Source organism: Lytechinus pictus, unplaced genomic scaffold (genome assembly GCF_037042905.1).
Source record: "Lytechinus pictus isolate F3 Inbred unplaced genomic scaffold, Lp3.0 scaffold_27, whole genome shotgun sequence".
Lineage (NCBI taxonomy): Eukaryota > Metazoa > Echinodermata > Echinoidea > Temnopleuroida > Toxopneustidae > Lytechinus > Lytechinus pictus.
In genome coordinates this window covers 1,137,689-1,281,867 of record NW_026974147.1, presented here as the reverse complement: position 1 = coordinate 1,281,867, position 144,179 = coordinate 1,137,689, and the positions used below count along the sequence as shown (strand labels likewise).

The window sequence follows — 144,179 nt, the reverse complement described above, 5'->3', positions numbered from 1 at the left end:
GCGAAAAGAATGATAGCAAAATAATAGTTTTGGTGCCCTTTTAAATATTCTATTTAAAATTTCGCACTTTTTGCGACATTATGAATTTTCATACAATGTTTGGAAAAAGTTGTCAATATGTTTTTTAACAATTATTTAACCGTATTTATTGCTTAGTGTTGATGCACATTGATACAAGGATTTACCAAAAACAATTTAATCATTGACCTTATCACGTTTATGAAGGGTCAATTCCTTTTGTTTTCTTCTTCTGTCTCACAAGTTTGTGAAATTTGAAAATAACTGAATTTTTAGGCATAAACAAAATTACTGCTCTAAATTCATTGATTTGGGTAAAATTAAACATTTTAGATGCAAAGTATTTTCCGATTTTTTTTCATGAGATGTCCGGTTTATTTCATAGACTGTTCGATACTCATCTCCTTTCTATGTTTTGCTTTTCTTTGTCTTATTAACAATTTGGATTACTTGGCAAAGAAAATCATGGATTATGGGCCAACCCTACATATATATATATATCAGTCCTCTGTGGCGCAGTTCCTGCCTTTTTTGTAAATTTAGTTGTTGTTGCAGGGGCGGATCCAGCCTCCGCCAATAGGGGGGCCCGACATTTTTTTAACCCACATTTTCCCCGATCGGCCGCTCAAAGATGATTTTTGTTTGTTTCTTTGAAGGGGTTGTCCCAGTGGCGTAATGAGCAAAAACATTTGAGGGGGCTCGATATTGCGTATCGCATAAAAAATAATACGATGAATTTTTTTGACGTTCCGGCCTAAAAAAATAACGTTCTATGCACTTTTGTAATTATGAACGGTACAAGTATGTAACCAAACAATTGATGCGAGCGGACAAAATTGAGATTTCAAACCTAAAAACGGGACACTCTCTTCATAATTTGTAAATATGATGAAAAAAAAATGGGTATAATTTGGTATCTTCCTATATTAATAATGCAAGCGCAAAGCGTGAGCAGAAATTTTTGATATTCTGATCTGACCCTGTTTATATAGGCTCATAATGATTTAAATAGAGAACAAGCTGCGTATCTGAATAAACATGCGTGCGCTTGTTTCAGATTCCGACCTAGAATCTGGGCATTCTAAACACCTTTTTCATCATGAAAATCAATAAAGCGAGCGCGAAGCGCGAGCTTAAAATATTTGATATTCCGATCTGAAAAAATTGTCCATTTAAGCTCTGTATTTCCTTCTTAGTAACAAAATTGTGAGGTGGATATGAATCACAGTTAAAAAAAAAGATCTGATATGATTCATTATAATTACTTTGAGTTTTGACGTAGGACAGGGACATTCTAAGAACATTATGTCATCATATGCAAATGATGACTATCTTCCTATTTCTCTTCCTGAGCGGGAGATGAAACTTGTCGATATTCCATTCTGAAAAAAAGGGACAATTTGATTATTGAATTAATATCTTATTTATTAATCTAATAAGCCCAATAAGAGCGCGAAATCTGTTAATTTATTATTTATTTATTTATTTATTCAAATATATTTATTCAGGATGACAAGATCAGTTAAAAAACTGTTTTACATCATGGTCCTGACATTAAAAACATAAATACATGTAAATCAATAATATATTTAAGATGAGATAAAAATCAAAGTAATATTTAAAAAATTGTGCTTAAAGTGATACAATGCAATACAAGAAAATTTACAATATGTTATACAAAGATATAAAGTAAATGTAATTAACTATAGTATTTAACAACGAATTAAAGTACACAATTCAGAGACAAAGTGTATGAATTAATGGTTACAGAACTATATAAAAATCGATAAAAATCAGGATAATAAAAAATATTCAGAAGTTGAACCCTGATAAGAGATAGAAATTAAAAAAGTGGTACAATTTACATAAAAGTATGAGAATACATAAAAAATTGTGTTTCATGTATTTATGAAGCAAACTGAATTATAAAAAAAAAATGATACATAATAAATTGTAACGAATTACGACAAAGATATAGGTACTATAAAAAAAAAAACAATGTTTGGATCGAAGTGTATTTGAACAAAATGGTATATGTAAAATGAACATGAGACTGCATATATATCGGGGTTTGGGTTACAATTTCTTTCATTAAACAATTCAAACTATCAGGTAATGTACATAGTACATATGAATGCACATTATGGTTTTAGAATTAATTTCTTGTATTTAAATTTAAAATTATCGAGTGATGTTGCATTTTGGAGACTGGGTGGAAGCTCGTTCCATATTTTAGCACCAGCATATTTAAATGACTGTTTGAATAATTCTAACTTAGGTTTAGATATTATTACATTTAAAGAATCAGCGTTTCTGGTGTTAAATCCATGGCGGTCACAATACGTCTCAATTTCATTACATTAATCGTCCAGGAGCAGTGCCATTAATGCATTTGTACAAAAGTGTTGCAAGAAAGTAGTTGCATCTTTGTTCAATGTTTGGCCACGACAAGTCCGTCATTAGTTTAGTTCCATTGTATTTCTCATAATCAAAGTTTTTCGTGACTATTTGTGCTGCTCTTTTCTGTGTTCTCAATAATTTATTTTTGTAAACTTCTGGGCAATTACCCCATACATAACATGCATAATCATAGCATGGTTGAATTGTGGATTTATACAATATGTTCATTAAGTTAGAGTTAACAAATTTACTAAGTTTGGCAAGAATATGGACTTTGTATGCGACATATTTACATAGAATATTAGTGTGAGCATTCCATTTCAACTTATCATCAATCATGAGACCAAGATATTTCATGTTATTGACTTGCTCAATCTTGTGCCCTTCAATATAAATGTTAAGTTCATTTAAGGATTTTGATTTTAATAGCATCACCTTAGTTTTATCTTTATTAATTCGAAGTCTGTTATTAACATACCATTTATTGATTTCAACCATGTTTGCCTGTAATTTTGTATTTGCATCGGTATTATCTTTTCCACTAACATAAACAACCACATCATCAGCGAATATATTGCATGAACCATTTGTAACATATTCCGAAATATCATTAATAAAGATAAGGAAAAGGGTGGGGCCAAGGGCACTACCCTGAGGAATACCTACTGTGAGGTTCCTCATCTGTGATCGTTTACATTGAATGTTGTACAGTTTGCTTTCTATTAGCAATATAACTCTGAAACAATTTAAGCTGATTCCTACGTATTCCATACTTCTCTAATTTATAAATCAGTAAATCATAATCGATGCAATCAAAGCATTTGGAAATATCTAAGAAGCAAGCAGCTACTTTTTCACTCTCATTTATGGCTTCATAGAAATCATCAAGTATGCGATGTAGACTAGTTGAGGTAGAGTGATTAGGTAAAAAGGCTGATTGGTCGACATTGATCATGTCATTTTCATTTAAGTATTTCAATAGTTGGGATTGAACCTCTTTTTCGATAATCTTAGCAACATGGCTAACAACAGAAATAGGCCTATAATTATTTTTATCTTTCTTTGAACACTTGCCTTTATAAACCGGGGTTGTTCGTGCTATTTTCCAGTCGTCGGGTATTTCGCCAGAAGATAAACTTCTATTGTAGATTAGGGTTAGAGAATCACATATGTATGGTGCTGCGATATTTAATAATTTTGTATCTAGGCCTAGAATATCCATCTTACTGCTTTTGTCAAGGTGAGTAAGATGTTTTAAAATTCTGTTTGTCTCAACATTTCTAAATTCAAAAGAATAAACACATTCAGGATGTTTCCATTCAAATTTTTTATAGGAAAAGTATTTGCTATCATTTTACCAATATTTGCACAGTCAACATCACATGTGTTATTCTCATATTTATTGTTGCCTGTGAAAACTGGACATTTAAAGCACTTTTGTAATTATGAATAAGATGCATGAGTTAATATAATTATTTTCAACAATCAATGCGAGCGCAAATCGCGAGCCGAAATTTTTGATAAACTCTCATGAAATGGGGATAGAATGAATTTTGAGATATATATACATATCAAATCACCAATCAAAATCGCAGCGCTAGCTGTTATGTTTTGACAATTTGACCTGAATAGGGATATTTGAGAACTTTATGGAATACAGGAAAATAATAGGTACCTGACAAATCAAAAAGTTTGCGAGCGCGAAGCGCGAGCAGAAAAAGTTAATATTCAGAAGATAAAACATAAATTTTTACAGAGCACTTTTTTAAAATCAATTTGTAAATCAAACAAAATAATAAAAGTTCGATTTCCGAGCTGAAATATGTTATGTATATTGATTTCAAAATTTGATATTTAAGCTCGATATTGAGAAACATATATAAATCACCCCAAAGGCAATGCGAGCGCGAAGCGCGAGCAAAAAATGTATACTTTATAGTGACATGAAAGATTTTTAAATTATTCTCCAAGTCTTCCCCTCATCTTATCCACTCGTCTTCCTCCTCTTATGTTTCCCCTTTATTTTTCTCCTCTCCTTTTCCCTTCTTGTCAGATCTGACATCTTACCTTGATGTTGATTGGCTAAGAAGCACTGTTACTTTGGCAACAAAGTGTCGGATAAAATGGGACTTGTCGGATAAAACGTCTGACAAGTCCTTTCATGAAATGCTCCCCTGGATCCGCCTATGTTGTTGCGGCATTCTTTCATGTTTTCCCTCCATGTAAATCACTGAACTCTTCAGGGTATAGTAGTTAGTGATGTAAATCAGTAAATAAATGATTAGCGCCACCTCCTGTTTAAAAACACGAAATGAACCTTATTCGTTTTAAATTTCATTCTCAGCTTTATAATTCAAGCCGACTGATTTGTAGAAATGACCAACTTTTGTCCTAGTTTTGTTGATATGATTATATCGACCGAACCTTGTGGTGAATATTGACTATTGTAATGATTTCAGATGGTTTCTATCCATATGGTCTACAAGCCGTTGGTCTAATCTACATGGTTAAAGTGGGCTATTATTGTTAGTCCAATCGTCACATGGTCAAGTCTAATGCCATGCAGGTACTTGTCACGTCACCTGTTTATCATCTCGTTCTTTGAAAATTTGGTTCATAAACTGGTCATCTAAGACAAAATAGCCTAATTGTTAATATGAAAAGAGACAAAGTGGCAAATGGAACATCAACGTTAGAAGGTTAGTAGACGAACTATAAGATTATGAGACCAAATGAAATGTAGACAAAGTGGGTGCAGTATAAGTGAATCATGCATGCCTTCAGAAAACATGGCATGCAATAGGCCATTCTCTCATGTCCCTATGTTCTAAGCATAAAATTCCTGTCCTGTATTTTGAATAAAAGTGAAATATTATGTGTTTTCTCCCGGGTTTTCTCAAATAATTTCCAACTGCCTTTCGATTTCTTGTAGAATAATAGGAATTGGATATTTCGATATGCTAAACTGATCTGCAAAAGACTGATCTTTTCAGAGATGAAATAGAAATAGACCTACTTTCATGATTGTCTACTGTCTATACAATAAATGAATTAAGAATTTTGCTCATGATTATATAGCCCATCATTATGCGACGATCAGATAGGCCTATATCTGAAACCCCCATTGAAACCGTGCATGAAGTGAAATTGAAAAGGAACTAATTAGGCATTGATTCCCTGGTTTGTTTCGTTGAATAAGATTTAAATGATACAGACTTGGCTTTAATACTAGGCAAATTATCTTTTTCTGACCACGTCGTTAAAATGTGTCAGCAACGCAAGTGTCTTTGTGGACCCCGCCCCCACCTCTCCCCTCGATCCACCTCCCCCACACGTACACCCATATCCCCAACTTATTCAAAAACAATGCAACGCTGGCAAAGCAAGTTGACCCACTTCCGTGTGGACTTCATTCATCGTTTTCTGTGCCTCGGCGCGCCATAAAGTGTTGTTTTCATAATCTAATTTGAGCTCGCGATACCTCTACTACAAGGTATGCGAAGCACAGAATGCCAGTTAGAGGGCACATAGATTTGAATAGCATACGGGATTTACAGTCGAACCTGACGGAAGGTATGTGTCACAAGTTTACACTTTTGTTTGCATTTATGTTTGTTTAAGAGTATAGGTTGGTTTATTACAACCAAAGTGCAGATACGGATGATTTCCTTTGTGCATCCACAGTAGTTTGAATGACGTGTGGGTTGTTTTAAAGCATTAAGTGGAAGTCTTTTGTTGTGTTTGAGTGCACCGCTTTTCACGTCCAAAGCACCCGCTCGTGAACGGGCAGTTGAGTCTGGTACACCGCCGAAGCTTCCCCGCTGATTCGAGTTAACATTGGTATGTGGGGGCTAAGCGTGAGCTGAGTTCAAATACTTTGTGCACGAATTTGATATTGATTGTGAATGATGGTGAATGATGAAGAAGAAGATAGTGATGAGTTAGGTTGTCTTTATGATTGCAACCAATTGTGATTCATGAATATGTTTCCTTATTTTCAAATCTTCTAACAATTGAATATTTTTATTTGATATTAAATTAAAAGTGAATGAGTGTGACTGACGCTGACACAGTGACACTGTGTCTGTGACAAACATGACTTTTTTGTTATTTTTTTGTGTTACACCCTACATTTAGATCTATTTATTAGTACTGGTAACATAAACTTTTGAATGAATGTCTTGAATTTCCTATGAATTATGGTCAGTTCCCCCATGTCTGCGCGGTCTCCCAAGTCTGCGCACCCGCGTATCTGCGCGATTCTAGTAAAAGAAGATACGCAACGAGCACGAACTTTACACATGCAATACATAGACAGGTATTCGTAAAAAAATCTGACTCAAAATGGCGGAAAAATAATGAATTCAGGGCATTTCATGTGACGGCCTCAAAATGCAGCCTTTGTCATCAAAATCCCCGAATCGTGCGCAAAGTGAATGAGTGCGCAGACATGGGGTACCATTTTTTTTTTCAATCTGAAAATGACTGCCTGAGGTTTTTTCAAGAAAATCTTATATTTTTATTTTTTAATGAGAAATTTGGTACACTTACTCTTAATAATATAAGGAACACTATTAACCAAAAGATTTTGTGAAATAAGAAGAAATTTATGTTAAATCTTAACTCAAATTGTTAGGTGCGCAGACTTGGGGCCCACCATCATACTTTTAAATCTCAGGGCTGCAGAGGGCACTTCCATTGACAAGTTGATATCATTCGTGTCTAAAAAAATTCATGTAGACTCTAGTATATCTAGATTACATATAGATTTCTAAATAGGGTAGGCCTAACTTAGACCAATCTATTTCAAGATTTGACTGTATGATGTACTGTTGATATAATTGAGTCAAAACACCAAGTACTGAAAAAGGGTAAACTTTTTGACTTTGTACCAACTCTTAAATGTTTATTTTCTAAGATAAATACCAGTATACCATTAACTTAAGGTACTCATTGTAGCATAGATTTGGATTCAAATCAAATACAAATTTAAAGGACAAGTCAACCCCAACAAAAAGTTGATTTCAGTAAAAAGAGAAAAATCCAACGATCATAACGCTGAAAGTTTCATCAAAATCGGATGTAAAATAAGAAAGTTATGACATTTCATAGTTTTGCTTAATTTCACAAAACAGTTATGCACGTCCTGGTCAGAATGCAAATGGAGAGACTGATGACGTCATCCATTCTGAATACTTCTTTTGTATTTTATTACGGTATATAAAATATGAAATTATTCTCATTGTCAAGTGAAACAACAATTAATTCCTCCCTGAACATGAGCATTGTTTAATACTATATGGTTCAGTCAAGTTGGTCCTTATTGTCAAACTGTAAAAAAATAAAATATTGTAGGCCTATAATTCAAACAATAAAAAAACAAAAGAAATAGTGAGTGAAGGACATCATCGACTGTCTCATTTGCGTGTTACTGAAATGTGCTTATCACTGTTTTGTGAAAAATAAGCAAAATTTTAAAATGTCATAAATTTCTTATTTTACATCCGATTTTGATGAAATTTTAAGCATTCTGCTAGTTTGAATTTTCTCTATTCAAATCAGCATTTTTCTGGGGTGGACTTGACCTTCAATTGCAAACAACATGTACACATGGTCTACTCATCATTTTTTTTTTGTATATTTTTTTCTATAAATGTTCCTCTTAGTATTGGGGAAAAAAATTGTCATTTCACCCTGCATGTTTCTCTTTCTGGAATATTTTGGATTTAAGAATGTTCCTATTTCTGAAAATTTCTTACTAATTCCTTTTTCTTCGCTCCCAAGGTAGGCATTAGGCAGGTGCAGGTACATGTATGTTGTTGCCTGAGGGATCACATATTTTTGCCTGGTTTCCCTTTTTTCATATTTTGAATTGTAGAATGAGTTACTTCGTTCAGAGGTAGAATAATGAATTTCTATGTCTGTTGCAGGACTGCTAGCTAGCAGATATGAAGTTTGAAATCATATTGATTTTTCATTACATTTTGGGTCATATCTTTTTCCAGCTCTCAATAATAATAATAAGTCTAGGCTGTAGAATGATCTGAAACCGTCCCACCAAGTGTGTTCCACTTACTGTCAACATCACTGCAGGAGGTATATTTCACTGAAGAGCTGAAATCAATTTTTGAAAGCTTACCGGTAATCACCAATCATACATGTATGTCCGAAAATCAATTAGAGTACATTCTGCAGGCCTATATCTGTATTTAATTTAAAATTAATCCATAAAACTGACAGTGTCCATTGGACCCAGTCTTGAAAAAAAGATTCAAGTGCTTTCAGATACAGGCAAATGGTGAAACCTACATGTACTTCAGGCATGTCCTATAATGATTACTAGTGTGGATTCCCTCAAATAATTGTCTCTGTTGAAACATGTATAGGAACCTGCCCATGAAGATTGTCTATAAACTGCCATTCTTCATGTCTTATTTTGACGGTCTTTATGTAGGATACTACATTGTAAACTTGATATAAATTAGTGGAGATGGTCGTTTTTATTTCCTGGTTTTGTTTTAAAAAAATGAATGCTTGGAAGTACATTGTAAGCAGTAATCCTGGGACTGACAGCTTAACGTCCTTATGGAGGAACCTGCTAAGTATACCTTTCCAAAGGGCACTAGTGCTCTATTCCTGATCCCTCTGCTATTTGGAGATTCCTAGTGCTCTAACTGGTTATTGCACCCAGGTCATAGTATTGCGAGACCAATGCTCTACCACCTTTACTATCGTACCTCAATGAGTCTCTACTTTCAGAGGTGACAAAAACGTTTCCTTCCAGTGCTGTCAGGAGTTTGACCTAATCAATAGATAGAGCCTGTCATTAGATTCATGCTATCATCAACTTACTGTTTACTGTTTCCCTTGAAAAAGTTCATTTGGAAAGGAGAGAAAACAATTACCCAAGATACCTGGTTTTTGTTTCAGTTTGTTTTGCTCTCTTAATGCGGAAATAGCCATGTCCTATTGAACCTTGTACATGTATAAGATACAGTGTATTGATTTCCTGTATTAGATTAAAAATTGTACTTGACAAGTATAGCCTATAGTCAAACTATTTTCTTGAGAAATTAATTAATGAAAGGTCGAAGATTAGGAAAGTCCAAACTATTATTGTGCGGTTCCAGTCCACACCTCATCTCATCTTGGTATTACTAAACAGAATCCTCATACATGTAGTGCTAGAAACTGATCCACAATGTGCTGCACTCAACCCAGGTGAGGTAAATGGGTACCGGTAGGAAGTAATTCCTTAAAAAGCTGTGTGCGCTATGAACGCCTAGCTTAGCCGGGTAATATAGGAGCGCCTTGAGCACCTAACAAGGTAGCCTCTTGTCGAGGCCCTGTCGGCTGCTTTCCGAGCGAACATGGCAAAGCAAGGGAGAGAGCGAAGCAGAGCGCCGCGAGACAGGGCCTCTTGACATCTGACCCGAATTTCACTGACTCTCTTTTGTTTTTTATTGTTTTTACCAATTCACCGACCAAAAACTGGTCGGTGAAAATCATCCATTGAGAGCGCGAGCTGCTATGACGTCATATTAAATATTCATGAGCTCATCTTGAATGGCGACCCTTGGATTCTTGACGAAGAGTGACGACGAAATATCAAAGAGCGCTGAATATGACTCTAAAATGCTGAATATTGACCGATTTAAGGATTTGCAAGTCGATGAAATTAACTCTGCACTGAAAGGACGAGATGTCTTTGTAAATCTACCCACAGGATATGGAAAAAATGTAATATTTCATGCGATTCCACCGGTCGAACCGGGGCGTCGATTATCGATCTCCGCTGTGCAGTGCAGTGAGGGAAGCTGGGGTGGAGTTGCTGGGAGTTGACTCGAGTCTGACCAGCGGCTGAGCAGTATCTCCCGGGAAGTTTCGGGGCGGTGATGGGTCTGTTACGGCCAGTAGTAGTAGTAGTAGGAGTTATATCCCCTTTAGTGTCCCGCAATTAAATGAATCCCCTGCAGAATAATGGACTACTATACTATATAGTATTCCGAACCCAAAACGAAACAGCTCTGACATTTCATTGGTTTACTCGGTGACCGGTAATATCATGACTCATGTATATTCATTAGGAAGACGTTCCTCATGAATATATAATTCAGTTCAGATGTCAAGAGGCCCTGGCTCGCGCCAGGCCTAATTCGCTTCGCGAATTAGGGAATCACTCGCTTCGCTCGGGAAGCAGCCGCCAGGGCCTCGACAAGAGGCTACTAACAAGGTGGATATGTGCGCAATATAAATACCCTATACTATTATTATTATTATTATAAATGTGACTGACTGATTGACTTGTAACATTTTTTCTTTATTTTGATTTTAAGAGTACATTGTGAACAGCTCTCCACAAACAATGTGTCCATTAATGGATCCAATTGAACATCCAATTTTGTATGCGTTTGCTAACTAGTGTGTTCCATGATGATAATACAATAATCCAGGCTTGCTGCACTATATGTAGTGAAAAATAGTGCAGACTATAAAACACATTTCCTTTATATTGCCATGCAAACACTATTCTGATCAGGACAATCCTACATGTACATGTAGGAGAGAAAATTAATGTTTCTTTTCTTGCTTTCATCAAAAACTTGGTACATGAAGTTCAGACAGGAGGGGGAGGGCTGTCAAAAATTCATTCACTTTAATAAAGTAAAATCACATACAACTTAAACTTGTTTTATTACTTTTTCTTCTGATTTTAATAGCAATGTGAACTGCTCTCCAAATTCAGTGTATGAATCCATTGATATGATCTGTAGAGTGTGAACATACATGTACATGTATCTACAATGTATGTATACTTGTAGGAAATGATATGAATGATTATGATAGTGTTATCATCCTGTTGATATATAAAGGAAGTAAACACAGACAAGATATGATGATGACCCATTGCTCTAGTGTATGAACAATGAACATAGTCATGCGTATTGACATTTGATCTTGAAATTAAAGGGTTAAGTCACATTATATCATTCTGGTTTTTATGTAGGATATTGATTTTCAAAAAATACTCTTGAATGTCATTTTTGGTGGATCTAGGGCAACTCATAAAATAATGGTTGCCCCAAAACATTCAAGTTTATAGGGAAATCTACATGTAGGCAGTTTGAACTGATGAGGGCTCAACTACCTATTGCTCTCATGTAGGGGAACTCCGGAAGGCGGGGTAAGTTGTGACACTTTTTGCATTTTGCATGTTAGAATTGATATGACCAATAATATTGTAGAAATAAGTACCTTGCCTTTAAATTTGATTGTTGGGAAATATTTTTCACCTTTGGCTTTATATAACTTTCTACCCCCACACTGAAAGTCATCGTGACCTTTGAAAAAAACAATGTAAAATGGCTCAACTTGCCCCATATATGGGGTAAGTTGAGCCCCCTTCTGGGGTAAGTTGAGCCACAAAAACTATGTACAAAATCTATGCGGGAAGAACCAGCATGTCATTTTTTTATTTAAAGTCTTTTCACTTGCTAATTCGCTGTAAATACTAACATCCTCTAAAAGTAAAAGAACTGTCATGTGAATTTGCTCCTTTCTGCCTGCATATCAATGGCTTTTTAAGGTTTGTTTTTCTTATTATACATTACCATAAGAATTACCATGGCTCAACTTGCCCCATGTTGGCTGGCTCAAATTGCCCCATTCCAAGCTTCATGCGATATTTTCACATCCACACATTTTTTTATGCATCCATCATGTAAAAGACCATGACAAGAATGAGAATCTATTCCTGGACTAACAATGTTGTTCTTATTTCTTGTGGGGGTAAAAAGCAATGATCTATTTCACACCCTTTTTTACCTTTTTGGCTGAAATTTGTATTTTTCCCTCTAAAAAAGTACTTTTTGTTTCAAAGTTGAAAACAATGTGGCGGGGTTAAGGGTTATGTAATGGGTCATCAATACATGGCACCACCATAATGTCCGACTCATTCATTATTGGCCTGGGGGTGGTGGCTCAACTTGCCCCTATGCTCAACTTACCCCGCCTTCCCCTACCTATGCCGAGGCCTATGTACATGTACTGTATGTCCAGTGCAAATAAATGCATTGGAAATTGATCCTGCATACAGTATGAGGACAGAGGTCTAGTTATTATTTTTCCAGTTTTGATTTTTTAGCCCAAGGCTATCATCTATTTATTGTGGTAAGAATTGTTTTGACTTCATATCATCTGCAATTATTCTTTGTTGACGCTGACGAACCTTTCTCTGTTATTATAAGCTATTCATCAGTGTAGGGTGTCGGTGCACAGAAAACAATAGATTATCATGGACAGCCTGAAATACTTTTCTAATGTGAACTGAAGTACATGTAGGACTGTATGGTGAAGTGGGACATGGTGGTCCGATGGCACTAACTCTTGCCTTTGAATCAGAAGGTCATTAGTTCAAATCATAGCCATGGCATGATTCCTTTGAGCAAGAAATTGATAGACAATGTGCTGCACTCAACCCAGGTGAGATGAATTAGCTATTAGTATTGAAGCATGAATTCCTTGAAAGCACTATATTAAAAGGCATCTACTGACAGCAGCTTGGGCTAAAGGTAATGCAGTATATCACACCATTTAATGAGTAGGTAATTAGATAATGCGCTTAAGATTCTAAATTCCACTTTGCACGCCTTTTGATCTTAAAGGTGGATGGTGAATTTATTTTTTTTGGTCATGAATTTCAGCAGCAGATACGTTTATAAAGTGCAAGTTCATCAGAATCAGACTAATGAAATTGAATATCTGTTCATTTATAAAGATTTTAGTTCATTACTTTGATATTAAAAGACTGAATTTTTATTACCATCAAAAATGTTTTTTTTTTTATTGATCATATTCAAATGTTCATGGATTATTTGAATATGATGCACCACAGGAAAAACACAGCCATGTTTTTTTACCATAATTTTTTTTAAAATTGTTATTGGAAAGTGTGCTTGTTTTTAGCTGTATGTAATGCGTCATCATTGTATATTTATGGATCATGATGGATGTGAAGGCCTTCGGTTGTAGTCATAATGAACTGCTCTCCAAATATGATTGTTCATCTCCATTGCTAATAAATTGGATCAATGTCTTATTATTGACAGCCCCCCCCCCCCTCTCTCTGTCTCTCTCTCCCTCTCTTTAGGTAAAAGATGGTAGTCGCAGCAAACAATCATTTCACGAGAAAGTCTTTTTAAATCAAGTTTAGTTGTCAAAATAATATCATACATCTAGATCTGGTACATTAATGTAAGCTTATCTTTGTAAAATCATGGAATCTTAGCTCAAAATCGATTTTCTTATGATCACTAATACAGAAAAGCATATGTGGGACAGTTTATTAATATTGCTTCGAAAAAATACCCAACATGTGATGGAATTCCGTGCTTGTATTGCTCACTTCTCAGCAATTACCCATTTTTCTTCCAGAGCACATATTTTTTTTATTTTTACGTACAAACATTTTGGTGGTAATTTCATTGGATTCTTTTTGGATTCATTTTGAGATTGTTACAACAACTGGTATTTTTCTTTAATAGTCACATTTTCTCTCAAGGAAGCATCCAGTGGTGCGATGTTCAGATATTATCACAAATTGTCACATCAAGCCATGTTTCAAAATTATGAGTGTTTCTTTTAACATGTTGTTTATGATTTTCACTGACTAATGTGTTCTGAGCCAATCAGATGCAAGGATTTCAGTAGCTTATAACATTTATTATTGAACATCACTGACTAGATGTTTCATGAAACACTCCCCTGTTCAATCATCACAAAGTTGAACTTGATTGATGTTAATTGAACCAATACAAGCTGCTGGTTATTTCAAGCATTTGGAAATGATTGAGGTAAAGTGAAGGTTGAGAGCAATATTGTAGTCAAAATATTGCCATTAACAGTTCACCAATCAGAAAAAACAAAACCACCGGTTCAGTTTCTAAAAAGTGGGAAGAATGTACACATTTTTTTCATGTACATTTACATTCAGTTGTCATTTTCTTCATTCTTATTGAATATATTTGAATACTGATGTAGGATCATGATATAAAATCAAGAACTAGAAAAGGGAGGATTATGAGATGGATGAAAGGGCAAAGGAGTGTTGCCCATGGTTTTCATGTCCATGTCAGGCCTACATGTAGTTTTTTTAAGTATCTGCTTTGGTTTTATTGTGTACATTAGGTTTTACATGTAGGTCTTCATGTACTGTTTAGGCGGTTTCAAACCGCCTCGATCACAAGAATCCCCGTTAAATTACGAGAACATTTTTAGGCTAAAAAATACCCATTAATTATTCCTGCATTCACACCGCCCCGAAACATACCCTTCGGGATAAATTCCTGAAGTTAGGAACATGCGCAGTATGGTCTAATAAGCAGGCAAGGCGCGAGATTCAAAACCACTAGCCCAGCAGCCACCCACGGCGCCCGCGCCCAACAACATGCTGGGCTAAAAGTTCCCGTAAATTGCTTTCACATTGCCAAAATACCTGCGACCTTGGAAAAATCCCCGCGAAAGTTCTTGTAATTTCGCCAAGTACCTACTATTTAGCGGGTATTTTCTTTCGGGGAAATTACGCGTAGTTTGCTTTCACATTACCATAATACCTGGTATTTTCTGATCGGGGTAAATTTCCCGATCAGAGAATACCTGGAACTGACGAACTTCGAGGTGGTCTGAAACCACCTTATGAGTAGTTCTTGGTTCTACTACTAGTTCTAAATCTTTATGATGACGTTATATCTCAATCATTCATAACACATATCAAATGCCTCACTTCCCCTATAACCAGATTAGTCTCTTTCTATTCCTGATCAGTCATTTTTGTGACAGTCTTCTGAATAGTCGTAAAAAAGGTGATTTTCCACAGGATTGTAAAAAAAATATCTGCTAGTTAGTAGCAAAATAGCCTCCATTAAAAGTTTTTCATACATGTAAATGTCGCACCGAATCAACAGAAGAAAATTAGTTCCGTGGAGAAAATCTGAATGTTATTTTTGATATGTGTTTATCAACATGTAGGCTGTGAATGCACACATAAATATCCCTGCCTGTCAAGCCTCAATTGAGGCTTTTGAATGATGGTCATTATTAACATCCCACCCCAGTTCTATAAAGGTCACTTATTAATATTTGATGAAATCCTTTAAATGTATAATGTGATTTACTGCATCTAAAAGGTACACATTAAGATTCCATCTCATAAATCATACTCATCCATGATCATACTTTTATATGAATGTGTATGCCCTTTAAAGGACAAGTCCACCCCAACCATTAGTTGATTTGAATAAAAAGAGAAAAATCCAACAAGCATAACACTGAAAATTTCATCAAAATCGGATGTAAAATAAGAAAGTTATGGCATTTTAAAGTTTTGCTTAATTTCACAAAACAGTTATATGCACATCCTGGTCGGTATGCAAATGAGAAGACTGATGATGTCATCCACTATTTCTTTCGTATTTCATTATATGAAATATGAAATATTCTAATTTTCGCCTCATTGTCAAGTGAAAAAAAGATTGATTCCTGCCTAAACACTAAAACACATGGCATTAGCATTGTTTAATACTATATGGTTCAGTCAAGTTGGTCCTTATTGTCAAATCTGTAAAAAATTAAACATTGTATAATTCAAACAATAAAAAACAAAAGAAATAGTGAGTGATTTGCATGTCACTGAGATGTGCATATAACTGTTTTGTAAAAATAAGCGAAACTTTAAAATGTCATAACTTTCTTATTTTACATCCGATTTTGATGAATTTTTTAGCGTTTTGCTAGTTTGATTTTTCTCTGGTCATTCAAATCATCAGTTTTCTGGGGTGGACTTGACCTTTAATAGATCTACATGTGGATGATATGAAATGAAAATATGTTTTGGGATGGATTGAATGCCAGTTCAAAATGAAATATCAGCAAACTTGTACATGTATGTATCTTTACCACTTATAAAGCTTGGAGTAGGTTGGAAATGTCAGGGATATCTTGTAGCTTTTAGATATCCAAGATTTTATGAAATTACATTATCTTGTATTAAAATTGATTTTCGCTCAAATTCAATATACATGAACCTGTACAAGATGTCATCACCCCACCTTTTTTAAAGTGGAACTGAGATTCCATTTTATCACAATCTACCAGCAAAATCTTATTAAAAGCTATATATTCGTGAGGCTATGTACATGTAAAAGTGATTTTTTTTAAATCTACCCCTCAATGCAATCTGTCCATGCCAGTCACGCTGCTATCAACGCACTTCCCATTATTTCTCATTACATCCTGGCTCTAGCATCGGCTTAAATCTATCTATTTTAATTTGATTTGATATACTGGGCATGAGGTGCCATGATTGAATTCACCACACAATTGGTTTATATTGGATTCACTCCCAACACTATGATCATTGCTAAACTACATATTTCAGTACATTTTTCAAGCCATGCCTTTGCTTTTTTCCAATTTCACAAACATATGTACATGTGTGATACGATTGAAAACATTGAAACACATTTAACTTTGTTGAGTTTGTTACGTTTATTCTCCTTTGAAATTATGCAGCTAGCAGCTGATTAAAAGTCTACTTTGCATATTGGTATTCTTCTATGCAATTATATCAATAATTTCTGTTTATTTATTCTTTATACCATTGATATTGTGTGGGACCAATAGAAATCTTACATTAATTTCTCTACATGTATGTCAACAAGTCTGACTGTTAATGTTGCTGGCACACGGGTACTTAATACCCACTTTAATAATTGTTAGACTTGACAGGTTTTTAATGCAATGATTGTCTGTCTGTCTAATGTGTTTTGGCTATTGATTTATCACATGTTATAAGTGTGTAATTGTCCGCCTAATTTACTGTGCATTGTCCTTTTAAAACTAAACAGCTTTGAGCTCACTCCATTTTACACATGCTTGTACTGGATATGTAAAAATAGTACAGTAAGGATAACAAGCTTTATTTGACTCAAAGGTGAATTTTGTGAACTGAAAATTAAAAAAAGAGGTTTAGACCCTACATGCGTACATGATGAAGTCCTTTAAACGATATATTTGTAAAAAACTTGAAAACTTGTCTTTTAATTTTTTTTCTGTAATATCCACAGGCCTACACGTAAAGCACTTGGAGAGAAGAATTTGTATACATGTACATGTATGTCCAAAGTATTTATGTGGGCCTTCATACATGTAGTTAATTTTTATGATACTGTACAATGTATGAGTTACATGCAAAATGATTTTTTTTTGTCCACAAAGGCAAAAAAAAGGTAGCAGACTGTGATCAGCTGTGTATTATGCATGCATGCATGAATACATATTTATATTGTATTTTATGTATTGAAAGCCTTCTCCTCCTTTATGATCAAGTCTTGTGTGTTTTGTTGTCAAATATTGATAGTGAGTGCCTTTAGTTTGAGTCATGAATGTGTACACACTCATTGCAAACAAACATAACCTCCTTGTACTTGTTTACATGACTACTTGTGCAAGTGTTGTGTACCCTATAGCTATTAAATATTAGCTTTCGTTTGTATACATTCATGCTTGACTTCATTTTAATATTCTAATTTGCCTTTGTGTGAACCCTTCAAATATTGTTATTGTAGTAATGCTGAAAATTTTTGTCTGCAGCATACAGTGCAATTATTTCATAGAAGAAATTGGCATATATGCATGCTGAATTCTGGGGATTGTAATGACACTTCAATTGTATTGTTATTAATCTTTGATACATTGTATATGAACATGTATTTTGATATGTTTTTCCATGGATCCTACTAGAACTAGTAGAATCTATGGTTTTATTCTGAATCTAAATTTCTGTATTACTGCTTTGATAACTCTAAATTGTACTATTACATGTAGCTAGATCTTACATACTTGTACATGTACCTATAAGAACTATAGCCATCTACAAACATACTTATTGGGTCTCGACTCTTGAGCGTTGTAGTAATTTTGCTGTCCAATGATAAATACCATGGGAACAGTACTCGACAGCCAATCAAATTTAAGGAATTAATATAACTTTCAGAAATTGAAAACTATTGCAGAACTAGTATTAAACTATCAATAGAAGGTATAAACTTCAGTGCAACTTGTTTTTAGCGCCTCTAAATATCCATCATTATTATTATTATTAACGTGGCCTACATCTCTCTTCATTATAGGCTACTTTCACTTCATCCCATGACAGGCAAAAAAAAAAATTTCTGGGAGTACTTTTCAAAATCTAAGTACTGCCTATAAAATCTGAATGGGGATTTCCAGGGCTCCCTTTTATGTTCCTGGGGCTGAAAGAGTCTTTGTAAGAACCATCTTTCGTGTCACCCATTTTTTATGATGCGCCATGTGAAACGCATTTTCAATAAATAATCTGCAAACATATTTTATTTTTCTGCACTTAAAGTCAACAAAATCTTTGTTTATACAGTATCATGAAATTGTATAAAAATTGATTTAAAAGCTAGCTAATGAATTTTATTTGTTAAATCATAAATTTAAGAAATATCCCGCATATATAGTGCATCATAAAAGATTGGCGACACGAAAGACGGTCATTGGAAAGACCCTTTCGTGCAATCGGCCCCAGTGCTCTTATGAGCATTTGTTGAAAGTTGCCCTGAGCCAACATGTAATTTTTGCCATTTCAAAAGAATTGACTCTGAAAATGATCATAAGATTAAGAGTCACAACTTCAGAGGACCTTGTCGTCAGACTAAATGTACCTTTGGACAGGCTACCTTCAGAGTGGACAGTCACCCTTTGGCTAGCTGCCTAGCTGGTGTCCCTGGCTTTCGGTAAGGCATGACTGACTGACTGCATGACTGGGTGGATGCCCAATATCTCAATAACTCAACCATGGTAAAATCGTTTTCCATCACTTGTGATGAGGTTCATTCACACTAGAGGAAAAAAGGATTAAAACAAATTTAGCGATGAAAACAAAATTGTTGATGAGTAGACCTACCTGTAGTTTAATTGATTTATAGACCCCTAGATCAGATTTGGAATGTACATTGATTATGCATTAATGATAGAAACAATCCAATCTATAGGAATTAAATATTAGAAGCATTAATATATTCAATGTGGTTTCCTATCTATGAAGCAGAACCAATGATAATATCAAAAAGAGCTCAGTATCTTGTAGAATTTAGGAATTTATCACTGAACATGTCCATCTATTTGTAGTCTGACTAATTGTGTTTTACATTTATGACAGATTACATGTACTCAATAATTCTATTAAGATTATATTTATAAATTTGTCATGAATATTCTTTCAGAAAATACCTAACGAGGAGTTAAGAAATAATATTGATAAATATTACAATTTAGATTTAGCACAACCATTATAGAAGCAAAGTTTTATGCATACATGTAAAAATTTGTGGCAAATAGTAGAATTAGTTATTTTATTACAGTGGTGAACGTTCAAACCAGATAAATTTTGAGATATAGAAGACAAATCAGAGATTACATGTAGTTTAATACTGGGTGTGCACTTTAATGTGAGGTCATTTAGGTTCATTGGACTGGCTAGAACCCAATTAAAATAGCAGACACTGAAAGTGAGACTGAACAAAAGGAAAGGGATAAACATCAACAAATCTCACCTTACAAATGTGTATCCCCCCCCCCCCTCATCTACAGATAAGAGTATGCTGGCCAAGCGTTTTTATACAAGCTGGTCTGAGCTTTTATTGTACATGTATGTACTCTCCATGCGGCTGAGGGAGGCCTTAGCCATATCGTCAGTGATTTTTCTAACTGGCCAAAACCTAATTTTTGGTCAAATATTTCAAAAATTTTCACATATTCTGAAATACCTTCATTACCCATTGTCTATTGACTTACCAAATTTCAGATCAAAATTCTTAATATATTTATAAAGATAAGATTAAAATTTCTCATGAACTGGCATATCACTGTCCTTTGATTGTACAAAGCATCCTAAACCATTGTATCTATATTGTGGCAGTCTGTGTGGCGTGTGCAGAGACTGTAAAAAAACCCTACCTAGATTCTGCTTGTAATGATTTCATGATTTTTTTTTTAAATAAGTAGTTCCTGAAATGCCTACCTGGGATTCATTTTAAGTATTGAAAAATTAGATTTGAATTGTGAACAAAATTTTGCAAATTATTAAAGGATAGGGAATTTATTCATTAAAGTGGTGTAAATACCTGCTCTGGTAATACTTTAAAAGCAAAAAATTATGACCGTCAGAAAAATGTCAAAACTTTGAACATGATTAAAAATTGTGTTTTAGAGACCAGCCAAGGCTTGAATTCACTGATGGTATGGCCTGGGTGCTGAACTTTACATATTTTTGTGATCATTCTGTCTTTCACATAACCTGTGCAGGCAATTTTTTTCACATGAATGCCCTGGGCCCTTTGTTACATGAAAGTATCAAAATAGAGGATTCCATTGAAGTTTACCGGTACTTTTAGGAGTTCAATGTTACCAAATGTACCTTACATAAAATTTATGTCTGAGAAAGAGTTTACTACTCTATTTCACCTCTTTATTATTATTTTCTTTATAGCAGCATCTACAATAAATTGTTTTGGCTTTGTCAAGCCCAACGAACGTAGAGGGCAGCAACACATGGCAGTGTTGCTATTAGGAAGGTCCACTCGATACGCGCAGACAATTGAAGTGCGCGCACAACAATTTGGTAGTCATGCCAACGAAACCATGAACCGATACAATACACTCATGGAGTGACAGCAAAATAGAGGTAAACTAATAGATTATGGCAATAGTACATGTAGATTCAAATAATAAAAACAAAAAATATATAAAAAATAAATGATAATGTACCCCATTTTATAGATAATATATCACTAAATTATTGTCATAATTTTGTGTACCTGTACATCTTCAGTAAAACAGGATTAAATTCTGCCACAAATAAACCAGTCTGCTTATTTCACCCTGATTTAGCCAAGCTCATTTTGTGACCACTGAAATCCTCTCAGAGCACTTTTTTAGTATTGTAGAGTTGATTTATTTTCATTTCCTCTTTATCATTATTTTTGCTTGAAAAGTTTTTACATCAAATATCATGCTTAAAAATATGAAATACGTGTCCCTGTATTTTTCCTAAAATATTACATGGTGGTGACAACAGTTTTATGACTTTGCATATCAATATGATAACAAGTATACGTGAGGTTGATAGGTCTTCATCTGAATTTCGCTGCACCATAATGCGCCTACACAATCCAGCACCGCCTCTTGAGTACACAAGCGCCATGGCTGGCATACCGCGCCGGCGCCCTGGGCCGGTCGGTGCTGAGGTAGGGTATGGTTGGCTGCATGCATACATGTATGCTAACACAAATATTTGTAAAATTATAGAATGAAAATAGTAGATGTGACATAGACCCTCGCCCCTTGATAGTTCTCAAGTCAAGACCCGTCGGGATATACATAGCTCGAAACTGAACCAGATAATTTCTGTCTAATATTTTAGGTCTAACCTACGTAAGACTAGGATTTGGCTTTGCTATTTTAGTGGCCGTATTCAATCCTGCCTGATGGATTGCAAAATGTCGGTCTAGCTAAGACAAGTCGCGTCAAGATTATCCTGCCAGTGCAGTGCGAATGCGGCCAGCATATAATTCGCGCAGTGCAGTATGCGCACCGAGGTGACCGGGGAAGTTTCGGCGCAGCCAGACCAGAACATCACGGTCTTGGCTCTGGCGTTAGCTTGTGTAGATTTGGTAGGGGCAGCAAAATTAAGCAGAAGAACGGTAACAGAAATGTCATCAGTCTATGTATTTTATTTTTATTGATATGTAAACTACAAGAATCATGATAATCTTTTGTCTTACATTTGTTTTTAAATACACATATACTAAAATAATATTATTCAACATATTTTCTTGGAGGTTTCATTATCCATAAAAAATAGTGAAATTGAACCAAAAAAAACAAAAAAACTCTACAATCTTCCAAAAAAGTGCTCTGGGAGAAAATGGTCACAAAATCTGAGCGAAGTGGACCTTCCTAAAAGCAACGCTGCCGTGTGTTGCTGCCCTCTACGTTCGTTGGTCAAGCCATTGACATCTGTATACAAGCAAGAGTTATTTTTCCGGTCGAACAACCAACTATGGCTTTGTAAATAATACTTTATAATTAATCATTTTTTAAGGTCATACCAAAATTAGGATAGAGCTATAGCCATTGTGAGTGCACTTCATCTGATTGCAAAGAACCAAAGTGAAAGTCCGAACTACATGTAGATAAAAGATGAATGAATAAAGAGCGGATGTGAGTATCGGAGGTTTGCCCAACCCAATTGTTTCCTGAAGGTTTCATGATAGGAAAGTTCTCGGATCTTTGCCTCACTGACTGACAGAAACAATATTTCCTGCACACAACAATCAGATCATGCCATTACTCCCATCAGACTAGAACACATTCGTGTTGGAATTTATGTAAAGGTATTGATCAGCATTTGTTCTTAAAATTGGCAACATCACTTTATTTCAGAAGTTCTCAGATCTTTGCCTCACTGACTGACAGAAACGATGTTTCCTACATAAAACAAGCAGGGTCCTATAAAATATAGCTAGCATACATTGATTATGGAAATGAAATAAGATTGATCATACAATAATCAATTATCTTAGAAATCACTCCCACAATCAATCGCTAAGCTTTATGTAACTTGTACAGCAATATGTATCAGGTTTCCATGTCATTTGCTCTGATGGAAAATCTACAAGCGAAACATAAAACCTAACCTCCAAAACTAAATAAACCCTAATCGTAATCATGACAATATTTAGGGACAGTGATTTTCCGTTTCAAAAAATTGCCTTTTCCGTTTCAGAAAATCTCAAATTCCGTTTCAGCGTGTCAGAAAACGGAAATTCCGTTTCCCCCATAGACTTTGTACACACGGAAAAGTGACAATTCCGTTTACACATTGAATAGCAAAATCACAACACGTACCGTACACTCGCACTGGTCAAAATTTGTATCTGCTACTGTACCAACAACACAATAGAATCCATTCTAATCGGATCTATGCGGGTGCAAAAAATATTTTTCCAACCCCATTTAGCATGCATACATCCTCACCTTTCACATTATTAGCATTATTTCACGGTGAAATGATATTTCGTCGATAATTTTGGGGTTTTTTGGACATCGTTATCATCAGTCAACGGCTTTTGCCAATCCGCCATCTTGGATTTTAAGACCACGATATCGTGCTGTTACATCTTCAAACGTAGAGGGCAGCAACACACGACCGTGCAGTGAACGATATGTGTGTGCATGTGAAGCCCAACCCGGCGCCGGCAGGGTACGGGTGCGGGGTACAATCAAGTGTGCTGATGTCGAGTGCAGTCACGATGTGTGAATTGTCATGAAAGTAGCGAAGTGAGATCGTGTTTTCTGGGGTTTTGTGGCCATTTAATATTCTCATTTTTTTGTGATTTTGGAATAATTTCTGTTGCTATTCTGTTTACTTTGAGGGAAAATACGTTTTCCGTGATTTTCCGTTTCAAAATGCCCTTTCCGTGAATTCCGTCCGTTTTCCGCGATCGCGGAAAATCACTGTCCCTAAATATTCTGAACCTAAAACTCTATTACAATCCTAACTCTAATCCTATGCCTTCTGAGATATTAAGACCGGACCAAATGTCCTAGGAGGAGATGTCGTGTCACCACATATCACATTAATACCCCTTTCATATTGCGCCTTTCCCCGGCGAAATTCGCCAGCGAAGGAGAAAGTGTCCAGTATAAAAGGTACACCGGAGAACTTCACCGGCGAACTTCTCCACCTCTAGAGGTGGAGAACTTCGCCGGTGAACTGTTTCCCCGGCGAAGTTCGCCGGTGAAACAGCCAGTATGAAAGCAAACCGGAGAACTTCTCCTCCTTAATGACGTCAGATGTCATTTTTTTACTCCCCGAAATCCCCTGAACTGAGATTCCGCGCGCTAGCTATAGCTATTATTTCCGCGCGCTAGCTATAGCTATTATTTCCGCGGCTAAATGTAGAAGGCCACGCTTTATGAGCTGTTCGATCATTCCATAGTTAAATACCCTCGAACATACAGTTTGGTTTTTCCACTAGAGATATTTATTTTAAAAGTGTTAGTTTACATGCTAAAAATGCGCTTAAAATATCAAAATACTTTTATTCTTCTTTTGTTTTACTTCTAATATTTCTAGAAAATATTTTCATTTTTTAAAAAACCTTTTTGTAATCGGTAAGAAGCAATGTTTACAATTTTCTTTTCTTTTCGTTCGTTTTTCGTCCGATTAAGCTGATCAGCAGCTGCTGCTCAGAAGTGTTTATCAGCCGTCATCTCCAAAACTTCAGTGATAAAATTAATTAGGTATCTGCAATTAATAAGGAAAGAGTACGATTAAAATTAGAATTTAAAAAAACACGCGCTTTCATTGACACCAGGTTTGCACTTACTTCCGCCTCCGAGCAATCACCAGTTGACTTTCGCCGGGGAAGAGATGTCAGTGCGAAAAGGTACTTTTTTTTTCGCCGTGGAAGTGAGGAATGCGTGCCGGAGAAGTTCGCCGGGGAAAAATGAAGAGGCCAGTCTGAAAGGGGTATATGACTACAATGTCTCTATGCGCTTCCAAAGGACTAAGATATTATTATCCTGGCTTTAGCTGATGGCCAAAATTATTGACAGTGCACAGTATTTCAAGGAATTAATTCCTACCAGGTACCCATTTACCTCACCTGGGTCAAGTGAAGCATAACATTTTTTACTGAAGGAAATGACTCCATGGCTGGGATTTTGAACCCACAACCGTCTGTTTCAAAGTCCAGAAACTTATCCAATGGGACACATATCAAATTGCTTGTGACAGGCTTCATGCACAACCTTTTTATCATCTTATGTCAGAATTGTATCAGTCCTTGTTCTTCAAATCAGCAACATCAGTTTTTTTTCTTTTCTTGATGCCTTTTTTTTAAGATTAAAATTCTTAAATGAATCGACAGATTAGTGTGTTTTGAACGCGGAAATTTGCCAAGTTAAATTTAATTTGGGTTTGTATGAAGAGCAATCTTTCATCAACAGAAAGATTTTGATGAAACAACACTTAAAAATTGAATTTAAAGTTTTATTGTTATGACAGTGCTTGTTTTTTTTAGATGACAGTGCTTGCTTTTTGAGACAAAATTTATTTGATCAGCTGATGATAGCAAGGAAGAAAGTAAGCAGTGAGTAAGCGGGGGGGGGGGGGGCAAATTGAGAAGAGAGGAAAGAGGTAGTGGGTAATGAAAGGGAGAAAGAGAAGAGGAAAAGAAAAGTGAGGAAAGAGAGGGAAAAAGACGAGAGGAGGGGGGGGGGGTTTGAGAGGAGAGAGATGAAAGAAAAAAGAAAGGGGGAACGTGAGCAAGAGGGAGGGAGAATGAAAGGAAGGGAGAAACAAAAAAGATTTTAAAGGGGGAAGGTGGAGTGTGGGGGCAACCGTAGACTATAACTACTCTACAGTCTACACCAGAAACATTATTGGTAATTGTTTCATTGACATTTCACTACTTGGTTTGGTTAATTAGATTGGGCTTTGACAACAAACAGTGATAATTAACAATGCATGCTGGTGTACCTGCTGGGCATGGCTTCATATAGGATCGTTATGAGCTACTAAATGCTTTCATAACAAGAAAAATTGCATTAGTAACAGGTTACCATTTTAATTACTTATGAATTTACACAGCATATAGGTAATTTATCAGGGGGGTGTTTCACAAAGATTTAAGTATGACTTAAGTCGCACTTAAATGCCGACGTGGACATGATATGCAACGCGCGAACTTATTAATAGATACGCATTAGTGCGCGTCCTCATGACACGATCTGACCAATGGGGTCAAGCCTTTCATACCGTATGCAACTCGGTATTTAAGTGCGACTCTAAGTCATACTTAAATCTTTGTGAAGCACCCCCCAGGTCTCATTAATTAATTAATTCAGAATATGTCGCTCTTTTTTGTGCATGTTCTTTTTTTAAACTATGAAAACAAATATAAATATTATTGATTGTTGCCAATTTCTGGAGGAAAAGTAAATAAATCTTGATGTAAATGTGTATAGTGTACATGTATCTGCATGGTTTAAAATTGTTAGTTTTGCGACAGCACAGTGTTATAAAGGTACAATTATTTGCCTTGTGTTTTATCATTAATGATCATTCTTTTCCGCTCTCTCTCCTGCTACAGGAATGAAAAGGTGAGACGGTCTCACTGTGTCATATGACCCTAATCTATTTTCTGCTGTCCGTCTCAAGAGATCAAAGACATTCCATGCCCAGCACCTGACTGGCAGTGTTATCATGACATCATCCTGACTTCCCTATCAGCCAGCATCAGTTTCTTGGGCTGTGACTTGGATTCAAACTTCCAGGACGTGGAGTGGCCAGGGGTGGGAGAGCCACTCATCATTGAGACCATCCCATTATTGATATCCCCTACTTAGACCGCATCATCTACCTATTAAACTCCCAGGACGTTAGGGGTGGGAGAGGTAGTGGCAGGGTGCACTGATACCATCAGGGAAATCGTCCGCTGCGTGACATCCTTTGACAGTTTCAAAGACTATTTTAGAAGCAAGGAGTAAGTGGATTGACTAGAATATCACTGTAAAAGTATACTGGTAATGCGACCAGCTTGTTGTTGAAAGCTGAGTTATTGGTGGAAAGAAGGTGTCAAGACCACACCACTCTTCGATTGAGCCACAACCATTGGAATCCTTAGAGATCTGGGTGAGCAAATAGCAGACTGGGAGAATCTATGGTAAGCACATGAATAAATGTATGAGCTTTTAGATTAATGGCAGCATTAGGACTTGGAGGATTTGTTTTTTAATTGATGTGGGAGTGAAGAAGATGATGTCGTTTCCATAGCAACTGATGGAAGCAGCATACTTGTGTCTCTGTGTGGTTATGATGGATAATAGAAGAAGGAACTGCGTCAATAGCTGAAGAGACGTGCTGGGTCTTGTGACCTCTCCTCTTCAGAGTTGAAGCATAAACGTGACTTGAAATTGCTAGTAGGGAAGGGATTGGCCTGTTTTTATGAAGATTACAACTTTATAGGTCATTATTTCTCTCCCTCTCTCTCCTTATTTGTCACTCTACCACACACACACACACACACATACAATCTCTCTATAGCCATTAGCAAGCAAAAAGCTTTTTTACCAAGTTACGTTTTCCATTTTCATATTGGAGAAACCTGTTATCATTTTTGAACAGTTTAATTTATGTCACTGTAATTCAGCCTATGGATTGATCTTGAAATATCCTTCAGTTGAAATATGATGATAAGCATATACTCATCATAAAGGATCTCTTTAAAATCAGATCCTGGCACATACAATTGTGCTGAAAAGTTAGTGAACCCCACTGCAAAATGCACTCCTTCAGAATGCGGACTGTTGAATGCAGACAATGTTTGATGGGACTAGAGAATCAAGCATTATTAAATGTAATATTTCATCACCTTACTTCACAGATTAATATCTAAAACATGGCAGAAAATGAACACTTTCATTTTCTTGTGGGGTTCACTTTTTTTAGTACCATTACATACATGTACTCTACTCCCTGAGGCGGTATGTCTGCAGCACAATTATGTTGATACAAATATACTTTTTAAAATGCACTGGTTTATCTTTATTTTTTCAATATTTTTTTAAAAAGGGAATTGAACATGATAAACTGTCTATTGAAATATACCTTCCTCTTTTCAAGTTTAAGATTGATCTATTCTTTTGAATTACCCGGTAATATTGATAGTAATTAATTTGATAATGAGTTGTTAAAGTGATTTGCAGTGAAATTCCTGAAAATTTGATAAAAAACACATCAAGAAATAAAGCGATTAGATTTCTGTTTATTTCTTTCCATTTGATAGGTACATGAAGCTTCAGAATTCATTCTAATCTGTTAGAAAACTAGTGTTACCATAGCAACAAAGATGACAAATTTAGCATCAGATGCGAGCCAGATGTTAGCTGCTGCTCTTGAACAGATGGATGATATCATAGCAGGTAAGATGTGATTTTTTATTGAACCATTTGTTGTCATAGCTTTCTTAAAATTTTGTCACTAATCGTATTTGCAGCAGTTTAACTTGTTTTCTTCCTTTATACAACTTATAATAAAGTTAGATGAATATAGGAATTAGGAACTTTATTTCAGTAACAGAAAATAGACCTTAGTTATTTTTTTAATAACAATTTAACCCCCATTTTCAAACAAGCAGTTTTGTATTATTGTCAGTGAGGGGAAATTAAAAAAAGAGAATTCTCCAAACTTGTTGAGAATTCACATTTCTCGTACTTACCTGCAAATCCATGGAATTTAGAATAATGAATGAAGACAGAATGAATGAATGAATGAATGTTTGTTCATGTGAATATTGAGAAAGAAATTTAATAAAAAGATTAAATTAAAGTGTAAATAAATGACCAAATCACTTGATGGATGGATGGATGAATTGACTTCATGAGTCGATCAACTTTAACTTTTGTAAAACAGATTTAGATAAAGAATCTCCCAAAATATCCAATCTTCTTTTGTGGTAACGCACAATGTCTAATTGTTGTTGGATGAGTAATGGTATCATGGTTGGATTTAAGGATCATTCGTGAGATTCACAGCATTGATTCACATCCTGCCAAACTACAATCACTGGTGCAATGTCAGTCATACCTTAAACCATGTACATTACCAACTCCATCTGGATTCTTGGCCTGTTAATATGCTAATGATGGCAAGGGCTATATGGGGGCGTTTTAAAACAAAGATTTAAGTATGACTTAGAGTCGCACTTTAATGCAGACGCATGGATTAATAATACACAGTAGTGATCTTTCTCTTGGGATAGTCTGACCAATGCAGTCATGCCTTTTTACAGCACGCAACTAAAGCATTTAAGTGTGACTCCAAGTCATACTTAAATCTTTGCGAAACATCCCCAGGTTTCATATGGTACTACATGTAGGTGACCAAAATTATTCCAAAAGCTCAATGATAATTTTTCTTTGCTGTGATTTTTCTGTTTTCACATAAGCTATTTTTGGCAGCAGGGTGTTCTCCTTTATTAGTATGATGAGTGTGGGATTACCCTATGAGCTGGTATAGTAGGGGGATTGTACCAAACCTATGAGGCATGTAGATGTAATTAATAGTCTCCACTGACTCGTTATATTGTCATATTCATCATCTTTTACACATATATTCCTTGATATTTTCTTTTGCATCATATTATCAGGTATGCTAGATAGGGTGTTGAACTATTTTTAGAAAATCACAATTGAAGTTTCCTCTCCTTTGCAATTCATCTCTTTTGATGAATACCATCAATGATCATGTATACATGTTCAGTGTGCATATGTATGAGAGAAGAAAATTATGGGGTACAAAATTTTCAGATAAATTCCGTCTGAATTGCCTAAAATCTTGGAGATTTAAAAGTAAAGTAAAAAGACAACTAAAACTGTACAAGCTCAGTTTGATAATTTTTGTAATGATATAGGCCTACAGTGCAGTAGATTGTTCATGATAGTTTTAGAAATTTAGAGTACAGTATTAATATGTTCAAAGACTCAACAATATTGACATATGTACATCATGTACATGTAGCAGTTTTACTTTTGTTATTCTGCTGTGATATAATCTCATATTTTCAGGAGAATTTCTATGAAATTGATAAAATTCAATACAAAAACTTACTATCATTTATTATGAATGTAAAAAAAAAAACCACAAAGATTGATATCATATCAATCTATCTTTCAGGTTGACTGTCATTACCCTACATTCTAACTATTCATTCTGTTGTATGTTTCCATCAGTCTCTATTAGCTCTTGAAAGCCTTGATCAATCCTACTCAGTATTACAACTTCTTTTTAATAGCCTCAAGTCCACCTCTACATAATAAAATATGATGAATAAAGTTGAGAAATATTGAAGAAACTTAACTCTGAAAATGTTATCAAAAATTGGATTTGGAAAGTTATAACATTTTGTAAATTAAGCTCCGTTTTACAACATTTATATGCACATTGCAGGTGATTTGCAAGTGAGCAAGTCAATGATGTCGCACTCTCATTTTTTTCTTGTTTTATTTGAATATCAAATACTTTGTGCTTTGAAGATGTGTAGATATGATGCCCAATGAAAACAGTTGCAAACAATGACAATTAATGGTGGTTATCAATGTCTTGTTAGGATATTAATTTTATTGAGTGAGTTTGTCAGATCAGTATGAATGAACAGTTGTATTTCTAATAATAGTGCTGATGAAATCTGGGGAGTATTGCATGAAACTAATGGTGATTTTTTACTGGCAATTTGTTATAAGCTACTGAAATCCGTGATTACGATTGGCTTAGAGCAAATTTGTCTGTAAAAATCATTTGACAGGCCTGATGAAAACAGGTCTATTTTGATGTCATGCATGAGAGATAGAGAAAACCCACAGGGCAAAAAAAGAAAGAAAGGGGAATTATAGCAACCTTCTACGGGTTCTAAACTCAGGATTTGACACAATAGGGGACTTGAATGTGGGTATTGCAGTGTAGATTAATACAAATACGGGATAAACTTTTGTCATCACTGCACTCATACAGTGTGTGAGCAATTGTTATGGTATTTGATAGAGAGAACATACTGTACATTGTATGTATTACAATGTACGCTCATGTTGATGCGTTTTAATGCTTTTGAACTAGTTATAGGAACATAGTTTGGAATACAATCTTGGAATGTTTGGTGATTTGTGCTATTTTTTGTGAATCAACCAGGAGACAGATGGAAGTGAGTAATTACTGTCAATACCTGTATTATTGTATGTTGTTTGCCATTGTTATGGAAAACTGATAAATTATCTAAATTTTCTTTTTAGTTCATTAAAATATCTACATGTAGGCGGTAGGCCTACATGTACATGTACATTAGACCTTCTATATAAATTGAAATGAGAGTCTGGAAATTTTCTGTCCCATTTCTAAATTCATTTAAAGTATACATCCAAAGAAAATTCACGATTTGTGATGATTATAGACAAATTATATATGAATGGAAAGGTCTTGTCTTTTTATACACAAATATGTCACTAAAAAGTCTTATTGATGTCGTGGAAATGCAAGAAATGAAATTATTAGAGACCATTCTAAGCCCCCCAGCCGCCCCCAGACCGATGAGTTCACGCAGTGAAAACAGTCGAGAATAATGACGTCACACAATAATCGAGCTCATCATCCCTCTGTGCATAATACACTGAATCACCTTACTGACCTCTTCAATATCTTCCGAATTTACCGTTTTCTTAATGTAATGTGACATCCGAATTCTGTTTTCGACAACTTCAGACTATAAGGGAACCAGAACTGTGTTATTTTGCCCGTTTTTTATTGAATTGTGAACTGGAAAGATCGATTTTGTCCACTCGACAGTCTTCGTTGTGTTGCTCTACTAACTATTGAAAAACTCCAAGCTGCACGGTCCCATTCACTTGCTCCCGATGCATGTTGCAGGCTACGCTGTTTGATCCAGTCAAAAGTCAAGGTAAGCATGTTTGGAAACTGTACTTGTTCTGACGATGCATTCAGGTCAGATGACAGATACAGATCTGATATAAGTTTAGAATCATGCATTTTGGCATAACTACTATTAAAATTAAAAAGTTTTTATTTTAGAAATAATGTTTTTGCACAATTCCACCCAAGGGTTCATTACATGCCGCCACGCACAGAAAAATCAAGCCATAGAAGTCGTGTGTTGTGGACCCAAGAAGTGAGATCCCAGACGCCTCCAGGCTAAGCACGCGCAACCCACTAGTTAGAAATCCACTGCCAAACGCGGTTCGTGGTGCGAGGTTAGTATACTTAATACGTGTGAGTGGCACAATTCCAGCAGATTTTTTCTTCAGATTTCTAAAACTGGTCAGGACTCAGGCAGGCGATTAAATTATTTAGGAGCACTGAGTGGTATGGACCATGGCTGAAAATCTGCTGTTTCAGAGGAATGTTTAAGTTTTTATTATACACAGAATTACACACCATGATGCCGATGTCATGAAGCCAGACAAATTTTCAGCAGTGATTACCCTGATTCCTGGCCAAAATCACTCACATGTATTGCGAGGTTAGTATTAGTATACTACTAGTACGTATTGCGAGGTTAGTATTAGTATACTAACCACGAACCGCGTTTGGCAGTGGATTTCTAACTAGTGGGTCGCGCGTGCTGGGATCTCACTTCTTGGGTCCACGACTTCTATGGCTTGAATTTTCTGTGCGCGGCGGCATGTAATGAACCCTTGGGTGGGCCAAAATTAGAGTCTGGTGTTTCTTTCTGATTAGAGTGTTGCTGCATATATGTATGCGTAATGCCTTCAACAATGAAGATAAATGCAATCTTTGTAATGACACAGAGACTCAGAGAGCACCGTACCTCAAGTGATGTTCGTGTAGTCTCCACTTCACTACTGGAGTACTGCTACAGCCTACACTACGCTACACACCTACCCGGGTAGGTGTGGCGTACATGTGCGGTAGTGTAGCGGTAGTGAAGTGGAGTGGGGCCTACACAAACATCACTTGAGGTAGAGCACCAGTGTTCTGAGTGGAACTTTTCAGGTGTCTAAACCTACTATCATTTGTTGTTGACCGGGAATTACATGCCACCGCACGTCATCAATCATCACGATAATTAAATTCATACTTTGATTTGATTATTTAAACTATTTCTTTTTTTCTCTCTTCTACACACAGATCTGCACAATTGCTGACTCTGGTCTCGGCTTGCTACCTCAATCTGGGAGATTCCATCATGTCCTTTTACTATGATTTGGATATAGCCATTTTTTTCTTCACTCTTTCCAGGACCTACGGTTTGCAAGTTGTAGACTGATAATGATACAAAAGAAAAAAATTCTTTATCAATCTTGGAAACAATTTTGAGCACAGTTTTGGAGAGAACTAAGAAATTTGACTTGGACAGGAATACAGCTTGTCAAAAATAATAACACACAATTTAAAACGAAAGAACAATTTTAATGTTACTAGGGCATTTTGCGAGAAATGTTATACTCAATCACACGTCCCAAATCAAGGGTAAGTCCTTTGATTAAACATGTAGTTGAATTGCGATTGCAACTCGACCTTATTACGCTTGAATTTGAATTTAAGACTTACGCTTGATTTGCAATTGAACATAAGTTTCTTGCAGTGCCCCATAATTATGTTTTGTTATCAGATATTTAACGTGCTGATTTTTCTCGAAAGGTATAATATATTTGTCCTTTTAAACGGTATTTGAATATGGGTACGCCTTTTATTTGTTTTCCACAATATTTATTGCATGTATGAACAGAAGTGAAATATTTATTGTGAAGCACTGTGAATGTTGTGTGATGGTTTATCATTTTTGTTATAAGACTGAAAGCCTGGTGGATGTGAGGAAGTGGCCTGGATGAAAAAAAAGTGAACATATGTGTCCAATTACTGATTTGCATATTCTAAGACAATTTTGTTTCTGGATAAATTTTGCTATGCATTCCCTACATTAAGAGTAAAGGAGAAGTCCACGCAATCAAAAATTCATTTGAATTTAAAGAAAAATAACAAGATATTGCAGGAAATTTCATTAAAAATTTGATTCAAATTTATATAATTACTATTTTAACAGTTCCGTAAATATAACCTATTGTGATCAGATGAAGAGTTTCCTATCGTCAAATCTGCAAAGAATAAAAAACAAAATGCCACAAAAAATAGAAACGAATGTGATGTGAGTGACAACTCTAATTTGCATATCATTGTTTTGTGTATATGACTGTTTTGAGTAAAAACAACAAGGGAAATCACTCTATTCAAATAATTTTTAGTTGATGTGGACTTGACTTTTAACTCTACCCCTCCCATCCCAAATAAGAGTAGAAATAATCTAATCAAGAACTTGAAAATCAAAAGCAGCAATTAAGAAGCAAGATTTGATAAATACAGGTCTGAATAGAATTTCACAAGAAAATAAAAAGAGAAAAAAAAGATGGGTAGGGACGGGGAAGGAATAAAAAAAAAATACCCAGAAAAAAAAAATCCGAGTTTCGAACCAGGGTCCTCGCACATGACAAAACAATGGCCAACGCATTTGGCCACAGACCATCGCCCTAATAGGAAGGCATTTTTAAGATATATGAAAGAAAGTCCGCTCGCCGCTGTTTCCTAATAATGCTTCGGCAATTCAACTGCAATTTCAGTAATTTCGCGATGGATATTGCCGTGTTTTTTTTGTGCTTCCTGACTTTGCTACTTAATGAAATTTCATAATTTTTGTTCAGTCATAAAGAAGAATGTCTATGCTTTATATTGACTATAACATTAATGTGACGCAAGTGTGATTTCTACGTGAAAATATGCTTTGTTTATTCACATATATTTCTTGAAAAAAAATAAAAATTTTAAGCTAAATATCGGTTACCAAAATACGTTAAATGTGCACTTTTTTTCACTGTTCAGTAAATTCAAACTTTTATCTATATAACAAGACCAATCTTAAGAGGAATAAACAATTCTAAGAGCAAAAAACGCTGATTGGAAAGATCGTCTCTAATGGGCTGCTGTCAACTCAGCTGCTCACTGCTCATTGTGTGACGTCACTCAGCTGGAGCTCGCAAGAGGACCGGTGGAAGGCAGAAATATGGCATGAAAATAAATCATTTTTGAGAGCTGATTTCTGCAATCTCTGATCACTATTTTGAAAAGTGAAGTTATATATCTGATTAGTAATACTTCCCCTTTACAATGATGACCACATAAAGTCATTATAAAATACTTTTGATTCTTTGGATGTCTCCTTTAAAACCTTTCACTCTTCTGCATGGTCCATAAAACCTAGCTCAACAAAATCTTTTAAAACCATGTTATTTGAATGTACTGTACAGAATTGATCAATTCCATGCAATACATGGGCATGAAGAATCACTCACACCTGTTATGATACTGGACTCCTTGGCGCTCCCATTTCACTGACTATCTGTTATAAGCTACTGAAAACCGTTGCATCTGATTGGCTGAGAGTAAATTTGTCAGTGAAAATTACTTCAGAGCTCCATCTTACAAAAAGCTACGATTGATCCAATCAATAGTAACTATGGAAATCCATCAGTGTCATTTTTTGTACAGGAAATTTGCAAAATGTCCTTTATAAACAAAGGAGAACACACCAAATTGTCAAGAAATCAATGAATCAATGAATATACTTTATATCTAGAATTATTTTTGAACAAACATGCATTTTAAGATGTTGACTTTGCTGGCTTTCCATAGTTGCGATTGATCAAATCAATAAAAACTCTTTGTAAGACGGGCCCCAGATCTGAAACGCACGTTTTAGAAAAGACTTTCCGTTAAAAAAAAATTAATGAGTGAAACTGAAAATCATTAGTACCAATGAGAATACATATTAAGTGTCATTATGGATGGTCATTACAAGATGAAGTACACTTAATATTTATAGCAATAGACAGTTATCACAACATGTAGTCTACAGGCACAGACCTTCATTGGTTCTTTCTTGTCAAGTCAAGTGCAATTTATAACTTAAAAAAAGTATTTTGTAAATTTTTAAAACACCTCATACATTTGTGTACATCATGTAGACAAGTTGTGAGGTGTTTTAGGAATTTAGGCTACTGTAGCATTTGAGCAAACTCAATGTCTGCACTTGGTCAAACCTTGATCTCTTACTTGGAACATAAAGGCCTAAACTCATTGAAATAATTCTACATTAAGATTTTTTCCTTGATTTTTTTTAAAAATCTCTTCTGGTATTTTCATGAAGTAGATACATGTAGGTACCAGGCTATAAAGGTATGGAGAATGGGTAATTTTACTGTGAAACTGAAAATCATTAGTGCTACATTAACCATCCATTAGCAGTCATAATAACAAACTATACTAAAGGAGAGATTATATACGTGAAAGTTTCAGAAAATATTGATTAAAAAATATGGAAGACAGTTAAACTTCTCCAGAGAGAGAGAGAGAAAGAATAAGAAGGAGGGAGGGTATTCATTTGTGTGGCTCGCCAGTCAAATATTGGAATTTAATTTCTTTTTAAAGCCCGGATGTACTTTTTATGATGGGTGTTGATAATTTTTTTGTGATGGATATTTTATTTTTATCCATCTATTTCTTGTAGGTACCAGGCTACAGGGTATGGACTATGATAATGGACCAGTAGTTACTAATAATCAAGTTAACATCACACATCCAAAAGAAAACGGATCACACGCAGACGTTCCGCGACTCATTTCAGAACTCCGCTTCGCGGCAGAGAGAGCGATAGAGAACGGAGAGGAGAACCTTCTTCATGATCGTGTAGAGGATTCTACCAGGCAGTACATTGTACGTCTACTTGGGGATAAAAAGGTAAGATTTTGACGTTATGTTTGGCTGCAATTCTTCATAACTTTTTATATGGCCTATTCACAAAAAAAAAGTACATTTACATGTACAGTCTATGTTGCAGCTTTGAAAAAGTATCATAGTATTTTTAGGTTTATGACCTGCTCAAGGTATTTGATATGCACATGTATCCACTATCCACTCTCAATTAACAATTCATATTTCAAATAAGTTTCAAAACAACATCATTATTTTCCCCCTTAGAGTTATACAGTCTCGATTCAATGAAAATGAAACTACATGTATGCGTACATTTTTAACGTCATGAAAGTGCTCTTTGAAGGGTTATTGCAGTAAAATATTGTTGATGTAGGCCTACCATGTATACCAGTATGTGCTCAGGGGAGTTCCACAATTATGATTGGTTTCAAAACTATTTTATTAAATTGTTTGTTGTGATTCAGTGCAATTAACTATGAAACAGCAATTATAATCATATCATTTAAAGGGGTTCCATACTCAATACATCGCTGTGCCTTTTTATCAAACAACCAGAAATATATTGTGAATTGTAAGTAAAAATTATGATAGGCATTGAATCTTCAAAATATGAATTCCCAGTGCACTACTTGTGGTGTCAAAAAATATTTTCATCTTGAGCTGTATCTTTAGCCTACACTCTATAACACACTAGAATTATTCTTTTATTATTGATTTCAACCTGTGCTTTTTACATATTCCTTTTTTAAAATATGAAAATGAATAAGAAAAATATTGCCTGTGGTATGCGTGTGCGGTAAACTTTGATTGAGGCTAATTGATTTATTACTAAATACTACAGTGTAGCAGGTTGATCAAGGTATCAAATTCCTCAGAATAATGTTACAAATAATAATTATAAAAAAACTGCAATACTACATGTATGTTGTTTAACGGTGTGAAACACTCATATTTGTGCGTGCAAAATTTTGAAATGCTTAAAATGACCTGAAACGTACTCTAATTGGCCAAAAAGTGATTTTTAGCATTTAAAATTTTTTTCATGACCTCTTCATGATTTTGATGACATGGGTAGTTGACATTTGACCTGTTGTTAATATGATGTGAATATGATTTATTTTTTATATTGAAGATATGATTGATAATGTGATTTTACAAAATGGCGCCTAGATGATGTCACAATGACCTTTTGACCTTGAACAGTACATGGCATAATAGATCCGCATTAAAACTGATCAAAATCTTAAAGGAAATTGATGGAGGAGTTTTTGAGATTTTGTGCTAACAAGAAAAGGGTGGAAATAAATATACAAATAAATAGATAAATAAATAATAAATAAAAGAAAAAATTTGTACAAAATTAATAGTTGATCTGTCAAACCTAATTATTAATAATTTGAGGTTAGAAACATGTTTTGAGTTCTTGTAATGCATTATGCTCTTTACAAGGTTGACGTCCCAATTAACTACAGTGTTGACATGGCGATGCATGCGTTCAGGAATGATGGGAAAGCAATGCATTGGTGAGGGAAACATGTTTCCTTTACTAGGCATCACAATAGATGAATAACAATAGAATGAAAGTAATGGCTGATATAGGAGTCAAGGCAACGTTCACACATCATCATACATAATATTATTCTTAAACCAAAAAGAATGCCATATTGTGTTTTTTCCAGTAGATTAACACTTCCTTCTTTTAGTTACATTTCTTATTTAGATTTCTCACTGCCATGATAGAGCTTAAAATTAGGCTTTAACAATTCAATTTTTTAATTAAAAAAATATATATGATGCACACTGCATACTTACATAACATACAGTGTATCTAAATAAACCTCACATGCATTGTATATTTACCTACATGTAGGTGTTTTATTTATAGTTCATGTGTTATTTTCAGTTTAATTCAATTCATTAATTTCAATATTCAAATCGAACAATATAAAAAACATGATAAATAATACAAACAAGAGTTGATTGAAAAATGACAAAATACAAAAAATAGCAATATCAAAAGCTTAAAACATTACAAAGATCCACCAAAGAAAACAAAACATATATGTACCTGAATATGGAGGAATTGCCAAAAACCAAAGACGCTTATCAAGGGCAATCCCAGAATAAGATTAAAACATACATTGTATATTAAACATGAGAGATGTATAGAGAGTGCGATACAGACAGACAGGTAGAGAGTTTAAGAGTTGGGGATTGGTAAGAAAAGAGAGAGAGAGAAGATGAGAATAGAAAATTAGTATGGAAAGAAGAGAAGAAGGAAAAACATTCTATGCTATGTTTTTATACCACGCAGAATATAATTCTCTTAAAAGTTTATGAATATCCTGTACAAACCAATAAATAAAACACATTGGCCCGTATTCTGATAGCGTGGTTTAACTTAACCCTGGTCTAAGTGTGGTAATAAACTGCCATATTTAAACCTAGGTTTAAGTTTCGTATTCCGATAGCAAGGTTTAAGTTAACCCTGGTCTAAGTGTGGTAATAAATCCTCAAAAAGTTAAACTCGTGCAGGGGGTAGTTTAAGCCTGGTTTAAATCCAACAAATCATGGCCAACAATTTTTTTAGAATTTATGCCTATATTGCATTACAAGCTACTTTCTCAGTTTTTAACCGATTTTCATGAAATTTGGAACACACATTGTTCTCAAGGTAAGGAGGTGTAAGAAGTTTTTTTTCCTTTTTTGGAGATTGTGTTGCCATGGTAACAGTATATTATGGCCAAAATTTTGCCGTTTAAAATACTTTCATCAGTTTTCTACCAATTCTCAAGAAAGTTGGCTCACACATTGATTTTGAGGTAAAGATGTGCAAGACACATTTTTTAATGTGTCGGAAATTGTGTTGCCATGGTAACGGTATATTATGGCAAAAGCTATGTATAAATCTTGCTGTTCCAACTACTTCCTCAGTTTTTAACCAATTCTCATGAAATTTGGCACATACATTAGTCTTATTGTGAAGATGTGCAAAACGTATTCTATGCCTAAAGTATATAATTGCGTTGCCATGGTAACAACATATTAAATATCGAAAATTAGGTGAAAAACTTGTGGTTTTTATTACTTTAGAATTTTTAAACCATTTCTCATGATATTTGGCACAGACTTTAGTCTTTAGGTGAAAATTTGCATGACACATTTTTACATATGTCAGAAATTGTGTTGCCATGGTAACATGGTAACGGTATATTATGGCAAAAGTTATGTAAAAATCTTGCAATTCCAACTACTTCCCCAATTTTAACCAATTCTCATGAAATGTGGCACAAACATTAGTCTTGATGTGAAGATGTGCAAAATATATTTATGACTTTATAAAAAAATCATGTTGCCATGGTAACAAATTAAATATCAAAGTTAGATGAAAATTTAGTGATTTGACCTATTTTATCAGTTTCCAAGTGGTCAATTCTATAAAAAAAATTGGCACATACATTTATGTTGAGGTGAAGATGTCTAAGATATATTTTTGTCTGTATCAGAAATCGTGTTGCCATGGTAACAGCATATTAAATAACAAAAATAAGGTGAAAATTTGGTAGTTCGAACTCCTTCATCTTTTTTTAACAAATGCTCATAAACTTTGGCACACTAATTAGTTTTGAATTGAAGATGTGCAAGACATATTTTTGTATGTATCAGAAATCGTGTTGCCATGGTAACAACATATTACATAATGAATTAGGTGAAAATCTGAACTCCTTCATTAGTTTTCAACCAGTTCTTATAAAAGTTGGCTCACACATTGGTTTTGAGGTATAGTTCTGCAAGACATATATTTGTATAAATGTGTTGGAAACTGTGTTGCCATGGTGACAGCATATTAAATCAATAAATGTGTAAGCACATCTAATGGATTGAACTACTTCTTCATTTTATGACATAGGCCTATGCTCATGAAATTTAGAACACTAGGTTTTGACTTATTGAGGTAAAATAATCTGCAAGGCACATTTTCTCATTCATCAAAATATGTGTTTGTATGGTAACTACACACACCAAAATAAGATTAAGATTAAGACAATGCTAAGACTAAGTACTGTTGTTTGGCTACAAAGAGAACTACATAGTACATGTAGCTGTAGGCTTAGTACTAGTTTTAAGGGGGTGCTAGACCTCTAGACCTCGAACTACAGTCCATAGCTTTAGATCTAGGCCTAGATCTAGATCCTTTAGATCTAGTAATAGAAATAATCCAACAGATCTGTAGCCTACTTCCTTTAGAGGCCTAAAGTTAGATGAGTAGATCTAATGTAGACTAGCCTACATTTACTTTTTTTTTTTAGAATCTACATTGAGCATGTTGAGAGTCTACAAACCTCTAGATTTAGACCTATTACATGTAGACCTAGATTGATATAGATCTAGTTCTAGGTCTAGATAGGGTCTAACTTTTAGTCTAAGTTATTTAGTCTACTAGATCTAGGCCAGCGTTAGACATTCTAGATCATACATACAGTAGACTAGATCAGCCAGTCCTAATGTTAGGGCTACCGGCTAGGCTAGAAATAGAATCTAGAAAGAATAGATAGCACAGACAAACGTTAGGCCAAGATCTAAATTCTTACATAAATCTAGGCCAGGCCTAGCCCTAGTCTAGTCAAGAATGAGCTGTTGGTCTAGGTTTAGGCCTGTTTTCTAGTCCTGGATCTGGAAACCTAAACGAGTCCCAAAAAATGTTTAAAATTAAATAAAAAAACTCTTCAAAGAAACAGACATGGACCTAAAACCGGAGTAGAGAGATGTCTAGGACTAATTCTAAATTTAGCCAGGCCTAGTTACTTGGCAAGCAATGCAGCGATAGTTGGATCTAACACTGTAAAATAGACAGGAATAACCGTTGTTTCTGGGGATTTATTTTAAAAATTCTGATATTTTACTGTCGTATCACATTGCCTTGGTGAGAGAGGCCAACATAGACTGTCATAGACATAGTTCAGCGAGCAACCAATACAGAGACTGTTCAAAGCTTTTTGTCTAAGTAAGAGTATCAGATCTATCCACTAGATCTAAGGTAAGAATAATCTATACTATAGTATAGCCTATAGGCCTATCTAGTATGATCCCTGTCCCAGTCCCAGACCCGGTCCCAGAGACTGTTCAAAGCTTTTTGTCTAAGACAAATCAGATCTATTCGTATTCCACTAACTTTGTTAGATCTAAGGTTAGAATAATAATCTATATCTATCCCTGTCCCTAAGCTAAGCCAGCCTAAATCCTGAATGTTGTTCTAGGCCTAGACCAATATGTATCTTCAGTCTCGGTTGCTCCACTAACTCACTAAGTTAGACTACGTTACGTATCGTAGACACGTTTTGCTTCAGGAAAGTAAAAGTAAAACAGTCAAAACAATGTTCAATTCTCCTCCAAAGGACCAAACAATTGGGCCTAGGCTAGATCTAACTATAGGCCTAATGTTAGACCCAAGACTACTCTCAAAAGTTTTAAAAAATTCCCTTACTTAAAGTTAGAATAAAGACGTCGACCTCTTAACTTATTGTTTTAGATCTAGGACTAGAGTCTAGACTCTAGTCTAGACTAGAGTATGGTTGAGGGGAATCTATTCAATTTAGATTTTGACAAACATGAAAAGCAATGAATGGGACTGATACACAAAAAACTGTGCAAGTCACTCGGTTTGGGGTTGAAATGTTTTAGTAATTAACAAAAATAAAGAAAAACTTAATGAAAATTTCTTACCATATATGGGTGATGAATGATTTTCTTTCACTACAATAGTTGTAATTAGTTTCCATAAAATCCAAATTTTTAAGAAAAAACAACTTTAGTAACATTTTTTCAACTTTGTTGCAATCATCCCTGCAGCAGTAATTTACCAAAAAGGTGCTAGTCTTGGTTAAAAGAGGGTTATTATTTCCAAAAATAATTTTAAACCCGGGTTTAACCCAGGTTTAGTTAAACCCGGCTATCGGAATACCAAAATAATTAAACTACACTTAGACCAGAGGTGAGGTTTAGAGGAGGTTTAGTTAAACCAGGGTTAACTTTAGACTAGGGTTAAATTAAACCTGCTATCAGAATACAGGCCATTGTCTTTTATTGCCCCCATTTAACAAACAACATTCTACAATAACATCACATCGAAATGTTTTATCTTTATCACCCCCATTCACCCTGCGATTAAGGTGTGTACATGGAACTCACATTGTAAGGATATTATCATAAACATATTTGAACATTTCTTAAATGGTATTTACCCTCTTGTGTTCAACAAATACTGTTGGCAAATATTAATATTATGAAGTAATCAGCACCCCAGTAATGTCAATAATACGAGACAGTCTCTTTGTAGCAAATTGGTTTGTGTTTACATTAAACAATGACATTTGTATAGAATGAAAATTGCTTTCATAAAACAGCAATTGTTGAAAGCTTTTATTATTAAGTAGATCTTCACCTTGGATTTCATTTCAGTTCTGAGATTTTCCTCTTAAAATTTACATGAACATGATGTCTTTTATAACTGTGGATAGTTAATGACAAGTGACAACGGGGGAAAAAATGTTGAAGGGGGGCGGGGGAGTTTATCTGGACTGAATGAGGGAGGGATGGAAAGAATGGAGAGATAGAAAGAGAAGGAATTATAAATAAAAGGGGACAGAGGGAAGGGCGCATGTTATGGATGGAAAGATTAGGAAGAATCAGAGGAAAGAAGGGAAGAAGAGGAGATAGAGGGAGCAGGAAGAGGAAACCAAAGGAGGGAGGAAGGTGCTCAGGGATAATGGAAGGGAGAGATTAAGGCAGATTGGAGGATGAGGGAATTATCAGCAAGTTGGAAGGAGAGGAATATGATATGATGGAAAGCTGGTAGCCAGGCATGCTGGAGACAGAAGGAGCACAGAAGAAATTCTTAAAGGGGTAGGGGGAGAATGTGAAGATGAAAGAAAGGTAATGTAGACTTACCATTCATTCTGGATATCTAAAAATATATATTTCACAATTTATATCATTTCCAAACTTATCTTTAAACATTATTTTGTACATGTATTATTCTTGATAATTTTGATGCGCACTCTTATTGAAATGCTGTCCCTCCCCTATGTTGAAACACCTATTAAACAAACTTTGCTATTAAAAGATGGGGAGCTTTGAACTTGAAACAAACTTCATAATCAGAAATTCAGAACAAAAAGGTTATATAATTTGTTGAATGGATCATATTGCATTAAACAAGTATGATTTCAGTTTTCTTGTATTTTTTTTCCTTTTAGATCTGTATCATCCTACCCCCTTTAAAGAATCCTCTTCCTCTTGATTTCCACATCACTCTCTTAATATCCTATCCCATGATAGATTTCTTCGATATGAGCTTGGGTAGGATCAATCAATAGATAAGCCTGTATCCTGCCCATGACCCCTGCCGACTATTGATTCACTTGGAGCTAAATCTACCTACATGTAGAACCAATCAATTCTGACGTCTTTTCTATACCTATTATCTATCTTCTCCTCATACTGTTCTTGCTCATGTTAAAGGGATCCAGAGGACCGTTTCATATCAGGACTTGCAACTGTTGTAACTTCTGTTATAACTTCTGGCAACTACCATGGCAACAGGGCTCAGCAGCCAATCAAAATCAAGGTTACCATGGTAGTTGCCATAATGTCAAAGTGACAACAATTGTTACCTTTAAGAAACAGGCCCCCAGGTCTTGATACACATTTATAGTTTTTTATACGCCCGTCCTAGACGGGACATATTAAGGTACCATGCTCTGTGTCCGTCCGTCTGTTAACTTTTCCTTGTAAACGGGATAACTTTAGTTTGACTGAACTTAGGCTCATATAATTTGGTGTGTATGATACTAGCATGGATCTGAGGCTCATATAATTTGGTGTGTATGATACTAGCATGGATTTGAGGTCAAAAGGTTAAAGGTCACAGTGACATGTTTTCATCTTAACCTTCTGCAGTCCTTGTAAACGTGATAACTTCAGTTTAACTTAACCTAGGCTCATATAATTTGGTGTGTATGATACTAGCATGGATCCCAGGAAGCCTATCGATTTTTTGGACAAAAGGTCAAAGGCCAAGGTCACAGTGACATGTTTTCATCTTACCCTTCTGCAGTCCTTGTAAACGTGATAACTTCAGTTTAACTTAACCTAGGCTCATATAATTTGGTGTGTATGATACTAGCATGGATCCCAGGAAGCCTATTGATTTTGAGGTCAAAAGGTCAAAGGTCAAGGTCACAGTGACATGTTTTCATCTTACCCTTCTGCAGAGCGCGACACTGGTCCAACGGTCCCAGACCAGTAAAAATTGCTGTTGGGTCAGTAACTTTTTCAGAAATAGCCAGATATACTGGTCAGACATGACCAGTAAAAAATATATCAATATAATATAAATGATATTTTCTCTTTAGTAAATAATAAAAATAGCTTTGGCACCTTAAAAAATGGTTTTCCAAAATTGAGAAATGGTTCTCATGAATAATGTTGCGTTTGTGTTGGGGGGGGGGCAATAAAAGACAGCAAAAAAAAACAAGTCTCTATGATTTCCTTTATTTTGGGGACCAGTAAATTTTAGGTTTGGACCAGTAAAAAATTTGAAAACTAGGTATCAACTGGTCCAACGTGAATACATGTAGGTTGGACCAGTAAAAAAAATGTGTTAGTGTGGAGCCCTGCCTTCTACAGTCCTTGTAAATGCAAGGCTTACATAATTTGATGTGCATGATCCTAGCATAGATCCCAGGAATTCTATTGATTTTGAGGTCAGACAGTCAAAGATGAAGTCACCACCTTCCACTTTTCTTGCTTGACCAATAACTCAATTTTCCATGTTGAAGGCGGGCGTATTATGTGCTCGCCTTAGCGACACTCGTGTTTTAAATGTTTACTGTGGCATTTTCCAGAGTTTTGCCAGAATTTCAATACTCTGCAAAAACAAACAAACAATCTCAGTATTTTGACCCAAGACTTATTGTTGATGAAAAGTAATCCACTCTGGAAATAAAAAACAGAACTTTTTAACATTCATATCGCCACGATACCATGGATCGTATCAAGTGATTTGTAAATTAGAGACTATAGAGGAATGGTTATACATGTATATCTGATATCTTCTCCAGCTGGCTTGGTCAGTGATGTGTATCCTCTGATTACCATGGTAACGCATCACTGCTCATTCATAACCAAGGGGCTAATATGACAAGTTATCATGCTATGAACTAATAAGCATGGACCCTACTAGGATCCATGCTATTACACAACCAGCAGTTAGTGATGCTATGGACACGTGGTTATATTATACATGTAACTGAAAAATGAAAGTAGTTGCAGCAAACAATGATTTCATGACAAGATCTAGGGCGTGTAACACAAAGCTTAGCAATGATCGTAGAACATTTTTCTCTGATTGATCCCATTGACTACAATGTACAATCAATCGTACGATTAATCACTGATCTTTGTGTTATAGGACCCTGGTCTATTTACATAAATCTAAGTACTCTGTAAAATCAGGAAACCTATTTAAGCTCAAAATAATGACCACACAGAAGATAACCAACACTTTCACACATGTAGGACAGTGTTGTATTGCTTGGAAAAAAGATCTGATATCTGGCTTGAATGCCACGCTTTTTTTTTATTTCTCAGCAAATAACACAGTTTCTACTACAATCACTTTACTTTCAGATCGTTATCACAATTGGCGTTTATACTAGCCACACTCTAAAAAATATTGGGTAAAAATGCTCCATGTGGGCAATCATGTGTCTAACCAACATGTGACATTTCTTATGGGCAGATCGAGACTATATCATAACTTAGAAAGTATATGGACCTAGTTCATTAAACTTACACATAAAGGTAATCAAGTATTACTTAACATCCAGCCTTAGTTACAGGTCACATGATTAAGGTCAGTTAGGGTCAACAAACTTTGGCCATGTTGGGGTTATTTGAAGAATTGTCATCATAACTTTGAAATATTATGGATCGAGTTCATGAAACTTGGACATACATTGTAAAGAGCAATCAGGTGTCCTTAAACATCCTGTGCCAGTTTCAGGTCACATGACCAAGGTCAAAGGACATTGAGGGTCATCAAACTTTGGTAATATTGGGGATATTTGTGGAATTGTCATCATAACTTTAAAAGTTTATGGATCGAGTTAATGAAACTTGGACATAAGAGCAGCAGTGTATCCCTGAATACCCTGTGCTATTCAGGAACATGGCCAAGATCAAAGGTCATTTAAAGAAAAATAAACTCTGGCCGTATTGGGAGTATGCATTGAATTGGCATCATTACTTTATAGAAAGTTTATGGATCTAGCTCATGAAACGACATAAGGGTAATAAAGTATGAATGATTGTTTTGCACATGTCTTAGGTCACATGATCATGGTCAATGGTCATTTTGGGTCAATGGACATATTTTATTATCATATTAGTGTTTTCTTCTGTGAATAATTATTCATTAGCTGTTTTTCAAAGGCAGCACTGCTGCTATATCGAATTGTATAATGCAGGCGAGACTGCCAGAGGCATTCCACTTGTTTTCTATCCAGTTTAATAAAAATTTTGCCCATTCTAAAGTAATTGCTGCTTATTTTTTATCTTACTGGACAATATGCTTCCCGCATTGGGTAAAATACTGCCCCACATTGGTTGGACACATAATTACCCTCGTGCTGGTTAAAACTTTACCCAATATGTTTTACAGTGCAGCACGCCCTTTATGCACAGCCTTCAACTATGATATCAGATTTCATTTTATTTGTTTGATATGAAAAGAGTGATACATGATTATTACATCTATAGACGATATTTCATGTGACGACTATTAAACACATATCAAGGTCTTGTATCATAATATTGAAGCTTGAATTTTCGTTGAACTATTAGAAGATACATACAAAAAATAAAGAGAGGCATTTATGATAATAATAATATACAGTTCTTGTATAGCGCATATCACATTATGAATAATGTCTCTATGCGCTTCCAAAGGACTTGGATATTATTACCCCAGCTGTAGGTTGGCAGTATAGAATGAGAATGAAGCAAAATAGGATGCATCATTAAAAAAGTAGTTCTCAAAAGTTGGTTTACAATGAAATTATATTTTGTAAGTTTAATCAATTTTCTTCAGTCGATTCAGCAGAATTCCCAAAAGAAATCAACAATATGATTCCCATTTTTTGTATCCATGAGAATTGCATTAAAAAAATCGAATTATGCATTTAAAAAAGAATAAATCCTGGTTGAAATTATGTCATTGCAGTTTATTGTTCAATATTTTTTTTATAATATGAAGTAAGTTATCAAATTTCTTCAGTATATTCAGTAAATTTCCCAAAAGAAATCAGCATACATGTACTTGTTCCTCCTTTTTTACATCCGTGGGAAGTGATGATTTAAAAACCAAATTAATCATTTTTTTTTTTGCTCTGTGTAAATAAAGGCAAGTGAGCAGTTAAGCTAAGACAAAAATTAGGCATCATAATTCCTTCTAGTTTACATGACTGAGTAATAATACAGCTCTGTTTAGGTATTTAACTCTATAATAAAGATTCTTTATATATGTACATGTACTTCAGGGACCAGGTTTTATAATTATAAGGGGAGCAATAAAAAGCTCTCCTAGAACTTTTAAGGAGAGCGGTAGAGGAGCACTTCAAAAAGCTCTTCTTCAACATACAAGGGGAGCTTTTTGCCCAATTAACAAAATGGATGGAGGAAATGTATGTACTATAAAATTACAATCAACAACCAAAGGAAGTATTTATAATTGTTTTACAATGTATTGTAATTAGATTGTGTGTTGTAAAACCTGTTTTAGTTAGGTTTTGACTTTGGCTAAAAGTTAAGTCAAAACTTTTTTTTTTTTTTTCGGGGGCTCCATTTTAATTTTTTTGTCAAATTTCGGGGGCTCTTTTTAAATGCTACTTTTTTGTATTTTGAGGAATACCTGTTCACTTATTAAGGAATTATTACTTTTTGTTTAATATTGTATGATTTTTAAAGTTATTTATCATGTTTAGAATCTTGGATGTGGGTGTGTGTGGATGGGTGGGTGTGTGTGGGTGTGTGTGACTGTGAGTTGGACTTGGATATAAATGAATTCAATATCTAATTTCTACTCCATTTATTCCAGTACAATACCCTAGTCGTACAGTACATGTAATAAAGGCCCATCACATACCCTAACTTTTCCTGAAGTTCTTTGAAAACGCAGATCTCCATGAAAATTTAATTTCTCTATGGGGGAGTCTAAATTTGGTGAGAATGTATTCATTAAGAACTTAAATATACATGACAATGAAGAAATCATCAAACTTTATTGGCAGTTTTGAATAATATTCCTGAAATGTAAACTCTGTCTGAAACAGAAAATCACCATCATTGAGGCCTTTACTGAGCGAATTGTCCCCCAGAGCTCTGGCAGAGAGACAGAGCTCCAACTGGCTAGCTAGTAAAAGCGCCAATGCGTGAGCCTGCCGCCGTCCTTGTAAAAAAGATGGAGCTTTGTTTGATGATTTATTGTCTGATATAATACCTCATCCCCTAGAAAAAGAAAACAAATGATTTTTTAGTTATAATTGATAAATTAGATAACTTATTTTGGAAGTTAATAAGCCGTTTTGAAAAGCAAAGCCGAATGACAACTCACCAATGCTAGGTTACTAGACTCTGGGATTTATTTCCTGTGTAATTCGAATTATTTTATCACAGAATTGTGATATCTGTAGGGGAAACATGTGCATTCGAAATGGCACACGGTGGTAGTCATAATGGACCCCTATACATGCAACTCTTTCCCGACCGATGCGTTGATTTTTTTTTCCATACCTGGTACCATGTGTATGGAAATACGTGGTACAGAAAAAATAACGCAACTTCGGAATTTGAAACTGCGCTACTCGCTACTTTTAAGGCTTATTCGTGATTTTGAGTGTGGATTTTGGATGGTTTTTAAATGGTAAGCGGAGCTCGAGCATATGGCACTAGTGGGCCGTTGAGTTGTTATCACTCTGCAATAATTTCGGGGGCGACATTCAGATTTTATGTTGCCCCCGAAAGCATGATTTTGGGTGATTTCGAGGGCGACTTTAGGCATTTTCGCGCAGGTCACGTCAGCTATCGCGAGGCGCGCTATTAATCGCGCTACCAAAAATGGATTAAGGCGCGCATGTAGCGCGCGATCGCTCTCGCGCGCCTTAAAATCGAGTCCCTGTGTACTTTGATTATTTAATATCCTTTACTAAATAATCTTGAATTCGCAATTTTGTTAGATCATCTTCGTCCTCACTTCATTATTGTGAGATCAGAATCAGAAAGTAAAAAACTCTATACAAGACTATACAGATCGAGCATACCAATCAATTTGTTAACATTAAGACTCAATAGGTTCAATGTATGAGATAAATCTTCAGAGCTTTTATACTAATTGGATTTCCAATTCAAACATACTGGTAATAGATTTATTCTAATCCAGCGTATCATTACTATTGGTCATATAATGACTCATGGTAATCAATCAATGTCAGTGAGTCTATATTTTGAAACTTTTTTTCAATCAGAGATCTGAACCCCCTCCCCCTCACATGTTTGTAGAAAGCATCCCAGATCAATTGATGCCAACATGGATTTACATTCAGACAAAAGACCATACCAGCTATGACACATTAAAGATGTAGAGTTAACATTTGATTGAAATTAAGTGAAAACCATCCAAAGTATTCATTGTTTTGTTTTCTTGTTAATTTTAGATGTGACTCTGATATTCTTTTTAAACAAACTAGCTATCTTCACTGACTGGCAGAGTGACTATATTATGTGGGTTACCCCATCTCTCCTGAAAAATAATAATCAATAGGTCTGCATATGGAGACTAATCCTCTGAACTTGGTTGGACTTGGAATTGAACTTTGACCCTATGATGCATTCCAGCTGGTAGCCCAAGAATGCATGAAATTTACTTTTTGTTTATTGCTCTGACAGACAGAAATTTATGATGATGGGAGATGGGAGAAGATTGGTTCTGAAATCAAACAAGACCCCTTATTGTGTGTTCCTTCTAAAGGCATTTACTAGGGGACTTTGAGAGCTAGAAGGTTGTATGTATCTTCCTTGGGAGATGAAGGATCCAAAAATATATTTTTAATGAATATTCAAGTTTTTGTTGATGATGATAATAATTATGTGTTATAGTTAACTTTAAAATAGTGATTTTGTTATTTATTGATGGAATTTCACCAAATCATCAATTATATTTTTTTTCTCTCATTTTTTTCTGCTTTTTGTGTACCGGGTAAGTATTTTTGTACATTCTGTAGTAATTAATGTACACATGTTATAGGTCCTGTATATTTGATTGTTTATACATGCATAACGTTATAACAACTTTGCCAACATTTCAGCACACTTCTAAAATTAGACAGATAATGAACAACAGCTGGAGATATTGTAAGTTTTAGAAGCACTTGAACGGGTAGTCGCATTCAAACAATATACACTGTAAACATTTATGAAATAAAAAATGTACATGTACAAAAAAAATCTGCCCTATCTACCCAAAATTTCATTGGCCTGTTACGCCAAGTCAACAATTTTTTTTTTGGCCTAAAATCCAAACTTGTTTCAGTGTCACATAGGCCCTGTACTTACATGTAGGGAAGTGTGATATAAAGGTGAAACATGTTGTTTCTTGATGAAAAGACATTATGTTGTTCCCGTCTGAACATTGCTTCATTCTGATGCCTGAGATTTGATAGGACTCCCACTTCTAGATCAAGATATGAAGGAGATTTCATCAATGTGACTAATTTTAGTCTCTATATAACCCTTTAAATGTTTACTTCAGTATCCAGTGATTCAAATTGAAGATAGATTCTTACGTCACATTGTTATTTTTTTACTCAAAGCGATGTTTTATCTATACGATCTTATAGGAACATTTATTTTGATTGGATGCCTGCTGTAGATGTCAATATCTGCATATTATTGTATTCTTGAAAATAAACATTGTAAAACCACTACTCAAGTGTAGAATAGGCTGACAATGTCAGGATTGATCTTTGTATACACATGTTGCTTTCTCATATCCAATTACTGGTACTAAAAAAAATATTAAAAACAAAATTTAACATTCATATTTTTACATGAAATCTGTCACTGAAAAAGAATTCAGTGGTAACCACACTTGAGTCAGATTGGATGTAAGATGAGTATTGCAATAATTCACATTATTGGTCCTTTTGTACCAAAACTTTACTCTACAATGACATGTACATAAAGCCGAATTCTTTCTTCTTCTGGGGTTTATCGATGTTGTTTCCGCTTCTTATTGTTCTTGATGTGGGGGTTGGGGTGGGGGGGGGGGATGTAAGATATCATTGATCCAAAGTCAATGGCTATGCCGACATGTTTATATTCATCTCTATTAATTGATATAATTAATCACTTCTGTGAGACAATGTCCTTTGATTAGTCAACGTGAAGCTTCCCAACTGATTTCCGCAAGAGACCTACCAATGACGTCTGTGGAGAATAGGCAGGGTAGATCTTAATACTTCCGATAAGACAGTGTAGGAAGAGGTACAGTTGTGGGATTAAGTAATGGGGAAAGGGATTAAAAGGGGTGTGGGTGTATGCAGACCAGGCAGTGGACAGGAATAAAGGATTTGATATGCCAGATTGGATTTGTACCCTTTGAAGGATGTTGTATTGGTGATTGGGGAGAAAGTTTGTCTTTTGAAAAGTTTTGTGTGTCTTCAATATTGGAACTCAGTACAAGTAGTGTATCTTAGCTTTGAAGGTGTATGTGATTAGGACTTTGTATAATTATGGAATCGTGTTTTACATGGAGACCTATGTCAAAAGTTAAGCAGGTAAGTGCACTAATCATTATTCATTGGTATACATACATGTAGCAGTTGTTAGAGACAGTACATACCCCTTTACATGGGTCTACATTGTTCATGTGTACAAGGCTCGGACTATTGCTGGGCTGTTGATAAAACCTCCTATCTCAAAATTTAAAGGTCAAGTCCACCTCAGAAAATTATGATTTAAATCTATATTAGAGAAAAATCATACAAGCAGAACATTTCATCAAAATCGGATGTAAAATAAGAATGTAATGACATCTTAATTTTTTTCGCTTTATTATTTTTCATAGAATAGTTTATGCACAGTTTAGTCACGTGCAAATGAGAGAATCGATTTCCTTCACTCACTAATTCTTTTGTTTTTTTATTGTTTTAATTAAATAATATTTCAAGTTTTACAGATTTGACAGTAAGGACCAACTTGACTGAACCATAAAATGTTAAATGATTGTAATTCCACATGTTTGGGGAGAAATAAAAATTTGTTTCATAGGGCAACGAGGAGAAAATTAGAATATTTCATATTCTGTAATAAGATGCGAAAAAAATAGTGAGTGAGTGATGTCATCAGTTCCCTCATTTGCATACCGACCCAGATGTGCATATAACTAATTTATGAAATTAAGCGAAATTTTACAATGTCATAAATTTCTTATTTTACATCCGATTTTGATGAAATTTTCAGTGTTATGCTTGTTGGATTTTTTTTCTTTTTATTCAAATCAACTTTTTGTAGGGGTGGATTGTCCTTTAAAGGTTTTTAGGGCCACTGAGAAAAGGCAATATAGCAACAGCCTCATATTGTCTGAAAAGAAAACATTCCAGTAATTCATGTCTACAGAGAACACTGTCTAGGCTGAAGAAGGTTGAAACTTTTTCATATCTCTAAAATCATGCCAATTTAGAAATAATTTAAACAGCCCAGTGGCATCATATAATCTGACCAGGGAATTTTATTCCCCTGGATCTGACAGTATTATAACTCAGTTTAATACATAAAAGTTTAGGAGATATGTATGCTTACAAATAGTTTTATTAGAAATTTGACAATCAAGAGTTGTTTTTGTTGTAATTTCCTTCTGTATGAAGATGATATTACAATATCCACACTCATGTACATGTACATGAAGTACCAGTTATACCTTGTACATACATGTATATAGTCCCGTATTGTATTTGTCTTCATACTTGAGCTTTTAGAGAACTGAACAGATTGTTGTAATGAAAGTGTCATGCCTGGCAAAAGGGCGAATGTTCCAATATAAAGCATGAAAGGCCTGTGCCCTTCTTACAGCTAAACATCACATTATTGGATTGTGTCATTACTCATGCAGTATGGTTGAATGTCATATGTTTAGTACTGATGTTGTTTGTTCATTGATGCGTAGTATGCTAATAATATGATTAGCAGTCTTTCTACATGTACCCAGAGGGAAGGAGAGTACATGTATATGTATGGGTTAATATTCACTTGGTTTAATTAGCACTTGGTCCATGGAGCTATTGAGCACTTTTAGAAACGTACGTCGACATAAGACGACTGGTACGAGATGACGTCATTTTTTGGCCTCAGGTCCTCACGCACGTCGACTATCAGAATCGAGAACCTCGCCACATTCATTCTGCGGTTCTCCTAAATCATAGTCGAAGTGCACGTAAGTGACGTCATTTTAACCGCTCAAGCTCAGCATGAAGATCAACCTTTCCCTTTTAAAACACAGTTTTCATTGACTTTTCACAAAATTAATGTGAGTTGTATGATGCATTTTTTTATCATATTTGAAATTGATTTCTAATCTCCAAAATATATATCCTAACTCTCGTAAAAAGGAATCAAAGCAAGTGAAAGGGCAAGTGTGCACAAGTTGCACCTTCGCATCACCCGACCAGGTCGCCAGGCGATGGTACGCCACATCTTCCGGGTTGGGCAGCGTGTCATGACCCGCTGGTTATCGCACTGTTTCACGTGGACGTACGTACACGTACAAGTCAAGTGAAATCTAAAATATTCGCATCTGTAGTGAGCAAGGGCAGACGACGACGTTGACTCGAACAATCAGACGACTGCTACGCCGTTCTCGTTCACTGCTCCTAAAACTCTCTATTAACACAAAGAGATCTGGCTCTCTCAAACGCTTTGCCCCACCCCCCCCCCCCCATGCACCGCTAATCCCCTCACAGCAGGGTGGTCCATCACGGCACTTTCACACTCACAGGCGCAGACCGCTCATAAATCAGATAGGGAAAGTTGATCGAATGCAATTTAAAACACTGATATTCGGACCCAATGGGTAATAATAGAATTTACAGATCATAATCAAGGAAGTGTCATAAAAGTTAGGTCTAGATTTATCTCTTCAAATTCGTCAATTCTAATATTTTTCCAAAACGGTCCGGAGTTGAGGCTTGTACTGTGTGAATGAGCTGAGCGCGCGAGCTCGGAGCTCCGTCATCAGACTCACCTTCAACTTACACAAATAGGAGTACGTGGGGCAGCGGAGGAAACTCGACGATGCGACAATTGCCGTAGAAATGCCCTGTAGATTCGTTGTTATATTTTCAAGGCGTACATGACCGAACAAAGAATATTAGCATTGAAATAAAGTTCAAAGTATGCCTTTTGCCCTCATAGTAATTTCTAAGACAGGAGCATTCAGGAAAAGGTTTAAATAAAGCAAGAAAGACAGACATAAATGACTAAATTCCAACTTTCTCTGTACGTACTGTAGCTAGGTGGAATCAGATTGTAACGTATTTGGTATGTATGCAAAGGGTTTATCTCAGAAGTTCAACCATACACCAAAGACGTACATCAGGAATCCGTACGAGGAGATATGGATGTTAGAAGAACAGCAAGTCGTGTTTCGATTTTGAAAAAAAACAGAGCTCGAAGGGAAGTTATGTGGAAGAAGGTCGTTTACGGCGGTGCATCGCAGGGACCTTCAAAAAATCGCTGACCTCAGATTTTACGAGCAGGCTTATCGCATTACGTAAGCGGGCTCTTACTTTCGCCTGGCGTCTCTCCGATTGATGTTAGATATCGTTCCTTTGCCAGAAGGAAGCGATAACAAAGGATTAACAGAGGAATTGGAAGAAGGATCTCCTTCTGTGTTAATAGCTCCATGCTTGGTCTTAATGTACATCTCTTTTAGGGTGCGTTTATCCGCCACTTTTTTACCCTAGAATCATGATCTGAATCATGATTCAAATCATGATTCTGCAGAATCACGATTGCGTTTAGTCGAAATTGAATATAATCATGATTAGAATCACAAACATGAAACACGAAAAAAGGGGCGTTTGGAAAGACGTTTCTGCAGAATCACGTACGAAAATGTTCGAATAAACGATATCGTGATTTGAATCATGATTCTATATGACCTCACTGTGTAAGGCTACTTTCGGTTTGACTATTGCCAAGCTCAAGGCGCTCTATATGATCACTGTATGTACATGATTATGTACTATGCATGCATTTCTTGTCATGTTCAAGTTCTGTGTTGGTCATCGCATCGTCCACTACTGTTAATTTTTTGGTCATGTCTTCAACGTCAAGTTCTAGTAAATGAATTAACTGGACAGACAATGATCTCAGTTGTTGTTGAGTATACAGTATCAATATTAAATTGGATCTACGCTGAAATTCACTTCCGAACACCATTTTGGATAAACTAACAAGATGAATAGAAGCATATGTATCCTATATGATAGAAGTAAACAAAATGAGGTATAAACTGAATTTTGGAAGCAAAATATTCTTCGAGAGCCGAAACATGTGCGAAAAACTTCCTCTGTCAAACTGCGCACTAGTGATGCGCACTGGATTGGCCCGAATCTGAGGAGAAACAGCATTGGAATGAAGGTCGTCTAAACGCTGATTCTGTGATATTGTGATTCATGTTCGTGTTTTGAATCATGATTCAAATCATGATTCAAATCATGATTCTGGCTTGAGGTCGCATAAACGCAGCCTTAGTCTAATACCGAGATGGTCTTATTTCCAATCAGGGGGAAAAAAAATCATGTTCTTCTTATACTAACTCCTGCCGAATCTGCAACATTAGATACACTTTAACATTCCAGTGAGTAGTGATTTTCTGGGGCTCTCTTAATATTTTCAGTGCTCTTTAGAGCATTTCGAGGCAGAGCCCCCTTGTAATATTTTTTGTCCATATCCATTTCATATAGGCCTACTGATTATTTGCACTTTTTTCAGATAAAAATTTGATTCATAAACAGGGCTACATGTAGACTATAAAGTGATGTTACATGAAGTGGATAGATATGTTAAATGAAATTGGTAGGCCTTTTGACATTAGACAAAATAGTATTATGGGCTTATTGGCAGTTAGACCAAATGGTAATTGGACAATGGTTTTAGATGTTCTTAGACCAAGTGGGATGAGACCAAATGGTTGTTTACATTAAAAATTATTTTTATCAATATACATGTAGCAGAAACTAAAAAGCCCATTGTTTATTTCTGAGAGTGAATAATAAAAGAAAACAAAATGCACTTTAGAAGTTGAGATATAGCATACACCCTCAACCGTTCTATTGTAGAGAAGTATTGATTTAACACAGCCAGAGATGACTGGATTAACTGCTCTATACTGTGTATATTTATAATCTGAATGGGGGTTTACTGGCAACTATGAAATGCCTGATTTTGTCCTTTGTGACCTATCTCAACTAATTTCCACCCCCATAAACATGGTATTTATGGAATTATGATTTCCCAGTGGAAGAAGAAAACATATTGAATAGCTGTGATATTGGCATTTGTTTACAACAAAACATGGACGTCATCTCTCAGGAAAGGGGGGAGGGGTGGGCCTAGGGACAGTGATTTTCCGCGATCGCGGAAAACGGACGGAATTCACGGAAAGGGCCTTTTGAAACGGAAAGTGGCATTTCAAACGGAAAATCACGGAAAACGTATTTTCCCTCAAAATACACAGAATAGCAACAGAAATTACTCCAAAATCACAACAAAATGAGAATATTAAATGGCAAAAAAACCCCAGAAAACACGATCTCACTTCGCTACTATCATGACAATTCACACATCGTGACTGCACTCGACATCAGCACACTCGATTGTACCCCGCACCGGCACCGTACCCGTACGTACCGGCCGGCCGGGTTGGGCTTCACATGCACACATATATCGTTCAACTACATGTACACGGTCGTGTGTTGCTGCCCTCTACGTTTGAAGATGTAACAGCACGATATCGTGGTCTTAAAATCCAAGATGGCGGATTGGCAAAAGCCGTTGACTGATGATAACGATGTCCAAAAAAAACCCAAATTATCGATGAAATATCATTTCACCGTGAAATAATGCTAATAATATGAAAGGTGAGGATGTATACATGCAAAATGGGTGTGTAAAAATATTTTATGCACCCGCATAGATCCGATTAGAACGGATTTTATTGTGTTGTTGGTACAGTAGCAGATACTAATTTTGACCAGTGCGAGTGTGTTGTGATTTTGCTATTCAATGTGTAAACGGAATTGTCAGTTTTCCGTGTGTACAAAGTCTATGGGGAAACAGAATTTCCGTTTTCTGACATGCTGAAACAGAATTTGAGATTTTCTGAAACGGAAAAGGCAATTTTTTGAAACGGAAAATCACTATCCCTAGCGTGGGGCTGGTAGTGATGGTTTGTATCAGACCCATGTTCTAATAGCATCTATGGTGTTGATCAACAATAAATTCTAGTTGTTTCAAGTTGTAATGATCACACAATTGATTCTTAAAATCCAACAAAATGACCAGCTACATGTAAGTGTTTGAAATAGTTTCAAGTAAATTTTCAGCAAATTTTACTTTTTTGGTTCATATTTCCCTTACCCCCTCCCTCTATTTTGGCAATTTCAAGTAGACATACATATTTTTGCCTACTTTATATAGTCAAAACAACAATTTCTATATAGGACTAGGAATAATCACTATTTTTCTGTTTCAAATAGGTTACACGCTAAAAACATATTTTCTTTGAACTGAGCATGCTCAATAGATATCTTTTGAATATGTAATATTTTGAATTATCTATAGAGCGTTTTAGCCATAGGCCTACATTAAAAACGCGTATTTCTGGTCTGCATCAATTGCCTGTGCAGTATCAGAGCGTATTCCTAAAATATCCCACGGGCTCCTGTACAAAGTTTACCGTTGAGTATGAGACCATATTCAACAGTCTAGGGCGCATGCGTGAATTCATGAAATATACAACGCGTACAACCATGAAAGCAATGCGATACGCAGCATAGATCACAATTACGCTCAATGACGTCATAATGAACTACATGTAAGTCGCATGCCAATGACCAAAATTGGCATGGCCAATTATATTGGATGGCTTTATTTCATGAAATACCAGAAATATTCCACTCGTTAGGGCCAATATTTTCCTAAACTCTTGGAATTTTTCTGGTATTCCATAATTCTGAGCCATTCAATATAATATAATACAATTCTTCATATGCACCTTTGAATATCATGTGGCAACACTGAGATTATTTGCTCACTCCAACTCCTGATTTTGGCTTTATCCTTCACGTTTGATAATGAAGATCAGGATGACCTAGACTCTCCTCTGGCAAAAAGATCATCTTCCAAAAATGGTGTTTTTGTAAATTGGTGGAATACCAGTCTGGAATGGGATAGGGAGAGATTGCTTTCACAAATTGTTCTCTATTAAAGCTGTGATTATCATCCATAAATACTCTAATGAGGATATTAGGGTCTCTTTCACAAAGAGATGAATGTGATTTTAATTCTTTGTTGCCTGCAGTTTATTAAAGACCACAATTGATCACACTCCAGAAGTAACTGTTTTGCATTTTGATTTGATATTCTTGTCTTGTTTGGGGTGTAGCCTAAAGGCCTGGTCCCACTGGCCGACGAACACAAAACGTATTTATAACGGACAAGCAAAATTTTGGGGCGACTCCATCCGTTTTCATCCGCTCCAGACAATGGACAAAATGGGCGAACAATGAAATCACATTGGACAGATGCTCGATGGATATAGAGCGTATGAAACACGTATGCAAAGAGTACACAATGGATACATAACGTTTTCCAACGGATGGCAAGATTCTTTTCCGTTTTACATCCTCTCTGCATCCGTAAGTGCAGTGGGACCAAGCCTTAAGAAATTGAATGGAATGCTCTGAATGACTACAGTAAAAGTGTATCATTGATATCAATATGAGAGACAGAGTAGGCATGCAGAAAGTTCAATATTTATTGAAAATTTTGTTGTGAACCCCACCCCAATTGTAAAAGGAAAGAAAAGAAGGGAAAATAATCATACTCACAAAACAATACAATACCCTCAAGTGCACTGCCCCCCCCCCCCATGGTCTGACAAGTCCCCCCCCCCCCCTTCACTCTCCCTTGGGTTGAAAATATGCTATTTCCTTCCCCAAAACCAATTAAAAGGCAATTTTGTTGGCAGGGGGTACATTCTATATATCCCTGTGTCATATGGATGGACCACTACTTGATGTCATGAATATGCACAGGACCTTGTAATATAATGTTTGACAATGTATCTTTATAGTACTGATGTTAATGATTGATCAATCAATGCAGTCAATAATAGAAATCAACCCCACGATTTTGATATATTACTATTAAAGCTTTATGTTTATTATTGGGCCCAGATTGTTTGCCTTTATAACATACAGTATCATTCCAATTCTCAAGCTAAGCAGACCAGACAGATGTAAGCTCTATTTTCAATTTCACTTCATGCTTTCTGTATTAGTAAGAATGAGTGGATTGTGAAGAATGCTACAACCCATGTTGTTTACATGATAGAGACACACATACCTGTACATAGAGACCCATTTACACCAAGAAATAATACTGTACAACCTCTTTGTTCTTCTATCAAGTTACAGAATAGGAAAAGAAAATTCAGTATCAAATTTTGTACACAGCTGGCCAAAGCGGTTTTGAAACTATATCGAGTGAAATTCTGGATTATTTTTTAGCATATTGCATTACTTTCAACAATTTAGGGCCTGTTTTATGAAAAATAAGATTACGACAAATTAGAACTATGATATCTACCATGGTAACAGGGCTCAGTCAATTAAAACCAAGGGTTCTATTGTAAGTTACTACTGTAATCTTTATAAAGTTCTTTATAAAACAGCCCGGGTTTGCTGGGTGAAACAGACACCAACGTAACCAACTCTAATCCGACTAATGGTTACACTATTCAAAATAACGTAAAGATTGTCTAGAATTGATTTTGTTGGTGTAACCATGTCGTAAGCAAAACACAATCTTTTTAAAGTAGCTTGTCATGTATTATCTAGAAGCCATCAAACAATGAACATAAATATGTGGGGCAGGAGAGGAAAGGGGGAGGGGCAGATGCCCTGGGTGCTTTTCAGGGGTTGAAAAAGAAACCAAAGTAAAAAAATAAAAGTGATTAAAAAATGATAAAATCTTGATAGTTTTATATTTGAAATGGTAGTGGTGTGTCACTTGCTCTGGAGACACACTGTTGATTCGACTTTAGTGCCTGCCCTGGTCTCTATTTTTATGGATACACTGTATGTAATTTCTTGCTCATACCTGCGATGACTGTGAGTAGGTCCATGCTGTGTTTAATATACCATTGCAATCTATTGTTGTTGTTAATGGTGCTTTGGCAAGCTTGTGTCCAATGCACCAATTGCTGCAGAGATCTTACCTAGCTGCTGTAGATTCAAATCTATTATAAAAGTAAAAAGAATTATTACCTATACAAGGCATTTTAGGAGATAAATAAAAGTCATATTTCGCTCGCTACTTTCAATCCGAGACCAACGAGGTAAACCTTTGCCGTGTTGCCCTCCCCGGGCTTTGCCCATAGAAAACCTGTACAAAACAGAGGGCAATATTGGCCATATTTCTGCTAATGCGCTTGTGCAGTAGAAGCCGATTTTGATCGCTAATTTCAGTATTTGAAAAATCTGGCTGGAACCAGTTTATGAACCAACGCATTGTAGATTTCTACGTGTTAAGTGTATGCGTGCCATGCATGATGCGCGACTGCAAGGTAACAATTTACGTCACAATTGCTTATTAAGGGTTACTTCGCTAAGTTTGTGAATAACCTGAAATCAGAAGTAGCGATATGCATGTAAATTGTTCCAAATAGTAGCTTGATTTGGACTTGAATTACACATTGTACAGCCTTAGGTAATGATCATTATATTGACTGGCTCTTCTTTCGGGAAACATCAAATATGTCGCCCTTAAAAGAACCATATTGCCCTCGTCTGAAGACTCGGGCCAATATGATTCTTTTGCGGGCGACATATTTGATGTTCCCCTTAAGGCCAGTCAATATAATATAAATATTACTCTCTTCTTGAAAATGACTAAAAATATTTGGCTTTCACTAAAAAATGTACGCTGTTACAGTCTGTAGCTTGTCACAATATTTTCCACATCATAGTGTCTTGAATAATGGCAAGGAAATTCACAAGTATTCACAAACTAGTAACATGATATTTCTAAACACATTTGTGTCAAGGCAAAGAAGTGGAAATAAAAGCATACCATTCTAGCGAAAGAAATGAACTTCATTATTGGGTTTCAGTCATTGTTACATGATCTTGTCGTTAAACCTACATGTAGAATAGGTTTAGCTTGTCATGATTGTCATATTTGACAATTAACATTGAGGTTTGTATAGAAAGCAGTCTTCTCATTCATGTACGTTTATCCAGAAATGAAATTCTGAGTGCCTTCAAAATTTATAGAATTTATTTTGGTTGATTTGAGCATGTCAATAGACAGCAAAGAAAAAAAAAAGGGGGGGGGGCAGTTGCTCCCAGAAAGTTAAAAACCTTTTGATTATAAAGTTTCCCCAAATGCACTGAATAAAGGTGCTATTGCTCTTCAAATTTCAATTAGAATATCACTACATGAAAATTTCCTTGTAGTCAGCTTGGTCACTTTAGTTCTGGAGCATACATACATTACCCCTCCCCCCCCAAAAAAAAAAGGTTAATACAGTTCATATTGCCATACATATGTAGCTGTGAGTAGTGATAGTAGTAATAACTATACTTTGTAATGATGTTGTTTGTATGAATTAGTCTTGGTGAAAACATGATTAATATGTGTAAACGCAGTTGTACATAAGTGGCTGGTGAGCTCATCATAAGTTCCAATGAGGCGTTAGATCTAGTGACGAGAGATCCTCTCTAATTTTATCCAAATCTCTGACAAGGACCTGCTTTCAGATATGATGTGATGGCCATATGCTTTACTTCTCTCTACCATGTACCAGTCTGCAATAGCTATGTTCAGACGGATGGCCATAAGCTTATTTCATACAACCAGTTAAAAGGCATGATCAGATGAATGGCCATATGTTTTTTTCTCCCAGTTGCAATAGTGGTGTTCACACATGATGACTAAGCTTATTTGAATATAGTCCAGTAAATAGCGATGTTTAGACATGATTGAGAGACTTTAGTCCTGGTGCTGATGCCTTTTGATCATTGCCACTGCCAACGTTCCCTGGTAATGCCCCTGAACACAACAAAAGATATGAATTACAGGCAGTCTTATCAAGATTGCTGTCTTGAAACCTGAATTTCTAAAGTTTATATTTTGTTTGTGTTTGTAGGAGAATTACTACATGTATATATCATGAGAGTCTTTACTGCACAATGTTTATGTTTATTATCACAAAATATCCATAATTTACACCTACATGTTTGAATACACACTCTACACTCTTGTACGTGACTTTCTTACAATAAATTGACAGTTTCGGTAAAAAAGAAATGGTGATGTACTGTGTAAGTTTCTATGGTGATTGAGTGCTTTTCTATGAAGTATTAAGTTTTTATCTTATTTTTATACAGAGAGAGAAGTCCACTCTATATGATGGTTTAAAATGGTTACTAGTTAAGGAAATAACATTGGTTATTTGTCGGTAAATATCATTGTTCTCTCTTGTTTTTGTTTTTATCTTAGGAGCTCGCAACGAGTCCAGGGTCTAATGACAAGATGAAGAGATTAGAAGGAGATAAAGACAGTCTGCAACTACAGGTAGACTCTCTGTACAGTTTGTTAAGATCCAACAATGTGAGGATGAAGATGATGATGATGATGATCATCATCTTCATTATGATGATGATGATCATTATGATGATGATGATGGTAGTGGTGATGATAATATGGATGATATGGATGATGATGATGATGGTGGTGGTGATGATGATATGGATGATGATGGTGGTGATGGTAATGGTGGTGGTGATAATGATGGTGATGATGATGATGATGGTGATGATGATGAGGAGGAGGATGACGATGATGATAGTGTTGAGAGTGATTTAGGTTCTAAAATCAATCACCAAGTATAAATTGATTTGCCTAAGTTAAAATTGATTTGTTATTTGCAGGCCTCTACAAAAAAAAAAATTCATCACTTGCCCTGTCGGGCAAGTGATAAAAAAATTTGCTTGCCCGATAGAAAAAACTGCTTGCCCGATTTTTTTTCAAAAATTCTTTTGCTCTTAATTATTCTTTTCTGTCCAAGCTGAACTTGATTTACTGGCGCTGCCCTTGGCATTTCTTTTTCTTGACTCTTGTTCAAGTTGTTCTGGCCTTCATTCTTGGAAAGAAAGAAGAAAACAGGAAGGAAGGAAGAAAGGGAAAGAAAGTATAAGGGAAAAGAATAAGGACAAAATGAAATAAATAATGAAAGAAAGAAAGGAGGAAAGAGAGGGAGGAAAGAATGAAGGGAGGCCAGAATGAAAAAAAAAAGAAGAAAATAATGGAAGGAGAGATAGAACGAAAATAAAAACGAGTGGAAGGGAGAAGGAATGAAGGAAATAAAAAAAGGAAATGTAATAAAGAAGGCAAGTAAGAGAAAGAAAATGAACAGAGAGAGAGAGAGAAAGGATCAGGAAATAAAAATATATATGTAACAAAAAGGGCAAGAAGGAAAGATAGAAGGATAGAAAAGAAAGAAAGCAAATAAAAACAATCCAATCATATAACAAAAATCCTAATGATATTTGGTGTTTCTTTTATATATTAAAAAAAAAAAAAAAAAACTAAAATGTTTTAGAAATGAATAAAATACGGGACGTCTGGTCCTGGCCGAGTCAGTCCGAAGCTTGCATGCATTCAGCGCGATCTAGCTCGAGACTCGGCATGTACCCGTACATGCGCTCAGAGGGCGAGAGAGGGGTTTCCCCAGCTAGCTCCTTCATCGATTAGTAGCGCATGCGCACATTGTAGTTTAGAAAGTAAGATGGCAGCCTCCATCGAACGGGACCGCTGGCGATAAATTGTCGCCTTTTGTCGGTAAATTGGCGCTGATTTGACATGTTTCCACTGTTTTTTTACTGGTATGACATTGTATGAGAGATAATTGGCTGATAATTGCAATTTATCAAAAAATTATTAAACTTTACTGTCAATTTATCTTGTTCATTTTCAAAACAACCACTTGCCCGATCAGGCAATTGACTTTGAGAAATGCCGCACGTCATTTTCACTTGCCCCGGGCAAGCGGGTTTGTCGCGCCCTGGTTATTTGTATCTAAGATAGCCCCAATAGAAGAAGCCATTGTCAATACCAATAAAAGAGAACCTCATAAGAACACTGTTTAAAATATAATTATTAAGTGGTTATTGGTTACAAGTGACTTTAAAAATGTAATCTAATTCCATACTGTGGTTATGTGTAGTAGCATTCACTATAAGAGTTGCCCGTTATTTTCTATTCTGTTAGGGTTTTTGTTGTATTTTTTTCTTCAGGTGAATGTCTTGACAGATCAGATCGAAGCTCAGAATGAGAAGATACAAGAACTAGAGTACGCCTGTGCAAAGAAAAGTAAAGAGTTGGCAGATTCAGAGACTAAGTTACTACAGGTATTGTATGTCGTCCTACTCTGGCAGTTTGTCGAGAGTTCTTGGGGGGAAAACAAATTCAAAATTAAAATTAAAAAAGTTTTAATCTGAAAGTACTAATTATCAAAGTTTGAATCATTGGCATAAAATATGAAAAATATAAATACTTCATGAAAGATGAGATCTAAAGCTAATTATGTTTGTACTTCGCTTTTTTTACATCAAGCCACCTGCTTTGCTTCAATTTTTATCCCACAAACAGAATTCTGATTAGAGGCGCGATAGCTCAGTCGGTAGAACGGGGATTTTGGATCCCGGTGACCTTGGTTCGATTCCCAATTGGTGCGCTAGTGCCCTTTGGTAAGGCATTCATCCTCATTACCAGGTCCCTCGGAGAGAACATTTAGCCATCAGTCCTCTGGTTGCTTAAAAGCATTCATGCTTTCTTAGCAATCAGGTAAAAAACTCCCCATTCACCACCATAATAACATAGTAAGCTGAAAGCTGGACTAGAATCAGAAGGAAATGATACTATTTTATTCTAATATATTTTTTTCCCTTCTTTATAGGAGTCTGAAATCCACTGTGAATTGGAGCAGAGCCAGCAGAATTATGCAGTAGAAGCTTCTAAGCTGAAAGCTAGACTAGACTCAGTAGAGAATGAAACTCTTGTTGTCAGAGAGCGTGCTATTATGGCTGAGGTAAATAGCATTGCAAAAAAAATTGTATAAGAATACATTTTAGTCATTTTGCATATTTCACTTATGTGGCTAATTTGAAAATGTTTACAGCTATAGAGATTTTAAATTTCTAAAAATCTTAAACAATTGAATATAAGGAGGACCCAAGTCTATTTCTTGGCCGAACCAAGTTAAACATGGGACATTGCACATACATTTAGGCAAAGATCATTTTGTTTTTCTTGATATTCTCAAATTTAACTGTCATGGGCTTGGGCTATTCTTACATTCATACACTCATTCGTAACTTTATCAATTTCTCAGAATCTTTTTTCTCACAATTTCCATCTAAAGCCCCCATCACTTATTCCGAATCAAGCAGAATTGGCCGAAATGAAAGCACTATTGTTCGACCACCATTTGGTTATTTAAATCTACTTCGAACACCGTTCGAAAATACCCCCCGAATGTTTTGAACATGACCAAAACCTTTGGGACGGCCAAAAGAAATGACAAAAATATTTTGAATACACTCAGAATGCAAACAGAATATTTAGAATGTCCAAGAATGTAGCACGAATTATCAATCTGACTCCATTGCGGTTCATTTTGACTAGTGTATGATGATTCACCTGGTCAATTTACTGAATTTCAACTCCAGTTTGGTGAATTAATAAGTTCCTCCAAAAAATTTCTAGATTTTTTGAATATTTTTTTCGTTCAAGCTTCTGCTTGATTCCTGCTGATTCCGAATAAGTGTGATGGGGGCTTAACTATCTGATTTAATTTCATTTGTTAAAAAAAAAATCATTTGGATGAGATTTCCCTTTTAAGGTTTTTTTATATCATGTTTCTTTCCAGGAAGAATGGGTGTTTTTGTTAGTCGAACGTAAATCTGATGGATCAAAATCTGTACATTGGTTATTGATAAACCCATATCAAGCTTACAGGTCATCCAGAACAATCTGTTGGGAATCATGCATACAATTTGAATAAATTGGTATTGGTGTATGAAACCTGACCAAGAGATGGCGCTATGCAATAAACTGTGTCAGTACTGTATATGTAGAATGCCCTTTCTGAATAGTGTATGTGCTACTTTGATACCACGTATTGTTTTGGTTGGTTTTTTTATCCTTTCATAAAAAAGCATGTAAAAAAATACCTCAAGTGCCTTGAGCATCTCGCTATACAAATTCTCTGCATTATTAAAAGGAAAGGGCAAGAGAAGAGAAATTTAAGAAAGGCCATATGACATTATTCCTTCAAATACAGTGACAGACCTGCCAACCAGTACGTTTTAGCAGTATTTAGTACGTTTTTGCAACCAAAATACGGCAGTGAGTTTTTTCTTTAAAAAATACGTTTTTTGTATTAAAAAAAATAAATAATAATAATAATTTTTTTTTTTTTTTAACTAAATCGTAATTTATTGAGAAAAATAATCTCTATATGTCTCTATTTCATAAAACGTGCACAAATTGGTTATTAGATCAATGTAATTTCAGGTAACTTGTTTTTTTTTCAATCATTTTGCTCAAACCAGGGTGAAGATATACACATGTTTTATTTTTCATCTGCAAGAGCAGTGCGCATTTTAGCTTGCATGCAGCTTGAGCGCCGCGATGAGCGAGTGCGCCAAGCATTTTATTATGAAATACACTTTTTTGGGGAAAAATACAGTTTTTTTAATCACAGAATACAGTTTTTCATTCCCAGAGGTTGGCAGGTCTGCAGTGAAACCTGTCTGTACTGACACAATACATGGCCTGTATATACAGGTTCTTATACCGGTACACATAATATACCTCAGCAGGGTTTAGTTAGTGTTCACTATAGACAGGTGTCTGCTATAGAGAGATGACCACTACAACAGGTTTGACTGAGATATTAATTGCATTTCAGGGATATGATTGTAGATCTAAATTTATTGAATTCAATACCTGGCAAGGACCAAAAGGAAAACTAGTATATGTGCATCATGTTTTGACTGTGTCCCAACAAGGCTAGCAATAAACTGTATTTAATCTAAATGCTTCAGTGGAATATAGTGTAGTTCAGTATAATGCTCTCACTAACACACAATAAAATGTGGCAGGGCCAAACTACTCTTTAGACTGGTATGTAGACAAACTATTGCACTCATGATTCCATTGCTCACCATGTCACATTCATTCATTCATTCATTCATTTATTGATTCCACTTTTAAAACAAATAACATAATATACATAACAAATGTATTCGTAAACATAGTGTATCAAAGATCAAATTAAATATCTAACATAAACATGGTTTCAACTCAAGAAAAAACAATGTCTCTAGCTGATCTAAAGAGTAAAATATCCATAGTAAGTCTTTTACTCATGCCAATGATTTCATTATAGGGTCAGGTTTCTCTACTTCTTTCAAGGAATTGTTTTTTTTTTGTTACTTCAGATATTAGATTTGGACCAAGAATCAGTTGGGGCCATTTTCTTCAAATATAAAATGAGTGGGGCAAAAATGTAGTCTAATCAAAAATGTGGGGTGTGCCCTACTGGTAATGTGCACAAGAGAGAGCTATGGTTCAGAGCTGTTATAACATCTGAACTTATTGATTTCTTATTATCATTCACAGTCTAAGATTGAAGAGCAGCAACAAGAGATGAACAAGTTAATGTCAAAATATCAGCAAAGTCAGGTTAGTATTATAAGGGGTGTGTGCAGACCAACTAACACAAAGCATAGGTATTGATTGTAAAATTGATTTATTATGATCAGGGGCCCATTTCATAAAGTTGAGGAGGAGGAGGAGGAGGAGGAGGAGAAGAAGGAGGAGAAGGAGAAGAAGAAGGAGAAGAAGAAGAAGGAGGAGAAGGAGAGGGGGGAGGAGGAGGAGGAAGAAGAAAGCTTCAGTCTCTGTATTTTGGTTGTTCCGCTGAACTGTGTTGGCTCCACTCACCAATTTATAGACTGAAGAGTTGTTGGCCCGTACGTAAAGACAACGTATTAGCATTAACGTTAGATCTGTAACATTCGGCGGAAACCTGATTTTCTGATGATTTTTTTTGTACATAAAATGTCACATTATAAAAAATAAATTACTTTGGAATTTACGAAAAAAATATATAAAATTAAGAAATATCGTACCTTAGACCGCAGTTACCGCAAATTCCTTTCAAATGAAGATCAAAACATAGTCATCCTCGATCCTTTCATTGGTCATTGTAAGTTGTCATCATCCTTACAGACGTATTTACCAGTCGCTATATATCGTGATTCGTGCCGCTGCTTTGCGCTTGTCTATGTGCGTGCGTTCGGAACTTGTCGCTCGCATTGATTGGCCAGGATATCGAAAATTCTAATAAGAAAGCCTTGATAAAAGCATAACTCAATGAACATAGAGGGCAGCAACACACGGCTGTCATTTTTTCCTCTCCGGCAGAAAAATTCAAGAAATAAGGAATAAATCATCGGTAACGTATATTTTCTTGGAATATACGTAGTATCAAAAGAAAGAATAGAGTCTAACAAGATAGTGGGCCATCGTTCAAGATAATATAATGTCATTTAAACCTAAATGAAAATTAAAATCTAGACAAAACACCATAGGCCCGAAATGGGCGACGTGATTACACATGCAGGCTCGCACTACTGTAACACACTATCGTCGGTGAATGGGGATTATAGTAAAATGTCAGAAATTGTTAATAAATCCCCAGAAACGACGGTTATTCCTGTCTACACCGTGTTTAGCTGCGCTGCCTAGAGGTTCTCAAGCATTCTAGAATGAAACTAAAGTTATCATATATAGACCTCTTTTAACATTATACATGTATGTACAATTGATTGTAAATATGAATTTTACAATTGATTATAACTGTAAATCTTTTCGAAATCATTTCCACAATTTTACAATTAATTTTAAATACCCGTAAGTAACGGACTATATACCGCACCCGTGGATTAACCGCACCCCAAACTTTGGACTAAAAAAATAAATAAAAAATAAAAAATCCTTCTCACATTTACCGGTACATGTATATTTGAGGTACACTGTACGAAGAAACAAAAATTAAGTTCAAGATTTGAAAGTATCCAAAGAGATCACCGATATGCAAAAATCTGCTGTTCTTGATCAATTTATCTACAAATGTTAGCAAGAAAATATTGGTCACTTGCACACTCACTCACCTCACAGTCACAGTGTACACACACAGCACTGCCGTTCTTGTACATTGCAAACTACGATACGGTACCAGGCAGTACATCTTGTCAAATTATGAACTGTGTCTTTCCCGGCGTAGGAGGAAGAAACATTCACATTTCTTGCATCACAACCTCACAATCACTTTCAGAATTTGTCTAGCATTCGATGTCTTTGCATGAATTTTGGATACGGGATTACAGGAAGGTTCAAGAAACAAAGAAATGGGCATTTTTTCTAGTTGTTTTTATGGCTTCGTGCCGTCTGTCTCGTGCGTGGTGTACATGGTATCTCATGAAAAGCAAATGGGAAAGAAAAAATAAGCTGGCGCGAAATGGTAAGGGACTTTGGAGGGGAGGGGTTAAAGGAGAATGAAACCCTTGAAACCAGCTGAATCCATATCAAAGAGAAAAATCAAAGACACATATTGTTGAAAGTTTGAGGAAGATTGAATGAATAATAAGAAAGTTATGAGCATTTGAATATTGAGATCACTAATGCCATGTAGTTCCTCCCATTGGTAATGCGACCAAGATCTGTGATGTCACACACGTACAACTCCCTCATTACTTTAGTACTTATTTCACTTATATTCTCTCTTTTATAGAGTCTATCACAAGGTAAGGTGTTCTCTTTATGAGAGGACAATTACAGAGGTTTCACAACATTATATCATTGATGAATCGTTTGTCGTATGATTAGAATGAGCAAAAAGAGATATTTTAGGGTATATTTTCAGTGTCCAAAAGGGGAGAGTTGTTCATCTGTGACATCATAGATCTTGGTTGCATTGCCAATGGGAGGATCTCCATAGCATTAGTGACCTCGACATTCAAATGCTCATAACTCTTCTATTGCTAGTCCTATTTTACTCAAACTTTTGTTGATCTTATTCCTTGATTTTTCTGCTTTCACAAAAGCTAACTTGCTCCAAGAGTTTCATTCTCCTTTAAAATGAATAGGGCCAGCTTAAGTCGCACTATAACCACAATACAACGCAAGCTCTCAGCTCACTCAACTCTCTCTCAGCTGTGACAAAATATTACCGAGTATGCTTGGCGTCTCTTTGAACTTAGCCAGGGAACTTTGCTGCTTTGAATCGAGAATAAAGTCGAAATTAGTGTCATGAAGGTGAATGGGTTTGTTATGGACAATATTTGATTAAGATCGTAATAATCGCTTCCCATTACCCGCGGCTCATACCCCTCTAAACGACATTGCCCTGGGCGGCTACGCCCGGCCACTCGATGTGTTGTGAACTGGCAGACGTCTTACATGTTCGGGAGGGGTTACGACGGGCTGGCTCAGACCTGTCACGTGGATAAACCGCACCCCCGACTTTTGCTTCTATCCCGCCGAGAAAAAGGTGCGGTTAATAGACCATTACTTACGGTATTACTTGTTAATCTTTAGAGCTCAAAGTTTAGATCAAATATGATCAGCTTTGCATTTTAAGAACCTTATTCTCATAGGGGGAAACCTGAGAGCAACAGTCATATAATCAGTTACATATTGGGAGGAGAGACCTGCAGACCTGCAGTGATACAATTTATCTTTGGCCTCCCATGCATGGGTTGAGCCAAACAAATAATAAAGATGATGATGATGGTAACAATTATGATATTAGTTGTATTATTATTAGATATGATTTTTGTTCATTTTTCTTCCAGAAAACTGTGGGAGACCTTCAATCAGAATGTCATAAATGGCAGGAGAAATATATGGAAACACAGGTATTTTATCAAAAAAACTCTTTAATTATTACTGTATTATTATTATTACTATTATTATTATTAGTGTTATTATTTTTTATTATTATTACTGTATTATTATTACTATTGTTATTATTATCATTATTATTACTGTATTAGTATTATTATTATTTATTGTTTGATATTCCAGCAATCAAGACTACATTGAATAAATTGATCAATATCATACAGGAACACAAGAATAATGTTCAAATATCATTGATCAGATAAATAGTGCTTATGAGGAAAATAAAATTATTTTTGATGAAAAAAAAAATGAAAATGAAAATCCATATTGTTCGAAATAGACATGAAATGAAATACTCAGAAAAACTTGCTTTGCCCAATTGATTGTGGATGAAGATGGTAAATCTCCTTTTACAGAATAGATCCAATGATAGTTAACCAGTATTAAAGAACTTCTAAATAAATGTTTTTGTTCAAAATTATACTCTTTGTAATTTCAGAGCAATTGAAATTTTGCCCTTTCTAATCCGTCTCGTCAAAGTGCAGTGAATATAAAATATCACAAAATATACATGTATCTGATAATTTGAGACTCAAGACTCCTGCCCTAATGATAACATGAAGCAATATTATTACCCACAATTCCTGCCCCTTCCTGGTAGGTCAAGCTAGTTAGGTCACAGACGGAAACAGCAGAGCTTAAGGCTCGTCTGCGCTACAGCCATGTGAGTGCGCCCTCTTGTGTCACGTTCTTACTTCGGAATGTACGCACCTTGGAATGCAGTGTTTATCACTCACCCTCTTAACTCTATTGAATGAATCAAACATTTTCTTGAGGTCTGTTCACATATGATGGAGAAAGCTGACAGTTTTTATCTTTTATCTTCTGTATAACCTATATGGTGAAGGCCCTTTTCATGGACTTTCATGTCATTACATACAATGAATACACAAACATTTTTTTTGATTTAGTTTAAAGATACGGGGCCCATTTAAAAAAAGTTACAACAATTATAACTTTGCCATTATTGCAATTTCCATGGAAACCTTGATTTTGATTGGCTGCTGAGCCCTGTTACTGTGGTAGTTGCCATAATGGCAAAGTTACAACAGTTGTAAGTCCTTTATGAAACAGGTATTATTGCATTTTGAATTATGGGATAAAAACTGTCATTACTTTCTGCATCATATATGAATTACCCATCTTATCCTCTGTATATTTATTTTTAACCAAATCACTGAAGATATGGGCAGGGGTTGAATATGTACAATGCACATGTACATTACTGCAGTCAAAATATACAGATTTTTTGCTACATACTTCAGTCACATATCTGTCATTCTTAGATTTTTTTTGGGAAATGGAATCAATTATTTTGTTCCTAAGTTAGTATTGATTTTTTTTCTTCATCTGTTTCATTTGATTTGTTTTTATTTCTTACACTTCTGGAATCAAACTTCAGTTTTTTGTCATCTATTTTGTTTTATTTGTTTCAAAACTTTGCTGCATTTAGTTTGTTCTTTTCTATTGTTTGTATGTATCAAATCCTCTACAAACTACAATTATCTTTTGTTATGACCCCAAATTGATTATTACTCATTTTAGAAGAAACCTCGGAAACAAAAACGACTGTTCTTTCATATGCCTTCACGCCCAGTAAGTGTCAGAAACATCTCTAGAACCGACATCAAATAGTCAATGAAAAGTTTGTTAGAAAACAAGAATATTGGAAATTATTTGAGCCTTAGTTTGGTAGATGGAGAAGCCAAACTGAATACCTGCAGTTCTGCTATTAGAAGAATATTGGTGATTTGGAATTTAAAAATGCACATGTAGGATTTAGGATGTTATTTTTGCTGAATTGTGTAACCTAAAGATAGTTACAATAAATAAGAATTATGACGTTGACATGTTTCCTATATATCAATGATTGAGATTAGATTAGTTAGAATGATGAAAACCAAACATCCAGTGCTTTAAAGTACAAATTTGGGGAGTGTTTTATGAAAAGTTTTCAATTATTTTCACCAACTAAGTTGCTCTGAGCCAGATTCAAGGATTGCAGTAGCTTATTACATCTGTTAGTGAAAATCACGAAAAAATCTTTTCATGAAACGATCCTCAAGCTGTTGATCTGTTTTCCAAACTAAAGTGTCAATAGAAAATCAAACTAATTGCATTATTTATTGCTTATAAGAGTAAGTGAATTCACAATGTTTTATTTAAAAACTCATAACGTTACTGTAGATTATTAACAACACTTAATAGAAAGCTGCATTTTACTGTTTATTGTAATGAAACTTAGTAATGTTATGCAAAGAAATGAATATGCATTACAATGTTGGAAATGCAAAGATTTTATTTCTTGCACATTTGAAATATTCCCTTCAAGTTTGTGTCTACTAACATAAACTGTGTATGATAGTCCCACTAACTGCATTCTGTGTAGGTATTCCTGACTGATTAGGCTTCTCCTATGGCTTCTGGTATTAATCATAGAAAGTTGTCTGGAATGAAAATTGTTTCTTTTTTCATCTTTGATGTTTAAACATGCATTGATACTTATTGTTACAAAATATGTATGTAGCATATTTTACATTATTATAATACAGGATGTAATTTACATGTTTCTCTGATTTCTTATCAAAACCCTAAAAGCTCATTTTCCTTTTCATGAGACAATCAGTGCTGTTGGCATAGGTTCAAATTTAGAAGAGAAAAAAAACTGCAGAAATTAATTAGTCATACAGAATTGAAGGTGTTTTTCATTGTTTATAATGGAAATGCTGACCAGAGAACCACAATACATGACTGAGCACTTTAGGTTTAATGCTTGGAAGAATGTTATTTCCAACAATTTGTGCTATGTTAAAGCTCACTCATTTTGAAAATGGTATAATAATGAACATATTTTGTATAATCATTTAATGCATCATTACGAGTTGGAATCTGACTTTATTTTGTTGCTCCGAGAAACTGTCTCCAAATGAAAATGTCTGTATTGTTGAAATACCTGAAAGGCATTGTTTAGAACACATTATCTTGTTGTCGGCTCGTCACATGGGGTTTAAGCAGGCTGGTACTGGGTACGGTATGTGTCTAACATGTACCAGCTAGTATGTTCCTATCACATACCAGTTAGGACTTATGGCTGTTTATTGCGATTCAGGAATTATGTTTTCCTCTCTTCAACAAATTTCCGCTCTTATTGAATTTCAAACTTTGGAATGCACCATTTCTTTTCATTAAAAGTATGCCAGTATGTTTTTTTTTTTTTTTTTTTTTAGTTTTCAGAATTTATTTTGATATTTTCTCAAAGGACAATATTCATTTTATGCCACCCAGCTATGATTTGGTAATCTTTTTAAAACAATTCTTTAATCCAATTATTGGCCATTTCTGTTTTTCCATTTAATACCCCTTACCTCTATTCATAACTTTGATTTTCTTGTTTTGCATGGTTGATCTCTTGCTGGTTTTCAATTAGTTCTGATTTGATTCTTTAAAAATGATTTTAATTGTTAGAGAATTTAAGATATTTCTATCCTTAATAGATATTAAGTATTTTTATATGAGTCTAAGAGGCTTTTGTTTGAAAATTCATTCTTTTTTTTTGAGATTGTGAAGTATATATTGAAATGAGGAACAGTTTATTTTCTTTGAAATATAATTTTCAGCAAAGTTTATGCATATTATTTTGGTAGAAAATCATTAAGAGTCTCTGATTTAATTGTTGAAAATACGTTCATGATGATTTTATCTATCATTGTATTCAGAATAACAGACAGTTGTATGAAAATGATTAAGGATAATTTTTAAAAGCATTTCCCTTTTCTCAAAAAATTTTATGTCTTCATTTGGTAGAAACTAATTTCTATTTTTTTCTTTTAAAAGAATTAAGTTTATATATTAAAAAAAAGCTAACCACCATAGGTAAAGAAATATCTGCTATTAGTAACTTTTGTTTACATTATTCAGATTGTAACTATAATAAAATACAGTTGAGAAATACAGAATTCATTAGTAAACAAGTTAACTTCTTGTTGGCTATTGTTGAGAAGTCTTCATGAATTTAGTTGTTAATGATTCTTTCATTATAAATATCAATTTTCAAATGAAAGTAAGAAATTTTAATGTTTTTTTTCAGGCTCTTCTTGATGATCTCCAATCCAAGAAAGTTAAAACTCTTGATGAAGGTAAGTTTCTTTTGAATCACAATAATTATTATATCAGTTTATTTTCTTCCTCATTATTGTCTCCTCCTACTTCTTCATTGTTGTCTTCATCATCATTGATGCCGCCTCCTTCCTCTTTCTTCTCATTTCCTATTTTTCTTGTCCTTCTCTTCTTCCTCTTCATTCTCTTTTTCTTCCTCTTCATTTTCTTTTTTCTTCATCTTCCTTCTCTCCTTTTTCTTATCCTTCTTTTCTTCTTCTTTGTCACTGTCGCCGTCATTGCCATCATCATTGTCATCTTCTCTTCCGTCTCGTCGTCCTCTTCTTTCTCCTCCTCATCTTCCTTGTCCTATTCCTTCTTCCTCTCCTCTTTCCTCCTTTTCTTTCCTCTCCAACATGTGTCCCAGTTGACTGTCATCATTAGACAATGAACATTATTGGACCAGAATTTATTTGACTTAGAAAAGTTTGGCAGTAAACATTCCATTGCTCATGTAACTGATATGTCTAATAACATTCAATATTTTTCAGTCCATCTCGAGTTTACAGCAAGCAAAGTCCCTTTTTAGTTACATTCCCATTTCTTTCTCTTGTCATATAGAAGTAGAGAAAGAGAAGCTAAAGATTGCTGTGGATTCTCTGATCATTGGTAACAAAGAAAAGGTGAGATCAAATTCTTTTTTTATGAATCTACTCTTTAAAAAAAAGGAAATAACCCTTTTTTCACTTACATCAATAAGTAGCTGTGTCTACCTGTTGTATTAGTTTTTCCCTACATGCAGTTAACAAGAGAGATCATATCACAAACTTTGACACCCTTCTTCTCATCCCCCCCCCTATTGTAATTCCTCTTGTCACAATTTGATCTAGATTCTGATAAGGTCAAATAATCTATCAATGACTGATATTATTTTTGTTAAATGGTTATCTGTTTGAGTGTCACCTGAATAACGCTTGATGTCTCATGTAGTCATTCAATAATGCGTAGGGTAATCAACCTGCTGTTTCCTGATGATTTTGCTTTCTTGCCTCGTGTGTATTTTGAGACCGATTTTGTGATACCTAGGTTGGTCTACACGGTTCTTAGTATTTTGAACTAGCCCAAAAGACCAGAGATTGTTCTGAAGCCTGATTCCATGCGCAAATCAAATGGAATTATTTTCTCATCTGATATTATTCATGCAAAGTGTCAACTATTATTATCTTGCAAACTTTTCTGTGGTACCCCCTCAGAATATTCTCATGTTCCTGTGTGTACATATTTATAGCTTTTGCAAAGAAGTGGTATTCGTGCAAAATTCATGTTAACTTTAATTTTCAACAGTAACATTTTTTTTTTTTTTTAATGTGTCACCAATTTCAGGATAAGACGATAGAAGATTTGAATCAGAGATTATCAAAATTTTACCATGTCCAGGAGATGGCAGCTATTAATGGCAGAGGTAAGAATCTATTCCTTTCTCTAAGTTGAAGGGTCAAATGAGCTTTTGCTATTTCCTTTTTTTTTTTTTTCAATTAAAAAAACTGAGGGATATATTACTATTGCCTGTGCTTCCTACAAGTCGAATGGAAATTGATAAGTGATTCCAGGGTTCAATTCTCTGTTATGGCAAGAGATATCTGATTTCAATACAGTTATTTGTTGTTATTACAAAAATCTAGTGTTTAAAATTACCTTTTCATTAAGGTTAGATTCCCTTGTGAAAATACCCCCATCACAATATACTTAAATGCATATTTGAAAAGATATAATAATAGAAGTCTTGTGTCCACTGCACTTTGTTCTTATTTTGTCTTGTTTAATATTTGAGAACAATTTGACTGTAGATGTTGTTTGAAGGTTTGCATGGTGGTATGTACAATCGCTGATGTGGTTTACGGTACACCATGTGTAGTGTCATAGAAACAGTGGATAGAAGAAGAGAAGAAATGGATAGGCGAGAAAGTGGAGATTTGAGAGTAGAGTATTCTTTCTTGTAAGTAGTCCTGAAAAGGACTGTAAACCAGGAAAGATTGAAGAGTTGAGAACAGCTTGAGTAGTAGAGCCGATGAGGAGATGCTGGCTTGAGTAGGCGAGTAGAGATGGTGAGTAGTAGAGAGACTCGACGTTTCGGGCAGGTTGACTGTCCGTCTTCAGGAGTGAGTGTTCGCTTGGCGTGCGGCGGTACTTATGACGTTCGTGCGGACGTGGGGGAAAGCGCTGGGCCGGCGGTCACGGCGGGCTGTCGTCGTAGGTGGCGCTCTGTGCGTGGGTCGGCGGTTTTGGCGGGAAACGAGTTGGCGTGGTATGCGGACGCGGTGTGTAGACAATGGGGTGAGTTACGGCGGCGTGTGTGTGTGTCGGCGTGGTAGGTACATCAGTTATGGCGATCTGTGCGTGTTGGTCGGCGGACTCGTCGGGTAGGCTTCGGCGGGATTGAGTGGGTGGCCTGGTGTGCGGATGAGGTGTTGGGTCGTCGGCGGAGGTTGTAGCGAGGTGTCGGTGGCGGCGGTGTGTGTGTTGGCGAAGTCGGTGGCGGCGGTGTGTGTGTTGGCGAAATCGCTGGTTGAGTTGGTGATTCGATCAGACTGCTGTGTTTGGTAGGAGGGCTTGGTGAGGTGACGGTGGTTGGTGGCTTGTTGGAGTTGGTTGTGGATTGGTTGGAAGTTGGGTGGTGACGTAGGATTGGGTGCCAGATGCTGTTGATGTGGAGGCCAGGGTCTTGAGGCACAGTGTGGTGTTGATGTATCTCAATGGCTTCCCTGACCCTTCTGGTATTCCAGTGCCGGATGTTGGTGATTAGATGGCTATTGTCCCAGTCTATGCGGTGATTTTCCTGTTGTGCGTGTTTGACAATGGCAGATCGGTCCCAGTCGCTGCGTCGGTGGTGGGTCTTATGTTCCTTTAGTCTGGTGTCGAAGTCTCGGCCGGTTTCTCCGATGTAGACTTTGCCACAGTCGCAGGGGATCTTGTAAACGCCTGGTTGCTTGTTGGATGGGTGCTTGTCCTTGTGAGAGTGCAGGATGGAGTGTAGTTTTCGAGAGGATTGGTGTCTGACGAGGATGTTGGCAGAGTGAAGGATGCGTTGTAATCGGTGTGAAGCCTTGCCAATGTAGAGCGCCACCTACGACGACAGCCCGCCGTGACCGCCGGCCCAGCGCTTTCCCCCACGTCCGCACGAACGTCATAAGTACCGCCGCACGCCAAGCGAACACTCACTCCTGAAGACGGACAGTCAACCTGCCCGAAACGTCGAGTCTCTCTACTACTCACCATCTCTACTCGCCTACTCAAGCCAGCATCTCCTCATCGGCTCTACTACTCAAGCTGTTCTCAACTCTTCAATCTTTCCTGGTTTACAGTCCTTTTCAGGACTACTTACAAGAAAGAATACTCTACTCTCAAATCTCCACTTTCTCGCCTATCCATTTCTTCTCTTCTTCTATCCACTGTTTCTATGACACTACACATGGTGTACCGTAAACCACATCAGCGAATTTGACTGTAGGCTTTAAATTAATTTTCCATTGTTATTGACTAAGGCACGGTTGTATTTATATATTATGATTTTTATTTTTTATTGTTTTGGACATCGTTCACATTGAAAAATCAACATTTTTGTGTGAATATGTAATCATTTGATGCTACAATATTATAAAAAAAAGATGTATGCAAGTCTTATTAACAATAAAGAATGATTGTTTAACAACAATATTTCAATAAGGCCAATTATCTTTCAATAAAAGTATGGAATTCAGCTATGTTATGCCCTTATGGAGCTGACAAAATAAATATTTTGTAAATGATAAATTCTGCTCTGATTTCATATTTCAGTTGACATGGATATGCTCCTTGACATTGAAAACCAAAGAACAGACAGTTTTTCAACGTCTAGTTCAGCGACGGGAGAAACAGATACATCAAAAGATAGTGTAAGTAATCTCTAAAGCATACATGTAGCTGTGAACTTTTACTAGATATTTCTAATTGTTACCAGATGCCTGAAAATTATCTGTTTTATTAAATGTAATTATGCCCACTTTGAGGATCAATTTTAGTACATCTGCCATATGTATCCCCCCAAAAGCACCAAATCACATAGAAACATAAAAAAAGATGCAAACCACAAATAAATTCCTAAAGTAATCTCTAAAGCATAGCTGCAAACTGTTACTAAAAAGTACTATTAACATATTCTGAAAATTACCAGTTTCATGAAATCTAATTGTGCACAGTTTGAGGATCAATTTTAGTTTATCTGCCATATGTATCCCCCAAAAATCGCGAAATCACATAGAAACGTAAAAAATGCAAACCACAAATAAATGAGCCATAAAGAGCATGGAATATGTGGCCCAAGTACTCAGCACTAATAGTAAGAGTTCCTTTTAAAGTTCTACTTAGTGTGTGATTTCTATGTCTTTACAGTGAAGTACTAGGAAAGGTACATGTTAGAAGCCTGTGTTTTTTTAGGAATGAGTGATTGTTTAACTTTGGTGAGGTATGTATTATGAAATGTACATGGGTTTGTATTGTATTGAGGGGTTTGACTAATTTCATTATTTATCCCCATACAGCGCCAGGTCCCACAAGGATCATCTCCAGTTAGTCCAGACCGAGACTTCAACCATCCCATGATGGTAGATAGGACAGAGGAGATGTTTGGGTCCAATACCAGCCGACGATCTGCTAGTCTAGAGAATCTACAAACCAATGTCGTACCATCAACGGTAAGTCTCCTTCTTGATGTAAATCTCTTGTAAAGTATGGCATGTATGTTGATTGGTCAGTAGATAATGTGCCGAGTAAATTCATTTATTTAGAAAGTATTTGCATGGTGGTGTAGATGAATTAACATACATGTAGGAGGTTTACAGTTTTGATCACTCACTATCAAGTCACACCTTGATAAACTTTAAGACAGTCTGTATGCTATTAAACATCACAGTCAAGCTACTCTGCGACAACAGTCCAAAAAAAAAAGAAACATATCCTTAAACCGTCAAGACATCATCAATCTAAGTAAGACTTGTGGATAAAGAAATAATCAAGCCATTACTATACACTATATTGTGGAAAAATATCTCCTAAACACCACTCCTAAATGGACAATCAAGCCATTCTTATTAACTATTTCTGGCCAAACTCCGGGGGAAAAAAGTTCAGTTTCTCTCGAACACCATTCCTAGTCAAACTCCTAGATACTTCTAGAAATACATTGAAACCGTTTCCAGACACCTTGATAATTACAAAAGAGCTTTATGCACATTCACCCAGGGTCCCTTCTAAAATTACAGAATTCCTTTCACAGGTCAGGTAATCAATACCATTATATCAGTAGCTTTCAAAAGTTACCTTTATCATGTAATTCATCATGATTTGAATAAAATGACGATGTAGTATCAAGCTGTAAACCACCTGTTAGATTATAAAGCACATAGTTTGTTTGAATATTGTATGAAAGTTGGTGGCACTTAATAACCATGTACATTACACTATGATATGATAAGTAATATATGATGAGGGCAAAATACAATGCATAACAGGTTATTTCAAGTTTGGGGTTGATGTTTTAGTGTTGGTGTTTGGTCAATTTTTTCCTCCATCACTACACCATTTGTATATTAGAGCTGAACCTGGTGGATGTTTCATAAAGCTGTTCATATGTTATGAACGACTGGTGACCCTTTCTTAAGAACCTAATCAACGCCAGTGGAAATCCGATGTGCGTCACTTACAGGTGTACTACAAGAAAGGATCACCAGTCGTTCATAAAGTCACTCGTAACTTATGAAGAACTTTAGGAAACACTCACCTTGTGCAGAGCTATCAAGAATGTAAATTTGATCATTTTTGTTAGGTCACATTAAATATTGGCGCTAGGTTAGGCAACCTGCATTGTGCTTCCAACATGAAATCATCCTTCATGCAGTTAGCACCTATGTAGTTTTGTATGGTGTTATCTACACTCACATATTGAGTGCCATCCTATAGGTAGTGACTGGTATACATGTATCTTGGAGAGTTGGTGATCAAATTTGCCGACACCTGTAATAGAGCGACAACTTTCATTCAGAGCAAATTTAGGTGTCGAGGCTTAAACATTCTTCAGCTTGTTCTGGACAAATATTGAGGAAATCATATTACCATGTGCAGTTGTACAGAGCATATGTTATGTATATCTGCCCCTCGGATAGGACGTTAAATGGAGGCCCCATGTAGAGGATAGTCACCACCTTTGCAAGTTAAGAACCCACAGCACTAAGAGTTTGGGAAACCCCGGTGTAGTGGTTCACCTGCACATCCCACATGAAAACTGAATGGTTTCAGACCTTAATTCACACAGCACTGATACATTAAATAGCCCCCTCTGTTGGTTAGAATGAGAAAGAGAGATGTGCTCCAGAGCATTACAAAATGCCTATATTTTATAAAATTTGATTCTATTCTGGGTAGGGACAGTGATTTTCCGTTTCAGAAAATCTTAAATTCCGTTTCAGCATGTCAGAAAACGGAAATTCTGTTTCCCCATAGACTTTGTGTGCATAAAAAATTAACGATTCCGTTTACCCATTCAGTAGCAATAACACTCACGCTGGTCAAAATTTGTATCTGCCACTGTACCAACAACGCAGTAGAATCGGATCTATGCGGGTACACAAAATATTTTGACAAACACATTTAACATGAATACTGTACATCCTCACCTTTCACATTTTTAGCATTATTTTATGGTTGAATGAAATTTTATCGATAATTTGGGGGGTTTTTTACATCGTTTTGAGCAGTCAAAGATTTTGTTCTATCCGCCATTTTGGATTTCAAGATCGTGCTGTTACATCTTCAAATGTAGAGGGCAGCAACACACAACCTCATGTGAATGTTTTCGATACGGCCGATCGACCGTACCCCGCCAGGAAAGGCCGAGGCGAGGGGTACGATTGAGTGTGATGGAGTGAAGAGCAGTCACGATGTGTGGATTGTCGTGATTGTAGTGAGGTGGGATCTTGTTTTGTGGCCATTTCATTTTCGTATTTTGTTGAGATTTTGGAGAAATTTTTGTTGCTTTTCTGTGTATTCTGAGGAAAAATATGTTTTCTGTTTGAAATGCCACTTTCCATTTCAAAAGGCCATTTCCGTGAATTCCGTCCGTTTTCCGTGATCGCGGAAAATCACTGTCCCTATGTGGGTGATAGACGACACCTGTTACTTGGTAAACTCAATTCTCGCTACCCCAAATAGGAACAAAAATCTCATAATGCGCGAGACGAGATAATTTTCACTCCGTCGGGTCGTCATCACCACTTCCGGTTTAGAGTCATGCTCGCGCGAGGTTCGCGATACTGAGTTTTCCACCACGCTGAAATCGATGCCAATCAGCGTAATATGTACAGAGTATAATACTTTTTATTACATTTGGTCAGTTTTGATTCTATTTGAATTATAAAAAAAAAATATACATTTCACGTGAAAATGATTTTTATTCATGCTTTTATTTGGTTATAAAAAAATCAAACAAATAATGAATATCTTAAAATTTTGCATTTAGCGACCGGCCTGACATCACGATCATATTCAACTAGACGCTAAATATATACAGCATTCATTTAGTTCAATTTTTGGTCGACCACAAAATGGATAAAAATCAGTTTCAGAACTTAAAAAAATCTTAACTGACAGATGAATACCGTGCAATGGAAAGCGTCGGGCAGAATTAGTGACTTTAGCAGAAAAGGCTGTTAAACTGTATCGTGAAAGAGAGGGTTGTGATCACGAACTTTCCGAGCGAAAGCGACGTTGTGTTGTTGTGCATGACGGCACTGTTGATCTGAATGGCAAAACAGTGCATTGGACTTCCGAACAGGAAGTTGTAATACCGAAAAGCTATCCCATAATGCAATGCGCATTACAGGGATTTTCCGGGATCTCGGCGAAATCGCTATTTGGGGTAGCGAGAATTGTATTGAAATCCCCATGAAACCTGATTCTGATTAGTCTTGGGGATTAAGGCAGGTTTCAAAGAAAGAGAGAGAGACAGCCATGGTATGAACCCTTCGTGGATCACTACCTTTGTCAGAGGCTGTATTTCAGTATCATCAAATTTTTTTGTTTTTCTGAGTCTTTTGACTGCTTGTGATTCGATTTGAAAACACCTCCCAAACAAATTGCAATTATAATAATTTCTGTTGTCATTTTGCCAATCAACTAGTCCATAATTTAATCTCCCTATTTTCTAATTTTTGTTCCATAGCGTATGAAAAAGGCAAAATCAACGATGGTAAAATTAGAAACTTTTAACCAAACATAATCATATTATTGTTCATTCTTCAACGTTCATTATCTCTTGTCTTTCATATATTATCATTTAAATATTAAATCTTCAAGTTAATCATTCGCAGTGCCCTTCTATGTATGTTGCTTCATAAATGTCTGCATTTTGAACCAATATTATCAATTTGTATATACATGTATTATGTATCATATTATTCCTCATATAAGTAATTAAGTATGCATCAATTATACAGCTTTCTTGTAACAAACACTCCTTTGCTAGCATGTATAGGATAGACTTGATTTATGAAAGAAATCTTTTGATAACTCATTTTGATGTCAATGTTTAATCCATCATGATCTCTTTCAACAAGCTTATACGTTATGATGAATTAATAATGATGCCTTGCTCTTTCCAGTAGAATAGATAGGATTCAAGAATGTGAGAATGAATTTCTGCAGGTTTTCAATGATACTTGTATGTTTCAAACTCTGTATAACTCATTTGATGTTAATATGCCCATGGTTTATTTTCAAGTAAAATCGATAACAGTTTGACTTTCTAAAAAAGTGTGTTTCATGTGGGTTTTTTATGTCAAATTAAAACATATCATATCTATAGACTTGATAATATACAGGTATGTTCAATAAGTGTGTCTATGTTCCATACCATGTGAATATATATATATTCATGACAAGTATATGACTTTGTGTACAGTACCTACCTTTTTATAAAGAATGATCATACCAATGGATGTTATGTAATTCATTTGATATTTGCATTTCCCTTGCATGTTTTCTATCCTTACAGAATGAAACTCCTTCTGACCTATCCCATCCCACTCCTGACACCAAAAACCCTGACAGACCTCTTAGTGAGGGTCCTAGAACAATACATGTCCCTATACACATCCAAGGGCATGGTACGGTACAGCCCCTCCATTCCACCCCTGACATGAAACATCCTCCAGCGGACAGTTCAACCTTTCTTACAGAAGATCCTAGAACGATCCATGTTCCTATCCACATTGAAAGGGTATCTCCTGGGCTAGGAGATCCTTCTCTTCCCGAAGACATGAAACACCTGACCAAAGAATTACCAGAAGTGGTCACCTCAGCATCAAACAAAACCCCTCCATTCCCAACCAATAATGAGCCGACCTGGGAATCTGTCCCAAAGAAGGTTAATTTTGATTTGGACGCTACGACTGAGATCAGTAATGACCAGAGAAGCTCGGTTGGGGAAGACTTTGAAGATAGGGCGGGTATTGATCATGTTAGTGTTTTCCTGACACAGGGTGCTAATAGTAATCCTTCAAACACAAATGGTCATATAGGGAATGGTGTACGACCTAACTCTGTAGAGTCTCCAACTGACTTGACCTTCATTGACATTGACGATGCCAACGTGGCACACTTCCGTCGTGACGTTTCCCCCATTACAGGTCACATGACTCTACCTGCTCCTAAGAAAACGACGGACTCAGAGGTAATCACACCGTTCTTTCTTACGCCTTTTCTCCATCAAATCGACCTATTGCATTCATCGCTATCTATGTGTTGTTATAATACCATCTTATTAATACACTGTTCATCTTCACTTAGGATTGAGTTCTTTGTGCCTTTGCTTCCCTTTTTAACCAGTTACCATGGCAACAGGTGGTGCATGGCTTTATTCTTCAAATTTTAATTCATTTTCTTCAGAGTTTTGTATTTAACAGTTACGTTAACTTCTTGTCAATGTTATACATACTAAAATAATGGCTTAATAGATGCTACCTTTATATGAACATAAAAATGTGTTGTCCAAAAATTTAAATTGATCTTTAACTAACATAATTGAGTCATTTTATCACCAAAGTGTGTACATGGTCATTCAAAGATGTTCTGATTTTGTTATTTCATTAAAGCTTCATTTTAAAGATAAATGAAAGTTTGCAATTAACACTGACATCTCATGAGAAAGTGTGTAAAACCAAGTTTAATTGTCAATCTACACTGCAGATCTAGATCTGGTATAGTTACATGAAATTTTTTATTCATACTTACTGGCACTTTGGTGGTCATTTTATTGGATTCTGTGCATATTTCATTTTGAATATTTAACTTTAAATATGCATCAAACAGTAGTGATAATAATCTCCCTAGGATCTCTATTTTGTACACCCTGCTATCTTGGTATGCTGTAAAGTGGGATGGTGTCCTTTATTAACTAATGTAGTATGGATGATGTTCTGCTGCAACATCTTTTTATCAATTTTATTTGTAACAAAAAGAAGCATAGAAAATAGAAAAAAAAAATATGGTCGGTCAGCATATTTGGGGCCAATTTTTTATTAATAAAACAAGATGACAGGGTTTACTGGGGCTTGTTTGGTTACAGCAAACATTTTTGTTAATTCCATCAGTTCATAAAGACATGAATAATATTGTTTATTACTTTGATTTTTATCCTGATAAGTGTTAAAGATTTAAAAAAATATGTGTTTAATATTCAGAGTAACATTGTCAGTTCAACAACCACTGTTCCCCATATATGTACCTGCAGATCCAAATTTTGTGAAAAGTTACTGTAGGCATTTTAATAGCATGTTGTTATCTTGTGATACCACAATAAGCAATGCAAAAGACATCAACTTGTAAATTTGTGTGAGATATTTATTGACCAGCTGCAAGCCACAAATTGATTTTAACTGATTTATTTCCTCATTTAATGTGTGTGTGAGATGCAATTTCGAATTTGATGCACTTATCATTTACTTGACAAAGTTTTGTGGAACACATAATATTTCTGTATACTGTTTTCCTATATATACCCCTGATATTTTGTATATATTTTATATACCTAACCTCCAATTTCACTGCTTTATAATCTTTTTTTTTTCAATATACTCTTAATTTTAATCTCATCAGCACTATTGTTATTCATTAGATTTCTTTTGCTCATTTTCCTTCATCATTATAATATAACACACCCCTATACATGCTAATATATATATATATATACATGCATTGTACTTTGTATTGTTGACAAAGAGGTTTGTGACTTGAACATTAAAAATAATTTCTTTGACTTTTTGCTTATATACATGTATTCAATTTGGTAAATGGAATTTTATTGATTTATCATGAGCAATTCTGATAAATGAGTTAAGATCAAGTGATCAATACAAAATGAGCATTAATTATACTATTAATAGCTGGATTGATTGAAGATGCAAAGCGCTGCTATTATTACCCTGGATATAGCTGTGCTGCCCATATAGGCGCTGAAAGGAATTTCTTCTTAACGGGTTCCCATTCACCTCACCTGGGTTGAGTGCAGCACATTGTAGGTAATGTGGGTATTAGACTACATGAATGTAGAAAGCATAGACTGGGTTAGAAAAATAGGCCATAATCAAACTATACCGGCCACATAGTAATGTGGTTAGCACTAACAAATGCGCTAACAGAAGCCCTGTTACAACGGGTGTCTATAAAACAAAGACCTAAGACCTAAGACCTAAGACCCCATATATGTACTACCAAAAAAACTACAAAACTAAGACCCAACCAACTACAAAACTAAGACCCTGTGTAAGTAATACCCGGTAATACTCATGGGTATGAAGCCTAGTCTGTGATCCAGACCAAGTTACACTACCACCTATATCATACTTAGACAAAACTACAAAACTAAGACCTAACCAACTACAAAACTAAGACCCTGTGTAATATTCATTGGTATGAGTTTAGTCTGTATACTCCAGACCCGGGTTTGAAGATACACTTCACTATTCTATGTACTCAATACAAAACTACAAAACTAAGACCCAACCAACTACAAAACTAAGACCCTGTGTAATATTCATTGGTATGAGTCTAGTCTGTACTCCAGACCCAGTTTTGAAGTTACACTTCACTATCCTATGTACTCAATACAAAACTACAAAACTAAGACCTAACCAACTACAAAACTAAAACCCTGTGTAAAATTCATTGGTATGAGTTTAGTCTGTATACTCCAGACCCAGTTTTGAAGATACACTTCACTATTCTATGTACTCACTACAAAACTACAAAACTAAGACCCAACCAACTACAAAACTAAGACCCTGTGTAATATTCATTGGTGTGAGTCTAGTCTGTACTCCACACCCAGTTTTGAAGTTACACTTCACCTATCCTATGTACTCAATACAAAACTACAAAACTAAAACCCAACCAACTACAAAACTAAGACCCTGTGTAATATTCATTGGTATGAGTCTATTCTGTACTCCAGACCCAGTTTTGAAGTTACACTTCACTATCCTATGTACTCAATACAAAACTACAAAACTAAGACCCAACCAACTACAAAACTAAGACCCTGTGTAATATTCATTGGTATGAGTCTAGTCTGTACTCCAGACCCAGTTTTGAAGTTACACTTCACCTATCCTATGTACTCAATACAAAACTACAAAACTAAAACCCAACCAACTACAAAACTAAGACCCTGTGTAATATTCATTGGTATGAGTCCAGTCTGTACTCCAGACCCAGTTTTGAAGTTACACTTCACTATCCTATGTACTCAATACAAAACTACAAAACTAAGACCTAACCAACTACAAAACTAAGACCCTGTGTAATATTCATTGGTATGAGTCTATTCTGTACTCCAGACCCAGTTTTGAAGTTACACTTCACCTATCCTATGTACTCAATACAAAACTACAAAACTAAGACCCAACCAACTACAAAACTAAGACCCTGTGTAATATTCATTGGTGTGAGTCTAGTCTGTACTCCACACCCAGTTTTGGAGAAACCCTTCATCTATTCTATGTACTCAATACAAAACTACAAAACTAAGACCTAACCAACTACAAAACTAAGACCCTGTGTAATATTCATTGGTATGAGCCTAGTCTGTACTCCACACCCAGTTTGGGAGAAATGCTTTACTATCCTATGTACTCAATACAAAACTACAAAACTAAGACCTAACCAACTACAAAACTAAGACCCTGTGTAATATTCATTGGTGTGAGTCTAGTCTGTACTCCACACCCAGTTTTGGAGAAACCCTTCATCTATTATATGTACTCAATACAAAACTACAAAACTAAGACCTAACCAACTACAAAACTAAGACCCTGTGTAATATTTATTGGTATGAGTCTAGTCTGTACTCCAGACCCAGTTTTGAAGTTACACTTCACTATCCTATGTACTCAATACAAAACTACAAAACTAAGACCTAACCAACTACAAAACTAAGACCCTGTGTAATATTCATTGGTATGAGTCTAGTCTGTACTCCAGACCCAGTTTGGGAGAAACGCTTCACTATCCTATGTACTCAATACAAAACTACAAAACTAAAACCCAACCAACTACAAAACTAAGACCCTGTGTAATATTTATTGGTATGAGTCTAGTGTGTACTCCAGACCCAGTTTTGAAGTGACACTTCACCTATCCTATGTACTTAATACAAAACTACAAAACTAAGACCTAACCAACTACAAAACTAAGACCTCGTGTAATATTCATTGGTATGAGCCTAGTCTGTATCTCCAAAACTGGGTCTGGAGTACAGACTAGACTCACACCAATGAATATTACACAGGGTCTTAGTTTTGTAGTTGGTTAGGTCTTAGTTTTGTAGTTTTTTATTGAGTACATAGGATAGTGAAGCATTTCTCCCAAACTGGGTCTGAAGTACAGACTAGTCTCATACCAATGAATATTACACAGGTCTTAGTTTTGTAGTTGGTTAGGTCTTAGTTTTGTAGTTTTGTATTGAGTACATAGGATAGGTGAAGTGTTTCTCACAAACTGGGTCTGGAGTACAGACTAGACTCATACCAATGAATATTACACAGGGTCTTAGTTTTGTAGTTGGTTAGGTCTTAGTTTTGTAGTTTTGTATTGAGTACATAGGCTAGGTGAAGTGTAACTTCAAAACTGGGTCTGGAGTACAGACTAGACTCATACCAATGAATATTACACAGGTCTTAGTTTTGTAGTTGGTTAGGTCTTAGTTTTGTAGTTTTGTATTGAGTACATAGGATAGGTGAAGTGTTTCTCACAAACTGGGTCTGGAGTACAGACTAGACTCATACCAATGAATATTACACAGGGTCTTAGAGCCTGTTCAGACCGGCAGAGATAGCGCGATCTAGCGCGCGCTAGATCGCGCTATCTCTGCGGTGTGGAAGGTACAACGTCGTTTCGGTCCGCCCAACAGCGAGCCACGGCGAGCCAAAACGGCGTGCCACTGGAGCACCTCTTGGGGGTGGTCCACGAGAGATAGCGCGGTCTAGCGCGCGCTAGATCGCGCTATCTCTGCCGGTGTGAACCCGAGCTACAATAGCACGCCGGAAGTCATCGTTCTACACGCGGGGAATTTTATACTCATTCTGTATACAACGCCATGAAATAAACGTAGGCCGGCTAGCATAATAGGCAAAGCGATATCGAGCTCTCAACTAACTAGTACGGGTTCGTAATAGCGCGCGAAATCTTTGACCGCTCTGACCTCATGACGTCACGCGTCATGGCAACAGGACCTCTCAAAAAAGGGGGTGCTACGATAGACCGCGCTATCTCACTGCGGTGTGAATCCGGCGAATGCCAATGGGCGGACCGTGGATTGCGCTACGATAGCGCGATCCACGGTCCGCCCACGGTCCCCCCTTGCGGTGTGAACAGCCTCTTAGTTTTGTAGTTGGTTAGGTCTTAGTTTTGTAGTTTTGTATTGAGTACATAGAATAGGTGAAGTGTATCTTCAAAGCTGGGTGTGGAGTACAGACCAGACTCATACCAATGAATATTACACAGGGTCTTAGTTTTGTAGTTGGTTAGGTCTTAGTTTTGTAGTTTTGTATTGAGTTCATAGGATAGTAAAGCATTTCTCCCAAACTGGGTGTGGAGTACAGACTAGGCTCATACCAATGAATATTACACAGGGTCTTAGTTTTGTAGTTGGTTAGGTCTTAGTTTTGTAGTTTTGTATTGAGTACATAGGATAGGTGAAGTGTATCTTTAAAACTGGGTCTGGAGTACAGACTAGACTCATACCAATGAATATTACACAGGGTCTTAGTTTTGTAGTTGGTTGGGTCTTAGTTTTGTAGTTTTGTATTGAGTACATAGGATAGGTGAAGTGTATCGCCCAAACTGGGTCTGGAGTACAGACTAGACTCATACCAATGAATATTACACAGGGTCTTAGTTTTGTAGTTGGTTAGGTCTTAGTTTTGTAGTTTTGTCTAAGTATGATATAGTTGGTAGTGTAACTTGGTCTGGATCACAGACTAGGCTTCATACCCATGAGTATTACCGGGTATTACTTACACAGGGTCTTAGTTTTGTAGTTGGTTGGGTCTTAGTTTTGTAGTTTTTTTGGTAGTATATATATGGGGTCTTAGGTCTTAGGTCTTTGTTTTATAGACACCCTGTTACAACCAATAATTTCATAGCAATGCCTAGTGCCTAATGTCACCACAACGCATTAACATTTGACATTCCAATCCAAAAGATGTGACAGGGCATACTGTTAGTGCTATCTTTTTAATAATACCAACATTTCTGTGCTACTGGTACTGGTTGTTGACCCTATATCACATTCTTGTGTCAGTCTTGCTATAGAACTTTTTCTAACGCCTCTGCATTACATTAACAAGGAGATACTATTTTAGAATAACAAAATTAAATTCTCTGCTCTTATAGTGAGCCATTCAAAAAGCTATTTGTAAATTATGCACAATTTCAAGCATGACTGATGATCCATGGCAAAATTTTCCTTTTTAACATAATCAGTATCAATATTCCATAATTGTGATGAGATCTTGACAAATAACTAACTTTTTGTACCTTGAAAATATTAAGTGATTTTAAATTGTTGAAAATCTGGTTTGCATGCAAAAAGGTCACCAGTCAATATATTTGTGCATAAATTGTTTAAACAAGGGGTCACACTTAAATCTGTTTTAAACAACCCCTCACTTTATAAAATATCACCCAGGGCGTGCTTTAGTATTTAAAAAAAATGTCCCTAGGTCTTGAAATTCTGCCCAAATTAGGAGGGAAAAAAAATTGTTTTAAAAATAGTATTTTGTTAACCTAAGAGATCCCAAGGCCCTGTCTTACAAAGAGTTATGATTGATCAATCTACCACAACTATGAAAAGCCAGCAACGTCAATATCTAAAACTCATGTTTGTTCAAAATATTTTCGAGATATGATGTATATTCATAATAATGATAATAATAACGCAGTTCTTGTATAGCGCAGATCACATTATGTCATAACGTCCCTATGCACTTCCAAAGGACTTGGATATTATTACTTTGGCTTTAGCCCTGCAGCATTTTACAGCGCGGTGGCATTTCAAGGAATAAATTCCTGTCAGGTACCCAGTCATCTCACCTGGGTTGAGTGCAGCTTAATGTGGATGAATTCCTTGCTGAAGGAAATTACGCCATGGCTAGGATTCGAACCCACGATCCTCTGTTTCAAAGTCAGAAGACTAATCCACTGGGCCACAACGTTTCATACATTCATAGTTAACTTGAAAATTCAGTGTGCGTCTCAATACAAAGGACATTGTGCAAATTTTCTGAAGAAAAAAGTATGACTTGGATGGATTTCCATACGGTTGAGATTGATCGGATCAATTGTTTAATACACTTTGTAAGACAGGGCCCAGGTTTATGCAGTAAATCAAAGCGATGGAATATAAAGAAGATATCAGTCAGTGCTGGTAGCACAGGATTTGAAATCTTACTTGATTTAATAACCATGTGTACAACTACACTAATAGGTGTTGTATGTTTACAGGTCTTGGCAAGTGTTTGTACAGACAAGTTTATTGTGATAAATTGTACATATGGGTCAATGTCATTGATTGGAGAAAAAAAATATTCATTATGATTGAATTATGCTCAGCATTGTTTTTGATTAGGGGGGCCTGATTATCATGTTACCTAGATTGCTTTGATATGATTTTATTTACCAAAAATGGTTATGAATGTCAGCACAAAACTTAATGTCATTCATCTCAACTATAGTTTCAAAGGGGAATGGGGAGGGATAGGTTGGGGGATTGGGATTTTTTTATAGTGGCAATTACCACATTTCTATGTTTAAGCTACTTGTTAATATATAGGCCTACTTGACACTTTCTGACTTACATGTAGGTTCTTGCTGTGCATAACATATGGACTGAATTTAATCATTTCCTATTCTCTTATTCTCTCCTACCACTTACCCCTCTCTCTTTCTCTTTCTCTGTGTTTACATCTGGTTTCCTACATTTTTTTCCTGCCATTTCCTACCTCTCTCACTCCTGATTATATGTTTGCCAAACTTTGTTCATACGTCCATCATTCTATTGGTCTGCTTGGCTGTCATATTCGCCTGTATGTGGTATGAGTGTGTTTCACTTTATTTCCACCTTGCTTTCTTTGTTTCCATTTTGCTTTAACTTTTTACTCCTATTTTTCTGTATAACTCCCATTTTGGCTTCAATTACATGATCTTTTTTCTCGCTCCTTCTTGATCTGTTTGTCTCTGTCTATCTTCCTCTCTCTCTCTCTCTACCCCTCTCTCTTATTTGTTCTATCCTTCGCTTTTTATTGCTCGCTCTCTCTCTCTCTCTACCCCTCTCTCTCTGTCTACTGGTTGTGGCTTTCTCACTGATCACATAATTTACATGTATCATATTGTCTACCTCTTTTTAAAAACATTCTCACTTCTAATGTTCCCTCCTTTCTCATAATTTACTATTCTTCCTTTCTCCCCTGTTAAAAACTCCCCTCTTTTTCTTTCCTCCAACCCCCTCCTCCTTCACTCTCCATTCTACTAATCAGGGTGATTTAGCAGGTAGATCTAATCCCTCCGGTTACAGGACGCTGCCCTCCCCTCGTAGAAACCAAGAGTTTGATCTTCCAACCAAGCTCCAGCAGCAATCGACCAACGGTACACCAGAATCAAGAAAACCCAGAGCTTCATTTGGAAAGGGACTCTTTAAAATCACCTCGAAAAAGACTTCCAGTGCTCCAAATCTCGGTAAGTTTTTACTGAATTATTTTACTCATTTCTTGCTGTATCATGAAGCAATGACTGATGAATATTTTTAAATAAGCAATGGAATTTTAATATATTTCCTTTTGTTGGAAGTATAATTTGATTAATTGGTTTCATATGTATTTGTGTCTCCCCGACATTCATCAAGTGCAGTGTTTATTATGACTTTCTATTCATGCAACTCTTGCACCAAACTTGCAATCAATAATAATCACATATTATATCTGCAATTATCCTATCAATTGGAAATTGTTTGATTAATTGCAAATTTGCTACTGATTATAGTCTGTTTCAGCAATAAAAAGTTTACATTAATTTTCATTGGTAAAAATTAATCCATCAGTATTTAGAACTGATATTGTAATTGATTGTAAATAAATTCTAGCATCGCAGCCTTTGATTCTACAGAGTAAGCTTGAATTGATATGATGTTACTTTGTTGAGATCACAATAAAGTAAAGTAATTTACAAAATATATACAAACATAACAAAGATTAAGATGTGAACAATAATAATATGCATTGTTTACTATATCTAGTCATAAGATTCTTTGTTACATGTTGACCAATTGACATCCATCCATGATTAGGCCTACATGTTAGTGTGAAAAGAATTATCAAGCTGAATAAATGCAGTTGTGTATAATAGGAAATGGTGTGCTATCATTGTACAGGGTGTGACATTATGCCTTGATTTTGACATTTGAAGTACTTTTGATTGTGATATTTGTAGTTTTTATTTTGCTGTTTATGAATGATAAATTTGACATTGGTTGCAAGTATTTTTTTTAAATGATAGCCAGATAGAGAGAACTTTAGTATATATGCAGCTTTCTCAATTGAGCATTCCATTCCTTTGGTGATTTTCCTAGAACAGTTGTTGCTTAGCAACTTCTGTGGTATAGTTGCTTGTAATATGTTTGAGGTTTTAGATGCTGTATTGCGGCAGCCGTAACTAAATTATATCCAGATGATTGAAAAGGGATTTTGTACAATGCAATTAACTTTACTTCATATCTCTGCCTCTTTCTATTGATTTTATATTGTGCAATCAAGCATTCACCGCTGCTACACACATATGAATATAGTTTTAGCTTATTGAAGAATGAACATGTACTTCCCTCCTCTCGTAGGGAGCATACTTCTTATCACATTTTTTTCATTAATTTATTTTCATATTTGCTGGCAGGTAATCCTTATATTTCCAAATTGTTTTTATTTCTTTCTTTTCCATCTCAGTTTCCCAGACTGTATTTTTACAAAAGTCTACAATTCACAAGTAGATGATATAGTATATCAGGGAATAATATTGCTTCTCAAATTTGATAATATACATTTCTGGTTGTAATAGAATAAGTTTACAATGTTCTGTACAGTCTTACATAAGAAATTTGCAACAGAATCACTCATATTTACCGAAATTATTTGGCACATATTTTACATTCATACATGGAAAATTATTAATTTTAGTGGATTCCGTTCAAATTCGTGTTTAGATTTAACCTCAACTGGTATTTGTCTTTAAATCATGGTTTAAAGGGGACATTCATCCTGACATTATGTTGGCTTTTTTCAAAGGCAAAAACATTATAAAATAATTAAGAAACATAGGAAGGTTTGGTGGAAATCCAACATAGAGTAACGGTGTTATGAACTTTGTGAATGAAAATTTTTAGATTTTGTGATATGGCATTCATGTGAATTGCCCCTCGTCATAAATTCCATGAATTGTAGATATATTATTGACATACAATAAACATGAATTAATCAGGTAGAGATAAATACTTCCGTTTTTATAATGACTCTTTCGGATGATTCACTTCATGCTCAATTAATGGTGTAATTAAGCGAATATTCAAGAATCCATGAGTCAATATTCACCCTTCAAAATATAAAGAGTCAATGTTTACAAAGGTTTCTACATCACACATCAAACCCATTTATCATGACTGATACTACAGTCCAAAGTACAATATTAACTGCTAATGTGTTCATTCCAAAGGCAAAGATTTGGTACCAACTTTGTGACATTTTATGAATGGTTTAAATGTTTATCATTTCAAACCGGAAACAGATCAGAAGCTGTTTTGTCCTTTATAGATTGAGCTATATGATTAAGACACAAAGTGGCATTTCACATATTCAGATGCACCTGAAATGGTGTAAAATTGCACTGTTAGAGTTCGACCTGTGTTACAATGTAGGTTTATCTCTTAAAGACTGGAATGAATTGGATTAGATCTGATTACTCCAAGCAACAAGAATGCTCTATATTAGAAACAAACAAGGTATGTAGGATTTTGCTTCTAAAAATAAAAAAAATACATAAAGAAGACAATTTTGATTATATTTTATTTTGATAAAATCTGAAACAATGATAAAAATATTAGTGAGGGTTGATGAAAATCCATCAAAGAATTTCAAGTTATGGGTTTTTAATGAAAGATTTAACTTTGGTTATATGTGAGCAGCTCCGGTTTTTAATGAAAGATTTAACTTTGGTTATATGTGAGCAGCTCCGGTTTTTAATTAAAGATTTAACTTTTGTTATATGTGAACAGCTCCCATGTATATCATGTGGCTTAAATGAAAAAAGAAAAAATTATAAAACATGAATAAAAATATTTTTTGTAATAGAAGTTAGTGTGAATTATTGCGTACAAATGATATATCCACCACACAAATAAAATCACTGTAAATTTTTGTTTTTAATATATACGACATATAGATGTCACAAAATAAAAACTTCAAAATGTATAATTCTCTGTTATTCTTCACCAATATTTATTATTTTTTTAAATATCTTCTTTAAAACAAACTTATGATCAGGGTGAGCTTTCCCTTTAATGCATGATGACCTAAGATGAATTGGAGTTGTAAAACCTTCACACATTGTTTTTCATTTTTTTTTAATAATGTGGATTATGACTCACTCTCATACACAGAATATTTTAAGAGTGTTGATTCATGACATAATCCCAAAGATTACTACATCATTATTAATTGTTCATCATCTTGTGGTATGCCTTCTGTTCTAATCTCACTTAAATTGATACACTCACTTAACACATTGCAATGAAAGATAGGACACTTTTTTAGCTGACTCATGTTGTATTAAAGTGATATGAAGTGTTTGTTACATTAAGATGCTAGAAGAGATGTATTTTAATGATATTAGTACACAACTGCAGGGTGCATAGGTCACAACGTCAGTACTTTGTATAGCACTTAGTCCTTACACAAGGCATTCTGACCATTTCACACCATTTTTCCTGGATAGAGTTTCATTTATATGAAATGAGGATTTATTGAAAGTTAGTCACAGCCGATGCTCAAATTTTGATGAATTTTACAAATATTTTAGTTTGTAGAGCAAAATATAATAATTTTCAAAATGATAAACCTAACATAAAAAGAGATGTACAAGTGAATATGATATTTGCTGAAAATGTAGTACCGGTACAGTGTAAATTCAATTTCATGAACATATTGCTATGCTGGGGCGGATCTACATTTAGCTTTTTGCTAAGAGGGGGGGGGGGGTGACCAGTTGGTTTGATGTGACGTACTGTGTCCTAAATCCTATCCTCCAGACCTCCACTGTGACCCTCGTCAGTAGGGAAGGGGGGTGGGAGTTTGATTCCCCCCATTTTATAGGGAGACCAAGGGGTTGGGTAGGGGTTAAATCCCTTATTCCATCCCCCCCCCCCATCTCCCATTGCTATGTAAAAACATTACATTATCTTTAATTTGCTCTACAGTGCCAGCCGATGAAGTATCAACATTAAATTACATGTGCTGCGCATAATTCTTATTATATTATCTGATAGAAATATGGTTGTGAAGAAGATTTATGAGTTTCTCACACTAAGAAGGTTTGCGTTAGTTTTAAATTACATTACGGATATATTAAATCATGTTTAGATTCTGAACAGTTAACTTATTTCTTTGACTAACTTGAGTTTTAGTCTCTCCTTGGTTCTAGCAATGACAGCACCTAAAGTAAAAAAGGAAAGAGGACAAAACAGAGAGAAAAGAGAGAGTAGGGACGGAAAAACAAAGAAAAGAGTAGTGATATCAAAGTGTATAAATATTCATAGATATCTTTATAAGTTGTTCTGCTTTTATTAAAGGATATTTACGTACCTTGAAGATTACTTGAAGGTCGACTTTCCCTTTAAAGTCACTCAGATAATGGACTTTTGTATAGGCCCATTGAACACCATTTGATTTATGTGCAGTACAAATTCTCTATAGACCCTACATGTAGTATCTCTAGCATAGGGGCTCAATAGGAAAAAGTACATGAATAAATGCACAAGAAAAGCAGCAGAATACAATATTCTTAGAAAATAGTGGAAGAAAAACAAGGTCCTTGGTTTTGGTGTCTTTATCATCATCACAGGCTTGCATCACTCACTCTCCATGAAGCAATGGGGGATATTGTGAACTCAAGTATACACTGTACACAATAGCTTCTGGCTGAATTATTAATGTATTTATAGCCTGATGTGGAATATGATACTATTTGTGAATTAATTCCACTTTGTACCCAGGATATATGTATGACAGATATGATGTGGGAAAATGAACCAAAAATTTTGAGTGGGCCAGGTATGGTGTATCAGGTAAAATTAAGAAGTAGTTTTGAATGAGCAAAGTGAGCGAGCAAAAATTGTGAAATTTAAAAAAATTCAAATTTTGAGAAAGATTTTTACATAATTGATATTCAGAAAATAATATCATATTTCACCTTTCTCTCTTTCTATTTTATTTCAATTGGTTGTGATAAATTGGGGGGGGGGGGCAAGCACCCCCCCCCCATCTGTACACCAATGAGGCCTTGTTTTAGAGGAAAGTGCATTTGTGTGTGAGATTTTATACAGAATGTACAAATATTCAGTCTGATAATTCCATAGATAATGTAACATATACCGTGTTTACACGCTGCATCGGCTCGCGGTTCAGAACTGCGAGCCGATGCAGAATCAGCTTTTTTTTTGCGTGTAAACACAATTGACTTGCATCGGCAATTGGCGCGCATTTCATTTACTTTACCATTATGACGTACTTGTAAGCGCACGGATCCTGCGTTGTCTTTATTATGACGTATAATTATTGGTGTGCGGATCATTTCAGGTTTTTGCTACTCGAGCCGATTCTGCACCGCGAGCTGTGACAGCGTGTAAACGCGGTGCAAGATAAACCAAAAGCCGATTCTGCATCGGCTTTTGGTTCTGAACCAAAAGCCGATGCACATGTAAACACGGTAATAATGATCAAAAATCAAAATCAATCACGTACTCTAACCCTCCAAATTGCTCTCAAAATGCATTCATCTCAGAATTGTTCTTAACCAATGAAAACCTCTTTGGATACATTTAAAGTGCATTTTCCATTCAATTTCAAAATCAAGGTTAGAGAAAATGTTCAGGTATAGTATCCATCACCAAATTTAATTTTAAACATCCATCAAAATGCGGACAAATTTTTCAAATAAAACTAAATTATATATTCTAGGACAGCAATTAAGTCTTGTAGAAAATCAGGGAATGTCATGGCTTAAATTTCATTTTCATGAAATAAGGTTATTTTATAAAAGGAAAAGTTACATGGACACAAGAAATCAATCCAAACTCAATGAGAAGGGCATTTTTATGAGATGTCAAAATGCTACGTTATTCAAAATATTTCAGAACCAGTTCAATATAGATCTCAGATGACATAATAACAATTCATCAATTGAAATCAATAGTCTCTGTGAATTCTGCTGTCTTATGGCAAGTTCCCTTAAGTCTGTGCAGTCTCCCTTGTCTGCGCACACCCGTATCTGCGCAATTCTAGTAAAAGAAGATATGCAACGAACACAAACTTTACACATGCAATACATAGACAGATATACATTAGAAAATTCTACTCAAAATGGTTGAAAAATAATGAATTTAGGGCATTCCATGTGAAGACCTAAAAATGCAGCCTTTCTCATGAAAATCCCTATATCGTGTGCAAAGTGAATGGGTGCGCAGACATGGGGTACCATTTTTTTTTCAATCCGAAAATGACTGCCCAAGGTTTTTTCCAAGAAAATCCTATGTTTCTTTCAAATTTTTATGAGATATATGGTACACTTACTCATGATGATATGAGGAACATTATTAATTATAAATTGTTAGGTGCACAGACTTAGGGACCACCATCATACTTTACCTCGCTGTATTATGACCAGGGCGCCGTAACACAAAGGTTAGCGATTAATTGCTACATGTAAATGAAATGACCAACCAAGATCCTTGTTGCATGCGCATTTTGCTCAGTAGACTGACTATGAACCAATCAGAATTGTTCTTTGAAATTAGCGATCAATCGCTAACCTTTGTTTTAAGGGACCCTGATGTTGTTTTTTTCAAAAGTGGATTTATTACCTTTTAAAACCCAGTGGTTCTTAATGCTCGAGGGATTATTACATGAAGCATGATATGAAATCAGGCAAGGAAAACTCTAATCTGAAGTGCAAAGCAGTGATGCAAGAACTTTGTGAGAGATTTTTTTAATAATTGCATTACAAGAGGGAGGCAAGTTGTCTGAAATGCTGAAAGTAGTGAGTGTGAATTGTTATGTTATTTCGGATGAATGTCATAGTGAAATAGATTCACTGCTTGTAAGATGGTCTCACTTCAAGATACAACCAAAATATAAGCCTTAACATTTTTATGCAGTCCCATGCATGTGTTTTTGTGTGCAGTGTTTGTAACTCGGTGTATATTTATATCTTCTTATTTTGGTGATTTTTTATCAATGTCTGTCTCATAACCAGAACTTAACTCTAAACTCATTGATGTCTTCAGATTTCGACAAAACAAAAATTATTATTATAGAGTATTAATTAAGAAAAATGTTCATCTACATTTGCATATTACAATATGTTTCTGTTTCTCTCTTATTTTCCTCTTTCTCTTTATATATTTTTCTCTCGTTTCTCTGTCCCTCTCCATCTCTCTATTGCTCTCTCTCTCTCTCTCTCTCTCTTCAGCCATGACTGAGTCAGAAGGAGAGGATGCCTTAGGAGTGCAGAGACCAAGAAATGTTACCTTCCAAGGTCTAGAGAGGAGCGGATACCCCGCCCCTCCAGGGACTCCGCCTATGGACTACAGAAAACGCAAAGGCATCAAGAAACTCATTGGAAAGTAAGCACCGCGCAGCATTCCACTCACTCACAGTCAATCAGATGCAAGGAATTGTTGCAGCTTACAATGTATAACATTTGTCTGGGACCGTCACCAATAACAAACTTAAAGAAAAACAGCAAAGAACTAGACCTATCTACATTTTGAGTCAAATTCAACATGAAATGGTAACACTAGTGCTCAATAGTTAGTGAACCCCACCAGAAAATGAACATATTTAAAGTGTTCAAGTTTTGCAATGTTTTAGATATTTTATTGTGAAGTCAGGTGAGAAAATATTACATTCAATGAATTTTGTTTTTCTGGGCTCGCCGAACATTTTAGTGTTGTCTACATTCAACACTCCGCATGAAGGAGTGCATTTTGTGGTGGGGTTCACTATTAAACTTTTGAGCACAACTGTTTTTCATGCCTCCCTAATGTTTTAGTCACACCTGCCTCCAAGCAAACTGTCGGTATCAGAAAATCTTTCAGTTCTGATGGTTTGAAAGTATTCCCTCAAATAGTGGAGCATCAATTAATGACTGCATTCTTCCCTCTATTGAATAATTTCATCTCAATAATATAACTATAATAATACATTTTGTAAGTATGTACATTGTGTAAATTATTGAATTTAACTGATGTCTATGGTAAAGTAGATGATTAGGGTCTATGATTAAATGTTTGTTGATGATGATGATGATGATGGTGATGACATTTCTCTTATTAAGAAATTGTAGATTATTAAGAAAGTAATGATGTGATTACCATGACAATATTAATGATAATTTCAAGTCATTTTTCCTTTCAGATTAAAGCGTAGTGGGTCAGCAAATCTTCACAATGGTGATGATGATGATGATATCCACCCAGTAGAATTCTCAAGGAACAATCGTTTTAGAGCTACAGCAGGACCTAGACTAGCATGGTCTAGGGACCTAAAGAAGAATGAAAATGGGACCAAGTATGTAGCCAATTCTTTTATCCCTAATGATATTTTTGATCCAAAATGTACATTATGATGATGTAAAGATAAGGATTATAATGGTAGATTTTAAATTTTCAAATTTCAAATCCAGATTGACCAGAGGGCTTATGCATGTTAAACCCTCACATATGGAACCAGAAAAATTGATACAAATGATTGATTGCTTATAATAATAACAAACAGCCCAATGTTAAATAAATAAACTTCATGTTACCAACCCCTTGTACAGCATACATCTGTGTTGTAGACCAATTTGTTTTCATGGTTATTTTTAACAGGGGTGCTTTAGTCATTCCCGACAAAAAATGATTTATATTTTGACATAGCAACGCACCTGGCTCATTGCATAGCCCATTAAAAGTGTTTTTATTCTTCTCTAGAATCCCCCGCTTACATGTATAGCTCCTTTAAGTTAGAGTGCTCTGAAGTCATATCCTCTTTATGATTGATAAAATCATCTTTTTTTTCAGTGACTTGAACGCTCCATTTGCCAAGTGGGACAGTGAGCAGGTTTCTGATTGGCTCAGAGGGATGGGGCTCGCTCAGTATGCTGCATCTTGTAGAGTCTGGGTGAAGAATGGTGGAACATTACTTGCTGCTGCTCCTCTAGAACTAGAAAAGGTGAGAAACATGTATTTAAATGTAACCCTTGTGAGCTCAAGACATTGGTTAGGCCCCTAATTGTTGACATTAAATTTTAGTTAACAACAAAATTATTTCTTGATACATGTTTAAACCATTTTATTTCTTTATATTTTTGTTGCACATTCTTGATATAGAGTATGGAATGCTTGATATAAAGAAATATGATTAAATGAGAGGATGGCTTGCCATACTTTTGTTCAGCATACACTGGCTAAACATTCATGTGTTACAATACTGTACCTTTATATTTCCAACCATGTGATGTGTGGATTGGAGCCATACTGTCGTACTTTGGCAAAAGGAAGCAATTTACAACAAAGTATCATTTGTTGTAAATGAGCAATGTGTGTTTGTTATTTACATGTACAGTACATATGCGTCAATGCAATTTAACAGCATATTTTCTTCAATATCTTTCCATAGAACGATCATTTCTTCCCCAAACTTTGCCTGAACGTGCAACATACGAAGGGTATTTCAGAATCGACTCAAATTTGACTGATTTGTCACTTGCTTCCTTTTGCCAAAGTTTGGCAGCATAGTTGATAATCATTCCCCTTACACCTGTCTGTAGCTTGGCTAACTAACAGTGTGATATCAACATGTTTGCCAAACCTCATAGGAGGCAGGAAGTCCTGTTTTAACTTCATGTCCATAATACAGAAAAAAAATATATAGCCATCAACCTTAAAGTGTTACTGTTACTGTGAAAAAATGTTTTGAGAGAAAGTCCTGTAGACTACTGGTCGCAATTGGTTAAATATGAAGGTGAATATTGTTAAATCATCTTAGAGCTAGAATCATGAAAATGATGTGAAATTTTTAACTGGGTTATGCAGAGACTCACATGCACTGCTTAGAGATATACATAAATGGAACTGAACCCAAATTTGTAACCCAAAATGTTTTAGTTGATTTTATATTTAATTTGAGGACAACTGAATACCAATCCATTTCAGATGAACTTTTTGTTATGATATACTTCCTGAATAACATGAAAGCATTAGAATATGTTTAGTGAATTAAATAACTAGACCTATCCTACACATGTGCATTAACAATATTTGTTTTCTGTAATTTCTCCTTTGGATGTTGCAACAAAGGCAATTTATGAAAGAAAAAAAAATGTGAAATTTGAAGCCTGATTTGCATTTTTAACCTTTGACCTTGATTTTCACAGTTTAATGTTGATTGTTTATGTTTTCATTATTGGTAACCTTTGACCTGTGAATCATTTTACCTTTGAACTTTGACCTCCAGTACTTGGGTCTAAAGAATCCACTCCATCGTAAGAAGCTTCAGCTAGCCCTTCAGGCGATGGGATCAGAGTGTGAAGACAAGCAAGGAGACTTAGACTACCATTGGGTGACCAGGTGGTTAGATGATGTAGGACTACCTCAATATAAAGATACCTTCCTTGAAGCTAAGGTTGATGGTAGAATGCTACATTACATGACAGTGGTAAGAGATAAGTGATGGTGTTGATGTGTGTTTAGTGTCATGAGGACTAGAATTGTTCTTTCAGTCTTGCACTTTGTGGCTACGCTGGTAAAACCTCGGTATCTAAAAAAAATTAAAATATTTGAGGGCAGCTTAGAAAAAAACTGTATTTCAGAAATATGGCAATGATGACAATCTTGTATTATGAGAAAACATTTTGATACCTGTCCAGAACTCTATCTAGGCAAAATAAGGCTGCTACCCATGTTATCACTCTAAAATCTAGCTTATTCTGAGCTGTCATCAAAATGTTTTAATTTTGAGATACAAGGTTTTTACAGCTCAGAGACGATTTGCGCTCCTCAAGGTAGAGTACATACAGCCTACCCGAAGCCTAGGCTTTGTAGATGACTGGAGGCTGACTGTCCATTGAAATGAATAAAGGGCAATTAGTTACTTCAACAGCAATAACAATGTAAAGGAAGAAACCAAATTTTAAAAAGAATGAAAAGAAGGGGAAAGCAGGACTACCAAGTCTCTCTGCTTGTCAGGGAGACTCCCTAATAATTGACTGAATTTTGAATGGATAACTGATTTCAACATCTCCCTGATTCATACATTGATTTCTTTCATTGGATTGTGTGTAATTGAGAAAGATCTCCCTCCTTCCTCGGTTATCTTTTCCTTGAAGGGTGAATATTAAAGTTGGCAGCTCTGGGAAAGGGTGAGACATGTAACAGCACTGAGAAAAGAGAGAATGCAGAGAGAAATTATTATGAAATAAGTAGTATAACAGAGGAAAGTGATAGAAGATTAGAAGTGGGATGTTTGAGGAGAAGGGGAAGTAAGACATGGAATGAGGTGAAGAAGTAGGAGGTTGGGTTGAGGATGGACTGAATCAGGCAAAATGGAGGGATGAGGTGAATCCATTCATGGGGACAAAACCAGATTCAAAACTTTTGATTGATGGTGATGATGATGAAGTGGAATATGCTGAGATGGACTCTAATTAAGAAAGTGTGAAGAATAATCATTTAGGCTTTTATAATACAGCATATTAGACTGGATTGGAATTGTAAGTGGCATTATTGTTTTCAAAAGTGATTTTTTTTTTTTTTAAGGATGATCTGTTGCTGTTAAAAGTAACAAGTGCCTTTCATCATGTGAGTATCATGCGGGGTATACAGTGCCTGAGATTACATAACTTCCATCCAAGCTGTCTGCGGAGGAGACCAACTGATGAGGTAAGATGGAGTACTACTTCAGTAAAGAATGTTAAAGACTACAGTTACATGTACACCATTGACTCCAAACAGACTGATTATATGCTATTCAAAATAATGTTATAGCTTTAATCGGTCTGGAGTCAGTGCTGGGGGTGCGACTGTGCTATTAGAGGATAAGAATGATGATACTCAAATTATTAATAACTATTGAAATTAATTAATCATACACTACTACCATGACAATGACTTTTACTACTTATACTGCTGCTGCTACTACTGTTGCCGCTGCTGCTAATACTACTACTACTACTACTATTATTACTACTACTACTACTACGGCTACTATGACTACTATGACTCCTTCTACTACTATTACTACGACTACTACTACTACTCCTGCTACTACTACTACTACTACTACTACTACTACTGCTGCTGCTGCTGCTGCTGCTGCTGCTGCTGCTACTACTACTACTACTACTGTTGCCGCTGCTGCTAATACTACGACTACTACTACTACTACTACTACTACTACTACTACTACTACTACTACTACAACTACTACTACTACAACTACTACTATTATTACTTCTACTACTACTTCTACTACTACTACCACTACCACTACTACTACCACTACTACTACCACTACTACTACCACTACATCTACTACTACTACTGCTACTACCACCACCACCACCACCACCACCACTACTGCTACTACTACTACTGCTACTACTGCTGCTGCTGCTACTACTACTTCTGCTAACTTCTTTACTGCAAGACCTTTTCTTCAATATATATCTTTTCTATTGCAAATTTCCCATGCTTTTACAATATTTAACCAATTATAAATCTCCTATGGCATTTCTTGCGTATAGTTATGTTTTAACTCTTAGTACAAATTAGTTCGATTTCGTATAATTTTTTTGGATGGTTGTATAGTTTCTTCAAAGTATATTAATACAAAAGTTTCTGCATCTGTAGATGAATGCTTCTACATATGAAAGGAAAATTTGATAAGTTTGCTGAAAAGTTATTAAAACACCTTTTCTCAAAGAATTTTCATATACAATGTATGAATTGTTACACTTTGATAATCAAGTTTGTCTTTATTTATACTAATATGTATTAATAACCATAATACAGTGCATATAAAAAAAAACGGGACAGATTTGAAAAGTCTATAAAATTTTTGTTTCAAATAATGATGTCTATATTTTGGTGTTAATAGATGCTCTAAGGTCTTATCTTTGAAATGCAATTTAAACAAATAAATTTTATTCATGCTTGAGCGAACACGGGACCTTTTTGTTGGGGGTTCAAAAAGAGGCTTGCGCCAGAATTGCAGAATATGTGTAATACAATGATCAGACTTCTCGCTAATCAGGAGACTTCCTCTTGACCTTTTCATTATCTGTGCCACAATTTTCGAATTATGCTGTCAAAATTCATTTACAAAGTTATTTATTTAATTGAATTATTTTGTTTTTTCATTTAAACTTCTCTTACCTTTTAATTTTCCTTCATAAGTAACTGAGAAAAGAAGTTTTTTTTGTCAACCCAAGCAAGAAGATTTGAATTATTAATTGGGAAAACTTGTGATTATTCAAATCGTTTTATTATGTTAAACGCATTATGTTATTTATACCTTTAAAAGACATGAATCTATTTTTCAATGGGTCATTAATTCCTTGACCAAGTTTAATTGCTTGACAGGAAACACAGGAAGGGATTCATGTCTTTCAATGACAATGGTGTATTGAGTCAATTTTGAAGGAGCTAGATATGGCAGATCAGGTTAAATGTATTAAAAAGTTGTGAGCGAGCGAAGTGAGCACGCAAATATTCCCACTTTTTTTAATTACAATATCAAATTTTGTGATAGATTTTGACATAATATTCAGAAAATAATATCATATTTTACTTTCTATCTTTCCTTTTATTTCCTGTCCACTTTTTTTCTTGGTCATGATTTTTTTAATTGAGGGGGGGGGGGGAGCAACCCGAGCGCCCGCCCATCTGTGTGGCTTTGTTCAAAAGGCACCATAACCTTGGCTTTGTGGCACATAATGAAAGGATTTGAATAAAAAATCCATGCTCTCCCATAATTCGGTTGAAGAAAAATAAGTTTAGCTTGAAGAAGGAATATTCAAAGCTAACAGAGAGCATATTAAAAAGAAATAACAGAATAATTCAAGCTAATAAATAGATCTGAAAATGAATTTTGACCGCATGATTTGAAAATTATGGCAAAGATAATGAAAAGGTTAAGAGGAAGTCTGCTAATAAGCAAGAAATCCGATCATCATATTACTCATATTCTGCAATTCTGGCGCAAGCCTCTTTTTTAACCCCCAACAAAAACGTCCCGTGTTCGCTCAAGCATGAACAAAACTAAATTTTTTAAATAATATTTGAAAGACAAGACCTTAGAGCACCTATTAACACCAAAATATAGACATAATAATTTGAAACAAAAATTTTATAGACTTTTCAAATCTGTCCCGTTTTTTTTGATACGCACTGTATATTAATAGGTAAAGTGAATGTGAGAAACAGAATCCTTAAAGGAGAATGAAACCCTTGAAACCAGCTGAATCCATATCAAAGAGAAAAATCAAAAAATATGATCAACAAAAGTTTGAGTAAAATAGGACTAGCAATAAAAGAGTTATGAGCATTTGAATGTCGAGATCACTAATGCTATGGAGATCCTCCTATTGGCAATGCGACCAAGATCTGTGATGTCACACACGTACAACTCTCCCATTTGGACACTGAAAATATACCCCAAAACATTTCTTTTTGCTCATTCTAATCATATGACAAACGATTCATCAATGATATAATGTTGTGAAACCTCTGTACTTGTCATCTCATAAAGAGAACACCTCACCTTGTGATAGACTCTATAAAAGTGAGAATATAAGTGAAATAAGTACTAAAGTAATGAGGGAGTTGTACGTGTGTGATATCACAGATCTTGGTCGCATTGCCAATAGGAGGATCTACATAGCATTAGTGATCTCGACATTCAAATGCTCATAACTCTTTTATTGCTAGTCCTATTTTACTCAAACTTTTGTTGATCTTATTTTTTGATTTTTCTGCTTTCACAAAAGCTAACTTGCTCCAAGAGTTTCATTCTCCTTTAATAACAATCTTTACTCAATGTAATCATGAAATTCAAACTTGTACATGTATAATATTTAGTATTCCTAAGCTCTGTTTAGATATCAAATTCATATTAACTTCCGATTGATCACAGTAAGTAAGATTTATGTAATCATTTGATGATCGTATTGTCAGACCAGGGTCTTGTATCATAAATCTTTTATAGGGCTGATTTCTATCATTTTTAATTTTTATGATCAATCATAAAGATGAGCCCCACGATCATTTGCTATGATATATGTTCCAGTGCCCTGAGTTTCACTAACTTAATTCTTGTCTTGCTTTAAACACTGTCCCAAGTCAGCGTTGCCAGGTGTACAATAATTACATTGTAGTCCCACTTGTAGGCTTTCATGGAGGTATTTCAAGTGTTACATCAACGGAAAACGATTTTTCATAGTCAAGAAAAAAGGGAATATTATTAGTTTTCTTGATAGTTTTCAACTAAATTTTGAAATATCAAAGAAATATGGGAAATAGATAGGCACTTCATAGATGTAAAATGTGAAATTTTAGCAATTTTTTCAAAAGATTTTTTTTTGTACTCCACGATTAACCCTAATTGCCTTTTTATTAATATCGTTTAAACATTTGTAAAAATATATATATAATGACTCGGGCCTAGTCAATGATTTTAACCGTCTTGTATAATGATGAAATATTGAGAACCTGGCAACGCTACTATATTCCCATTTATTGCATTTTATGTGAGTAATAAATACCAACCTCTGTGTCTATCCTCTTACCCCCTTCTCGCAGCCGTGGTATAAAAACCTTAAAAACATGCCTCCTTGGAGTAACGAGATGGTACAATGCATGATCTTTGTCTTTATGGTCTTTACTGCCTTATTCAGCCAAAAGGTCACAAGTAAAAATTGGTCTTCACTAAACAGCTTGTTTTACATACGCTGTGTTATATTGAGTGAAAAGTGTAGTCACTGAAATTGCCCAAATGCACAGGTCATATCAGTGGCGTACGCATGGGGAGGGTTACAGGGGTTCAAACCCCCCCCCCCCTCTTGACTTTTTTTAAACCCATTTTGTACGCAGGTAGGTTGTCACAGGTGTTCCAAACCCCCCCAAAAAAAAAAATAATAATAATAATAATAAAAAAAAAATGAATAAAAATTAAAAAAAAATGAATATATTTTTTTTATGAAACGGCCTCAGATTTTTTTTTTGGGGGGGGGCACAAAGTTCAGACTTATAGACATTTTGGAATATGCCCTTAATGCACAAGATGTTTAAGATCAATTGTTTTTGCAAAATAAAAAGTTGAACTTCTGTTCTGAATCACTTCCCTCTGATTAAAGAGAAATGACCAGTTTTCACTTGTGTACACCTTTTGGCAGCGAAGGCAGTGTGCATTAATGTGTAGACCATAGCTGTGCTTTATTAACCATACCAACGCCATGTATATAAGCACCTAAATGCATAACATGCTATAGGATGATTTCATGCAATGCGTCTAAGAGGTGTTGCAAGATAATATTTGCAATCAATTGAAAATTTCTGCTGTAGCAATTTTGAAATTGATAAATCAATTTTAGGCGTTAAACAAATTTGGTTTTCAGGAAGGAGACCTGTAATCAATCGCAAATTTCCAATCAATTTGTGGACCCCAAATAAATTTGCAACTTTTTCTTACAACACCCGATTAGATAAGATGATGCTTTTACCAATTAGCCTGACAATGAAATAGCCTTTTGTCAAGGCCTTGTGATGGAGGTTATGATACATTCCATACCGTGCAGGGTTTGAAAGAAGACTAAGTAACAATGTGTAGATGAGACTTTGGTCCCACATTTTATTAGTCTCCAATCAGTAGTGTGAATATCATCATATTAGACACAGGGCCTTGGCTGAAGGTGGGAAATGTGGCTTTAATGACCCAGTTTTGCCAAATCTGGTCTCCTTTCAGTCTTTTACTGAAAATAAATGAAGTCATTGCTTGTCAACACATTGCATTTAATCATCAGCTTTATAGCAAGCCAATGTTTAACCCAATATTTAATGTGGAAGGACCTGCTATGCATAGCTTACTTATTTGCACTGGTTTTCTATATGATGTATAGGACTGTCTAGAGATGCTACACTGAATAGTTGTATGTGGGACTGAATGGAAAAAATCTATGATTTTTTTTTTAAATGAAAATATTGGTTAAAATGTTTGGACAAAATTGACCTCATCATTATTTGAACTCTGGAAGGGAATTTTAACAGTCCAGGAAGGGACCCGTTGTGTTTACAAATAAAACTGATAGTAATAAAATAGAAATAATCTTTATGTTAGTGTATTTCAATGTTTTGAAATTACAAATCATTCACATTTGTTTGAATTTGAATGATAATTCATTAAGAATATTGGTCTGGGAATTAAATCAGCTTTTTTGAGTAAGTACAATGAACATAACAAAGTTAATTGCTATTTTATTTCCATTTGACCATTCCAAGATTGGATATAGTCCTCTCCCTATAATCACTCTGAAGTACTCATTTTGGAGTGATTAATCACTCTGAAGATATCAATCTGTATGTAAAGGGATAGTATATTTGAAAAAAAAAAAAACTGATATGTTGCATAATAAGCTCACCTGCTTGCTATATTAATGGCAACTAATATGTTTTTTTTAGCTAAAAATGCAAATGAAGTTTCATATTTTGTCATGGTGTAGATCTTATAATTGTTTTTGTCATAGTTTCAATATCATCATGGTTTCTATATTGTCATTGGTTTTCAATTGTGTTCCAGTGATGAATAAAAGTGTATATATCTGTGCAATTATGCATGATGTACAAGGGATATTGTCATTTTGAACATACACTTGTATATCATCTATCTTGTGATATATAAGAGTAGTAGTGTAGTATGACTATTATCATGATGCATGTTGTGTATTAGAAGACAACTCATGGTATTCACAATGTGGTGTATATAATAGTTGTTCACGTAGATGCATTGGTGTCACTTGCACTGTAGTTAATTTACATTGGAGCTGGGAGGTACACTGTAGTTCAGTATGTTATCAATAGTCATAGCTGTCTGTCATAGCAGGAGTCAGGCAAGTGGCTTTTTATAAACAATCCTCATTTTTTATAACAGGGAATGTGGGAAGCTGTTATGATAAGATACATCGTATCTATATAGCAGGATTCCTCAGAAGTTGCCTTTCATAGGGTTATTCCATGTAGTTTATTGCCCAATTCACACTGAAGGTAACACCGCTACAGTCTCGGGACAGTCCCGGGAGGACTGTAGCGGTGTTTGAGGCCAGTGTGAATATGGTATATAGTCAGTGATTTTCACTTACAACTGTTATAAGCTACTGAAATCCTTGCATCTGATTGGCTCACAACAAATTAGTTAGTGAAAATCATTGACAATTTGCTTCATGACACACTGCCCAATAACCAGTGGACAAAGAATCAAGAAAGACAAATTATAGGCCCTTAATGGAATCTGATTTGGGCTGGTACTAGTGTACTCACACTTCTTGATAGGTTACAGCGGAAAGCACTCCTCCTCCTGAGAATTGAAGACCCTTCCAAGGTTGGGCTTTATCCACTCAAACACCGGAGAACTGTTGCATCTCTCTGTACCTTCTATCGCTACTTCTTCCTGAAACCATCCCTTGAGTTGTCTGGAATTCTTCCCCCTTGACCCCAAATGTTCGTTTGACTCGCTCTACTGCAGCTGCACACCCCTACAGAGTCACTGTCCCAAAATCAAACACTTCTCTTCATCAATCTTCCTATATAGGCCTACCAAGGACGGCTTGGCTGTGGAATTCACTTCCCGCCAACACATTCCCTTTAGCTCCCAACATGGACAGATTAGAAAATAGTGTTAATACATATTTAATTAAATGTAAAACCTTACAAGTACTTTTAATTTAGTCATGGTTCTTACGTGGCAGTCATGGGCCACTTTTTATCATTTTATGATGGCAACATCAGGCCCAAAGAACAATCTAAAAAAATAAAGATGTACTCATACGTGTATTGTTCAATGGCTGGATGTGATAGTATCACTTCACTGTTGATTACTCACACATGGTATATATTATTAAGGAGACCAAGAGTCAAAATCAATCAAATCATCATAGAACGATTTTTCATTTATGATTGCAATAAAAAAACAATGTTCAATCAATTATGAATATCAACAATACGATCACTGATCAGCCACTAAGCTTTATATAGTGCAATCCAGGTTCATATTTTCTCCCAAACAATCGAAGCTTTTGAAAATGTGATCATAGGGGTTACTGATTGTTTGAGCTGACTTTTGTGTGCACTATCATTGTGATTGTGCGTATGGTACATTAGAGACATACAATGGTAGGCGTTAGCTGAATATGTGTAAAATGTGAGAGTAAACATTGCTGGTAGGAATAGCCTCATTGCAGGTGACTGTTCTGACAAAAATATTTTAGTATCCCCTGGGTTAACTTATACCACACTTATATGCAGGGCTATCGAGTACCGAAGTGTGACATCACGATGTCTTGACAATGAACCGGCTGGTTCTAATCTGAGTTGCAGCTGCACGATATACACATTTGTATTTGCAAAAATGGTGATGTGTTTTGTCCCTGGTTGTTACCATCATTCTGAGAGTCATAACAGGGCGCCGTTTCATTAAGCTGTTCGTAAGTTAAGAGTGACTTTAAGAACGACTGGTGATCCTTTCTTGTGGTAAATGGTATAATAAATTGGTGATGGTTTAGAAACTTTAGCGCGTAAGAAAGGATCACCAGTCGTTCTTAAAGTCGCTCCTACATGTAGCTTACGAACAGCTTTATGAAACAGCCCAAGGATTCATTTGTTTAGAACCAGGCTGCCATGACACCATGGCAACTGATGTCATCGCTTTGGTACTCTATTAGTTACTAAGTATAAATTATTCTAATCCTTTGACAAAAAGTTGTAAAAAAAAAAAAAATTGTTCCATGAATTAGAAAATGAAATATATGATGAATTAATTGTTATGTAATCTTTGCCATGGATATAGAAGAAGTATTACGAAACCCAGCATTGCATAGACGTTTGGGCTAAAATTCTAGTTTAGAATTGGGGTAAAAATGGGTTTAATTATCACAATACAACCCATTACATGTATGTTATAACTTTGACTTAAGGCCTGGTCCCACTGGCCAATGGACACAAAACGTATTCATTACAGCGGACATGCTAAACAATGAAATCACAGTAGACGGATGCTCGATGGATAGAGCGTATGAAACACGTATTCAAAGAGTACACAATGGATACATAACTTTTTTCAACGGATGGCGAGATTCTTTTCCGTTTTACATCCTCTCTGCATCCGTAAGTACAGTGGGACCAAGCCCTAAGCAAGATTCATATTCAATTGTGATTTCTAATTCGGGCTTAACCCATCAGTGTTGAAGTTTGGCTTTAAAAAAAACTGACATTAGCAGAGAACCAGACCTAAAATAGAACTGGTACTAGACTGAATCTCAATAGTAGTTGAGCTATCAGTAATGTGATTTGGATTGTATAGATCAGGAGATTGGAAATGCAAGCCAATTTATGCTTCCACAATCCAGCACCAACACTGAATTAAAAACAAAGAAACACTTAGCCATGGTTTAGATAAACCATGTTAACTTAGACTACACTTTCATAGAGTGCTGGCTGTCAACCCATTCACCATATAAAGATTAATCTAATTGATTGTAATCATGACTATTCAATTCAAGATAAAGTTTATGTTGACATATATACCATGTCCATGGTTCTATTCTGAACACATGACAGGCCCATCACAAACATACAATATATTAACATTATTATAATCATATTACATGGATATAACATATTCAAATTATAAAGTCAGAATGGTAATTTTTGGGAATGAATTAAGTCAAGTTAGGTTATGTATTTATGGTAAACACCCCCTCCCCACTCCCTCTACCCTCCCACCCCACCAATCCTATGGAATGGTGGGGTGGGAGGGTATTACTGTTCTAAATTATGAAAGATGGTAATGAGCGCCTTTTCCAGTGGCGTAAGATTTGTCAACAAATTAATTTTGTGGTGGCCTATAAACAATAAAAAGCACACTTTGATGAATTAATTTTAACAATATCTTTGTCATTCATATTGAAGATGTGAAACCCAGCATTCCAAATAAGTTTGGTCTAAAATTCAAGTTTAGACTCGGCAAAGACCAAGGTTTAATTATCAGAATATCACCAATTCACCACTAGTATATGTACATCTATATTGTATTTATGAACCCCTCATTGCAGCCTTTAGTAGATTATTATTTTTGTTTATTTTGTTCTATTATTAGCAGTAAACCATTGTTATGATTTGTGACAAGTGTCCAAAATATCACTGTCCTGTTTATTTTAGTTGTAGAATGCATGTTTGATTTATATTCTGATGTAATTTTAGCTTTCTGTTTTATTTCTTGTATGATTTTGCTTTATGTTATGACGTCAAAACATGGTGAAAATTATGTAGGATTTTCCCATCTTTCCGCTGAATAGTTCTGTATAGAACATCAGGTATTATTGCAAAGCTTGTTTTATTTATTTAGAGGGTGTTCCTCTATCTTTACAAAGAGAAGTAGATTTTTGAAAACATCTGAAATATAGATAACAATAGTATGGTAGCTTGTCAAGCACAACAAAAGGGAAAATCCTTACATGTCCCCCACCCAAAAAATACCTTTAAAAATTTAATCAATAAGCACTTGCTTCATGGTCCATGAAGGTTTCTTGAAGAACCCCTCACCCCAAATTTTATTTAGCGCCCTCTATACTCAGCTTTGTGATATAGTCCAATGATTTGCTGCTTCATGGGATGTTCTCTTGTAATCAGAACATATTTAGCTTACTGAGATTACAAGATAAGGCAGCATGATAAAACAAGGAAATAAGATGAAATGACAAACACTCATCAAATCATAGATGATTATAATAATAGTGTGTCTCAGAGTAGATATAGGGCTATAAAAAAACTTATTATTATTATTGGATTAATCAGTGTTCATTCTTTGATTAACAGTTGAAATCATTTCCTCTTTTGTTTAAATATTAAATAAAAGGAAACTTCCCAGGGGCATAGATACGATTTTCAGATACTACATGTATAGTGGGAATTCTTCTTCTGTCACAGAAATCACCTTTATTGTCTTTGAAAGGGTCCATTCTTTATGATTTTCATATTTTTGTTCAGTGACATTTGGGCAAGTTTAATTCAATTTGATGAGACTGACCCCATTTTCTCTTGTTTATCTAGCCTTATGAAACAGGAACCCAAGTTGCACTATGGACAAATCACAGAGTAATGGAATGGTTACGATCAGTTGATCTATCTGAATATGCTCCTAATCTGAGAGGCAGTGGGGTCCATGGTGGATTAATGGTAAGCCACATATTAACAGAGAGAGATAGAGTATCTCTTAGTGGGCCGTAATTAGGTTGTTTCAAACCGCCTCGATCACAAGAATCCCTGTTAAATTACGAGAACATTTTTAGGCTAAAAAATACCCATTAATTATTCCTGCATTCAGACCGCCCCGAAACATACACTTCGGGATAAATTCCTGAAGTTAGGAGCATGCGCAGTATGGTCTAATAAGCAGGCAAGGCGCGAAATTCAAAACTACTAGCCCAGCAGCCACCCACGGCGCCGCACCCAACGACACGCTGGGCTAAAAGTTCCCGTAATTTGCTTTCACATCGCCAAAATACCTGCGACCTTGGAAAAATCCCCGCGAAAGTTCTCGTAATTTCGCCAAGTACCTACTATTTAGCGGGTATTTTCTTTCGGGGAAATTACGCGTAGTTTGCTTTCACATTACCAAAATACCTGGTATTTTCTGATCGGGGTAAATTTCCCGATCAGAGAATACCTGGAACTGACGAACTTCGAGGCGGTCTGAAACCACCTATTGAGTGCAACACATTGATCAATTTATTGAGTGAGGGTTTGGGAGAGAGAGAGATCAAGAATTGTTGACAGGGTGAGAGAAAAAGACAGAATAATAGAGAGGATGAGTGTGCAGGAGTGAGATTGTGAGGAAGAGAGTGCAATTGAGTGAGATAAACATAAATTCAATACTGTACATCTGCATGTACATGTAAGATGGAAAGTGTTACAATTGATATATTAGGTTGGCTTATGCCTGCCATTATCTTTTTTAAAGTTAATTTCTTTAAACAAGATTTGACTCTTTTTTTTTTTTTAATGAAAGAGACCAAAAGGCAGGCAGAGAGGAGAATGGAGAATATTCTGTATCATTTTATATAATCTTTTTATTGTCATATTTGAACAGGTCCTAGAACCTCGTTTTACGGCAGAAACCTTAGCCTCCATCTTGTGTATCCCAGGGAACAAGACGTTACTACGGCGACATCTTAGTACCCACTTTATCTCTCTGATTGGTCCTGACATTCAGCAGCAGAAGAGAGAAGCAGAGAAACAACCCATGTTTGTACCTCTTAACTTCCTAGCAAAGGTCAAGGTGAGATTATCCGTACTCGATGATGAGGATGGTGATGGTGATGATGATGATGATGGGGATGGAGGTGGTGGTGATGATGATGATGATGATGATGAGGATGATGATGATGGTGGTGGTAGTGATGGTGATGATGATGGTGAGCATGGCGATGATGATGATGGTAATGGTGATGAAGATGATGATGGTGATGGTGATGGTGATGGCGATGATGATGGAGATGATGATGGTGATGTTTGCGGTGATGGTGGAGATCATGATGATGACGGTGATGATGATGATGATGATGGTGATGATGATGGCGGTGATGGTGGAGATCATAATGATGACGGTGATGATGGTGATGGTGGCAGTGATGATGATGGTGGTGGTGGTGGTGGTGGTGGTGGTGGTGATGAAGGTGGTGTTGATGCTGATGTTAATGGTGATGAGATGGTTTGATGATAATAATACTGATGGTGATGTTTTGATGTTGGTGATGATGTAACAATGTTAATTTATCCTCTTCCCTTTTAACCATGCATAGCCTAAAAAGCGAACATTTGGTAAGAGCAGGCGATGGACTGAAATGGAAGACTACGTCTGTCCAATGGACCTTGGTCACCCCTCTAGTTTGAATGGAATGTCCCATATGAATGGCAACCGGCCTCCTCCACCCTGTTACAAGGTAGAAGTTAGGAGTGCTGACATGGTTCACAGACAGAGGGATGAGGTAAGGTATCAAATTATTCTGCCTATTTATAGTGGGTGTATTTTATTCAGGTTAAGCCCCAATGATTTCTCCTTTTTAAGTGTCCCTACAGGAACACAAAACAACCTTTATAAGTTCAGGCTTACATCATAAAGGTTTGTTTGTCGCAGCAGAGGTAAAAAAAATGGATCAGGGTTTTTGTTTCCTTCACATGTCATGGATGATGTTCTTCAATGCCATTTGCTTGTTAAAAAACAAAAATAAATAATTGGAGGCAAAACCATTCAATTGGCACATTTTTTTTCTTTTGGTCAAATTTGAATGAAAAATTTAAAGTCGGGTTGTTTGACAGGGGGCGTGTTATGGTAAACAAAATATTTGGGGGGAGTTTCTTTGCCCTATGAGGATGCATTGAAAATTGTCTTTTATGTGGAATAACTTGCTATTCTGTAAATAAGCCCTGTATTTCATTAATTCATAGCATCACTGACTTGTACAAAGTGATGCAATTAAACACAACTCCAAGTAATTAATCACAACTTGATTACCAACCAATTATAACCAAGCATTCTTTTTTTTTTCAGACTGGACTTATTCTGAGGGTATAGTGATGAAAATTATTATGATATTATTTTTTGGATGAATCTTACTTTCCTTCTTGCACAACTGATATTGGTAATTATTCTACAGATGTTACTTTAATAGGCATGACAACAACTTTTTTGTTTGTCACTGAAAATCCTAATGATCACTATTGTTGAATTTGATTGTAAAAATGTGTTTAATTTCAACATTTGGATGTTATACATGGACATATACTTCCAAACTTAAAGGTCGTTTCTCATTAAATTGACAATATTTTCCTCCTCCATTTTTTCCCCTCAGGATCAAACAGATGGACAAGAAATGAAAGAAGGAACTGCTCAAAAGTTTGGTGCCCTGTCTCAAGAAATTGATTCTTTGACGGTAAGAAGCGTTGTCTTTCAGCTGTTGATGTTTATTTCAAGTCCATGAACTCTTGTATGCAATATTCTATTCACCAGCATAAATCAATCAATACAAAACAAATGAAATAGTGAATGTGTGGCATCATCAACTCTCTCATTTGCATATCACTGAGTTGTACATATAACTGTTTTGTGAGAAATAAGCAAAAATATCATAACTTTCTTATTTTGCACCCAATTTGATGAAACTTTTAAGCATTAAGCTGTTTGATTTTTCTCTATTGATTCAAAGCCAGAGTTTTCTGGGTTGGACTTGACCTTTAAAATTTCAAAATACTCTCATGACCTTGAAATTGACCTATTCCATGAAATTTTGATATAATTGTTATCAATATTTGGAAATGGATTAATGCCTTATCAGGTAGTAGGCCAAGGTCATTTGGGAAGTCAATAAACTGGTATCAACTTAAAAAGTTTGACCAAATATTTAGATTTTAAATTTCAAGATAATTTTGTAATAAAAGAAAAAATATAAGAAATATAAAAGTAGAGTATCATCACATCCAATAGGAAGAGATGAATGCTGTCAAATTATTTTAGATGATATAGTTCAAAAGTTTCTGTTCGTTATTTTTATTAGTACATGTTGCACATATATACATAATTATCATAATTGAAAATTATAATGCATCATTAAGGAAAGTACTGAATAAAGCTTTCAAAGCTGTGGAGAGATACTTAATCTCATAATCAGAAATAAAGCATTTCAATTTTAAATGTGGAAATTATTTCTCTGAAGGTTACACATTTTGTTTACTTCATTGTGTTTCCTAATTACTAGCATGTTTGATATCATTGCAACCCTACATGTATATATCTTAGTGTATTCATTATCATATTCCTATAATAGTGAGCTTTATATTTCCACATTGAAGAGGACAATAATGGGTGACATATCAAACTTCATGTTACTTTATAGTATTTTCATTTATTAATTTCCCCCTTCTAATTTACTTCATTTATTAACTTCCAGTAATATTTTCTCTATTTTGTGTACATTTTGTTTTAGACTATGCTTTCAGATGCTGATGTGGATAGGAGCACGCATGTGTGATGTCATCATGCCAACCTCTCCTCCACAGGATGGCATTGGATACAATCAACAACCTCTCATCCAGCTATGTTGCCTTTAAAAAAAAGTTTTTAGAAAGCTGAATTTAAGTCTCACTTTTACCTATTGAAAAGTCACCTTACTAACTATTGACTGCAAAAATGCTACTCTGTGATTTGCTGATTAAAATGTTACTTTTTATGGCAATAACATGTGAATTTAAGCTGGTTGAATGCATAAATGCCTCTTTTTTATTGGTTGATTACATTAATGTTAATTTTTATGTCAATATCAAATCTGCCTTTAAAGTGATTGATTGAATGTTTGTTAATCTTTTGATTGGCTTATTAATGTCAGTGTCACTCCATTCTGATTAATAATTGATTGCATGAATGCTTTCTTTGATTGGCTGATTATGTTGATTCCATTGATGTCATTTTTGATAGCAATATAATAGCTTCCAAAAGCACAGTATTGAGGCAACATTATTTACAATCTTTGCTTTATCTTCACACTCAGAATTGATGCATTCAAACAAAACTTGCATTCACATACAACCTTTAATAGCTTTCAAACCATGCCATCAACCAAGACATCAACAATAGATTCTTCCTGTTTGGTGATCATATAGTTACTGGGGTATTCAATAAGATACCAACCCCTATGTACATCAAACATACCATATCTCTAAATTTGAGTTCACTTCATAAACTACAAAAGTCATGATAATTTGGGGGCATTACACCATTTCATATGAAGCACAAACCAGAGGCATTTCATTCAGAATTATCCATCACAAAGAGTGTGTAATCTACATACTTAATTGAATGCCTTTCCTTCATTATCATCAAGGAACTAACATGAAAGAGACACGGACTTTGAACCACATGGATTGACTTAATACAGCACTTCATCTATTGAAATCAGCTTTTGATTTTATGTTTACTCTTCCTTATACCTTGGTCACATTTGTTCTACGGCGAGTCGAAAACAGTCGTTTTATTCATTTTTATTCAAACCACCTATATGTAGCTGGTACAAAAAAAATGTAAAAACGACTGTTTTCGACTCGCCGTACGGCCGCTGTAGAAGAAATGTGACCAAGGTATTAGGCACTGTTATGGGCCTGCCAACTACTCCTTTTTTCCAGGAGTTACCCCATTTTAAAGATTTTCTATCAACCAAAGAGAGGAACACCAGTTTTCCATTTATTTCAGATAAAAGTAAATCAGCCAATATATGTATTTGTGTGGTGGGTTATGGGTTTAAGAGTAATATAGTTTTTCAAAACTTGTACTTTCTCAATGCATAAATATAAGAATGGTAAGCATGTCTTCATTTAAAAAAAAAAGTGAGGGAGACACACCTGACATTGAGGAGAAAATTTTGCACCTCTCAATTCGGGCTACTTTTTTTCATTTTCAAATGTTGGCAGGTCTGCTAATAAATAAAAACACTATTATAAATTCGATCATAAATGTAGTCTATGGTGTACAATAAAGTTACAACCCATTGTAAATGTTCATTGTAACTCTTCATCTTTCCCATAGACTGCAAAATACAATGTCAAACACGCCTCATTGAAATAGAAGAAAGAAGGAATATAAAAACCTGTGTGAAGTATATTCCTATCAACTGGTTCAAGTGCATTATTTGTTTTATACCTTGAATCATAATCCCTATTGATGCTAAAAGTTTAATAATAAAAAATACACATGTTCTTACTTTGTATGCAACAAGTATTTCTATGTCTGTTACAATGTATATCTCTGTTCCAATTTATTTGTATATTATTGTTCATTCATAAGATATCAAGTTCTTCCAATTTATGTGTTGATTGTGAGTAAGAATGATTATGAAAACATGAATGCATATTTTAAGTAACTTCTTATGATTTAGATTATTTCATGGAGCTGTCTGTTATGTCCATTAGAGTTTTAGCAAACTGAATATCCACCAACCAGGGCCCTGTTGCATAAAAGTTATTATTATGGTAACTTTGCCATCCTAATGGTAAATACCATGGTAATGATGATAACAGCCAATCAAAATCAAGGATTACATGAATGTATCATTGGATGGCAAAGTTACCACAAATAAATGAATAATGATTGCTCATAATGGATAAACTGCTGCTACAAAGTGATCTTGAGAGTTAAAAGGCCTACTTCTTTACCCCGAGACCAAAAAATAGTTGGCTTATAGTTCATTGTGGGGTAACACTTTTACTAATGCCTGAATAAGAGAACAGTCAATATTATAAACCAATCATTTATTTGAGCAGGGCAATAGTACACTTATTCAATCATACCAATTAGTAATTATATACAACAGAGCATTTATGGCAGCCAGGGGTCATCCCCATCTTATGTATTTAGCTTATCCTTCATTAGCCTGTGAGAGAATGTTTATTGAGTAAGCATCAAAATAATGAAATGATTAGCCACTTTATACAATTCAACAGTCGTCATCAGTAACTAAAAGCGTTGAATACCCATCTAATTCAGTTCAATGATCTGTAAATGTCTGTCTAAACTACATGTATTTCCTTGTAAGAATTCCCCTTGTTTGTGTGTATTGCATAATTTTCACATCTTGTATATGAAATGCAGAAAACTTTGGCTTAGTGGAATCTCTTGTGGTCACATAAACCTTTTTGACTGCATGTAGAGGAATTTGACATAGCAGGGGTATACATTGTGTCCCACAAAAAAGTTACCCATTTTCAGAAAAGGATTTCACAATAATTGAATATGTTTTTGTTATAAATTTGGCACTTATGGTGAGAGTGGAATCTCTTTAAGACCAAAACCTTAGCAAATCATTCACTCATGGCATATTACAAACAATAAACAATTAGGCATATCAGAAAAGATTTGCGCAGAATCTCAAGTGTGAATCTGCATCCGCTCTCACTTCAGGGATCAGTGAGAGAAGCTTAACAAAGAATACAAAAGAAATGCTAATGAGCCAATAGTCAATTAAGCAATGTTGTATGTTTAATGAATATTTGTATTTGAATGAACTCAGCCGTAATTATGACCTCTATAAAAATTCATGCTCATAATAAAACAAAAATGAGAGGAATTCATTATGTAGTCCTTTATCCCCATTGCTCACCTCAATATAGCAGTTGTAGTACAATGTCTTTTTTTTAACTTGGAAAAAAATATTCATGAAATTCCCCTTTTAATTGAGTTGACATTCCAACCCTGTGGCCGTATGTATTCATCGTGTGCATTGCTGTGACCAAGAGCGCTGGGTTAGACATTTTAGACTGGGTAATCGAATGTATGGCTGCAGTGAATTTACAGTGGGTTTATGGTTCACTGGATTATTTGTACTTGAATAAGATTTATTCATTTCCTAGAAACCACATCCATTATTAAAACAAACGCATTGTAAACACACAATATGTGTCCCTCTCCCCTTCTCCCCTCACTTTTGTTTTCTCCTTTTGTCTGTTTTCTCACCTTTCTCTCTATCACCTCTCCCATTTCATTTTTCTTTCTTATTTTCCTCTCTAGATATTTGCCTCTCACCTCTATTATATCCCTCCCTCTATCTCTCTCTCCCCCTCTTCTTTTTCTCTTGATTGTCCTCATACCGTCATCTAATCCTTGCCTGAGATATCAATAGTTCTCTTCAGTCACAAGTTATGTGTATATTCGGCACAAATTTTCTGTATACATTTTTTATACACTTTTGAATTGATTTTGTATTATTTATTTGTGTATTTGTTAATGTTTAATCTTCATACTATTATTTTGTTCTTGTTTTGTTTGTACGTGAACATTATCAATTTGTTTTTACTACATGACTTTGTGGGCAAAATCCTTTTGTTTTGTTTGTATATGTACATTATCAGTTTGTTTTTACTACATGATTTGGTGGTCAAAATCCTAGTGGAAGTTGAATGCTATTTAAAACCCAATACTGTTACTACTACAAGTTTTTATAAGCAAAGAGTGGACATTTTCTGAACATGTAAAAGCAAGAATTTATTTATTTATCATACAGTATTTGAGTGTGTTGTATGTTGATTATACATGTTATAGTATGTGTATTTATATTTAAACCTGATACTTCTGTCTTTTTTACACTCTGAATAAAACCACCATACATTTTTTCTCTACATGGCAAGTATGTGGTTCATGAATCTGAGCAACATATCCAGTGTATTGTACATATCAAGACATACCATAGTGTTAAGTGGGGGAATACTTTCAGTAAGTTAACTCTTCTATAGAAAATGCAAGGCATTAGGGTAAAAGCTCTGTAGCAAAATTATGTTTATTGCTATAGTAGTTCTGTTTGTGGCACTAAAACCATAGAAAACATGTATGTGTGTAAGGCTGACATTTTGAGCACAGGTTTATCACCGGGTGCAATTAGAACTCGTACATTATAGCTGCTCTGGTAGGTGTTTCATAAAGCTGTTTGTAAGTTATGAATTACTTTACATGACTGGTGATCCTTTCTTGTGCTATATAATACATGTATATCCCTACAGTGTAGCTGACTTAACACCTAAGATCATATTTCATTTGTGCCTAAAGTTGTGGGTAATGATTATGAACAGCTTTATATAACACTCGCCTGTTGAGTGATGATGATGATGATCTACAGCATTTATATTGCGCCATTTATCTGTTAAAAACATTCAAAGGCGCAGGCTCATCCAATAAGTTAATCACTACACATCTGCCGAAATAAGTGAGTTTTGAGAGACGGTTTAAAGAGTTCTATGCTGTCAATTTCACGAAGTGAAGAAGGGAGGGAGTTCCAAAGGCGTGGAGCAATAGAAGAAAAGGCACGGTCTCCAAATCCCCTTAGGTGTGTGATGGGTACATGAAGAGTGATACCAGTACCAGATGAGCGCAAGCCAGGACGTACACGGCGTTGTTCTATAAGGGAACTCACGTATCCTGGAGCTACACCATGCACAGCCTTGAAAGTAAGGAGAATTTTGAATACGATCCTGTACTTAATTGGTAGCCAATGCAACTGTGATAATAGGGGTGAGGGTGAATAGGGGTGAGTGCATGCTTATTTTCCACAATTTGTTTTTGATAATGCTGCCTTATGTTTTATTTTCTTTTTCAGAATCCCCTTCCCCCCCCCCCCCCTTCCCCTCCCGAATCCCTAATTGCTGTTTTCTCCTTTGACCAAGTATTTCAGTGCCTATAGTTTGAAATAATGCCTTTTTTATTATCCATTGTCTATATTTTCCCCTATGAATTTTTTTTGCATTTGTCAGTTTTGGTAACATTACATTTGTTTGTTGAAGTGCTGATTGTTGCATTTATATGGAGGGGGGGGGGGTCAAAGCAGATTTACAACAGGGTCATAACAGTGCCAGGTATATTAATCACAATTGATAAGATTTTAAAATGATCAAATTATTGATGTAAACTTTAAATTTGATACAATTTTGGATTGCACTCAGTAAATGGATTTCTAAAATAGGAAAGAAATAGCTATCAGTCAATTGAAGTTGAAATATTTGAAATTTTATTATAGTGAATTACAAAGAGAAATTACAAGAATTTATGATTTCATCAACAAACTCGTTGCAAACCACAATATAGTGCACTGATAACTGATGTGAAATTGGGCAAAATTCAAATGTCATAAATATCTGTCTTTTTTTACATCTGATTTAGGTGGAATTATCAGTATATGTCAATTTGATGATTATCTATTTACATAAATCAATTTGTTGTTATGATCACATTCTGTAAGCCTTCCTGGTATAAACTACAAGCTTGAGCATTTAAAACACCCAATCCAAATCACGTCATATTCCATACTTTGTTAATGATATTTATTCATCTGTAAGTAAAATGTTCAATGGGTGTGTTCTTTTACATTTCATCATCAATGGTGGTTAGAATGCCTCTTGTTTTCAATGCAAACAGAAAAGAACTATCAAAGCCTTTTTTTTACCTGGCACTTATTATATATTCATGATGTTTTTGATTGGTGGTTGAACTTGAAATGAAAATAGCAAGCGTGATATGTTTGCTCAAGCATTTTTTTCCCTCACAATCTTTTGTTTGTTAAATTCCAGAATGAAATGTGAACCCACCCTCAAACATCTAATTGTGATGTTCTATGATAATTGGTGTGTCATAAATGCTGTTATTATATGAATGATGATAATAACATTCATACTAGACCCCATTTACACTATAAATGCTCAAAAGGCCAAATGCAGTTTGGGTGCACATTTGTCCCAGCTCTGTCTCAGCTTTGTCTTTTTATCACATTGAATTGCCACAGACCCAAATGTGACTCCGCCTAGAGCTACCCATAGGTCCTGTAGAGCCCCTCTCCGACAGAATATTGAATTGTAGGCCTTGCTGAGCCTGCCACTGTAAATGTATAAAATAGAGAGGCCGGTTACTACGATTAAGCCCGGTCTCATCCCGGCCCTGCAGTGTAAATGGGGCCTTAGTATTCATGTTCATACACTTACATGTAGCATTAACATAGTAGTTTACACACACCCCTTAGAATTTGAATCAAACTTACTATAGTAGGAAAACTATTAACAATTTACCAGGGGAGGGGGGATTATTTGTTGGTCCCATATACTTCTATTCCTGTAGGCATTGTGGTTATACATCTCTCTGTGTGCACGTTACTCTTTTATTTCAGAGTAAAAAATGCCCTTTTGTAATTGAGTGTCTGTTTTGGTTCAATTTCTTTCTTCTGTTCATTTGTTGTTTTATTTCAATACTTCTGTTGAAGTTCAACTCACTGTATTTTTTTTGTAAGTTGGGGATCTCATTGTACTTCCATTTGACTTAGTATTTAACTTTTCTGTCCTACTTCTTGAAAGCATATTCAATTGAGACATGATGGGCCCTTATATTTTATTGGTTTATTTTCATTATTACCTTTGAAAAACATGAAATTAGATGAGATTACCATCAAATTGTTTGCATGGTTGGTCTTTGGTCAAGAATGGTTTAAGTCAGCAAGGGGAGCATATCATGAAACAAAGAGTGATTTCAACTGACAACTGTTATAAGCTACTGAAATCCTTGCATCTGATTGGCTCAGAACACATTAGTCAGTGAAAATCATTGACTTTTGCTTCATGAAACGCCCCCCTTAAGATGAGAAATCATTGGCATACTGTCATACATGTTAATTTCTCATGTGTATAGTTTGTGACTTTGAAATGCTGTCTTCAAACCTAACCTGTGATTGTAATGATGTATAATCTTGTAGTTGAACACTATTTTTGTATCTTGTACAGCAAACGTACTTAACCCGTTATTTTTTAGGGTACATCTTGTAAATACAAACTTAAAACAAAGATTTTTGGATGAAATATGGATTGCTAGCCAGATAGGAGAGAGATATAGACCGTCTGAAATGCCTGTAGTGATAACATTGCAAATAAACTTAATTTAATCAATATTTCTTTTGTGAAGATGTGTATTGTATTTAGTTGTACCTGTTATTCTGTGGAGGGTCAACAAGGCTGATTTTCTTATATCAAGCTTTGAAGACTTAACTTATTCTTCATTGTAAACAGAAATAAATCCACACCATTACTAAACTATGGTTAATAACAATTAATTATGAGAACCAAATCAGTCCCATGGATCCTTGGCCTTATATGGGAAGACACCGTCATTTTGATCATACCAATGTGCTCTAAAAAGAACATACCTTTATAAAGAGGTGAGACTGCTGGGCGGGGGTTTTGGCGGTTACCCCACCCCCTGGCTGAAATAGGTAAATCCACAAAAATTAGTAAATGTCAACTGAATTGTTCTCATTTTGTTGATTGTGCTTAGGATGTTGAAATATCACATTTGTTTTGATGAAATCGGAACAAAACAGTTTAAAGGACAAGTCCACCCCAACAAAAAATTTGGTTTGAATAAAAAGAGAAAAATCCAACAAGCATAACACTGAAAATTTCATCACAATCGGATGTAAAATAAGAAAGTTATGACATTTTAAAGTTTCGCTTAATTTCACAAAACAGTTATATGCACATCCTGGTCGGTATGCAAATGAGGAGACTGATGACGTCATCCACTCACTATTTCTTTTGTATTTTATTATATGAAATATGAAATATTCTAATTTTCTCCTCATTGTCAAGTAAAACAATGATTAATTCGTCCCTGAACACGTGGAATTAGCATTGTTGAATACTATATGGTTCAGTCAAGTTTGTCCTCATTGTCAAATCTGTAAAAAATGAAATATTGTATAATTAAAACAATAAAATACAAAAGAAATAGTGAGTGATGGACATCATCGACTGACTCATTTGCAAGTCACTGAGTTGTGCATATCACTGTTTTGTGAAAAATAAGCGAAACTTTAAAATGACATAACTTTCGTATTTTACATCCAAGTTTGATGAAATTTTCAGCATTATGCTAGTTTGATTTTTCTCTATTTCTTCAAATCAACATTTTTCTTGGGTGGACTTGACCTTTAAAAGAAAATGTATGCAATTTGGTATTTCATATATCGTTTTCTTGTCTTGCCTTTAAAGAAAAAGCGAGACATAGACACCACATACTTTTCCAATGGCAGTGGCATTGTCAACATAATATTTAACCATGGTTAAGGTTTTTTGACATTTCATTTCATGAAACTTGGACATGAGGGTCAATGAATTTTGACCATGTGGTATCCCCATCAAAAACTTGTCAATGAATTTTACTCTTTTTATTTAGATAACTTTCATACTCTAGTACGCATTTTTCATTTAGCGGTAGATTTTTAAATAAGTTTCAGTAATACGTCCTCGGTTGATTCGGTTAATAATTTCTACCATTTGCTCTTGGGGCACACAACATCATCGTTTTGTTTTTTTTCCATTTTCGAGTCGACAGCAGCCGTGTTTGAAATCGTTATTCAATGAAAAAAATTTGCTGCGCTCTCAATTTCCCCCCTAACTTCCCTTTTTTTTTTGATCGATCCAAAATGCCAAATTCAATGTCTCTTTGTTTAGGATCTGGGTTAAAGTCGTAACGCCCAAACTTCACAACCATGCAAATGGGGATTCGTATTGTTGCAGTAAGAATAGCATAAAATATGTCAGGCTTAGAGTAGCGAGAATTATTTGTCCAAGGTTGGTCTGGCATCACAAATTTTGCCAGTAAAACCGAGGATGAATATCTCCCTCTATCCTACTTTTAATAGGTTATAATATATCTTGATAATCTAGTCCTTTTACTCGTAGTTCATCCTTTTTAAGTATGATTTAAAGTCAAATAGGGAATTTACATCCAGTAAATTCCCTATTTGACCCTCTCAGAGCACCGATAGACGTAACCCCTGAGTATGTTCACTTCAGAAGATCACACTGGATGTGAGTGTGATCTTCTGAAGTGAACATACTCGGGGGCAGGGACCTGGGAACGATTTTTTCAGTGGGGGTGCTGAAATCTGTCCTCAAAGGTGGGGGGGGGGAGGGGGGGGGGACACAATTGAATTTTCCATAATTACACACACACACACACACACAATCATTATAAATATATATATATATATAATCATTATATATATATACATACATATATATGACAGTCACTTCTTAGTTTTCTTCTTATAAAGAACAAAGATATATAATATATAATTAGATAACTCGAGCGCGAGCTATTTTTTTTTTTGGGGGGGGGGAATTCATGTATTTTGGCCTGAAAAATTGAAAATTTTGAGCAATGTTTGTGGTCCTGAACAAGAAGCGTATGTAACAAATAATAACTGCGAACGTGATCAGTGCGAGCAGATATTTTCTATATACGCTCTGGTCTGATCGAAAGGGAAGTGTTATAAGGACTGTTTGCAGTTACCCATTAAGACGATACATATATCAACAATCAAACAATGCGAGCGCGAGCTGAAAAAATTGACATTCCGACCAAAATACTGGACATTCTAAGCACTTTTTGCAATCATGAAGAGGATAGGTATATAACTATACAATTGATGCGAGCGCGAAGCGCGAGCGGAAACAAAATTGAGATTTCAGACCAAAAAAACGAGACATTCTAAGCACTTTTCTAATAATGAAGAGGATAGGTATTTAACTATACAATTGATGCGAGCGCGAAGCGCGAGCGGAAATAAAAATGAGATTTCAGACCTAAAAACAGGACATCTAAGCACTTTTCTAATCATGAACTTGATACGTATATAACTATACAATTGATGCGACGGCGAAGCGCGAGCGGAAATAAAAATGAGATTTCAGACCTAAAAACAGGACATCTTAAGCACTTTTTTAATCATGAACAGGATAGGTATATAACTATACAATTGATGCGAGCGCAAAGCGCGAGCGGAAACAAAATTGGGATTTCAGACCTATAATTGGGACATTCTATTCATGTTTTGTAAATCAAGAAAATGATGGGTAATTGGATGTATTCTTACATTAATAATGTGATCTGAAACTCCACACTGAATGTTATATGGTTTGAACAGATAAAGAGAAATCAGACGAACATAAGAATAAAGATTTGATCAAAATCCGACAAGGAATATCAAAGTTATTGCATTTTAAATATTAGCATTATTCCGGTGAAACAGTTTTAAACATGTCTTCATTAATATTCAATGAGCAAACTGATGATGTCATATCCCCACTTGTTATTTTGTATTTTATTATATAAAATTAGGTTTATTTAATATTTTCCATTCAAAAGAACCAAAAACAGTTGAATTGACAACTGATTTAGTCTATTAGATATTCTTTGCTGCAACTTATTTGATTATAAGGGAGACATATCATTCGCACTGATATGAAAAAATGAAACAATTTTGATTCCATGTAATAACACAAGAAACAGGATAGTGGGGATGTGATATCTTCAGCCCGCATGGGCGGAAATCCCAGAGGGGACAGGGGGACGTGTCCCCCCAACCAAAAATAGTAGGGGGACACAATATCAAATGTCCCCCCTACTATTTTTGGTCTTTCATGGAGAAAAATACATCACTTCACAATCGAAATAATACCTTTTGGACTAAATGACCTTACTGTTACATTTTGGGTGAAAAACTTTTTTTTTTTTTTTTTTTTTGCTTGTCAAATTTTCCAGGCCCTGGTCCCCCTACCTATGGGGACATATTTCCGCACATGTAAACCCACCTATTAAATATTCACGACGACATGCATATCACCATTTTCATAAAAAATATTGCTAAACTTTAGAATTAAATAACTTAACTAATCGTTATCAGATTTTGATAAAATTTATTTATTTTGATAAAATGTATTTGATATAAATATTTTCAGCCCGGAGTACCCCCCCCCCCCAAATCAAGCTGCGTATCTGAATAAACATGCGTGCGCGTGTTTAAAGTTAGACCTAGTATCTGGGCATTCTAAATACATTTTTTATTATAAAAATCAATAATGCGAGCGCGAAGCGCGAACAGAAAATATTTGATATTCCGATCTGAAAGAGGGTGAATTTAAACACTATTTCAAGTAATGTGTCGGAAAATTCTGAAGTGGGGGGGGGGTTCAACAAAACGTTCATTTTCATTACATTTCTGTCATTTATCATACCTTTATAGCTACCACTAGATTTCCAGGAGGTGCGCTGCCTATGGAAAATAACATACGCAGCACCCCAAAATTTTGGGGGTGCTTCACCCCCAGCACCCCCGCTTCCCAGCCCGTAGGGCCATGGGGCAGGGCGAAAAAGACTGTGAAATTTGATTTCTATTGTCTGACTTGTAATTTTTGTATACAATACACGGGCGGTCGGGCGCGCGCTCACTTGATTCGACAAAAAACCTGGAAGTTTCAAGTCCAACCACCCCATGTCCATCCCTGCTATCGAAGAGTGTGTATGGTTCACGTATTGTGCGCGACCACGTCTGTATCTGAGCGCTGCCCCGCTGGAGCTTGATTGAGTCGCGTTATAGGAGGGATGTTATTGGAATATGTGAAAGACTATGTAAATGATTTGCGGTTGTCGGATGTGATAATTATGTACATTATAACATATTTAAAAAATACAGGGGGAACCTGATTTCGTGGGGGTGCTGCCTATGGACAATAATACACGCAGCACCCCCAGGATAATTTCTGGGGGTGCTTCAGCACCCCCAGCACCCCCGCTTCCCAGGTCCCTGCTCAGGGGTTACGTCACAGTGGGCCAGTGGGGGGAGGAGGTGAGTGACCCTTGTGATTTATTAAGTATGGAAAAGGGAAGAGGTAGAAAAGTAAAGAAATGAACACGAAGAAGCTGTCTGTACCTTGACTGTACCCCCATATAGAATTTAACTAATTCAAGTTAGACAAAAAAAATATGACGTCAGCGTAAGGTCATCTCCCCCATTATCAAATATTCCGATACCTCCCCTGAACCATTCATAATCTTAAATTCTACTCAAATAAATGGACGGCGTCAGTTTATATTGCTACACTGATAAGACATGCTGTAAAGATCAGCGTCTGAGAGGGTCAAGTCGTAAGGTGTTAAGATCAGCGTCTATCGGTGCTCTGAGAGGGTAAAGTCGTAAGGTGTTAAGATCAGCGTCTATCGGTGCTCTGAGAGGGTCAAGTCGTAAGGTGTTAAGATCAGCGTCTATCGGTGCTCTGAGAGGGTCAAGTCGTAAGGTGTTAAGATCAGCGTCCATCGGTGCTCTGAGAGGATCAAGTCGTAAGGTGTTAAGATCAGCGTCTATCAGCGATTGCGTTATCACGACATCAATGGATTTTGAATCAACTCTATAAAGTAACACTGGTGTAAAATATATGGCGTGCTCCTCTTCATCAAGACTTTGGTAGTTTTCTGTTTATGTATTGGTGTTTTTGTCAAAGAACAATTACACGACTCAGCCTAACATATAATTACCATATTATAATAGATTCAAATGCCGTGAAATGTCTGTTCGATCTCGTCACAATAATACTACTAATAATAAAAGCCAATAATATTTACCATGTTGATGGAAATATAAAAAACGCGCACACAAACAACTGGACATGTAAAGCAAAGCTTGATCATAATTACATTACGCCTTGGCCCATATTTGGATTTATATCATTACATTAATTAGAATTTCATTAAGGACGTTCCACAGTTATGTTTGTGCGCATTACGATCTGCGCATATTTTACACTCTGCGCGCTGACGTCACAATGGATGAACAGGTGATTAATTACCTGTGGGTATTCATGAGCTGATTTTTTTCATCATCTGCACTCTAACTGCAGATCCGATGCGTTATCTTATGAAGCTAAAAAAATGGTATTATTCCATGGACCATTAAAAAAAAGATCTCTACAAGTTCAAAATACTTTACTCTGCAATGCTGCCAAGAATCGTTAATATCACCCCGAGTTTGAATAAATGGTAGAGTGGTTTTGATTTTTTCTTCTCATAGATACAAAGCATTTGGCGCATTTTTGGTGTTTTAAAAAGCACATTTGCTCTAATGAAAATGCTGATAGTTTGAAAACAAGCACATGAACCCCTATTTTTTAAATGTTTGCACCTCTTAGGTATACCTTCCTTTACAACTTTGCAAATTTTGGTGAAAATGACATGGATTTTGAATAAAGTGCAGCATTTATTGTCCTTTTGTAGTTTGTTTTTGAAATTTCACATTTTTTAGATTGGGTTTTTGTTATCCTTTACGCCATTTTTAAGAACTGACAGTGCTGTTAGACTTAATATGATAAACAAATAGCACTATAAATAGATTCTGCATTCCAACGATACAATTATGAACTCTCTTGCGAAATTTGATGACTTTTTCATGTATTTTTACTGAATAATAGAGGTTTAAACTCATTGTAGTGATCTTGCGAGGTCTAACAATGCCAAATTCTTTTGAATTCGCTATTCTTAAGAACATCCAGTTGGGTGAACTTTGAAACTCTATAGCAAAAAATCAAGCACATGGACCTATGTTAATTTTTGCATATTTCGAATATTCAGGTTCTAAAGTATCTATGTGGAAAGTTTGTTGAAAATGACATGGATTTCACTTTAACTGTGGAACGTCCTTAAGCACAATTTAGGGGAAAACGCAATTGTAAGGAAATGACTACGCACCGTAAAAGATGTTTTAATGTGTAAAAAAGTATATATTTATATATATATACTATTTTTAAAGAACTAAGGCTCCTGAAGAAGGTGGCTAGAATAAAAATAGGCTGGTATATAAAGTTGTTTTTCTTGGAGAAACAAGCTTAGCCTCCGGCTAGGCCTTTAGACTATTAAAGATCATCTTTGTATGAACATAAACGGATGGATACGAGGTCTACTTAAGAAAGGTCAAGCCGAGGGTTACAGAATTGTGCATGGCTTAAACGGCGTACGAACCATGGGCCTTATATCCCGCCCTCAACCATAGGCAGATCCAGGGGGCGAGGCCCCCCCCCCAGGCGCGGATCCAAGATTTCGTGGGGAGGGGGGCCCAAATTTGACCTGATTTTTGGCGCCCATGTGTAATTTTCGAAAATGGCGCCCCCTCCCTCCCGGCCAGGCTAACTTAACTGTAACTTAAATGCCTTAAATGTATTTTGAATTATCTTATTACATAATCACATTTTTTTTAAAAGGCAATTAAAGACCACTTTTTTAATGTGTTCTTGAAAAAAAAAATCTATGAATATATAATGTAATATCAATGTGAGCGCGAAGCGTGAGCGATTTTTGGGGGTCTCAATTTGGTTTAACTTCTCACCAGAGTAGGCCCTACTAGAATATTGTGTGAACGGGGGCTGTAGTTTCTTTACTAGTTGTTTAGAATAGCCTTCAATAATATCAATGATAACCTCTTGGGAATAATGCAATCTCGAAGCAATCGACTCAATCTCATCAGTGGCGAAGCTGTGATTTATTCAGCAGGGTTGCACAGGGGGGGGGGGGGCTTGTTGAACTTTTGTAGAGGGCACCAAGATAACATATTTGGAAAATAATATTATATATTTTTTTTTTTTGGGGGGGCAAAACGCCCATGTCCTAACAGTCATTTCCTAGCTTTACTTTATAAACAACATTAATGTGCAATAATCTCATAAACCCTATGCGAGATTAAAAAATAATTAAATTTCATGTATTTTGACCTGAAAATTGAACATTCTGGGCAATGTTTGTGAACCTGAACAAGATGCATATGTAACTAGATAATTACTACGAGCGCGAAGCGCGAGCAGAAATTTTTAATGTGCGTTCTGGCCTGGTCGAAAAGGGACCTGTTAAGGAAGTTTTGCAGTTAGCCATTAAGACGATACATATTTCAACGATTAAATAATGCTCGCGCGAAGCGCGAGCTGAACATTTTTGATGTTCCAACCTAAAAAATTAGATTTTAAACCCCCAACGGGACACTCGATTCATGTTTTGTTACTCATGAAAAATGATGGGTAGTTTTAGGTATCTTCCTACATTAATAATGCGAGCGCAAAGCGCGAGCAGAAAATTTTTGATATTCTGATCTGAAACTGGATAATTTTAGCACGGTTTTAATAAGATCAAGATGCGTATCTCAATAAACATGCGTGCACGTGTTTTAGAGTTAGACAGAATCTGGGCATTCTAATACATTTCATTTTTCATCATGAAAATCAATAATGCGAGCGCGGATCGCGAGCTGGAAATAATATTTGAAATTCCGATATGAAATGGGTCAATTTAAGCAATATTTAAAGCACTGTGTATATAGGGGAATTGTGAAGTGGATGTGGGTAGCACTTAATAAATGATGCGAGTGCGAAGCGCGAGCTGATATTTTATTATTATTTTAAACTAGGATCGATACATTTTAGGCCTCAGGACATTTTGTCATTATATAAAAATGATGCCTATCTTCTATTCCTCTTCCTAAAACTTGTCGATATTTTTTTCTGAAAAAGGGACAATTTACTTATGAATTCATAAAAATCTAATAAGCCTAATGAGTGCGTGAAATTTGTTGACAGTGCATGAGGCCTGAAAAACTGGATATTTTATATTTTTTGTAATCATGAACAGCATTCATGGGTTGATACATTTATAGCAAATAATGCGAGCGCAAATCGTGATCCGAAATTTTTAAATGGGGGGAATTCAAGTAGTTTGTTATAGAATATATAGGTACAGTGGCGTACCGTGGGTCACGGCATTGGGGGGGGGGGCACCACTACAAATTTGGTGTCACTTAGGGAGCGCGCTCAGTTGCCAGGTATGCTGACCTAATAGAGAAATTTTAAGGACATGCAATGCCATTAAACGGATAAGTATCTCACTGATTAAATAATGCGAGCGCGAAGCGCGAGCTGAAAATTTTTGATATTCAGACCTAAAAGGGACATTATAAGCAATTTTTTTGTAATCGTGATACGTACCTGTCTCGCTAAACAAACAATGCGAGCGCGAAGCGCGAGCTGAAATTTTTGTACATATTGACCCCAAACAAGGACATTTTAAGGACCATATTTAAGGTATCCATTAAGAGTATAAATATCTCAGCATAGTCATCTCATGATAGTGGCATCCTTTGCTGATTTTGTTAGAATTACATCTAAACATATGAAGCACTTTTTGTAGTCATAATCATGATTATCATACGCATCTCACTAATCAAATACTGCGAGCGCGAAGCGCGAGCTGAAAATTTATGAAATTCAGACCTGAAGAGGGGCATTCTAAGGCTTGTTTGTAGGAATTCACTAAGTCCTTACGTATTTCACTAACTAAATGATGCGAGCGCGAAGCGCGAGCTAAAATTTTTTGATATTCAGATCAGAAAAATTGACATTTTAAGGACTGATTTTAGGAATTCATGAAGAGCAGACGTCTCACCAATCAACTAATGCGAACGTTAGCACGGACAGGAAATGTTTTATATTAAGACCTTAAAATTGGGCAATCACTTTAAGTAGTCATGAAAAAGAAGCAAATGTCACTACATAAAACAATGATAACTCGAATTGCGAGGAAATATATTTGGTGTATATTGATTTGAAAACGGGAGGTTTTAGTACAACAGGATTATACATCTCGTTAAACAGTCTATGCGAGCACCAGGAACAATGAAGACATAGGCCCTGAGCAAACTGTTTCATAAAGTTATGAAAAAAATGCTTCTTATGTAAAATAATTATGATATAATATAACATTACAATAAACAATAATGTCTTCTTTCCCATTACGTTTCTCTTCTTTTTCCCCTCTTTTTTCTCCTTTTTTTTTTTTTTTTTTTTTTTTTTTTTTTTTGGGGGGGGGGGGGGCAGCTGATTGGGGGGGGGGCACGTGCCCCCCATGCCCCCTGGTAGTTACGCCACTGTATAGGTATACAGAACTCACCAATCAAAATGCGAGCGCACAGCGCTAGCTCATAGGCCTTCATTTTTTACAATCGAGACACCTAAAAAGGAATATTTTGAGAATCTTATATGAAATACACAAAGATAATGGGTAGGCCTACAACATTTTAAAGTTTCGCTTAATTTCACAAACCAGTTTTATTCACATCCTTGTCGGAGTGCAAATGAGGAGACTGATGACATCACTCACTCACTACTTCTTTTTGTATTTTAGTATATGAAATATGAAATATTCAATTTTTCTCCGTTGTCGTGTGAAACAACGATTAATTCCTCCCTGAACATGAGCAATTAGCATTGTTTAATACGAAATGGTTCAATCAAGTTGGTCCATATTGTAAAATCTGTAAAAAAAAAATGAAATATTGTATAATTTTAACAATAAAAAACAAAAGAATTAGTGAGTGAGGGACATCATCGACTGTCTCATTTGCATGTCACTGAGTTGTGCATATCACTGTTTTGTGAAAAATAAGCAAAATTTTAAAATGTCATAATTTTCTTATTTTACATCCGATTTTGATGAAATTTTCAGCATAATGCTTGTTTGATTTTTCTCTATTTATTCAAATCAACATTTTTGGGGGGGTGGACTTGTCCTTTAAGAAATGAATGCGAGCGCGAAGCGCTAGCTGAAAACTATTTTAATGATGAAATGAAAAGGACATTTTCAGTTGTAAGATTTATAGAATATAAAATATTTTCAGCTTGTGCTTCTCGTTCGCATAAAAAACCTGTGAGGTCGGGATGCGTATATAACTAAACAGTGATGCGAGCGCGAAGCGCGAGCTCAATTTTTTTTATATATACTGACTTAAGAAGGACTCTATTAAGGTATAATTCCTATTCTAAAAGTTTTTCCTTTTTCTCTTCGTCTTTTTTTATTTTTCTTTCCTTTTTTTGCGCCACCATGACTCGACCTATGTATATTGACTTAAAAAACACTAACATTTTAAGGACTTATGTACGTGTGATCGATGGAGAGGATACACACCTCACTAATCAAATATTGCGAGCGCGTAGCTCCAGCTGAATTTGATATTAACCCCCTTTTCTGACCCTGAACAGGATACCTAGCGCCAAACAAACTTCAAACTCGAGCACATTGATTTTTGTCTATTATCGTAAAAACGGGATATTTTAAATCAGCCGCATAATAATAATAATAATAAATAAATTTTACTATAAACAGGCAATACGAGCAATGTTGCGCCCCCGGTCGAACACGAATTTGCATGGAGCCCCCTAAGTTCAATGTCAATTTGGTGCCCTCGGTTGACCATGAATTTGGCGCCATGTGAAATATCACTTTGCCCTCCCCCTTCTGAAACATGTATTTGTCGCCTTATGGTCAAACATCAAATTAGCGCTCCCCTAGTTCGAACATCAATTTGGCGCCCCGCTAGTTTGAACATCAATTCGGCGCTCCCCTAGTTCGAACATCAATTTGGCGCCCCTCCCAGTTCAAACATCAATTTGGCGCCCCCATCTAGTCCGAAAATTAATTCGCCCCCTCCCCCTTGTTCAAACGTCAATTCGGCGCCCCATAGTTCGAACGTCATTTTGGCGCCGCCTAGTGTTAACATCAATTTGGCGCCGCCCTCGTTCGAACATCAATTTGGCACCCCTAGTTCGAACATTTAATCAGCGCCCCCCGATGTCGGACATAAATTTTGCGCCCCTACGTCGAACATCAATTCGGCGCAACCCCCCACCCCTACGTCGAACATCTATTTGGCCTCCCTAGGTCGAACATCAATTTGGCGCCCCCAGTTGGAACATCAAATTGGCGCCCCTAGTTTGAATATCAATTCGGCGCCCCCTAGTTCAAACATCAATGTGGTGCCCCTAGTTCGAACATCAATTCGGCGCCCCCCCCCCTAGTTCGAGTATCAATTCAGCGCCCCTACATGTAGGTCGATCATCAATTCGCCCCTCCCCCGTTCGAACATCAATTTGATCCCCAGTTCGAACATCATTTTGGCATCCCTTCGAACTCAATTTGGCTTCCCTAGTTCGAATATCATTTCGCCCCCCTAGCTCGAGTATCAATTTGGCGCCCCCCTAGTTCGAACATCAATTCGGCACCCCCTAGTATGAGTATCAGTTTGGCGCCCCCCTAGCTCGAACATCAATTCGCCCCCCCCCCCCTAGTTCTAGTATCAATTTGGCGCCCCCAGTTCGAACATCATTTTAACATCCCTTCGAACATCATTTTGGCGCCCTCCTAGATCGAATATCAATTCGGCGCCCCTACATGTAGGTCCAACATCAATTTGGCGCCCCATAGTTCCAACATCAATTCTGAGTCCCCCTAGTTCGAGTATCAATTTGGCGCCCCCCTAGTTCGAACATCGATTCGGCCCCCTCCCCCCTAGTTCGAGTATCAATCTGGCGCCCCCAGTTCGAACATCATTTTAACATCCCTTCAAACATCATTTCGGCGCCCTCCTAGTTCGAATATCAATTCGGCGCCCCTCCATGAAGGTCCAACATCAATTTGGCGCCCCTAGTTCGAATATCATTTCGCCCCCCCCCTAGCTCGAGTATCAATTTGGCGCCCCCTAGTTCGAACATCAATTTGGCGCCCCCTAGTTCGAACATCAATTTGGCGCCCCTACGTCGAACATGAATTCGCCCCCCCCCCCCGTTCAAACATCAATTCGGCCCCCAGTTTGAACATCATTTTGACATTCATTCGAACATCATTTCGGCGCCCTTTTGGTTCGAACATCATTTTCTTTCCTCCTCTTCCTCTTTTTTTCTTCTCGTCTCTTCCTCTCCCCTTTTTTTCCTTTCTTTCCCCCCTTTCTCTCTCTTTTTTCTCCTTTTCTTTCCTCTTTTTCCTCTCTCTCTTTTTCTTCTCTTCCTTTCCCCTCTTCCTCTCCCTTTTCCTTCCCCCTCTTCCTTTATTCTTCTTTTCTTTCCCCCTTTCCTCTCTCTTTTTCTCCTCTTCTTCCTTCCCCCTCTTCCTCTCTCTTTTCCCCTCTTCTTTTCCCCTTTCTCTCTCTTCTCTTCTTTCCTCCTTCTTTCCTCTCTCTTTTTTTCTTCTTTTCCTTTCCCCCTCTCCCTCTCTCCTTTCCTCTTTCTTTCCCCCCTTTTCCTCTCTCTTTTTTCTTCCCTTCTTCCCCCTCTTCTTTTTCTTCTTTTCTTTCCCCTCTTCCCCTCTTTTTCTCTTTCTTTCCCTCTCTTCTTTTTTTTAGCCGAAGGGGGGGGGGCAAGGCCCCCCTCGGCCCCCCCCCCATGGATCCGCGCCTGCCCCCCCCCCTATTGGCGGAACAAAAAAAGAGAAAGAAGGGGAAAAGCGAGGAGAAAAAAGAGAGGGAAGACAAGTAAATAAAATAATGTAAGAGGAAGACTTGGAAAATTGAAAAAAATCTTTTCTGTCACTATATAAATTTTCGCTCGCGCTTGCATGCTCGATGAGACACACTACATATCTTGCTCAATAGGCTTGTGTGTAGTTTAAAATATCATGTTTTGAAGTCAATATATAAAACATATTTCAACTTGGACATCGAGCTTTCATTATTTTTATTATTTACAAATTGATTTCTAAAACTGCTCTGTGAAATGTCCATTTTATTGTCTGAGTATCAACATTTTCAGCTCGCGCTGCGCGTTAGTATACTATTTGATTTGCCAAGTACCTATTGTATTCATGTATTCCATGGAGTTCTTAAAATAGCCCTTTTCAGGTTTGATTGTCAAAACCAGCCAGCGCTGCGCGCTCGCATTTTGATTGGTGAGTAATGTATACACGTACATCTGTACTATTTTATAACAAACTATTTAAAATCCTATTTTCATGAAAGTTTATTAAAAATTTTAGCTCGCGATTTGCTTTTGCATTGATTGTTAAAAATGTATTAAACCATGCATCCTATTCATAATTACGAAAGTGCTTAAAAATGTCCAGTTTTGGGGCCTTAATGTCAACAAATTTCGCGCTCTCATTAGGCTTATTAGATCAGTGAATAAGATAAGAACATTTTCATGAAAATTCATAATTAAACTGTCCCTTTTTGTCTCACCTGCGTAGCAGAGTGAGACTATAGGCGCCGCTTTTCCGACGGCGGCGGCGTCAACACCAAATCTTAACCGAAGGTTAAGTTTTTGAAATGACAGCATAACTTAGAAAGTATATAAACCTAGTTCTTGAAACTTGGCCATAAGGTTAATAAAGTATTACTAAACATCCTGCTTGAGTTTCATGTCACATGACCAAGGTCAAAGGTCATTTAGGGTCAATGAACTTAGACCATGTTGGGGGAATCAACATAAAAATCTTAACCTAAGGTTAAGTTTTTGAAATGACAGCATAACTTAGAAAATATATGGACCTAGTTCATGAAACTTGGACATAAGGTTAATCAAGTATTACTGAAAATCCTGCATGAGTTTCACGTCACATGACCAAGGTCAAAGGTCATTTAGGGTCAATGAACTTTGGCCAAATTGGGGGTATCTGTTGAATTACCATCATAACTTTGAAAGTTTATGGATCTGATTCATGAAACTTGGACATAATAGTAATCAAGTATCACTGAACATCCTGTGCAAGTTTCAGGTCACATGATTAACGTCAAAGGTCATTTAGGGTCAATGAACTTTGGCCAAATTGGGAGTATTTGTTGAATTACCATCATAACTTTGAAAGTATATTGGTCTAATTCATAAAACTTGGACATAAGAGTAATCAGGTATCACTAAACATCCTGTGTGCATTTCAGGTCACATGACGAAGGTCAAAGGACATTGGCCATGTTGGGGGTATTTGTTGAATTACCGTCTTAATTCTGTAAGTATATTGGTCTAGTTCATAAAACTTGGACATTAGAGTCGTCAAGTATCACTGAACATCTCATGCGAGTTTCAGGTCACATGACCAAAGTCAAAGGTCATTTAAGGTCTTTGAACTTTGGCCATTTTAGAGGTAATTGTTAGATTGCTGTCATAACTTTCAAAGTTTATAGATATAGTGTATAAAATGTGGATATAGGGGTTATCAAGTATCACTGACAAGTTTTAGGTCACATGATCAAGGTCGAATATCAATGAACGTAGTATTGTATCATTATATGAATGGTGTTTTTTGTGAATAATTATTTTATAGTAGTTTTCAAAGTCAGCACTGCTGCTATATTGAATCGCGTGATGCAGGTGAGACCGCCAGAGGCATTCCACTTGTTTAGAAAGAAATGTCGGAAAATCAAATATTTTTAGCTCGCGCTTCGCGCTCGCATTATTGATTTTCATGATAAGAAATGTATTTAAAATGCCCAGATTCGAGGTCTAAATCTAAAACACGCGAACGTATGTTTATTGAGATACGCAGCTGGTTCTTTATTGAAAACATGCTTAAATCATCCAGTTTCAGATCAGAATTTCTAAAATTTTCTGCTCGCGATTCGCGCTCACATTATTAATATGAGAGGATCGATACCCAATAACCATCCTTTTCGTGATTTATAAATCATGATAGGGTGTCCCGTTTTTTCTCTAAATCTATTTTTTTTCGCTTGCGCTTCGCGCTCGCATTGTTTAGTTATATACCTATCCTGTTCACGATTACCAAAAGTGCTTAGAATGTCCATTCTTTAGGTCGAATGTAAAAACAATTTCAGCTCGCGCTTCGCGCTCGCATAATTTGATTGTTGAAATATGTATTGTTCCCATTATGTTTAATGAGATTCACAGTTTGTTCAATTACAAATTCCGAAGCTGAGTCTGTTCTTTATATAAAAACGTATAAAAATAATTAGTTTTCAAGTCAAACTGTCAAAAAATTTCAGCTCGCACTTCGCGCTCGCATAATTTATTGATAGCCTTCTTTTTCATGATTACAAAGACTACATGGAATGTCCGAAAATGTTTAGTTTTATTAACCCTAAAAGGACTGGGGGGCCATGATGCCCCCCCCCCCCCCCCGTCGACGCTTTGTGCGATATTTCCGAAACGTAAAACGATAGCGCCGCAAAATTTTTAATGACTTTTTTCTTTGAAGTCAACTTTTGAGCCTAAAATCGCGACGTCACGTGACTTTTTACAAGGCAATGTCATGCCGAAAATGGCACAGTTTTTATACTTTGTGTACAAAGTCTATGGGAGATGAAATTCAGAAAAGGGTGATTATTTTTTCGTTCTAATTGGTCTGCTTAATAATTTAGGGTTTAATTTAGTAATTAAATAGTCTGTAATAATTTCCATTGAAAAAAAAACAATGAAAAACAAAAC

General features: G+C 35.7%; 2 protein-coding genes across 2 annotated transcripts; both read left to right on the top strand.

Annotated features, from left to right (window-relative positions):
• Positions 1–26,657: 26,657 nt before the first annotated feature.
• Positions 26,658–38,158, top strand: LOC129268917 (liprin-beta-2-like). Its single transcript, XM_064115335.1, has 3 exons — positions 26,658–27,233; positions 28,356–28,491; positions 36,654–38,158. Exons 2-3 carry the CDS (start codon positions 28,419–28,421, stop codon positions 36,893–36,895), a joined length of 315 nt encoding a protein of 104 aa, XP_063971405.1. The 5' UTR covers positions 26,658–27,233; positions 28,356–28,418; the 3' UTR covers positions 36,896–38,158.
• Positions 38,159–63,767: 25,609 nt separating this feature from the next.
• On the top strand, positions 63,768–120,718 carry LOC129268039 (liprin-beta-1-like). The gene is made up of 23 exons (XM_064115333.1): positions 63,768–63,838; positions 65,560–65,673; positions 66,222–66,353; positions 68,951–69,013; positions 72,190–72,252; positions 76,386–76,434; positions 77,015–77,076; positions 77,777–77,855; positions 80,228–80,325; positions 80,971–81,123; positions 85,476–86,153; positions 94,513–94,711; positions 101,759–101,912; positions 102,706–102,858; positions 103,353–103,503; positions 104,788–104,988; positions 106,089–106,211; positions 110,130–110,177; positions 116,646–116,771; positions 117,685–117,873; positions 118,397–118,582; positions 119,447–119,527; positions 120,578–120,718. Exons 1-23 carry the CDS (start codon positions 63,797–63,799, stop codon positions 120,620–120,622), a joined length of 3,189 nt encoding a protein of 1,062 aa, XP_063971403.1. The 5' UTR covers positions 63,768–63,796; the 3' UTR covers positions 120,623–120,718.
• Positions 120,719–144,179: the final 23,461 nt, after the last annotated feature.

What these genes read in the sequence shown, in the direction of transcription:
- LOC129268917 (XM_064115335.1), top strand. Translation starts at nt 28,419, where the DNA reads ATGACAAATTTAGCATCAGATGCGAGCCAGATGTTAGCTGCTGCTCTT. An exon ending in GATGGATGATATCATAGCAG is followed by an intron (nt 28,492 to 36,653) that starts GTAAGATGTGAT and finishes TATTTCTTGTAG; the next exon opens with GTACCAGGCTACAGGGTATG.
- LOC129268039 (XM_064115333.1), top strand. Translation starts at nt 63,797, where the DNA reads ATGAAGAGATTAGAAGGAGATAAAGACAGTCTGCAACTACAG. An exon ending in CAGATACATCAAAAGATAGT is followed by an intron (nt 80,326 to 80,970) that starts GTAAGTAATCTC and finishes ATCCCCATACAG; the next exon opens with CGCCAGGTCCCACAAGGATC. An exon ending in AAGAAATTGATTCTTTGACG is followed by an intron (nt 119,528 to 120,577) that starts GTAAGAAGCGTT and finishes ATTTTGTTTTAG; the next exon opens with ACTATGCTTTCAGATGCTGA.